The sequence below is a fragment of the Drosophila santomea genome, chromosome 2L (genome assembly GCF_016746245.2).
Source record: "Drosophila santomea strain STO CAGO 1482 chromosome 2L, Prin_Dsan_1.1, whole genome shotgun sequence".
Taxonomy (NCBI): Eukaryota; Metazoa; Arthropoda; class Insecta; order Diptera; family Drosophilidae; genus Drosophila; species Drosophila santomea.
Window position 1 is genome coordinate 977,970 of NC_053016.2, and position 117,397 is coordinate 1,095,366.

The window sequence follows — 117,397 nt, forward strand, 5'->3', positions numbered from 1 at the left end:
ATAGCGTCCACTGCACAGTTCACAAGCCACTTTACAAACGAGCTAAGATGCTTAAGGACGAAATACTCGAGTAGGAGAAAAACTACAGGGAGCATGGACTTACTGCGAGGTGTTGCTGGTGCAATGAAAGGGAAGAAAGTCAATGGATATGCCAGAGATTTCCATCCCCTCAGAGATAAGGAGGGTGTTGGGAAACAAATACGAATAAATACGAAACTGTAGACTTAACAAATAATTGCCTTATAAGCAAGCATTCCATTCATACTCGCCATATAAAAAACGGATTCTTCTTCTGCTTTTGTGTGGATAAGGACCAGCAGCTGCCTTTGTCCGTTGGCCAGACATCTCATGCCCATCGAAGCCCTTTCTCTCCCAAAATCCGCTTAAAATTGTCAAATGTAACAATGACCTACGTGACGAGGCCAGGGGGGGTGGTGCTCCATAAGGGGGTGGGGTTGGGGCAGGACATTAGCGAACAACAATGCAAGAATCCGAATCCGAAAGCATGACAGCGTCGTCTGCAGCAGACATGTGAGTGGGGTGTATAGAAATTCAAAGCACTCGGCGAAAACAATGCAACTTCCCTTTTACTCGAAATTTAGCCAAAGAGCAGGGAGACAATGATCCAAGGATTCAGGAACTACACTCGGAGAATTACTTTTGACCAAGACCATAAAATGAATAAGAGATATTTAAGCGACATAGCAAGCTGAAATATTTGGCTTAATTTGTTTATCTCCCCTTATGAGGCTTAAGAACTCGCTTATATTTCCATGCTTATAAGTCGCGAAGTGTTTAAATTAAATCGTCACACGTCCAGAGACACACGCACGCCCACTTTCCCGACTTTCTCGACTTTTGCGACTTTATGGCATTTTATTATTATTTTTTATGATTGTTTACAAGACAAGCGGCTTTTAAGCACGCTGCATTGCAACCTCTAACCCCCGAGTTGCTGGAGTGTCGGGCACATGTTGAAACAAAGTGCTTTTGTTTGGTGACATCAAGTTAAGTACCTGGGCCCAGGATCCAACCCCTAACCCCCAATCCCCGCCAGCTTGCATGAGTGGAAGCACTTGGGAATGGGATGGATGAAGGATGGTTGAGGGGTGGCGAATGTTGATGCTTGACGTGACTCGAGTTAGTTTTGCATTTGAAATTTGCATTTTTAATGAAAAACGGTTTTAATTGCATGAAATTGTTTGACTTTGTTAAACAGAGAGATCGAGTGGTGGGTGCCACAGCGCGCAGTGGGTGGGGAGGGGGAGAGGGAGGGTGCAGATGTGGGGCAAATAAATTCAAGTACGAGAACATTCTATTTACACGCCACTGACTATCAACAGGAAACGGATGCAACACTTGGCAGCGCTGCCAACCGCACGACGATGTTGAAGCCGCCGCACAGTGGGTGTCGTTCCTCTTCTGGGATGATCTTTAAGATTCTCCATCTAAGTATCATTCTTACAAAGAAAGCAGAACAACCGAAGTGCACAACACAACTCATCAAGTTAGAGCACTGGAAATAGAAGATACTTTTCACTTAAAATGCCAGTTTGTTGCCCACTGTGCGTAGACGCAGGCAGCACAAAATTATAGCCAGACACGACGTGGCTGAAAAATTGCTGGAAAAACTTGCCGAAAGTGGCAACAAACAAACAAACAGACACACAGACAACCAAAAAAAGGGGGGGGAGACAAACAGAGGAGCCGCGAAAAAAAGATGGGGGGATACTGGGGCAGCAACTGGACGCCAACTGATAGCAAATATGTTCCCAAGTACTTTTGGAGAAAACGTTTTTAAGCCAGCGACAAAACTTTTACCTCGATTGCTGTCGGAGAAAGCCGGAGAAAAGTAGCTGGAGAATGGGAGAACTAGAGCTTTGGCATGCGACACTGCGGGAAAACTATGAAGTATATAGAGTTTGGAATTTATTGAAAAGTATAACTTCACCTTACATTAATTTGTTATGTGAAGTGCTATCCAAATCTAAAGAATCTTACTTTGATATTGGTTTAGTGCAAGCAAACTGCAAGGTTTTTAATTGAAACCATTGCCAATTGCTAACTGATTTTTCCGAGTTTTCTTGGTGTGCAGACTTCGGTGCTCGTCTTTGACTCGCTAAGCTCCTTAAGTCCTTCATGTAAACTTTTCGCCCACCGCTGGCTTTTCCTTGTTCTCCGTTTCTCTGCTCAGTGTCTCAGTGCGAAGTGCTCGGTTTTCAGGACTCTTTGCTCATTTCTGCAGTCGATCCTTGGACTTGTGTTGCTCATCCGTCTTTAATGAAGTTGACTGCGTTTGCCGCTCCTGCCCCCGTGGACAGATTTGCCTCCTCCGAGTTACCCGTCGTCCAATTTCCAAGCTGGCAAATATACTTTTGCCACACAAACACAAACTCGCAAACTGTTGCTGCTGCGGAATGGCTGCTGTTTGCGTGATAAAAGCAAATTTTCACTTTTGGCTTCCGGTGGCTTTTTTCTGGCTTTCCCTGGAAGTCAGTAAGATAGGTGCTGATAAATGCATTCAACTGCTCCTAACGAGAGGAGACCTGCCTGGACCTGGATCTGCTATCTGGAATCGATGGGGTGTGGAGAAATGAGCTGGCGACACCTTCTCATAAACCAAACGAAGTTCCAGTTCTGCGGACGTATTAACGCAATTAGGAACCTGCAGTGGGCGTGGTCAGAGGCGGTGGGAAAGCTGCCAAGAAAGGGAAATGCCCTCCAGATGCTCAAGGATAATGCCGAACTGGGCTACCAAATAGAAAGACAACTCGGACTTTCAGGCACATTTAATATTAGTTAGTGCAACCACTTCAAACAATATAGTTAATTGATTTTCCAGTGGTTCCAGGTCACTCTTTAAGTGGTTTGTGTTTGCGGGGATTGACACCCCAAATCGCCGGCCTCTAATTGAAATTACTTCATTAGCCGGTGGTTTCCTTGCTCTTTTGCCCAATTTCTGGCCATAGCTCGCCACTCGCCTATACTCGCCCCAAACCGATGACAGTCGTAATCAAATTGGACGTGCACCATTAAAAACGATGGCACCCGGACTCTGGGGCTGCGGACTCCTCCGTCCGGAAGTTACAGCCACGCTCCGCGAGAGCTGGCGTCCGGCCAGAACGACTGGAGGACTCCGGGAAAACCCATCACACCGACACTCCAACACTCTGGCAACCCAACACTCTGGCAATCCAAATGAAGGCAAAACGAATTGAAAATTAAATACACAATTTATTGCATTCGCGCGGACTCTTGTCACGGAGCAGCAGCGCCGGACAAACAACCCACTGCGAAGTACAGTTAGACCCGTTTCCGGATCCGTGCCACGACACATTCCATTCCGTTCCGTTCCGCCTCGTCCCTCGGGATCTGCACTGAGAGAAATGGTACGGCAGAAGGTAATTATCCTGATTGAAACTACATATATCTTTGATCAGGATTAGATCAATAATATATTTTATCAGTACATAAATTAAAGTTATTTTCATCCAAAATTATCTATTATATTTAAGGGTCTATTTTCGCACAGTGCTGCAGTAAGTGGAAATTTGTTGTACGTTGCACATAAATTTCGTGCTGCATTGGCTGGGCAAAAGGGGCAGATGGGCGAAATTGGGGGCCCTGGCAAATTAATATTTATTCTCTGGCAAACGGGGCAACATGGAAAACGGGGGATGGGGAATGGGGGATGCAGGAAAATGGGGAAAAGCGCCTGCCCAGCGACGGGCTGCTAATTACAAAAGTCGAATGTAGTCATTACACGAGCGATTAAGTTTTTGTCGTGTGTTTTTGAAACAATTTTTCGGTTTCTGTTCTTGTGCTTGCTATTATACTTGTAGTACTTCTAGACGTTGTGTTTTCTACTTTCTTCATTTCTGAAAAGGGACGTGGGAATTAATGTTAATTAAAGTGCTAATTTTTAATGAAAATTAATTTTTTGAAAAGCAACGCACGAGTAGAGTAGAGCTAGGAAAGCAAACACATATTGAGGAAAACAGTACTCTAAAGTTTAGAAATGCTTTATCCCACAAAACTGTTAGATCGATCGAGTCGGAAAATTCATGCATTTCCAGCGTGTTTTTCGAGGCACTCATGGGGCACTTTGAAACAATTTATATCGTCTCGCTTTTGTTGCGATTATAAAAACATTTGCAACAGCTGATATCTGCTCGAATTGATGGCTGTGCCGGATGCTCACACACAGAAAGCAACGAAAACGAAAACGGAATTTAGTTCAGAAAGTTGTCCCAAGTCCAAGAACAATTCGCAGGGCGGAAAGCCGTAACACACTTACAGTTTATTGCATCCATAGTCGTGCGTCTGTGTGTGTGTGGGTAAGTAAGTCCTTCACACACACACTGGCACCCACGCACGTAGAACCCCTCTCCCGTTTCCCGTCCCCCCAAAGGGACACCATTTGGTAATGAGATTTAGAAATAAAATCTACAAAGATGTTTGCACGAGCTGTTGACGTCCATCGCAGAGTGTGTGTGTGTGTTTGGATGTGTGTAAGGATGTGTATCTGGTTGTATGCGAATCTGTGCGTTGTCCATTTGTTTTCTGCTACTATGCTACTATCCATTAGTAGCAGATGCTACTGCTACTGCCACTGCCAGAGCTCCAGTCGCCAGTCTCAGAGCCAGTCTCCATCTGTAGATCCACACATTCAAATGGCATCTATGCCGGATGCCTTCGCTTATGTGTACAAATAGCCGCTCGCAGGGGGAACTTAAAGAACTGGCTGGAATTTCGGGCACAAAGAGATGCCCTAATTGCACTAGCCCCATTTTCGGAATCTATTAATGAAAGGAAATCATTTGGTAGCCCCTTTCACTGGTTCTTAAGTTCTATAGCAAGTTCTTTGCATTTTCCAATAGAAAACATACTCCTTTGATTTATAACCAAGCGGTTACCAATCAGGACATACCCTTGGGAGTTAGGGAACTTGGATTTGTATATGGCCAGCATTGCTGCTGTTTGGCCAGCATGTTAATACGCTCTGCCTGGCCAGCAGTGCTCCGCACTTCGCATTAAACAGTGCTCCACTGGGGAAGTAAAGCGTACTCCACTCATAGTTGGCATCCAGCTCGGATTGGCCAGGCTGCTCCGTGTTCTTTTCGGGATTTGTGTCGAAGCTCCTGCGCAGCTTACGTACGCACCAAGTCGGCTGTGTACATCATAAACACGTTTGAGTTATGGTCGCTTTTTTATGTGACTTTTGGCGAGATGCCGCCCACTGAAGCAGAACCCCAAAACAGGGCCAAAACCACACCCACTCGCACTCTCGTAGTAGCCCTCTTCTGGCCATAACGAGATAAATCATTTTAGACAGCGTCATTAGTTGGCTGTAATCATTTTGTTGCTGCCCGACCAACGACCAAAGGACCAAAGGGACCTTCAACACACGCGCACAACTTTTGATACATTACGTATACGCCATGGCTGCGCTGCCTTTAATCCAAGTCCCGACTGCGGTAAATGCTAAATTCCTTTTTAATTTGAGGCATTCACTCAAAGTCATAGTCATGTTGGGGATATTAATGCTCGTCCACATCCGCAACGCCCGCATTCATCCTGATCCGTATCCTTATGCTTATCCTTATCCCCACTTCCAGACGAGTCCAGCCAATGACTTATAATTTATGGCGATGGCAGGCGATGTCTGAAGTTTCCCCCCACCAAAGTCGCATCCTTATTGCCGTCATTTCGGGTGGAGAAAAAAAGAAGTGAAAAGCATTTGCAACACCACGAAAGAGCTTAATTTAAAGGGATGCACCCCACACATTTTACTAGTGACATGGGAAGGGGGTGGACTTTAATTCTTATTCGATTATTTCAAGCTGCAAGCTGCCATGATTGATTCCTTCGGCTCTGGGTATTAAGTCAACGTCAACTGCTGCTGTCCGTCGTCTCAAGATCTCAAGGTTGTCTGTTTGGCGCTTAATGGCTTTTTAATTATATTAGCGGCGCTCGACTTCGATTTTGTGCGTCCGAGGATGGCGAAAATTGGGGCCAATTGGGTGGAGAGCCACCAACACGTGACTTCTGGCCAGGCCATCCTGCTTAATGTCCTTTCCCGTCGCAATAATTGCATCATTTGATGTTGTTTGCTGGGCGGCCGACCTGACAGCCGAGACAAGTGCATGGCTGCCACTTCCTCCACTGAGAGAAAACTCAAACTTGAGCAAATCATAGCATCAATTGCTTAACACCACTCCATCTCGAAAAGTGGAGAAGCCCCACCTCCGTGCTTCCACTCGACTTTTGAACACTTGGTCGTCGAATGTGGCAGTGTTTGCACTGCGCATCCTGCTCGCTCCTGCGAAGGCGCACTAACATATGCTAATAGCAATTTGTGGTAATGAAGTTGATTAACATTGCAGCCCGGAGTGACAACAACACGAACACGACGCCCAGCCAGCCACATGAAGGAGGGGGGGGATAGTTGAAGTCAAAGGGGGGAAAGCAGTTCGCTGGCTCCTTGCGCCTGGTAATTAAATTCATGCGCTGCCGCTTGCATCTCATTCAATCTCATCCTCCGTATTACGGAAATTACATTGCAGCTCGCCATATATCCATAAAGGGCCCAACCTCGTGTTGTTGGCCTTGTTTCCCTTTGATATTTGGCCCTGCTCCTCAGCTGCGTCCTCATCATCATCCTCGTCCTCGTGAAACTCCTGATTTCTGAGCCATGTGTGCTGACGCAATTTTCATATAAATTGATGGGCTCTGCTCCCTTGGCTGCATTTGTCTTCCCATCGATTGTCCGGCGCATCGAATGGCCATTAATGCTGTCACGGCCAGCGACAATAATAATGCCAGGATACTTTCCACAGGTCGGGTACAAGGACTTTTGTGAAATACTCTACATTGCAGCAAAGTTCGTAACTCATTTCAGGTTTTGCAGACCATTTAAATGCTTATTGGATTTAAGTAAGTGATTCAAAAGTAGTTTAACTTTAATCGTGAATACAAGAGTTCTGGAAAATGCTCCTCCGCTTTTATTAAATGATTTACCGCCCTCAACAGTGCGAGTTGATTTGATTTCGCTGGCGTTATCGTTATCGTGATTGTTGCTGTTTATTTTGCGCCGCAGCGATGGCGCATTTTTAATGCAATTAAAACAAAAACAAAGGCTGGGGAGAAATCGAAAAGAGAAAGAAGCAAAAAATGAGCGAGAATATTGCAAATTGCATTTGTAGTCGAAAATTGCATTTAATAATGCAACAAAAATAGTCCATAATTTAGTTACTAGCTGCAGGCGCGAATGGCAGCGAGCGCAACTCCCAAGTTGATTAAATTTTACACAAAAGTTTCAATAATGCAGCACGACTGCGAATCAAAGTGCATTTAATGCGATAATTCAAATATATTTCATAAATGCCATAATAAAATATGGCCCGTGACGACAAAAAGCCGCTCCAGACGGCCGGCCACGTGCTGTCCGCTCGCTCTTCCGGACGGACAACAATGAGGTCCGGACAAAGGCCGGAAACGGAAACGGAATCGGGCACGGATACGGAATCGTCGCACTGCCAACGCACAAAAGTCGAGCATCCAGCACAAAGCAGCGCAACAAATGAGTGCCTCCATCCCGATACTTTTGCACTCCCCGCAACGGAGATCATCCATGAATGGCTGATGAATGATAGCCTCCCTCTCCTCCCTCGCCATGCCGCCCACTTAATTCACAATTGCAACTGCATATGCACAAATAAATATATACGTATATATTAATGAACGAGGCGGGGTGGCAATTCAATTTGCAGCGGCTCGGATGAAAAACCTATGAATGCAAACGAAAACCAGTCCAAAATAGCCAGGTAATTTAATGTACAGCGCCGCGCAGGGACGCGAACGTGAGTTTCACCTCAAGAATGCATCTCAAAAGTGCAGATACATTTGTATTTCCCAATTTGTATTTGGTGATGCCCACTTGGGCACTGGCATTCCAGTTGTGGTCAATGGACGCGAATTCTTCAGCAGCTCCTTGCGGCTCTTCCATCGCGTCACTTCTGCCTCACGATGCCATCTCTAGATCCCGCCGGATACTTCGAATCCTCTGCGCCGGGTTTATTGCATGCAATTAAGTTCAATAAAGTGGTGCAACGCATCCGTTGATGTAGCACGGCGCGGAGGATTTGTAAGTTGCCTCTTGCCGCTGCTCTTCTTCTCCGCCGCTGTTGCTTTTGTTGCTGTTGTTGCGTAATTAACGAAAGTGCGCTTGCGGCAGTTGCAGCTGCAGCTGCAGCGGGGGCAGAGGGCGGCGGAGGCGGACGTACGTGGGCGTGGCCAGTGGGGCTCATGGCTGGCTCATTTACACGATCCAGCTGCATAATGAGCACCATATGCCGTCGCGGCCGCACAGATGTGCGAAATGGTGCACAGCGAGAAAATGCTCGCACCACGCCGAGAAATTGTGTAAATAATAATAATAACTTTATGAAGCAATTGAGCAATTTAAGCACTCTTTAACTTAAGCACCTTACTTTTATCTATGCTTTTTTCTAGGGTATTGTAGTTTATTTTTCCTTGTGCAGAGCAAACAGCTGCCTAGTGAAAGACTAAATTTAATTAAAGCCCGCAGGACTCGCTGCTGAGATCGAACGAAGTGTCCTTCTGCAGGTCCTGCCGTTCGTCCGGTCGTCCTAATTCGATTAACAATCAACGAAAATGTGCAAACAAATAAACTTCAAGTGGGCGTGGCGCGCTGAAGGGGGCGTGGCGGACGGCAACTGACCACACTTGACCCCAAAGTAATGGCATAATTTAATTGACGACAAACAGCCGCCGAGCCAAACATAAATTCACATTCTGCGGAGATGCCTCGATTTGGGGCGCAATCGCTGGCAGCCGCAGTGGGCGTGGCACTGCCAATGTCACTTTGTGGTTCCACCCTCGTTGTTGTGGATTCCTCAGCAGCAGTAGTATTAGTGGCAGCTGGTGCAACTAAAAAATATACGCAAGCTGAGTTGCCAACCAGCAGCGTGTTAAACTCCATTGTAAACATGCACATTTACATGGATGCCACAGGTGGATAGTTGAAAAATTGCAACAGAAAGGACTAGTTTTTGCATTAATCGCACTTACCAAACTAGAAATAAGTCAGTTCCATAGCAAGATGGGCTAAGTGATCATAATCCTTTATATAAGCCAAAGATTGAGAAGGTTTTGATTATCCTGTTAGTATAAGTATATAAATATATACATTTAGATTCAGCAGTTAGTTTACAAATTAATAAACAATATTGGCAAAGTTTTGAATAATTTCTAGAGCATATGGAGAAGAAAGGCACCCATTTCTAGTAGCAGCCAGGATGTCTGCGTGATTTGGGCCCATTCAATGTGGAATTTTCAGAGATTAACTCAGGTTTGAGTCGCCGGCGACTGGCCATTCATTCGTGCATTGTTCTGTCGCCATAAATGGTGGGCTAATTTTGTTTGGCATTCGGAAAATGCCCCCGGCTGAGCTTTCCCATTCGCTGAATGCCGTCTTTCAGCCTTCACAAGGCTCCCCGCCTGGCTTTTCCGCCCCCAATCCCCAGCTATGTATTTCCATTGCATTCAGAGCCGAATTGGATTAGAAGCTAGGGCGTAATAAGCATAACGTTAATTGAGTATGGTAATTCACTTAGCCAAAGCCAGAGGGGGGGTTGAGGGGGTAGTCCAGGATGCCAGGATCCCAGGATCGAGGGTCGAGTCCTGCCGTTTAATGTTGCTGCACTTGCTGCTCAGTGGCCGCCTGCTTATCGCTAGCTGTTAATCTTAAACGATTTTGTTGGCGGGAGAGCGGAAAAGTGGAAGAGCGGAAAAGCGGGAAAAGCGGAGGGGGGTCCAGTGGGAAATCTGTGGAAGAGATTCATCATGTTTGCCTACAACTCAGTGTCCAAGTAGTTGCTCCGCAGACAAACGCAAAATGTGGAGAGCACGCGGCGCTCCGGCTGAATTTTCAGCTGCAAGGGTCTGGGCGCAAAAGGAGTAGGGACATGGACTGCTGCTGGAGACTCCGCCAGCAGCAGGACATTTTTAATTAAATTGCATTTCCGCTTGGGAAATTTTTTATGAAGCTACAAAAAAAGGAGCTGGAGGAAGGTGGGCGTGGCATCACCGGCAGTCGAGGAGAAAGCATTTTCCTTTTGCTTGCCCGGCGTTGCGTTGCTTTTGTACTTATTTTTATGCCGCTGCTTCATCATATCCGCCTCGGTTCGCGGCCACGCCCCCTGCACAGCGAGAAATTTATGATTGTTATTGAAACTGTATAATAACCTGAGCCAGCTGAATTTCAAAACACATTTCTTTGCCGCTTTTAAGATATGTTAACCTTCTTAAAGAAGTACAGATTTTCCTGCACAAAGTAGTGTGGGTTTTCTCTCAGTGCGCGCCACGCAATCACAGTAGTTTTGTGCCTGCGGTAAGCTGGGACGGATACGGATTCAAAGGCGGCCAAAGGGAGCGGGAACGGGAGCGGGAGAGGATAAGGGGGCATAGAAGCTGCTGGCTCGCATGTAATTCAATTTTTTCCCACTGCCTCTTGCCTCTTGCCTCCTGCCCCCCACCACCAACCCCCGTTCGCTGCGAAACAATCCAACAAAGAAGCATTTATTTTGCGCCCGGCTTTGTATGCGCTTTTCTTTGTTGCACACAAAACTCAATATCCCGACTTGATGTCCTTTGTAATGCATCCGCTTTCGGCAGGCGGACGGATGGTCCGTGGATGGTGGATGGCGGACGGCGGACGGCGGATGGACTCTGCGCCACGGAACAACTGACGGACGGACAAACGGACGGACGGACAAACGGACGGACGGACGGAGTGAAAAAGCAACTGACTGTAAATCTGCCTGCAGCAGAGCAGCGCCAGTTGACATGCCAACCGGAGAGGCGGACCCACGGACTCACGGACTCGAAAGGAAGGACCAGGACCCGAGAACCAGCAAAAGAAACCGAACCAGGAGCAGCAGCAGGAGGAGGAGCAGGAACAGGAGGAGGAGCTGCAGCCAGGGATTCGGTGAAGCTGTGACTTTAACATCAAACTTAATGACTTTGGCCAAAAGCTAAATTGCACAAAGTGTTACCCCCTACCCTTCCCATTCTCCTCCACCTACCCTGCAATCAACGGGAAGCGGCTTTTAGGACCATTAGCCAGTTCGGCACATGTTACGGCTGCTCACATGGCAACACTGGAAACATAACTGGAAATCCACTAACCATTTATTTATTAACTTGAAAGTTATTGTATTTGACAAGAGGCAAGAAAACTGTTTTAAAAGCATCAAAATGATACCCAGTATATTTTTGAACTTTTTAAATATGTTTAGCAACAAGTGAACAAATTGTTTACGGTGCATCTGTGTGCCCTTTGCATTTTTTGTTGATGTGGCTGTGGCAAGAATTTGACCCACATTAAAATCAAATTACTAGCCAAAAATGTAGCAGGAATTTCAATTACAATAGTTCGCTGGCACATGTGGCCCAAGGATGGGAAAGGATGTGTACAGGATTTTGCAAAATCAGGAGTGCAAAATGAGGCTTATTTATGGAGCGAAACAAGCGCCACTAATTAGAAATTCCTTCGTGCGCAATTAAGGCAGCCAATAGGTTATTTTTACTGAAATAATAGTTCCAACTAAAGGATTTATTTCAACTTTTCCCAGTTAACTTTTCCAACGTATGTGGCTGTTCTTTGATTTCCATTAGCTAAACGTACAATAGTGCCATAAGCAAAATGACCAAGAATGAGGATGGACAGCAAAAGGAGAAGGTGAGAGCAAAGCAACTGCACAAAAAACCAAAAGAGAGAGAGACGAGCAGTGATTCCCATTGGAATGTACATATCCATGTATAAATAAGAAAGCACATCAACAAGTGAGTCTAATCTGACAGCAAAACAAATAACGGGGGTTCTTATTGGGAAAGCAGAGGAGCAGATGAGCGGATGAGCGGAGTGAGGAGAGCAGCGAACAGAGAGAAGAACAGAAACAGAAACAGAGAGTGACTAATGATGATGGCAAACAAAACGGAACAAAATAATAGGGGATAGCGAATCGGGTTAGTAAGTCAGGTCGAAGGTCGCAGCGTAGGCAGCAGGTCGAGTCATGTCTGATTGGAACGGGCAGCGAAGGGAGAGGGAAGTAGCGGGGCAGTTTGGCGGAAGGGGGCGGGTGCTGACACGCTAATCAAAGTGTGTTTATTAATTAAACGAACTGTGTATGTAGGTAAACCGTTCCGCAGGGAGAGAAAGAGAAGGAAGGCGCAAGATGGGAGATAAAGTGGAGCACTGCACTTAAAGAAAAGATAAAATAAATAAAACATAAGACATAATCCCTAATAAAACTTAAAGAACTCCAAGCTGATGAATATGTGAGCATACTTTTGAAGCCCTTGCAGGATATCTTTTCGTCTTACCTACATGCTACCCCTCTTAATTAGCCTTTAATGTACTTAATAACTTTTTCCATGTGCCGTTTAAGCCTAGTCCTGTTAACAATGCCTACTCCTCGGTTAACCCTTACGCGGGACATGCAAACGGGCGGAAAATGGGGAAAATGCGGGGGAGGCGGACCCCCCGTAATTTGTGTGTACACAAAACCCGTCGAGTGGCAAAACGCAACAACACATGCGAAGAGCCACTCCAAGAGGGAAAAGCGGAAAACGGTGGGAAGGGAGGAGGGGGGTGTGCAGGGTTTTCCGGGGGAAAACTCTTCAGGCGCGCCCGTGCAGGTCGCCAATTTCTAATTTATGCACTGACTCCTCGACTGGACGCGTTCTTGTTAAGTTGTGGCTGCCTTCTCGCTGCAGCTGCAGTTGCAACAATTAAAAGTCCTCGCATGTGGCATGCAAAGCTGGTGGGCCACAGGGACGGGGACAGGGTACGGGGGTGGGGGGTCAGGGGTCAGGGGAGGCGCTCAAGCGCAAGCTGACAGAAAAATTAAAACGGCAACAAATTTGCTGCTGCAACTCGCAACCTGAGAGGCTCATGACTGCGGCAAATTAACACAATATCTTGGAGGCCGTTGAGATTTCTCCACCGCGCTTTGCGAAAGTAAAAGGGGCGGTGGGTGGTGGGTGGTGTTAGGTGGGAGGTGACCTAGTGGGCGGGGCAGCCAAATCGGAAGCAGGGCGACTTTAATAAATTGTCGCTGAAATTGGCCTCGAGCCAACGCCTTAAATGGCATTGTTTCTCGCAGAAGCTATCCGCACTTCCATTATAATATTTAATAATAATAGATATTAATAAATGTTCAAGCCAATAAGAAGTTATGCAGATTGGGAGAACCAGATCGAAAGAAGAGAGATAAAAATCAGGAAAAAAAACATTGGGCAAAACAACTAAATTTTTAAACGGGTTGATCATCATAATTGGGCCACAAATGGTCGCACAGCTAAAAGGAAGACTGTTTTGTACGGCTAATGAACAGAGCTTACAACCCATGTCATTTTTAAGCTGATTTTTGAAAATCCATTTTTTTCAAATTTTTGCATTTTTGGTAAGGGGTACCATCATCAAAATTTGCAAAAATTGAAAATTTTTCAAAATCCCAGGTATGAGCACAGAAGATAAGGGGAAATAGGGAATTTTATTACGAATTCAACGAGCTATTACATTCCACATTTGGACAACTATTTTTATTGGTATCAACAAAAAACTGATTATTTTTTACCAAAAAAACACAAAATAAAAATTTAATCAAAATTATCATATTTTCGAATGGATTTTCCTTCATAACTTGGCCAAAAAAGATCTCAGAACTTAAACAAAGACTGTTTAGTATTGCTAATAAACATAGCTAACTATAAATATTACTTTTTTGCTGATTTTTGTAAATCCAGTTTTTTCAAATTTTTGCATTTTTTGTAAGGGGTACCATCATCAAAATTTGCAAAAATTGAAAATTTTTCAAATTCCCAGGTATGAGCACAGAAAATTAGGGGAAATAGGGAATTTTGTTACGAATTCAACGAGCTATTACATTCCACATTTGGACAACTATTTTTATTGGTATCAACAAAAAACTGATTATTTTTTACCAAAAAAACACAAAATAAAAATTTAATCAAAATTATCATATTTTCGAATGGATTTTCCTTCATAACTTGGCCAAAAAAGATCTCAGAACTTAAACAAAGACTGTTTTGTATTTGTAATAAACATAGCTAACTATAAATATTACTTTTTTGCTGATTTTCAAAAATCCATTTTTTTGCAATTTTTGCATTTTTTGTAAGGGGTACCATCATCAAAATTTGCAAAAATTGGAAATTTTTAAAATTCCCAGGTATGAGCACAGAAAATTAGGGGAAATAGGGAATTTTGTTACGAATTCAACGAGCTATTACATTCCACATTTGGACAACTATTTTTATTGGTATCAACAAAAAACTGATTATTTTGTACCAAAAAAACACAAAATAAAAATTTAATCAAAATTATCATATTTTCGAATGGATTTTCCTTCATAACTTGGCCAAAAAAGATCTCAGAACTTAAACAAAGACTGTTTTGTATTTGTAATAAACATAGCTAACTATAAATATTACTTTTTTGCTGATTTTCGAAAATCAATTTTTTTGCAATTTTTGCATTTTTTGTAAGGGGTACCATCATCAAAATTTGCAAAAATTGGAAATTTTTCAAATTTCCAGGTATGAGCACAGAAAATTAGGGGAAATAGGGAATTTTGTTACGAATTAAACGAGCTATGACATTCCACATTTGGACAATAATTTTTATTGATATTAACAAAATACTGATTATTTTTTACCAAAAAAACACAAAATAAAAATATAATCAAAATTATCATTTTTTCGAATGGATTTTCCTTCATAACTTGGCCAAATTAGATCTCAGAACTTAAACAAAGACTGTTTTGTATTGCTAATAAACATAGCTAACTATAAATATTACTTTTTTGCTGATTTTTGTAAATCCATTTTTTTCAAATTTTTGCATTTTTTGTAAGGGGTATTATCATCAAAATTTGCAAAAATTGAAAATTTTTCAAAATCCCAGGTATGAGCACAGAAGATTAGGGGAAATAGGGAATTTTGTTACGAATTCAACGAGCTATGACATTCCACTATTGGACAATTATTTTTAATTATATCAACAAAATACTGATTATTTTCTAACAAAAAAACACAAAATAAAAATTTAATCAAAATTATCATATTTTCGAATGGATTTTCCTTCATAACTTGGCCAAAAAAGATCTCAGAACTTAAACAAAGACTGTTTAGTATTGCTAATAAACATAGCTAACTATAAATATTACTTTTTTGCTGATTTTTGTAAATCCAGTTTTTTCAAATTTTTGCATTTTTTGTAAGGGGTACCATCATCAAAATTTGCAAAAATTGAAAATTTTTCAAATTCCCAGGTATGAGCACAGAAAATTAGGGGAAATAGGGAATTTTGTTACGAATTCAACGAGCTATTACATTCCACATTTGGACAACTATTTTTATTGGTATCAACAAAAAACTGATTATTTTGTACCAAAAAAACACAAAATAAAAATTTAATCAAAATTATCATATTTTCGAATGGATTTTCCTTCATAACTTGGCCAAAAAAGATCTCAGAACTTAAACAAAGACTGTTTTGTATTTGTAATAAACATAGCTAACTATAAATATTACTTTTTTGCTGATTTTCGAAAATCCATTTTTTTGCAATTTTTGCATTTTTTGTAAGGGGTACCATCATCAAAATTTGCAAAAATTGGAAATTTTTCAAATTTCCAGGTATGAGCACAGAAAATTAGGGGAAATAGGGAATTTTGTTACGAATTAAACGAGCTATGACATTCCACATTTGGACAATAATTTTTATTGATATTAACAAAATACTGATTATTTTTTACCAAAAAAACACAAAATAAAAATATAATCAAAATTATCATTTTTTCGAATGGATTTTCCTTCATAACTTGGCCAAATTAGATCTCAGAACTTAAACAAAGACTGTTTTGTATTGCTAATAAACATAGCTAACTATAAATATTACTTTTTTGCTGATTTTTGTAAATCCATTTTTTTCAAATTTTTGCATTTTTTGTAAGGGGTATTATCATCAAAATTTGCAAAAATTGAAAATTTTTCAAAATCCCAGGTATGAGCACAGAAGATTAGGGGAAATAGGGAATTTTGTTACGAATTCAACGAGCTATGACATTCCACTATTGGACAATTATTTTTAATTATATCAACAAAATACTGATTATTTTCTAACAAAAAAACACAAAATAAAAATTTAATCAAAATTATCATATTTTCGAATGGATTTTCCTTCATAACTTGGCCAAAAAAGATCTCAGAACTTAAACAAAGACTGTTTAGTATTGCTAATAAACATAGCTAACTATAAATATTACTTTTTTGCTGATTTTTGTAAATCCAGTTTTTTCAAATTTTTGCATTTTTTGTAAGGGGTACCATCATCAAAATTTGCAAAAATTGAAAATTTTTCAAATTCCCAGGTATGAGCACAGAAAATTAGGGGAAATAGGGAATTTTGTTACGAATTCAACGAGCTATTACATTCCACATTTGGACAACTATTTTTATTGGTATCAACAAAAAACTGATTATTTTGTACCAAAAAAACACAAAATAAAAATTTAATCAAAATTATCATATTTTCGAATGGATTTTCCTTCATAACTTGGCCAAAAAAGATCTCAGAACTTAAACAAAGACTGTTTTGTATTTGTAATAAACATAGCTAACTATAAATATTACTTTTTTGCTGATTTTCGAAAATCCATTTTTTTGCAATTTTTGCATTTTTTGTAAGGGGTACCATCATCAAAATTTGCAAAAATTGGAAATTTTTCAAATTTCCAGGTATGAGCACAGAAAATTAGGGGAAATAGGGAATTTTGTTACGAATTAAACGAGCTATGACATTCCACATTTGGACAATAATTTTTATTGATATTAACAAAATACTGATTATTTTTTACCAAAAAAACACAAAATAAAAATATAATCAAAACAAGAGAGAACGCTATAGTCGAGTTCCCCGACTATCTGATACCCGTTACTCAGCTAGTGGAAGTGCAAAGGAGAGTCTTTAACACTGACAGTTTTTGGCGGTTTGTGGGCGTAAGAGTGGGCGTGGCAAAAAGTTTTTTGGCAAATAGATAGAAATTTACAAGACTAATACAAAAATGAAAAAATATCAAAACATTTTTCAAAAGTGTGGGCGTAGCAGCTTTGGGCGGTTTGAGGGCGTTAGAGTGGGCGTGGCAAAAAGTTTTTTGGCAAATCGATAGAAATTTACAAGACCAATACAAAAATGAAAAAATATCAAAACATTTTTCAAAAGTGTGGGCGTGGCAGATTTGGGCGGTTTGTGGGCGTTAGAGTGGGCGTGGCAAAAAGTTTTTTTGCAAATCGATAGAAATTTACAAGACTAATACAAAAATGAAAAAATATCAAAACATTTTTCAAAAGTGTGGGCGTGGCAGATTTGGGCGGTTTGTGGGCGTTAGAGTGGGCGTGGCAGCATGATTCGACAAACTTGCGCTGCGTCTATGTCCCTGGAGTCTGTATGCTTAATCTTAACTTTCTAGCTTTTGTAGTTCCTGAGATCTCGACGTTCATACGGACAGACAGACGGACAGACGGACGGACAGACGGACAGACGGACAGACGGACAGACGGACGGACAGACGGACATGGCCAAATCGACTCGGCTATTGATCCTGATCAAGAATATATATACTTTATATGGTCGGAAACGCTTCCTTCTGCCTGTTACATACTTTTCAACGAATCTAGTATACCCTTTTACTCTACGAGTAACGGGTATAATTATTATAATCATTTTTTTCAAATTTTTGCATTTTTTGTAAGGGGTATTATCATCAAAATTTGCAAAAATTGAAAATTTTTCAAAATCCCAGGTATGAGCACAGAAGATTAGGGGAAATAGGGAATTTTGTTACGAATTCAACGAGCTATGACATTCCACTATTGGACAATTATTTTTAATTATATCAACAAAATACTGATTATTTTCTAACAAAAAAACAGAACTGAGCTTTTTGCTAAAATACAATACTTCCCAATACATACACATCCTAACATGGCCAAAAGAGCACGCACAGCTAACAGAATAACAGGTAACAGGCATAGTTGCATTAAGGTACTAAATTTTTAAAAACATTTTCGCAATTCAGATAGGAGGTGACTTTTATCTGAAATCGAAATTGACTTCAAGTGGCGTAATTTTTAGCGCACACAATGGTAGATTGGTAGCAAGGTAGGAATGCCGCCGCTTCCTTTGGGCCAACCATTCAGTTTCAGATTCAGATTCATAGGTGCGAGGATATGCAGTGGCCACCCCTTTTACGCGCCCCTATTTGCATATAACAAATAAACACACACGCAGACACACTCACTCACTCACTCACCCACACCAGTGTACAAATAAACTGATAAACTGATTGCAACCACACGGGGATGTGACATCAGAGGGGGCAGAGTGGGTAGAGTGGATGGTGCATTCAACCGAAACCGAAACAGTAGCGAAATTTATAACCAAAAAGGGAATTACAAAATCGCGAATAAATTTATGTACGAGTGGAAACGAAAACGGGGAACAGCCATGCCCCTGCGGTGCATGCAGTCGCACAGCAACAAAAGCAATAACGCCGTGCTGATAAAACAGATTTCGATATCAGGCGAAAAGCGAGGAGCAGAGTTGCAGAGCAGTTGTTCCTGGGCCAGGACATTGATGTGCTCCATTGCGAATCCTCGCCGTTGTGGTGTAGGCAGTGGTCCCGCAATGAAGTGCCAATATGAGCGGGATTCGTCACTTTTAAACGGGATACCGAAACCGCCCCTTTGCGAGGGAAGTCAGAGTTTTAAACGAAATTAAGCAAGCCACGTCACCAACTTTTGGCGCCCAACGTGGGGCCTCGATATTAGTACTTAGCTGACAGTTTTTTCTAGGTTTCTACATGCAGTAACACATGTGATGGTAATGAAAAAAATTAATTGTTAAGTATTAGTAGATGAAAGCTGTAAATATAAACAAATCAGAAAGTTGTTACTATAAACTCTCATGGAAACTCGCATTGCATTGAATTTTCTAGTCCGCCATAACTTACACTTTATTTGAAAATGCCTCTTCTGGGATACCCGATATACTGCGCCATGAAAGCCATAGCATAAAAATATCAATTTCACCGAAAATGCAAATTCGGAGCAGAAAGAAATGGGGGTTTTTCCAGGCGCTTTTCCAGGGGGTGGCTCACTGTTTATGGGCTGCTGCCTCGACGCGCACAGAACAGATTGTTTCCGCTGTTGTAGACTTTTTGGCAATGCCAACTGAACGAAACACACACACATACACACTCTCGTAGAAGGAGTGGAAGCGAGATAGCTTCAATGACTCGGAAGTAAGTGCGATACTGTCTATGCCCCCCCATCTATTCCCACTCCACCCCCTTTGGCCGTCCCTTCCTCACATCCAAAGCCCTTCGCCCACGTTCAAAGTGTTAATTTACGAAATTGCAGGAGAAATCATTGAGTTAAGAAGTCCAGGACTCCCTGCTCACTTATGCATGTAAATGTGTGTGTGTGTGTGTGTGTGTGCGCCTTAACTGTTTTCGTATCCTGCCTTGCCCCCGCTCTCCCCTCCAAGTAGCGCACGTACACCTGAAGAAACGGATCGGCATTATGGGGATAACCAAAGTTCTTATTTCAGTTGCACATGGATTAAATGGGATTATATTTACATTTACATTTTCCATGCAAATTAATCGATATCATGGCTCTTTTTCAGCGCTTTTTTCATGTGTAGAACACGTTACTTCCACCTCTAAATACCATGCTGTCCAGGCCTTTGAGTCAGGCTACTAGTTTTATTTTTAACTCCCACCTGGCCAGGCCAGCCCCTCCCCCTTTCGCCACCTGGCCCACTGTCCCGCCCACTGTTGCGCCCACTGCATGTTTATAGTGTCTGCTGCTATCGGAGCGCTTCGATCTTGGTAAATGGAAATTTACACGTTAACACTTTTGGCCGCTTGTAAGTGATTTGGTTTTAATTCGCTTGATGGCGTCCCTTGGCCTCCCCATTCGTCCTTCTCGTCTGTTCTGGTTTCCCTGGGCGAAACGTTTGTGGCCACATGCTCGTCCTGCGGTACTCGGACTCGGACTCGGACTGGGACTGGGACTGGGACTGGGACTGGGAATGGTGGCCATGTGTGTCCATGTGTGTCCATGCGAGTGTTCTATGTTAATTTTTGGCTCTGTTCATGTTCGCTTTGTTGGCACACACTCGTCGTTGTTTATGATGCAGTCGGTGGAAATGTGAAAGAAATGTAGATAAAAATGCCAGATAAACGGATCCCTCTCTCTCTCTCCCCCAGCTGCAGTCCATGGTCCGTCCATGCTCCCCGCATCTTTTGCGGCCGGCAACTTAATCCATTCTGCCCCACAAGTAAAGCAAGAGCACAAGCAGCAGTGGCAAAAGCAGAATCAGAACCAGAAGAACCCAGAACCCAAGCAGCAGGAGAAGCAGAAGAAACAGAAGAGGCGCCCATTTGAAATTCACATGAGCCAGCGGGTAATGCCTGTGGCCACATGCAGGAGCTGCACTAATTTGCATACGACCACACAGATGCACTCGGAGTGTGTGTGCTGGCAGACAGCTCCGTGTTCCCAGCCACGCCTGCCATCTGGGGTCATCGGAGGAGCTGCTCCTTGCCACTCATCCTAGGTGGCCATCCTTGGGAGCCATCCACTCCGCTCCGTTCGACCCTCGAGTCATTTTCGCGCGCCTAAGCTGATGGTCCACTGAAGGCGCACTCCGCAACCACACTCGCCACAACTCCTGGAACTTGGAGCAGCAAATATGGAACTTGGAGCAGCATATATGAAACTTGGAGCTGCAGATATGGAACTTAAAGTCCTAAAAGGAGCCTCTTCCCGCACAGGCTACAAACTATCAATAACGTGAGTTTCCAAGTTTAATAATCAGCAATGTAATAAAAGCAAAGTGAAGCCCATCTCTGTACCAATTTCCCCACAGTGTGTTCCCCAAACGAATTTCAATCGCAGTTGCTTATCTGAGCGTCCTTCCATTTGCTTTGGGCCTGCGTCAGTTTGTTTGTTTATTTTCACAGCATAAGGCGACAATCATGCGGAATTCCATTGCCCACGGCGGATTGGGATTGGGATCAGAGTTGGAGTCCGGAGTCCGGAGTCCTCTTCCCATTGAAGGGGCCGTTGAAGAGACGTTTCAGCGTTTAACTAAATCAAATCGATATCGAATTTAGTTGTCAGCGCGGCACAGAAGTTTTCGTTGCGTTTTCAGTATGTCAAAGTGGAGCGGAGCTGGGGCTTTGGGTTTTGGGTTTCAATTTCGCCTGAACTCGTTTGGGGACCTCAAAGTTGGCAATGAAATGTGAAACAGAAACAGTAAAAGCAGCAGCAGCAGGATGGAGGGGAATGTGAACTGAAGCCAAAGTCGAAGCCAGAGGCAAAAGGCCAAAGGCGGAGAAGTTCTCCGCGTGCCCGGGCTTCTTATCCACATACACATCCTTGGCAGGATTGCGTGTCCTGCCAGGGATTTCTGTCCGTCTGTCTGTTCGTCTGTGCGTGTGACCGCATGACAAAAAGCCACAGGTTATGAGTTTTTCATTACATTGCCTTTGGGGCGCCCCTCTCCCTTGGAATCCATATCTCCTTACTTTGGTGCGACTTTTGTTTAGTCCTGGTCACCATCCTTGGCAGGCCACCAATTCGTAATTGCTCGAATTAGTCTGCAGTCTATTGAACTGATGAAGTGGCTGCATAATTCTGACTAATTCGGGCTGTTGCATTTTGCCGGAAAAATGAGTGAAAAATATATAAATATGATATAAATATGGTTGTTAAAATCACGCACTAATGTATGGGAAACGTGATTAGCCTTAATGGAAATTACACAGCTAATTAATGTATTCTAGCTCTCGGAGAACAAATGCATATTTCATGGCTCCAGAGCATTTGTTCAAAAGCCGCGCCATTCAACTGAATCATTAAATCAATGCTCAAACAGCACTAATTAAATTGATTTATATTAAATACCAGTTAAATAACCAGCGGAGTAAGACCTAAATCTGTTTTTTTTTCAGCTTATAACTTTAATAATCTGTCATTACACTAAAACTTCAAGAAGACAGCTCCTGGTATTCCAGCTGCTCTGCAAATCTGCTGATTTCGGTGCGCTTGGTATCGATGGCTCAAAATCCTGGGACACAACTCATTTTCCATGCTATTGCCTTTTTGTATGCGCAATTAAAAGCGCTGCCGGAATTACCGTTAATGGCCGCAGTTGCAGTTGCAGTTGCAGTTGCAGCAGCAACAGTGCCCCTGATTGTTCGTACCCTGTAAAGGTGTTATGATTATGCTTTTCACTACTCATATTTTATATGTTTCTAAACGAGAACTTAGAAAGTTGTAAGTGAAGCACTGTAAGCTGTAAACGATGCAATCAAAGATTCAGAACCATGCTTGATTACTAAATTCCATTTCTCTGTAACTAAAATGCTGCTGCATCGTTTACACTTACTGTTATAGTTTCGCAAGGGTATTGCAAGGGTCTAGACCACTCTGCACCTATTCGCCCATGTTTTTGCACCCGTGCTGCTTCAGGCGGATACGGATTGGGGCCGGGCACGGGTTTTTCGGACCCGGATCCGGATCTGCTGCCTGCCTCGTTGTTTTTCTATTGTTGCCGCTGCCTCCTAGACAAAACGCCGATTTCTGGCGATTCGAGCGATTTCGTTGATTACATTGCGGATCCCGGCTGTGCGCCTCTCTGCGGAACAATTCTAGTCGCCATCGCCATCGCCATCGCCATCACCTTCCCCATACCAACCAATCCCCATCCCAATCCCCCATGGCCAGGTCATCCTGCAGGAGGGGGCGTGGCTGAAGGGGCGGACTGAAGGGCCATGAAGCAGCCATGTGTGTGCGTGCCTAATGAACAAAATTCGACGGGCTGCAGCAGCGGCTGCCATGTGCATGACCAGAAAATTGAACTCAGGCCAAAAACTGAGGCACGACAAATGACCGACGGGGGACAACGGGCCGCTGACCATTCACTGCCATGTCGCATTGAGCAGGGGGTGCGAGGGGGTCCTGCTCCTGGAGAGCAGAGCATCCTGCTGGATGCCCAGTGCACAGTGCGTGGCTTTGCGGCAGCGTCACTTCTAATGACCAAATGCGGCCAGGACGAAAGCGCGACGATGGCGCAGGAAAAGGAGCAGCGGCAAGCGCCGTTAATTTTGTTTATTTTCCTTTCCTATCCCATTTTTTTTTTTTTGGCCAACGGATGCGCGCATCCTTCAGCTGCCGGACCGCAGAGTTCGACAGCTCCTGCCACGCCGGAATTTCAATATATCGCAGCATCGACATCCGATTGCGCATCTGTATTCGCAACTGCAACTGCAACTGCTGCAGCAGCTGGAGCCGCAGATGCAGTTGTATCGCCATTTGCCGCATAGCCGGCAATTCGTCAGGAGCTGATTGCTAATGCCTCGACGTGGAGACTTTAAGCCACGTTAAAGTGCCGTCCACTTGGCGGGTGAATAAAATGCTCGAAGAGATATTCCGGGGGCTTGGGGGGCAGAGGCACTCAAATCGATGGCCATCCAGGTGCCAGGCCACAAGCAAATGAAATCAAATGGATACTACTGCTCCGTCCGCCAAAGGCGATGGCAATTCATGTTTTCTACTTTTCCTCCTTTATATGATTCAAATGCTGCCATGCAAATGCTCTCGCCTGGCTGCACTGCAAAAGCAAATGTGTACCTAAGCTCCTTTCAAACTATGTAATACCATTTTGATATGCAATAAAGTGGTAACTGATAAGAGCATCGTTTAAGCTCTTTCACATACTTTCCTTTTAATATATTCATATAGCTCATTCTGTGTGGCATTAGGATTGTTTTCAGTGCACCTGAGTGGCTGCCGATGCATTGGCTGTCAATGGAGCCCCCAGCTTCCCCATCTGGCCAACTAATAACACTCTGAGTGCGGCTATTTCTGTCTGTTCTGGCTGGCATATTTGGAAAAATTGTAAGCACCTTGTAAGCAAATTTCGGATAAATAATGATGCTGACTGAGTAGAGGAGCAGTGGAGCAGTGGAGTAGAGTGGCAAATGGAGCTGCAGTTGGAAATGATGTAGAAGACGGCTGAATGGAATATTCTGCTGATATTCCGGGCTCTGAGTTTCGTTGCGAAGCAAAGCTGATGGAAATTCGATCTGCTGGGAAAGTTTGCAACTCGGACCGCCATTGATACGCTACTCAAAATGGAGAGACAGCTCGTTAAATGTCCTTCCAACAAAGCCAGTGCAAGTCCACAAAGTTTTCGTAATTGTGTTTGAAATGTTTGGAACAATTAACTTGGGCTTCAGTGCCATCTGCTGCATTGCGTACTCCAATCCGCTGGCAACTTGGACTTGCAACTGGAATCACAACCGTGGCAACAGCCCTGAACTTTGCCACCTTCCTCAGGTGGAGGAGATTCACGTCCATGAAGGGGAGTTGCTGAGCGCTAAGCCGCGACCGCTGCTTCAGTTTCAGCGAATGCCGCAGCATCTCTGCAAGTGAGTCCTTGACCAGCCACAAAGCTGCGCGAGGAAGGACCTCTGTGGCACAGTGGGAAAAGGTGGGCAGATAGTAGGTGCGTTGCAACTGCGAGTATCTTCGCTCAGTTTGTTAGATTCTCGCCGTGTACTGTTGTGGCGGCAACAAGGAGTGGCCCTGGATTGGAGTGGGAAAGCCGGAATCCAGAGTCCGGAAAGTGGAGGGCTCAGACTTTGAAGGGCAGTGCAAGCCGAAGTTGGGCAAGCGGAAACACGTGAATTAGCGCAAATCGCAATGCGGCAGCGAATTGAGGAGCAGTCAGCTGCAGCGACGCGTCGCCAAGCCATCTGTGGCTTAAACTTGTCCCAACTGGGTTACTGCGATACTGCCATCCTGGCATCCTGGCATCCTGGAGTACTGGTGAACTAAGGTGCTGGCTTCGAAGGCAACGGCGAAGTGCTCATTAAACGGAGCCAGCCCGCCAGTCAGGCTTTCATATAATATTTTATCCTTTTATTTTAGCCAACGAAAAGCAGACGGTCTGCTATCTCCACTTTCTACGACTCTTGCCTCCTTTTGTGGCCAGAAACTCCGAGACTCCGTGAAGTTTTTCGGCTTCACTCGGAGACGCATAACTCTTGAGCTGCCCTACCCGAAATCTGGGGGCTTACAACTTGAGAAAGAATATGATTGGATAAATGCTTTCAAATATTTGATACACGATGCTAGTAGGTGAGCATTTTCTAAATTTTCAACAGGGATGTGGTAGACAAAAGTCCTTTATGCACTATATATTACAGATGTTTTTCTTTAGCCCTTCAAACTTGTCCCCTTTTTTCAGGGTGTGCGACGTCTGCCAGCTGCAAGTTGCAAGTAGCAAGTAGCAAGTGGCAAGTGGCAAGTTGCAAGTTGAGTTGTTGCGGGGCAGGCCAAGAATCGCATGTAAAACATTCGGGCGAGTGATACGCACCATAAATTCCTGAATTTATAGCGGAAGTGCAAAATGCGAAAATAGTTGTGCACATTGCACATTGCACTGGGCACAAGGGCGGCAAAAAGTTGCCAGCAAACTTGGTGGTTGCAACGCCGAGTGTTCAGCAGCTTTTTTTGTGTTGCACGCTCCTCGCGATTTGTGATAAATGCGGTTAATTTGAACATGGTGGCATTTATGCAAATGGCGCGGGCTTGGGAGTCCCCTGATTAAGCGTTGAGTAAACAAGTCATGAAAATCAATTTAATGCTTAACCAAATGCAATTTAAATAAGCCCAGCTGCAAAAAAAGGCGCCATTTGAAAGGGTAGTGATACATTTGAAATACCCTAAAGGACATGGGTTCCGATTAAAAATCGTTCGAATATGCCATGATAAATTGGCCAGTTGCAGAGCATTCTGCATGTTGCAGTTGCAGTTTTGTTTGCCGCCTATTCAATTTCATGGCATCTGCGGCTAAGCGGCCACTGATGGCCAATTGGGCATCCACATCCACATCCACAGACACATCCACAGACACATCCAACATCCAACATCCACATCCATGGCAAACAACTTGCCCATGGAGCGCAGAATGGCTGGGCTCCAGTTTTGTTTTTCTCGGCTTTCCGTGTGTTTACTCAATTTATTTATGGCTGCATTTCTATAATAAATGTTTAATTTATTTAAATATGATTAAAAAAGCGTTGTCGTGGTGTAAATCAAAACGTTTTTGCACATTTATTATTCGATACAGCCCCCCAGTCTCACTCACTCAACCCCTCTGCGCAATTTAAAGAATTATGTGCGAATGTGTATAGGAAGCTGAGCGGCAATTTATGTGCGGTCAGATTACTGCACTCGCAAAATGGGAAATGTGAGTGGGGAATGGGGAATGGGGCAGGGGAATGTGGCAGAGGAATGGGGCAGGGGCAGTGGCACTTCTATGGTTGTGTAACTCATGTGCTCATCTTCGACGGCGGGCGACTAGAAAATTCATTTGCTTTCGCATTTGCGGGCAGAGCGCAGCAGTGCAGTGAAAGAAAACGGGTGCGGGTTCCTCTGTGTTGCATCATCTGGATAAGGCACTGATTTCTTCCACTGTACGCTCGTCTGCCCGGGGCACTCCAAAAAGTATGCAACTCAAACTGAAACCCAACTCAAATGCGCAGTGACAAGGGGCTGGTTTTCCTTTTCCAGGGGGCGGCAAAGGAGCTGCCGCAGCAGCAGCAGAAGCAGCGATGCGGTTTGCTGCATATCGTTGTGGTTGAGTGCATCAAACATCAATCAATTCAATGGTACTTGTACTTGCAAGCAGGCACACAGATGTGCGAGCACATCCTCATGCAGATGCGTGGCCGAAGATACAGATACACAGATGCACAGATACAGATACAGATACAGATACAGATACCGAGATAGGTACAGTATGGGGACACACATGCAGCAACATGCCAGGCAACTTGCAGCCATTCAAATTTAAGAGGCACACAAACACACCCACGAGAAGAGCACGTAATGAAAAGGGGAAGACACTGGCAACCACAATATTTAGTGCCCCACCGAGCGGTCAGGTGGGTGAGGTGGTCCAGGTGGGTGGTAACAGCCACACATACACACATGCCAGTTCCAGGAGCTCTGGTTTCGTGTCCAGCTGGCAGAAGGTAAATTGTATTCCTCAGCCATCAGTGCATCCGAGCAGCAGAGCATCCGAACATCCCAACATCCCAACAGACAAAACCAGGCCGACGACGCACATCAACAACTTTTGTTCTGGCCTTCCATCATAGCAAATCTATAATGACAGCTTCGATGGCTTTAACCCCCTGGAAAAACAGCAAAACAGCAGGCAGGAGGCATGTCAAGCAGCCAGTTGACCGCTTGAGTCAACTCCCAACTGAAGGCAGCCTGATAAATGTTGTAAATATGCGGGGAAAGGAGTGGAGTTCCATCGATTCACTTCAAGTGGGCCACACATCTTTTATAATAAAACGTTTCGTGATTGCCGTGTGTGTTTTGCTACTACCTCAATTCCCAATTCAACTCTAGTTGTATGTATGTTGTAACAGGCGGAATTTGATAAACAGCAATGATAGGTGGCAATCAGGAAACAGACAGGGGAAAAAGGGAGAAGTAGAATTGTATGGAACAAAAATGATGATATGAACGCAAATTAAGGCAGAAGTATCTGCTATGCAAGTTGGAAGATATACTTTCTGCCAGATATATTTCTGGAAGATATACTTTCGTGAGCAAGACTCTGGCATGTGACAGTGGAAAGTGAGGATCTGATATGACGAATGTGGCTGCCCACTTTCCAAGAAAGAAATCTGGAGGCTAATCAACGAGGCGTTGCACCTTCGAATGGAAGGGCAGCCACTCGAGCAGACTTTTGTGGTCGCTGGGAAGGACTCGCATAAATTGCGGAGCCAACCCCCTCGCAACAATAAATTTTCGCCTTTGTCTCATAAACCGAAATGCCGCAAATCTCAGCCTAGCCAACAGCCCAGAGACCATAGACCAAGACCAAGACCAAGACCGCAAGGGAACTTTCGGCCTTGCCGCTCGCTGTGTGGAGCCCAACAACAGTTTGTAAATAAAATTGTGGCGCAAATTAAGCGTATAAATAAGCCACGAACATCGCCCCACAACGCACGTGGTCATGGAGCTGGGTGAAGTGGGGTGGAGACGCACATCCGGTGGCCCAGTGGTGGCCCCGATTCCAGGATATCCTGCGACAAGGCCCGGCTCATCATCGGCATCATTTCTGCTTGTCTGTTGCCTGTTTTCTGTTGCCATGGCATTTTAATAGTCGCCCCGCCTCTGTGAAGTCAGAATAGGAATAGGAATCGGAGTCCTGGAACTTTGCGCTTTGGCAATTGATGTGACTGCGAGGCAAATGAGCCTAGAAATGGATCCTCGAGTGCACTGAGAAATAAACACGGTGCGGTATTCCACCGAAAGTAGAGAGTAGGAGATTTGGGTTCCGGCAAGGTCACAGCGCTTGTCGTTATTAATTTATTATGAAAATCTAAACGACTTAAGTGGAATAATATGGGATAAATTATTAAAATTTATGTGCTTTCGAAGCAGCCATTCAAGGATGTCGTCTAGTTTTGGCCGCCATCCGGCCATCCGGTGGAGCAACTGGAGTGTGTGCACCCAACTCAGGAAGGCGAGGGCCATTTGAAAGGCGGCCAAAGTTTTTGGGCATACTTCACATTAATTTCTTTTGGCTGACGCGTCTTTGCCGGCATGAAAAGATGGCCCAGGAAGCGGAAGTTGTGTGATTAAGTGGGCCGCTTTTTGCACTTATGCTTTTTGCATAATTTGTCAGCCTAATTTTGGTCGCCGACGTGGGGATTCCCAGGAGGCGGACCAGGAGGTGGCCCAACCTGGGCGAAGTGGACTCGTAAAAGTTGACTCACGAGTCGCAAGTTTTAATTAGAGAAGCTCCGCGAGATTTTGTGTCACTTCTGTAGCGGGGATTTGCTTGCTGCAAGGAGTACAAGGAGTACAAGGACTTTTATGTCCTGCAGACTGTCAACTGTGTGTCTCCGTCTGGCTGTTAAAATTTGGATTCGTTTCATTGAAATTAATCGAATAATGGCCAGATGCCAGCCCGAGAATCGAAGAGGGCCCAGCAACAAAGAGGAAGTTCGCAGGCTGTGGAATCCAGGACTCTTTCTGTGTCTCTGTTTGTGTCTGTGAGTGTGACTGTGACTCCGTGTTTTATGGCGCACTTGTTTCGCGTTAATCGCAAATCGTAAACTAAGCATTTTTACGGCACCTGCGGTAATGGATTACTAAAGCACGGCTCCGCCGTACGCCGTACACCGTATTCCGTACGCCGTATTCCGTACGCACCCCGCAATCGTCATTGGTTGGAAAATTAATAAAGTTAAGTGTCGAGCACAATAAAAGTGGAATTCCAGCGGGGCTCAAAGAGGCGGGGCCAAAAGAGGCGGGGCCAACAAGTTAGCGAGGCAATGTCAAGCACATGGGGCTGCGGTTATGGCTTTGGTTTGCAATAATTGCAAAAGTGCAATAAATTTCTTTTATTTCTGGCTTTAAACTCAAAGTCGGTGGCCATAAAGAGCCGCTAGGCCGCCGACTTGGGTCAAGTGTATTGTGTTTCGCCGCCACTGAACCACGCAACTGAATTTTGATACCTTTGCCAAGCTCTACATGTATGGTAACAAATGCATAATGATAGATTAAAGCTGCCAACTAAGAGATCAGCTTACAGCTGTACTGCAGGCTGAATTGTGATCTGCGGCCTGCAAACGGGGCGTATGCGTAATGCGCCCGATTGCCGACTGAAAGGGCAGTGAGTGCCACCTTGTGATTCCGCCTGCTGATTGGGATTTATGGCACGTTCGCGTCTCCCTGGCATTGCCATTGTGTTCTCGGCGGAGTCGGTGGGTCGGCGGGCTGTGCAGACACATTAGCGGGCCAGAGGGCCATATCAATGACCTCACACGTGCTCCTTCCGCTGTCAATTACCGGGATGGGTCCTGCTCCCTGCCTCCTGCCTTCCACGTCCTTCGTCCTTCGCCCTTCATCCTTCGTCCTGGCCAAACAGGCCGCGACATGGACACGGACGTGGTCGGAGCTGAGAAATTAAATAAGTAAAGTACAAGCGGTCTGCTCACTTGCACTGCCCGGCAATAAAAGCTGACGGCCATAAAAAACTTGCTACCCAACTCCCCCTCCCCCCCTTTCCACCCTTGGAAAAGCGCTCATCCTGCGCACTCACACCATGACAGGCAGTGCGTGTGTGTGCGAGACTTAACACGCAGTCGATGGGCGCATTTCCGGCGTAAAAATCTCCTCCGCCGCGCGCCGCCTTCCAAGTGGCGTGCTCCGGAGTCGAATGGCCATTCCGCCACTCGGACTTTTGGACCTTCGGACTTTCGGCGAACGATGCATAAATCACACAATAAAACCCATAAATCCCGAATGCAGCCGGGGGAAGTCGGCGGGGGGCGAAGTGGCAAACTGCAACTCTGAGGAGAAAGCGGGGCGAAGAAATGCACAAACATTTTCCAGCGCCGATCATCCGGATGTTCCAGGAAGAATAATCGCAAGCAGTCCTAAGCATCCCAAGCAGCCAAGTTTCTGGGTCGAAATTTCAGTAATGAGATATGAAAGGAAACTTACAAAGCAAGCTAGTGAAGATATTGAAAAGTATGAAGCTCATTACATAATCAAAGCCCATGAATAAACTAAGAATTATCTGCAGGACTCCAAACTGTTTGTGGAAGTTAGCTAAGCCAATGCGATGGCAATGCTTAAAGTTGCATTTGCAATTAATACACCATGGCAGTCCCCGAGCAACAGGAGCATCTGTCCACTGCTTGGATATGCATTGCACACGATTCATTTGATTTAGATGTCCTCGCCGGCGATGGAGTGGCTCCTCCTCCAGGTGCGGCAAGCCTGCAAACGGAGCACTGGTGTTGCTGCCACTAAACACATTGTGCGCAAATCCCTGGCCAAATCCCAGACGTGCTATTCCGCCAGCATTGGAATGGAGAGCGACTGATGCGAGTGGGGATGCACTGGCAAAAAAGAAGGGATAATCTATCTCGCAGGTAATCTAATATGTATCATGGCAACTCAGAGATTACAAGTGCTCTTCCGGTTATGATCCTTAGTGGTAGATATAATTGGTATATAGATATGTAGGAGATAGCTCTAGTTTTTTTCCAGTGTGCCCTTTTGCATTGGCATGCGAACTGCATTGACGGCACTTTAGAGCGGGTCACTCGCCAGCGCCTCCGGGGGCAGCTGGTGGGCGTGGTGCCATTTTGGTGACATGTTTGTGCTAATTTATTACGCCTGCGAAGCATAATGACACCTGCCCCTTGCCCCCTGCCACCTGCCACCTCTGCGTCCCCCTGCAGTTGGTTGCCGATGGGAAGCGCATGCCGCTGCCACATTACAAATCGGGAAACAGAGACACACGGCCAGGGACAGCGACTGAGACTAGAGGAGAGGGGAGGGGAGATATGGATGCCTCGGGGAATGCTGCAAATGAATGTCTAATTAATTAAAGTGCGAACTGCACTTTGCCCATTGTTGGGCTCCTCGATTGGCGGACGCCAATCCCTCCACCACCCCTTCTCCCCCGAAAAACAGCCAGCTGATTCGTTTGATTTATTGCAACTTCCGCTGGATACCCGCCCCCCTGCCACGCCCCTCCCCCCGCAGAACTGGACAAATTTTCTATGCACACACATAAAATGCAATTTTATGCGGCGCGGCGAAGCTCTTGTCCCAAAATAATATCATTTTCCTGCGGGACTGCACTGGAAAAACTGCCAAGTATTTAGAAAATTATATTGGATGTTGGATTAAAATTGTAAATCAAGCCATCCAGCTTATAGAAAAGTGATTTTTTTGAATTAATGGAAAATATTTTAAGGATTTCTCTTGGTTTTTTTTTTGATAGTTTTTTGAAGTGCTTGTATCTTTTTTCTGCTTTGGCGCATCTGCAGCGCCGAAATTGTCGCGGAATGTTGGTCCTGAATCCTCTGTGCCCCCTTTCCCCTTTCCCCACTCCCCCTCCATCCCCTCCCCACCCCACTTCTATGCGCACAAAGCTTAGCGGCACATAAATAATAAATGTGCAACGTTTGCATTTTATCAGCCCTCGTGTGTGTGTTTCTATGGCATGCTAGACCTGCATCTGAGTTCGGGGACATTAACAATTTATCGGGGCATCGAAAAAGCAACAAGCCAATAAAAATCACTCCGTTTGACCGGTGACATTGCCCCACTGCCATTCCATTTCCCCACTTCCCCATTCCAATCTGACAATCTGACAGTCTGCGCCCCCTTCTTTCGCTTTTGGGGCTGATTTGTGGCATGCCTCCTGCCGCCCAGCAAACGAATGTCAAATGCCAGTGCAATATTAATGCTACAAATAGAACGCTGGCCGTAAAACACGCAATGTTTCAATTTGGTTTATAAAATCTTACGTATATAACATTATTTCCTTTCACGGTTATGTAAATATATGACATACAAATTCGGATCAATTTAGAGATTAACTTTGATCTAAGACGCTGTCTTTTTCCTGACAGCTTTCATTGTTATTGCATTATTTTCATTAAAAGAGCATCTCGAAATATTTTGAATGTAACGTTTTCGCGGCAAACGAATGTACTTTTCTTACTTCCACAGTTGCCATCCTGAATTCTAAGGACCTCGGGAGCTGCCATCCTGATTTCTACACATTTCGGAGGCTGTCAACTTGTTTCTAAGGATGCCATCTTGGTTTCAAGGATTTGTGTTGCTGCCATCCCGTTTTCTAAGGATGTGTAGTTCACAGAAATAGCTAACACTGAATAAATTTCACAATAGGTGTCGTGCTGCATTAGCCGATACATAAACCATTGATATCTACATGTGTATTTTTACATGGCCCCATTTACACTCCCCTGCTTACTTTTGCTTTTATGTTTCTGACGATGAAATATATGTTACTATACGAACGAAGATGCAAATTGTTTTCTGTATAAATGATTTATTATTGTGACATGAAATTATCTACATTACAGTTTTATTGCGTTACGCGTAGACCAACCAAACCTCTTTTTATTAAGCTTTGGCTGGCGTAAAAGTCGGCAAGTGATAAATGGCCAACATTGATGGCTTTAACCCATTACCACCTGAATGTCAATTGAGTAGGTAAGACTCTAATATGAAATTATAAACAACACGCATTGTAGCACGTAGTTTAATAAGCCAAATGTATCTTGCAGTGACACTACTTCGAGCAAGGTTTTGTTTCCAGTTCAATATATTTATTACCATTATATACAATCCATATATCGAAGGTGTGAGATGGGTTAAGAGTGCACATTTCCCTGGGGCCAGGACAGGGCGGTCCACGCATCCACGTAATGGCTCTTAGATTGTGGTTTTCATTAAAAACCAACGGCTGCAAGCCAAACGGCCGGCGATTCCTCCTCTGCGGTTACCCTCAGTGGTGACCCCGACTCCTGCTGCTGCTGCTCCTCCTCCTGCTGCTGCTCCTGGTACTGTTAGGTAACGCCCAATTGCGCTGGGAGCGACAACAAAGGAGACGCCGCCTTTGAGCGGGCCGGCCAAACAGCAAACGGCAAACAACAAACAACAAAAACGGTAGGGAAGTGGTTTGGGAACTTGCGATCGGGATCGGGATCGGGATGTGGATGGGGATCGGGGATCGGGATCGGCCGAGGATAGGAGTCTATAATCTCGTTCGCTTAAGCGTCACGCATGCCACTCCCCTAAATTGATATGCCCGCGATGGCCAAACACCGGCAAACATCATCATCAGAGCGGAGGAAGTGGCAGTGGCAGTGGCAGTGGAAGTGGAAGTGGTTGGTGCCCACCAGTGGTACTGGTAATGCCAGGCGGGAAATCATCAAAGCGATGCCACGGCGGCCTCTTTTCATTTTTTCCCTTTCGGTGCGGCATTTCAAAGAAATGTTCCGACATTTCTACCAGGCGAACAGAAACGTCGACTGCCTGATGATGTGCTGTGCCAAAAAGTGAATGAAATCGAAAACTCAGCGCAACAGCCGCCTTATATACAAAGCTATAGCCATAGCACACCATGCCATCCATCCATCCGTACACGCACCACCAAACCCAAAGCGAACCACCTTTTTTTGAGGCGTCGCTGCTCTGCTCAGTCGCTGCTGCGTCGCTGCTCTGCCGCTGCTGGCGGCGTATAAAATTGGCTGTGACCCGATTATATATGCCGGTATATGTTCTATTCGCTGGCCATTGTTCTGGCACTTCTGCGTTTCGGCGGCGGCGGTCCGGGTCGTCATCGCTGCAGAGGGAGCGTCGCTGCAAAGGGGTGGAATTCGGGCAAAAGATACTATGTACAAGATACAAGATACAAGATACAAATAGTGCGAAATCGTGCTTCTAATGACTGTCTACGTGGGGAGGTGGGCACTTGGGGACGGGGTCACTTGGGTGTTAGTCTAGGTGGGGGGAATTGCAACCGCACAGTACACCAATAAAACTATCGTGGCTTGGCGCTTTCTAATTTTTTTTTTTTGATTTTTAATGCTTGCTTTACACACATAGAATAAACATTTGATTAGTATATGGTTTTGCACATTTCAAGTGTGGATTAACTGTGGTTACTTCGCTAGATATTTTGCTATTGGCTTAGGAGCCAGGTCTCTTTGCTGAGACGAAACAATTGTGTAGTGACTCTCGGATTTTAAACGCATGTGAGACGCATCTGCTGAGATCGAAAGTGGATCAGCTATAAAGCCAAGTCCCTGGTGAAGCGGAACATTCATTTCTTCGAGTGCAGTAAGTTGATTGAGCAAACACACTGAAAAAACAATCAGCATGACTACTTTTTACTTGCGTTCGGTTTGGTGCGCTTTCTCCGTATATTCTACATTTTAAGTGTGATTCAATTGTGATTATTCCATAGACACTTTAAACCCAATCCTAAATGGATCAGTTTTTAATATTCAATGTTAAGTTAAATGTGTGGAAAAGCTGCTAGCCACTAAAAATCTAGTTTTTGTTCAATTGTCTCTGGGGTTTTTGAACAAGCTTGTTGTATTTCGGTTCGTGTGACAATTAGTGTGTTTCTTTGTAATCTATTGTGTGTTTTCTTAACTAGAGAAAAACCAGCTTAGTAGCTTGGTCTTTCGCTGAGTCTAACAATCCATCTCCCAGTGCATTTATTTAACGGTCTAAACAAGAGAACAGTGCGAAAACCGATTAATTTGCTTATGACTGCACTACTTACTTTTTGTTGCATTGGAAAGTGCTTACCTAGTGCTTTCTAAAAAGTTAATAACAAATGGAAATGGAAATGAAATGCACTGAATTTGTGATTGACTGACTGGCTTTTTGCCTTTGACTTTACCTATAATTTATAGACAACCATTTGCTGAAAGGAAACTCTGCCTTATTTGTTGAAGTGGAGGAAGTCATGCAACTATAAAAATAATTAAATAATCAAAAACTTAATAAACAAGCGAGAAAGTGTGGAGTAGAAAACATGCGTGTTAATTGGACTGAGTGGATTGAGAAAAGCGTGCCAGGTTTCGCTAGGTGTTCTATGGTTAGATAAGCTTCTACTGATTATTCGCTAAGCAACTCTACAGATTATGGTAAGTTACAGTACCTTCGAAGACTGTTCGGTAGTTTGCAGTTTAGTTGTGATTGGTGTTTCGTTACAGTGATGTTCAGAGCCAACTTGCGGCACAAGCTGGCTTCTATTGACAGATATGCTAGGTTGGCCAAAACTTGGAGCCAAGCTTTGGCTTACTCGTAGCCTAGACACGTACAGATACAGTAGACACTGGATATGGGGACCGGGGGTAAGCCGAAAGTTCTGTGTGCCTCCAAAGGGGTTCGGCAGGTACTACACTCTACTACATGGGCTTGTTTCGGCTAATGGATGGCGGTTGGTACTGTGGGTGGGCTTCGTTTGTTTAAGGGTCTCTTTATTATTTTTTGATTGGTATTATAATAGTAGTCGTTTTTGTTACCGGTTCTACATCGTTATCTCCTTATTCTGTTCTGCTTGCTGTTTATCATCGAAAATTGTTCGCATTTTTCGGTTTGCTTTGGTATCGTTTAATTTACATTTATATTTATAATTTACACATGCAGCAGAATATAATATGTTTGTGATTTAAACTTGAATTTGTAGCGCATATTACACAATGGCGCGGTACATTTAGATTTAGATATAGGTATGCATATCCTCTTTCTTTCGTTCTCAGTAAATTCAAATGGATTAATAACATTTATATATATATATATATATATGTAGGTATACACGTTGCTATATAATTCTCATAAATAATTGTAGCATGTTTACTCATTACTGGTATGTTTAAAACACTTAAATTGCATAGGTTAATTAGTTTTGCACAAAAAACCTTTAATAGGTATGCTCCATGTTCTCTTTTCTTTTCTTTTATTTTTTTCGAGTGTCGGTGTTCGGTGTATTTTACTTGCTGGATTTATTTTCAATAATCATTTAAGTTTTTAATTTGTTAAGTTGTTTGATTCATCAGTTACAGTACATTTAGATATTAGTGGCCTCAGCCAGCATAATTTTTTGCTGGTTTTTACCTTTTTTTTTGGGTTTCTTATTAGTTTTTTCATTTTTGCTTTTCATCTTTGCTTAATAACACAAATCTTTGCCAAGTGGCTAAATAGATATATATTTTGGATGCAGCATATGTATACACATCGATATTGTTAAATGTTTCACTTATCGCTAAATGCCTCGTTTAATCAGATCTCATATTTGCTTTGGTTTTTGGTTTTCCAAAAATGTATGAAAGCCTGCTCGTTTTGTTTTATTGATTTGCTTACTCGATGGCTAATTGAATTCTACAGCAATGTCTTGCTGCTCAATGCCTCGAATATTCCCCACGTTTTTTGCTGCCTGAATTGCGTTTTTGTATTTATTTGTATTTGTATATTATCGTCCGCGGTTACCAAACTGAATCCTTTCGAAAAAAAACTGCTAGAACATTGAGACTCAAGTTTGGTTGCCTCTCTGATAACTTTGTACGCCAGACTGTTTCTCCAGTCGCATGTCGTGGACTCCTCCTCTGTCCACCTGCTCATCTGTCCACCTGCCCATCTGTCCCAGCCTCCTGACCCTTCTTCACCTTGGTGGAGCAGAGCCCCAAGTTGCGCACTCCGATCACTCGTCTCAACGTGAATCTCATTGTGTAGGCCTAATGCTAAGTTCTGTCCAGTTTTCCGTATTTGTATCAGTATCAGTTTTGGTATCAGATCAGTGTTTGTATCTGTATCTGCATCTGTATCTGCATCTGCATCTGTATCTGGTCGGGAGTAGCTGCTAGTCTGGAGTTAGATGTGCGTATATACAGCCAGTTCTCGGGTCAGTTGAGGGGTCTCTTCAATCCGTCCGGTTGTTGTTGTTGGTGGTCGGGTTATGTTTCTTTAGGAACTCAAACCATTTTGTATGCCTCGTTCTGGGTTCGTGGCGTCAGTCAGTCGGTCGGTCTATGGTAGGTCGTCTTCTCCTGATCACCTGATCCTCTGATCTTCTCCGATCCGAGTGCCGCGGCAACATCCTTACTCTGCCCCCTTGAAGGTCGAAGGTCGAAGGTCGAGTGCCGGCCAGATGGCAGTGGCATCTACTCGAGTGACCCAACTTTCGTGGGTTCTGTCAGCTTTTGCTGTGCTGCTTTCGATTTATTCTTCTTCTGCTTCGCTTTGCCTTAGAAATAATAAATTAGTTGGTTGTTTTGTATATCTATGTTACACCATCAATGAAAATAGATTGGGGGAAATGATGAAATGCTTCACTTGTGTGTGTAGCTACCCTTTTGCATACTGGGCACTCTTACACGCAATAGGTACGATTTTACATATACATACAATATATATAATTTATACTTGAATGGAAAAGTCCGTTAGACATTTATGCTTTATTTTATAATAGGTTGTTTTATATGTAAGTTCCTTCAATTTTCTACGCATGGTTGTTGTTTCTTCCTCGTTTGTCATTAACACGTTATGTTTATGTTTTTGTTTATGTTTATGGTTATGGTTATGTCGAAATATACATCAATAATTGCCTTTATATGCGATTGACTATAATACGATACATTTACGTTGCTTGTTAGTACACTTATTTAATTTGTTTCGTCGAAGAACATTTGAATTGAAATTGTCGTAGTTGTATTCGTATGTATCTTAATAACTTTGAAAAACGTTGCATCAAGTACTCGAAAATCAATCGAAAAACTCACTACTAAATATTTTGATCTAAAACAATTAAGTTTAACTATTCTCATAATTGTTATTTCTTTTTTTTTCTACCACGTTAATAATTTTTCTCATTTTCTTCGTCATTTTTTCTCATTTTGCAAGCCCCCAGTTGTTGTTCGGACTTGCCACAGTTATTGTAATATTGATTTCTCATTTGCTTTTATTTGTAGTGTAGTGTAAGTTGTGTTCTGGTTGTTCAACGAAGGAAAAATGCTAAGAAATTAACAGTTTGCGTCGAGATAATAATTTTTCATATTCGTCGTTATTCTTTTATGTTTTTTTTTTGGTTTTTGTTGCTTACGTTTAGCTGAAATGTATTCTATCTTTGTCGTCTTGGAATAATTCGAACTACGATAACTCATTTTCATTATGCTTAAGTTCAACGGCTACGTAAAACTGTTAAGTATGCTATTTAATTATTGATAATTTTTTTGAATATTTCTTTGCTAATTTGCAGCACTTGCACTTACGTCCTCCTCAATCTGAGCTTATTTCGATTGTATTTTTGGTTTTTTTTGCATATTTTTTCTCGTCGGGTGCCTGAATCGGTAACTTTGCCTTTTGGTCGGTGTATCTTTGTATCTTTGTATCTTGCGGTGTGGTGTGTATGGTGTGTGGTGTATGGTGTATGGTTCCTGTGGTTATCTAGATATATTCCGTAGTTCGTTTCCTGTTTGTCCGGGTTCGTTCTGGGTCGTCACTGGATGTAGGGGTATAGGTATCGAGCTGGAGATGTTCTTTCCAGCATTCCAAGGCTTTGCTTGGCCTTAGGCGTTTTATTTATTTATTTTTTTTTTGTTTTTTTTTAGATTTTTTGATTTTGTCTTTCCCGTGATATTTTGCAGTTTGTGGCACATACTTCTAACGGCACGCGAAGCTCCAACCTCCCCCAGTAACCCCCTCCGCCCCCCGGACCCCTAGCTGCCCCAGGTGGTGAAGTAGATCATGGATCATGAATTGAAGGCCGAGGAGCGGACTGGCCGGCGGTTGCTGGAGCTTCGGTGCCGTTCCTCTGACATTAATGTACTTACTTCGATAATATACATAAATAATGTATTATGCATAATATGCATACGATATAATATATAATAGCGTAGTTGCTGTGATATATGTAATCAACTGCGAAGGGTAAAAAGTGTAGCTTACGTTTAGGAGCGATTGATAACTGAACTTCTGAATTTCTTGACTTCGCACACATACATATGGTCTGGTAAAACACGGCTAACCATGCTGGTTAGATAGATAATGACATTCACCATATATATTGTATATGAATAATATATGTTGTATACAAATATATTTGTTAAGTGTGTGAGATTATATCCTTGTATAATTAATTGTCATACACATCAATAGGTTGCTCCTCATCAAACTCTCTCTGGTTTCATGTTGTAAATAGAACTTTGTTTGTTAGGTACAAATTTTGCAATCTTCATTTCTTCTATATATGTCTGTCTTGTATATGTCTCTGGATGTGTGTAAGTGTGAGTGGGAGTGTGAGTGCTTCTAGTGTCTAGTGTTTTTTTTCTCAGTGTATTTCGTGTTCTAGTTCTGTCTGGCTTGGCATATGTATACCGTTCAGCGATTGTTGTCGTTCGTTTGCTGGTTTTTCAAGCACATCGATTAGAGTTTAAGTTTAATGCCAACATCGATATCGAGTAATGTACGAGTAAGTAAAATGCCTCATAATTGAATCCAATGCTTAACACCTAGACATGTATACATATAATATAAGTTATGGCATGGTTGTAAATATTCTTGTAAATCCTTTAACACTCAAATATGCTATATATGCTATGTATATATATATCGTGCGTTTCTATAGTTGCTTGCGCCGCACAACTCCGCCGTTCGCGAATCCGCCCACATGGACGCACCCCGGGTCTCACGGGCTGGTGCAGACCGGGGCAGCGTGTCACGTCCGGGGGATCCCCGATCCCGGACGGTGGTTGTGCTCCTCGGCGCGGTGTAGATAACCGAAGATATAATGTCCTTTTGCTGACAATCTCGTGAAGCCTGCGAAGTGCATCGAAGTGCATCGAAGTGCATCGAAGTGCTCACGCCAAATGAAAAATCGAATGCGAACTCAATGCATTACTGACTGACTATAACGAACTGAAAAGACCCCCGAAACGCTGCAATAATCATTAACCTGAGGCTTAACCTTCAATCCGATCCTGGATCGGATTGGCTTACTTCTTCGCCTGCTTCGCCGCTTTGGCTGGCGTCCTCGGCTCGGCGACCTTCGCCTGATCCTTCGCCTGCTTCTCCTTCTTCTCCTTCTCCTCCTTATCCTTCTCCTTTTCCTTCTCCTTCTTGGCTGCCTTGGAACTGCTGGTGGGCGCCTCCTCCTCGGCCGCCTCCTGCGCCTTGTCCTCCTTCAGAGGCTCCTTGGTGGTGCTGCTGCTGGAAGCGCCAGTGCCGCCGCCCACCACTGGATCCTTGTCCAGCTCCCGCTTCTCGCCGGAGGTGTTCGCCGGCAGAGCCTTCAGGATGGCGTGCACCTCCTCCGCCACGGCCATCAGCACGAACTCGAACTGCTGGCGCGTGGCCACCACGCCGGCCCGCTGGTCACGCAGGTGCTCCAAGGTGGCGGCGATGTCGATCTCCCGCGCTCCCTTGTTCATCCGCTCGAGCACCAGGTCCAGCAGGATGTAGGCGCCCGTCCTGCCGGCTCCGGCGCTGCCGTGCACCACAATGGGGCAGGAGCGACGTCCCCGGTAGGACTTGTTCACCTTCCTGTAGGTTAATTAAATGTTAAATTTCTAGTTATATATATTTTTAAGTGCGGCCATACCTCCTGAAGTCCAGCAGCGCCTTCGCCTGGGCGGGCACACCCATGTGCGGCCAGGAGAGGAAGTGGAACTGGGTGACCGTCCTGGTCTCGCTGGTGCGCAGGTTCTTGAGGTAGAAAGAACGTACGAGGTAGTCGTCGCACCAAATGTGTTCACTAACAAGGTGAACCTGTGAAGAAAAACATAGTAACTTAAGCAGTCAGGAAACTTAATCTTGAAGTACTCCCACCTCATAGATGTGATACACCTCGGCACCTTCTTCCGGCCAGTAGCGCGCACAGGCCACCTCGCCGTTCTCCTGGAGGCGGCAGAGGGCCACGATGACGACGGCTCCCTGCTCCCAGATCATCTGCCAGAAGTGGGCCAGGGTCGATGGAAGTGGACCCTGGGCGGCCACATACGCGGGCGCACGTGGATCGTGATCGGTCTGCGGGTAAGATCGGTGTCATGGGTAAGTCAGGAGTAGTAGCAGTACTAGTAGTAGTAGCCACTTACAATCGTTGATGCATTCACATAGTCGAGTCCTTCGGCGTTGGCCAGGTGGTTGAGCACTACGCGCGAGTGGTCATAGGGCAGGGGAGCTCCGGGTCGGTTGAGACCCGCACATTGCGGCTGGGAGGCCGCCTCCCGAGCACTGGGCTCCGCCTCATAGCGGCACAGTGCCTCCCATTCCCGCTGCAAGCGTCCCTTGTTGCGCAAGTGGTCCTCCATGTAAGACTGCATAGATACAAAAGATACGAAGGATACAGTAGCTCAACGCATGAGGATTTGGGTACTCACCAGCACCATGTGCCCGGTGGAGATGTCCATGTTCGTCAGTGCGGGCTCCTCGCTCCACGAAGATGTGCTGGAACGCGAGGATGGCGGGCGACCTTCGTTCTCCTTGCTCAGCGATGTAATCCGTCCGCTTGGCGCCGGTTCGTTTGACCCACCGCCGGCAGCTCCGCCGGTCGAATTGCCACCGCCGCCGCCCGCCTTGCCAGCCATCCTGGCGCGGCACAGCTCCTGGTAGTCCTTGCTGCAGGTCTCCGCACCCGCAATGCCCGACTGCAGACCGCCCAGCTTGTCCCGCTTGCGGTCGTGCCGCTTGATCAGGATCAGGGTGACGAAGATCACGATCACGGCGGCCGCGCCGGCGCCAGCGAACATGTAGGCCATGATGTGGGTGACGTCGGGTCCCTGCTCGGCCAGCTCCATTCGCGAGGACGAGACACTGGGGTCCTGCAGGTCCTTGATCACATCACCCACGCCGGCGTGCAGCACGTAGAACCCGACGCGTCGCTGGATGTTGTTCTTCACGCCGCGGTTCTCGTTGATCGTTCGTGCCACATCGCCGGCGGTTTTGCGCTCGGGGTTGTTTGAGTTCACCCGGAAGCTGACTTCGTGTTGTTGAACGCTGGTGGGGATTCAATGGATTCAGATATAGGTCAAAGTTGCACTGAGTGTCTGAAGTACTCACGTTAAATAAGAAAAGTATCCCTGCATGTGTAGTATTTGCTCCAGCTCCTTCATGATGCGCTGTCCATCGTTCCAACTGTCGATCCTGCCGGTTGCATACAAACATGCTGATTAGTAATTTATAGATCAAGGATCAGGATGAGGATGAGCACTCACGGGTTCTTGACGAACACATGCACGTATTCAGTGTCTACGGTGTGCGGCGCATGATCCTCGGCCGAGTGCTGCTGCTTCATGACCTTCTTCTTCTTGTGGGCATCCTCGTCCTCGGCATTGCCCTTGATGTGGGCGGGCAGGACCTCCTTGTTGCCATGGCCCTCCTGCTTGCGCGCCTTCTCCGTCTCCAGCTGATTGCTGAGCTCCGCGGAGCCCAAGGACGGAGGTCCTAGCAGCGGTCCTGGTTTCTTCACATCCAGGCGTTCGTGGCGCGCGAATCCCAGCATGTTGGCCAGCAGCGACTGCTTCACGCTCTCCGGCTCATCGGCCTGCATGCCAGCGGCGCCATCCTGTTCGCCATCCTGGGGCATCAGGAGCAGCCCACCCTCGGTGTAGACCCGCTGGCTCTTCGCCTGCCGGGGGAAACTGTTGGAGGCCAGCATGGCCTCCTCCTCGAGAGGCGTTAGCGAGTTCCGCAGCAGACCCGACTCGAAGGCCATTTCCTGCTGCTGCAGGCTCACATCGTACGGATCCACCAGCTGCTTGAAGGTCGCGGGTCGGCGTTTGACCAGCTCGGGAGTGGCGTCCGCTTCGGCTGCCGCATGGGTGAATCTCAAAGGCGGCTCCTGCACCAATCCCTGTTCGCCGGCCAGTTCGCGGAAGAAGGAACGCTTGGGCTGCTCGTCCGGCAGCTCCACTTCCGCGGGCAATCCCCCTCTGGAGTGACCCCTTGCTCTCTTGAAGGGGGCAAAGTTGTCCGGGAAGTACAGCTCGCTGGACTCGTTCACCTCCTCGGGCGGCACGTAGACCGGCGCCTTGGCCTGCTGCTCCTGCTGCTCCTTCAGCTCGCGCTGCTGCTGCTGCTCCACAATGGCCTCCAGTTGGTCCATGGCATTCGGCTGCGCCGCCGGCTTCCGCTGGTACGGCTGCGGATCGGGCTCGGAGGCGGCCAGAATCTGGTACAGTTCCAGCCGGTTCTGCTCCGCCCTGCGATCGGCATCCTGCTCCGCCGCCGCCAGCTGCTGCTCGCGCTCGATCCTCTGGCGCTCGGTGTCCAGGAAGGCGTCCATGATGCTCGGCGCGTCCAGCTGGGTGCTCTGCCCGTGCGCGTCCATCTTGCCGAAGTGCTCCAGCTCGGAGGGATCGTGCCTCAGCCGGCGGCGATCCTGCAGCATCCTGTTGAGGTACAGATCGTCCGCATCGCTTTCCCGCACCTGCTTCTTCCGCAACGCCGGATAGAATTGCGCCGCACCACCTGGCTGCTCGTAATAGTCCAGTTCGGCCTCCGTCTCCGGCGGCGTGAAGCGCACGTAGGCCAATGCACTCGCCGGATCGCCGTACTCCGGAGGAGTGGGCGCCAGGTTCGCGCAGAGATTCGGCGGAAGTTGCTGTTGTCGCTGGAGCGAGAATAGTGACCCCTGGATGCGGCACTGCACGTAAGGATGGTCCCATCCTAGGCCGGCGCCCTGGAGTTCCTCCAGCATGGTGGCCAGCACACGGGACTGCTCCTCAGTGAGTGGTGTCCTGTGGAGTGTTGGTAAGGCATCCGTGTTAGTAAGGCATAACTTGAATTTCATTTGATTAATCAGGATACTTACTTCTCAATGTCCTCAACGTCGACGCCGGTGGTTGGAATGCACTTGCCGAATATGTTGTCTGCAATTTGGAGGCCAGTTAGTATTAGGGTTAGTGGAGTAATCTCACAGTATCCTTTTGCTGAGCTTAAGGCAAGTCATCTACTACCTTCGACTTAGAACTTGGGCCAAATTTGCTTTCAACTTTTTATGCCTTTCTAAAACTTTGCAGCCAGCAGATGTTCCAGCTGAACAGCTTAAGAGAATTTATGATATGCACTTACCCCCTTGACTTACAAATTAAATAAAAACTTGCAGCTTTGCACCAAGACTTTTGAAGAGGGAAATTGCTGCTGCGAATTTCCATACCTATGTGCTATCTTTATCGCGAACTCAATTGCCGAAACTCGCGTTCTTTCACATTCAGTGATCAACATCAGTTTACAAATTAACATCGCATGTAACTGCATTAATGGAGCTCGTCTTACAATGGTTGTCCCTTTCCCCTTCCCCTTCCCTTTCCCCTTCCCCGGAATCCTGCCATCAGCACCTTTTGTTTTCATTGTGATTTACGACCATTTAAATGCATATCCTTGCGGCTTGTCTCTGGCGTAATTTGCATAATGTAAATGCTTTTCTCATGCGGACGGCGACCGAAACTGAAACCGAAGCAGCCACTGCGATGCATGCTGCATATGTGTGTGCCACGCCCCCTGCTCCCTGCCCCCTACCCACTCCTCGCAGCGCCCCCTTTTGAGGTCAACCATTTTCTCAGCAATTTTCACCATTTTTCGCAGCGTTTTTCCAGCTGCAGCTGCTTTCCAATTGTTCTGCAAGCCCTTCCCCCTTTCCCTCTTTGTGCTTACATAAGTAATTGAGTGTGTTCTCGATAATGCAGTGGCAGTGGGCACCCCTCACAGCCCCACATCCCTTCATTTGAATGCCCCAATCCTCGCCAGCTTGCACACACTTTGTTTTGGTGTCGTTCTGTGTGAACTCTGACCCGGCATTGAAGAGCTCTGCAAATACGAATAATATGCCCGGGGCCAGAGTTCGCCTTCTTCTCCCACCGAGTTTTCCCGCAGTTGCACTAACTCCTTGCCGCAAACTTCGACCCACAGAAATGCGCCCTTTCTGTCTCGGGATGCATTTTGGCAACATTTGTGGGTAATGGCAGCGGAAATCGACAGTGAAAGCCTTTCTCGTGACTTTGGCTTGGAGTGCTCAATGCGATAAAAGCGAGGCTCCGGCTTAATCTCCCTGATACTTAAAGTAACCATTTCCTAAATTTAATCACGAGCCGAAAAGTTTCTCCCCATTTTGTAAGTTTTCTATAGAACTGCATTTTTAATTGCTTCAAAAAGCTTCTTTACTGGCATATTCAATTCCCTCTTTTCCGAATGAAAACTAATGAGCCCAGTGTTAGCTGTAACTTAGCATACCTAATGCCCCAAATTCCGCAACATTTAGTGGGAACATTTAAGCTCTTCCCGCCCCTAACTATGCTGCTAATCCCCTTTCCTGGTGGCCAAATTCATTTTGCCCGAAACTCGGCGTCCTTTTGTTCCCCGACTTACTGGGGTAACCGCAATCTGGGTCTTAAGTCCATCTTAACTGGGTGTCTTATCTAATACTCACCATCGTAGCAGACCTCGGAGTGCGGTATGCATAGCGTCCTAACAAACTGGCAGCCTGTAACAAAAAACGGGAAGAAAGAGGGCACAGACTTTGGTTAGCTTGGAAGTACATGAAAGAGTTGTTTAGCCGACGCCATTATGAGCATTATGGGTGAGTGGAAAGCGGAGGCAGTCTTTCAGTTGAGACATAATGATGTGGTAATGATGTGTGTGCCAAATCAGCATTACAGCGCTAAGCAGACTCCCACACCCAAGAAACCCCCATATCATCCTCATCCCCATCCCCCATCAGCATGGCTTTTCCTGCTGCTGGTGTCATGTGTCGCTTGCTTGACTCTCGGCTAAATAAACGCTTTTTACGAGCATGTCGCACATGGCTAACACACACCACCACCCGCCTACGCACACACTGACACAACAGCACACACTGAGCGACAGGGGAAGACAACTACAAATTCCTGGCCCGAATATATCCTCCACTTGGCCGTTAGTCAAATGTCTTCGGTGTGACGTCAACAAGAACGCCCGCATCGCATCGGGAATTTGCCAGTGAAAAATGTGCCTCCTTTGCCGTCCTTTTCCTGGTCATGTGTAGAGCACGTTCTCCACGTCCTCCAAGAGTCCTGTGAGCTGTGCCCACGCCCACACCACAAACCAACCGGCGTCACTTTGGAACTTTGTTGTCAACAGCTTTCGTGGTCTTTGCCCGGCTTTAACTTTTGGCCTGCGACAAGCAAAAAGGGCGACGACGATTCGACATTTGTTGGCCATTAATTAAGCCAAAGTAATTTCATTTGGCTGCCACAAACTCCCCCTCCCTTCCCCTATTCCTTTCCCTTTCACTTTGCCACGCAAAACACACCACAAATGCCGCATTTCGGGCTGTTTTGTTTTTAATTGCTGAATAATTGCAGGACGAGCCATACGGGCAGCAAATATCAATCTCGCTGTTCCGAGGGTCCATGGGTGATGAGAGAGCCCCTTGAATGTAAGTAATTAAGAGCGCCAAGGATTCTCTGATGAATTCATCAGTCAGTCGGAAATAGCAGCCTGAATCATTTCATATAACAACAGTCGGAAAATCTTGTGTATACTTTGGCAAAAGACATTTGCCATGTTAAATTCGTTGAAACTCCTCCGAGGAAAGTTGGATAACTGAACACTTCTATCTGATGTCATCATGACGCAGCGATTAAAAACTGCACAAAGTCCTTAGACACTTTTCGCCCAAGTACCAAGTACCTGCTATCCAAGTGGAGCTATAAAATTCTTAATGACTCTTTGCTCAAGTGCGATAAACTTGATTTTTATTCTCTGTGTAGTTGGTGGTGGAGTGGCTACATTGTTTGGCCATATGGAGTCCTTGCGCTCCTTTCTGCCATCCTCAGCATCGTCGAGTCGACAGATTGAAGTGCACTCCGCATCCAGAGCCAAGGACCAAAAGCGCTCACTTGTCTCCTTTTCAATGCGAAAGTCCTGTGCCGCTGGGAAAACAGTCAATAAATGTGGCGACACAGGCCGTCTGTCTAGTTGTCTGCTCTTCTACTTGTCCACTTGTCAATAGGCCAACAGAGACGTGACCTGAATGCCAAACCGGACGGAAAAGCAATATTGAAAGGCCCGGCGCGAAAATAGAAACTAATTAAATGAGAGATGGTCGGGCAATTTCGAGGCAAGTGAGCGGTCTAATTGCTCCGCACTTTAATCTGCGATGAAAACTTGAAGAGACCAATCGACCCAAGGGATCCCACATCCTCCTCTCGAACTCCTGTGTTCCATTGCTCCATTGTTTTCGCATTTACCTGCCATGCTTTTCCCCTTTTTTTTCACCCACTGATAAGCCCACGCGGCGTATGCGCAATGTGGCGTTACGACGTGCCGCATCCATAGGCCATTTTAAGGCCATGCAAATGCGTTGTGGCAATAAAAGTAAGAGGCATCCTGCGAAGCCAGCGGCTAAAAGCTTTTACGGCAACAAAATCCCCAGCGGACTGCAACTATCTGCACGTCATGCTCTTCGCTGTCCGCCGTGATGGTGATGCAACTATTATTTATGGCGAGTTCGATTTACCACGCGGGGGCATGGGGCATGATGCATGGGGCACGTGGCATGGGGCATGGGGCATGATGGGAATGGGCGTGAAAAGCCAAGACCTCGACCGCAAGAAGGAAACGGCAAATGGCGAACGGCAACGGCAAAGCCTGGCCAGCTTTCATCGGGATTGCCAATCAACAAATCACAATCTGCGACGTCGATGGGTGAGTGGGCTGCAATCGTCCTTTTGTGCTGGCCCTGAATTGATTGATAAGTCCGCCACTTGATTGCTGGCTCTCAGTAGGGAAATCTTGGCCAGCCTAAATTGCACCACAGGCTGGCAGGCTGGCAGCAGCGTTTGTTGCTGTGCAAACACTGGAGACGCAACAATTTAATAAATTTTCCGCCCACCGGCGAAATTGAAAATTCCAAGCGCATGCCACTTCTTCTTCTTGCTGCGGTTGCTGTGGCAGCCGCCTCAACAGGATGCCCATCTCCACCTCCACCTCCACTGCCACTCCCAATCCCCACCTCATTTTGATTGATGTCCACCGGCACACCGCACATAGTTAAGAAGAGGAAGCTCCTTCGGAATTTTCCGCCTGGCCAGGGCTGTTTACTTACGAGACTCGGTGGGTTTTCCAGCTCCTGTTTGCTTTTGGGTCAGGGCATTTAAAAAAGAAAGATTTTCATTTCATAACGACATTTTTCCATTTTTTCTCCCCGTCATCTCGCCACGCATACGCATACAAGCTCACGGACAGGACACGTGTGCCCCGGACAACGTGTGGTATGTGTAATATGTGCGGAGGCGAGCGTTGAACGTGGGGCGTGGAGCGTTGAGAGCTCTGGCGACATCTTTAATGACAATAACGAATGTCCGCACTCTGATTACGTGCGGCATTTACCCCAAGCGGAGGCAGCAAAAAAGTGTGCAAACACACATTTCATGGGGCACTCAAAACTGGACCTTCCACAGCTTTTTCTACACGGAATCTGGACCAAAAGGTATAACAAAGCTGAACTTATGGTAAAAGAAGGCAGCAGAATAATAAATAATCTTTGCATTTAGCACAAGAATATAAACGGAATCTGGATCAAAAGGTATAACAAAGCTGAACTTATGGTAAAAGAAGGCAGCAGAATAATAAATAATCTTTGCATTTAGCACAAGAATATTCGAAACACACTTTACAAGGGTTTGCTCCAAATTTTAGAAGGATACATTTGTATATATTTTCGCTGTATGAAGAAAGGAGCATTTAACATCACCAAGGAGCAAAGCTGATTAGAATTTTAATGGCGCAGCGCACAAAAAGGCCTTAGAATCGAGCCTTGAAATAAAGGGTAATGATGTTTGCCTTCGCATAATACCAATTAACTCGCACACAAAGTTTGATGATTTCCTAAGCTCTGCGACTTGAACGGCTCTCCTCTGAATCAAAATTGAAAGTGAAGTAGTCTCGTAGGATTAAATCCCCGCCGAAATGCCAGTTGAAACCTAATAGCCGAGTCTGCGGCTGCATGGCACAGTAAGCAAAAGCTAACTGGTGCTTAAAACACAATTACAAGGCCTGACAGGATGTTGTTACACACAAAAAAACACGAAAACAAGGCGTATTTCCCTTTGGCTCTTTGGTTGAGCAGAAAAGATGCCTTAAAGTCGCAACACTTTATGCTTTGCGTTGACAGTACGTGTCAATGCTGGGGCGAACAATGCTGGGCACAACTGTCAGGGAGGCAGGCGGCACAAAGAAAATAAATAATAACAAAGGACATTAATCATGACAACGACAAGGCAAAGGACTTTCCCCTGCCTCCTTTCGCAGGAGCACGAAATGGGGGACTTGGTAGGGTGGCATGTGGCATGGTGGCATGGTGGCAGGGTAGCAGTGCCAATGGCAAAGCAAACATGATGCAAGTTGTGTGGAACACACAGCTCGTTAACAAGCACACACACATAGAGACTCACACACACACACTCGTAGCTTGCAGGACCTGCTTATGCATTAAAGTCCTGCTCCTGCTCCTGCTCCTTGCCTACTTGACTTGCTAAGCGTTTAATGCCAGCGCACACATGCGCCACTCGCGCCAAGCAAACAGAATAGCAAACAAATGAAAAGCACCGCGTATGCACTGCCTCCCTATCCCTATCCTTTTCTTTCCCTATCCCCATCCTTATCCTTATTTCCCCCCTCTCCTGCAGCTCAGCTGCAGCTGGAAAGTTGTCGCTGCTTTGGAGCTTTATTAAGTGTAAATAAGCGGCGGCATTTCACAGCAGCTTCGGGTCCTGCAGCCGCATTCCTTTGAGTGGGGCATTCCTTACGGCAGGACCTGCCACACCGCAGCAAAAAAAAAGGCAGCTCTTTAGTGGCACTAAGCTCGTCACACGGAGTGCAAAGTGTTTTTAACCGCAGCTTGTAAAAAATAAGTAACTTAGCAAAAGAGGCTTAAGTTTAAAAATGTAGAGAACGTATAACTTCATTAGGCATTGCAAAGTCAATGCATTCAGATTTTTCCTTTGTTCCAAGACTTTTGACTCACAATGGCAGCTTATTACTTTTGAATGAATGTGCAGATTTGAAAGGACTCCAGATGGAATTTCTTTCGGTGCTTTCTCCTACCAACATGTTGCTGCCACCGAGCTGTTTTTCATTTTCTCTCCGACGCCGGCGGCTTCTTGATTTATGCGAACTCATTTTATTCATAAATTTTAAACACGTTTGACGTCGTTGGCCTGGGGCTATGGAAATCGGGTGCTTTTCCCTCTGGTATGCCAACTGTCTCCGGCTTTTCCCGGGAGCGGGTCGTTGATTTATCTGGCCACATTTCTAAACAAATATTCCCGGTCCTTCCGGACGACCGACGCCAAGTGACCCAGCCAAATTTGGCACGCAATTAGGCGGCTTGGTTTGAATTTTTGGCAGCCACTTTGAACTCCCCCAGTTCGTCATCCCAGCTTCGGGCAGTAATAAATTGAGTGCCACTTCTGGAGAAGCCAGGCCGAGACCAGTGGACAGGGTGAAATAAAGTGCTTGAGCGGCATGGAGATGGAGATCAAACTCAACTCAACTTGCTGGGACTGGGAAAATGTTTATTTGTTTACGGTTCATCAGACAAGAGACTGCTGGATGTCAACACTGTTCAAATATGTGTCAAGTACCTGTCCGAAAACTGTTTGCCTTTCAGATCAGCAAGCTGCTTGTGCCTTTGAGACGCATATGAAATACAAGCCATCAAAATACTGACAGCACTTCAGTCTCCCAAGGGAAGGGACATTTTCGCAGACGCCCCAAAGTATGCAATGAAAAGTGAAGTTTGAGGATAGTCAATGCAAGTATTTGCTGTTGTCAGCGTTTTCAGCTGCAAGGCAATTTGGAAAAGCAGCCTGCGGCAAACAGATAAGAAGCATGCTGCAATAGTTGAAGGATAATAGATTCCTCTGTCTGGAACAGTTAATGCGTTTGCTTAATTCAGCTAAACGAGTCCTTTTTGCTTCAGAAACTTGTCTCTGAGCTGCTGCTTTTCTCCTTCATCATTCGCTGTCTGTGCGGATGACAAATTTCCAATGAAATTCCTAACGAACTCGTTTTTCTCATTTGCATGGCTCTGCTTTGGTCATCTCGTTTGGTTCGGTGCCAAGTTCGAATTACAGCAGTTTTAATTTAAAGTGAAAAACTGGACTCGGCTTCATCTTTGCATGCTAAACATGATTTTTGGCCTGGCAAAAACAGGATCCGTTCATCAATTTGTCATTTCATTCATGAAGTCCTTTGAATCTGGCTGCACTTTGTGAACGATTTATTAGAAATTCCGTTTTGGCAAAGTGACCCGAAGCGAACCTGCACTCTGTCCTTGCCAAGCTGAAATCCATCGAATACGCATTTGGATTGGTATTGAAATTTCAAATAAGATGACTGATTGCTGGCCTCGGGCGCACAGGCACAGGTTGATGGGTTATCCTGTGGCATCCTGTGCCTCGCATCCTGCGGCTTACTGCTCACTGCTCACTGCTCGTTGCAAGTCAGCAGATGCATTCGGGGCAAAACCCCAAGGGGCAACTGCGCGCACTTTACGTGGATTTATGCCAGGTTTGCTGCATCTCAGCGAACTCAAATCTATGCAAATCCATGCCACAAAATATATACAACGCCAACAATCAGTTGACGTAGCAGATACACGATGCGTTGCATTTGATTTAATTAAATGCAAATAAGTTGCGCTCATTGTCGCCGCCACTTTGCGCTTGAATGGATTTAATGTGCAATTACTTTTCCAATTTGCCATAAAAGAGTACACACAAATCGTGATTGCTTATTACGTGGGCCACATTTTTGCGCCATTTCCCGGCCGACGTGACGTGCCCTTCATTTTCCCCCACTTTTCACGTCTCTTGTTCTTTCGCGCTTCTTTGGTTTTCATTAATGTTTAGGCAGCTTTTAATTTGCACTCATTAATGGACAGGGGGAAATCGAAGAAAGGAGCGGCTGATGGCACCGGGAAAACCATGAAAACCATGAAAACCATGAAAACCGGAGAATAGAACTCGCTTATGAATTTCATTAATTTCCGCAGTGTTGTTGCGGCTGTTTTTGTGCTGCTGTTGGGCATGAAAAATTCATTAGATGTTTTGCATAAATTATGGCGGCCCAAAAGTTCAACGAGAATAGGCAGGGCCTCTAAAAAAAACAACAACTGCAAATTATTCCGCAAACTTTCCCCCAAAAACATTTGGCTGACAAAATCGCCCAGTTTATCGTTGAAGTGAAGCCAAACTTAGGTCAAATATTTGACGCCCCAAAAGTTTCCACCTAACAAACCCCCAGCGACCAATTAATGTTGTTCCGAAAACGTCAAATTAAGTATGACCTACTTTTTCCCGTTTATTAATTTAAAATGGGGAAATGCATTAAGGCTGCTACTAGAGGGGTTGCAATGCAGCAAAACAATTTTAAATTGTTTAAAATGATTAAATGGATTTTTAGGTATAAAGTACTACAAAAAGTTAAAGTGCTAATACGAAAAACTCCTTTGGAGAAACCTCTAGCTCCTTGCTTGACCAAATCCAATTGGCTTTTCCCGATCTTGAGCAAATCTACTTGGCGTTTCCCGATGTTGGAGGCACAGAAGAAGCTACCATGCCACCAGCCATGGTCAGTCGCCGCTGGATGCGGGGAGCAGGCTGCCCAGGGGATTGGGGAGGTGGCACGAAAGCCACGGACCGCGATAGTTCAGGCTCGTCCTTGGAGATGGGTTCTTTCGAATTCTTGGTGGCACTCCCTTGGGCATCTCCTGGAGAGGAAGCCTCCTCGACTTCACCGAGTTCTGATTCCGACTCATCACTGCTCTCCTCTGTTTGCTCATCAGAATCCGTAATTGAATCCTCCTCGGAATCGGTATCCGAAACAGAATCTGAATCTGAATCTGAATCTGAGTCGGAATCAGAATCAGTATCTGAATCGGTGTGGAAATCACATATACATTCTCTATAGCTTTCCTCGCTGCCATAGATTTTGGCATTCATATACTCCTGGACTAACTTGCGCTGCTCCTTCATCGGCATGCTCTGCTGCTGTGACTTATCGATCACCTGATTGACCAAATCTTCCAAGGTCGCAGGACTCTGATCTTTAGACTTCTTGCTGCTCATCTTGAATTTCTCCTTAGCTCCTTAAAAAGTTTGGTTTTCTTTCACTTGAAATTTTGTATGCACGTATAATTTTTTTGTATTTTCTAAAACTAGTTCCGTGTCGCACGAGCAGCAGGGAAATAATGGAGCTGGGTGCTTATTGAAGTTTTAACTTGTCTAGAACCGGCCTTCTCTGTTTATAAATATAGCTTTCTGAATTGTATACCATTCCAGTAAGCGCCCTAATGAAGAAATATCTCATTTTTGACCCTAATTTGTTTGGCCCACCACCTAAATCAATTACAGTGGCGCCACAAATTGTGTGCCACGCAGGTGGGGCACTTTAATTGCGCGGTCTCCGGGAGATAAATCAAATCATTAGTTCACAGGTCACTCGAGTGGGTGGTGAATGGTGGGTGTTGGTGGGTGGGTCAAAGGGGCGCGTGTGTTAATGCCAAATTAGAGACGCCCAATGGAGCGTGATTACAGCAGGCCAAACATCGCAATAGGAACACATAAATACACATTATCCTTGAAACAGGGGGGCAAAACGCTTGTTTGCTTATGCGTGGCGCATAAAATCCAGTTCTTATTAAATTTCCGCACGCCTGCACATGTCCTGCTCCCAGATTCCCAGATACCCAGACTCCCTGATTCCCTGATTCCCCGATTTCTGGGTGGCATAACCATCCAAACCCATCGCATCCCATCCAATCCTAGACTGGCAATTGGGAGCAGCTGTTGGGCTGTTCCCTGGCTTTTGGCCCAATGAATTTTGCATGTTCTTGTCGGCCCATCCAGGAACGCATGTTTTTATGTTTTTTATCCTCACACTAGCAGCACTTCCTCGACTTCGGTTTCCCTGGGGAAGAGGCACTTCTTGGTTACACCTCCAACTCGAAGGCGAGGTAAACAATATGAACATTATATTAACATTTATTTGCGTTCGCCAAAGGTTTCCCTGTTTCGCCCGCTTTGTGGCAAATAAATACATTTACATACATTACGCAGCACACGAGTGCTTTCTGTGTAGTTTTCCCAGCTCTCTAGTTGCCATTAAAATACACTAATAGTCCGCTGCCAAGGGCGACCTATGAAAAAAAGGCACATAAAATGAGTTTGCGAGCCCCGAAAATGGGAACTTCAAAAGGCAAGCCAAAAAAAAGTGCCAACAAAGTAATTGCAGGGATTTGCCTTGCGGCCTAGACCATTTTCCATTTCCCATTTTCCTCCCATATATGTACGAGTATGTGTGCGATTTTCCGGGGAAATGGAACGAGGAAGTAGCAACCAGTTGCCGCGCCATTTTCCCATTGGGTTTGGCTGCTTTTTTCGAATATGCCACAATGTACAAGTGTAACTGCTGTGCACGGCTGTCCTTCGAGCAATTTTACGCATATTTGCACTTAAATATAACATCTCCTGGTATGCAAACATATATATACAAGCATATATATGTATATATGTGACTGGGCAGAGTTGTAACGTCCAGATATTTACGATGGCACGTTAATTTTTATGACATTTCCTCGCTGGCAACTCGCTTGCCCCTCAAAGTGGCCGCCAGACAGCGATTCCGACTCCGATTCCTCTTCCGATGGCCATTATGTCGGGTTTACGAACGGATATATATCTCAAAAGGCTAATAAACCTATTAAATTTGGTGATAAATGCCCGAGAGCAGCCTCAGAAACCTGCTCACATTTTACTCATATCTGCACATTAAATATTTTGTGGTCCTTCATTTAATGCGCACATGAAGCCAAGTTACGATCAATTGGCAAGTCAGCTCTTAAGATATTCGATTCTTTATATCCTATCTGAACCTGCATTTAGTCTTCGTTTAATGAGTAGCAGTTAGTCGGATCGATCTGCAATTGTATTCTTATCTTTTGTTGCCAGGGCATAGGACTCTCACATGCCTGCATTTAAACGATGATTGCGGTTATTATTCATTAGCCGCCTTTGTCAGTTTCCATCTGGCCTTTTCCCAGGCTGCTCCTGATTATCTGCGATTTTTCCTGCCAATCGCTGAGCGAGGGAGGGGCGGAGAGGGGGAGGAGTAGTGTCTGCCACGGTTCATTGGCCATTCAATATCTTTTTTCCGCTCGATTGCCAATCTCTGGGAAAGCACGGGGTGGAGCTGACCTGACCTCCGACCCCTTGTTTGTGTCCAGGTGACCAGATGGCCAGGTGGGCGGCATCTTGAGAAGGGGCGTGACCGTGGCGAATATCCTCGGATGATGTGTGTGTGTGAGTGGCCATTGTTTCATTTTATCTCTTAATTACATCTCCATCTGGGCATTGAAAGCCTTCGGCTCGGAAAGTTTAATTAACTCGGCAGTACCTCTTGTTGTTGGCCAACTCTTGTTGGCCATTTTGAGTGGCGATGTGTGTCAGTTGCCAGTGCTCCCAGTACCGATACTAGGCACACTTTTGTGTGCCACATAATTGAATGGCCACTAAAGTCTACTAAATATGACAGAGTCGAGTGTGGCCCGGCACACATGGCCGCAAATTCATTAATTTCAGAAATGTTGCAGAGAGTGCAACCGATAAGGCCATCAAACCGCACACATGTGAATACGTGGATGCGGGCACAAAGGAAATATTATTTATGTGGCTTGCCATTTGCACGGAATTATCAATAACTTTGTTTCGCAGCTCTACACCAATTTAATTTCCCCACAAATTCAGCATCATCGTTCGACTGCAATAGAAATACTTGCTTTTCAATTTTCTACCTTGAATTTCATGTTGATTTAATTTTTAATAAAGATGCCTGAGATGCGTGTCGCATCTTGTGTAAATAAACCAAATGCCTTAAATAATAAAGAAGCTGGAATAGTGTTATTTGCCTTATTCATCGCATAAAGTATTCATGGCTCCAACTTATTTGGTTATTTTGAAAGTATTTAAGCCACTCAAAGAGCAGGCATTTTACTTTCAATTTCTGTCCAATTTCAGCAACCGAATCACAGGCAAATCCCTCGCAACTAACTGCTTTCCACTTAGCACAACTTAATCCCCTGAACGGAAACTCAAACTGAAAACTGGGATAAAGCGTCCGTAGTCCTGCGAGGACAATGGCAAATGAGGGGAGTGGGGAGAGGGGAGAGGGGAAAGGCACTACATACGAGTATATGCCACATTCTATGTACGCTGGTTGGTGCAAAGTGCGTTGTGGGCCTGTCGGCAGTAATTGCGGCGCTTAGAAGGACGGACATTCAGGGATTAGCTGCAGATGCAACTGCATTTTCTGAGGCATTTTCAGAGGCATTTTCCAGTGCTTTCCGGTGCCGGGTTTCCCTTCCATTTCCCCCCCCCCCCCCCCAATTTCCCGTGCCAAAGGGGGGAAGGGGAAAATAACTCGTAAAAACATGTGCATCCTCCGAGGCGCAAGGATATCGCCTTCAGAGAACGCCTTTCTTTGGCTGAAGGCATTCTTTTCGGTTCACTGTTCACTGTTCCCTGTTTACTGATACTCGTACTCGATTATGTCGGCAATATGTTTGCGTTAACAAAGCCCCACCCCGAGAATATCCTTGCAGCAGACAGCAATTTGTTCCAAACGACTTGGCGAGGCGCAAATTAAGTGCATTTTCATTAGTTGCAAGTTGTTTGCCATTTGAGAAATTAAATTGCCGTTGCAGCGTCAAGGAGCTGCAATCGGAGGCGCCTCAACAGCTCCACAGCAATTATTTTTCCAGCTCACTATCAACTATCCACTGGATAGCTGAATAGCTAGATAGCTGGATAGCACCATAATCTTCATCATCGCCATGGTCATGATCATAGGAAGCACTCGACGCAGTCATCCAACCTTTATGAATTTCGCCCATGTGCAAAGTTATTTGCCAGTAAAAAACAGGAGCAGGCGAACCGAACCTTGCTCCACTTTAAACTGGAAGGGACATGCAAATGCTTTCTGGGATGGAGGGCGAAAAATACGGAATGCCAAGGGAGATTTTTTGGTTTAAGCCGAGGGGGAAAGAATGCATGAGTACGCCCACCTGTCGGACCGAAAAGTCCACAGTCATGTTTTTGTTTCATAGACTTCGGGGGCCAGCAAGTTTCAGCAGGAAAAGTTTGATGAAAAACAAAGAGGTGAGAAACAAGCAGTGAATGTTGAATTTAAGGCCAGCTTTAAAGTTTAGAAGTGGCCCCATCAATATGCCAGCCGATAATTCCTCTTTCAGGGGATAGCAAATGCAATTTGCACGGCTCTTTGCAAATTGCTGCACTAATTCAATATGGGAAAATCGAAATTTACAGCTGGGCTACAAATACTGGGTATAGTGCCGAAATCGAGGTATATATAACTGCGAACAACTGCGGTTTTGTGTGCCAGATCGACCGCAGAGAATGATGTAAAGCGGCAGCCAGCGGTTCACCGCATTCCATTTGGCCGAGAATAGAATTTAAAAGAGTCACCACGGCGTATACGCAATGTGAAGCAAGTCTGTTCCAGTTTTCAGCTTCCAGTTTCTACATGGAAATTGCATTAGCGGTGCATCCGTTTGAAAAGTTTTCCATGCAGCGGCGGTGGGCAGCTAATTAATAATGCATTCGCATCTGATTTGGAAATGTGAAAATGTGAAAATGCGAAAATGCTCAAATTGTAAAATCCAATTTCGATGCAATGCAAAAAAGGGGGCCACAAAGTTGGCCTTTACATTTGGCCTGGATTTGGCTTCGCTTTCTGCGTGCAGATTGAACTGCATTTCATTAAGTGCACAGAGAATGCGAAATATGAAAACTATCTGGCGCTGCAGCAAACTCTGCGCAGCGAGTGCAAATATTGGTTTTTCAAATGAAATGAATAAATGCAGAAAAAGTTGCTCAGCTCAACTCAACTCAACTCAGTTCAGTTCAGTTCAGCTCCTCCCCCGCCGTTTGCTGTCAGTTAAATGAAGTTGTTTTTGCAATCCCCCTGCTTGGCTGGCTAAGGTCAATGTGTTAGACACTGTTGCATGCAACAGGGAGTCCTCGAGGGGCACCTACTCCTACTCCACCTTCTGCTCTCGTTGCAGCTGGAAGAATGCAGGACGAGGAGGGGGAGTAGCTGCTGTTAATTAAATTTTATTGTGCAGCCATCAAAAGTTGCACACCACAAGGGGATGGAGTGGCAGGGCCACCGTGAAATATGGCGAGCAAGGAGCAGCAGGAGCTAATGATGATGTTGCTCGTTGCCAGTTGCTAATTTATACACACACCCCCGACCATGTGGAGGAGCAGTCAGCTGCACAGCCAGGACATTTATCTGTTTGTGTATCTGTGTGTATGTGTATGTTGGACAAGGGTGTGTACACATGTGCACCTGCGGCTGCAACAGCAGCAGTGGCAACAACAGCAGCAGCAGCAGGAATCAATAAATCCCAGGACCCAGCCCAGATCCTGTTGATTCTTGCGCAATTCTGTGCTGAAATGCATGGGCGGAGCTCCTGGTTAACTTTGCATGTGGGCTGACGTGGATGCAACGACAAGAGCTGCAAATCTGCATGCCCCACACAGGCAGCAACTGGTTGTCATGGCAACAGCAGCAGCAGCAACAGCAGCAGGAGTCGAGATGCTCGGCAGGATACGAGCTGTGAGTCCTGCAGCCATGCCATCATCCTGCTCCTTCCTGAGCGGCCATGAATGCGAAAGGAACTGGAGGAGATGCGCCTGATAAGCTGCAAAATGGTTGGCTCCGAGTTTGGGAAAACCAAACTGACAGCTTGCGGTGGATAATTTATGCTCGGCTGATATCATTATGGGAATTAAATGCTCCAAATGCCAGCTGGATTGGCTAAATGGCAAGCATACCGTCAATCTGATTAAGAGTGGAAAATCCCGCAAAAGAAGCCATGAAAATGGTGAAGATAGTTGCGTTTTAATAAGTTCGCAGGAGGAATGAAAAGAATTTATGAGCTAATCTAAAAGAAATTAGCACTGGCAGTAGACAAATATATGCGTTGAAATAGAAAACAAATGCATTTTAAATATTCATGAGACTTGAATGTTTTTCGATCGAATGTGCAAATAGTTTTGAATGTTTTATGGGCAATGCAAGCCATTGGGGTGTGAATTAAGTGCAACTTTTATGGGGCAGTTAAAAATCACTGAAACATCAATAAATATACATTTTGATTGCTAAATTCGAGCACTTCAGTAGAAATACTATGTATATTCAATTGAACAGAGGTGTTCCAGTTTCGGGGCCAAAATCAAATCAAGAATCAAATGCATTCACACACAACTGGAATGACCTACACCCGTAAGTGGCCCAAACGATGTTGCCAACATTTGAGGGCCTGTTGCACATGATAGTTTCCAGTCAGCTTTCGCCTCACTTCCGGCCGTAGAGAGCGTTTCCTGGCCCGAATTACAGCGGCAGCAACAGCAGTTGGCCAATGCAGTTGCAGGATTCCTCGTCCTGGCCAATTGGATTATGCGTGGTGCGGACTAAACTAGTTAAAAACATATTTGCACAGCTCCCAGCACTTGCTGACATGGACATGGGCCACATCTTGTCGTCCGGGGAGCTAAAACTGGCTAAAAGCCATGTTTTGCTACTGCTGCGTGTGCGGTGCAGTGCGCCAAAGTTTTAATTAAACGGGTTTATGTTTTGGCCGCAACACACACAGAAAGTTAACACACGAGGCGTGCTGCGTCCTGTGGGAAATCGAAGGACAACAGGGACTAATTGCGTTTGTGGCACGCCTGTCATCGACTCTTTGAACTCTGATGGTAGTAAATTAGATTGCGCCAAACTAACTGCAAAACTTATTAGTTTTGGACTTCAACACCTCTAAACTTGCTACAAAATCAATGCAAGACAGGTAGCTAAGCGGAAGCTTTTGAAAATCCGTCTAGAGGTAAAAGGAATCATATGGTTAATTGGCTTTTAGAAGGGAACTAGGTACCTCTGCTTTCCACTTGTGTTAGATACATATCTGCTTATTTCAAAAGGAACACTCACCAACATTGCCCTCCGCTTGAGCAAGATCTCCATGCGTGGCGAGCAGCAGGATCAGCAGGAGGACTCCGAATTGCAGTAGCTTCGCCGGACGACTCAGCGCGTCCAGGCTGCAGCAGAGCAGACCGCCGCCCCCCGCCCCGCAGCCGCGCACCTCGCGCCGCCGGGCGCCCTCGCTGATCAGTAGACGACCGCGGGCGGCGGACGGCAGCGTCGGCGGCACCTTGCGCTGGTGGTGCAGTAGCTCGTGCTGGCGCGGTGCCTGGCTGCGCTGGTGATGCACTGGCTCCTGCGGATCCTGCTCCTGCTCCTGATCCTCCTGCTGCTGTTGGTGATGCTGGTGCTGGTGACTAGACCAGGACTGCTGACATGCCCCCGTCGCCGTCGCCGACTCCTGGTGCTGCCCGGCGGCTCCGGCTGCTCCTCGTGCTCTCTGGTGCTTCGGCTCTTCAGTTGTGGTGCATGGATGTTGCTGCCGTTGTTGTACATTGCTTGCCATGATAATCGGCACACCTGCAAGAGGGAAAGCCAATTGATTAGCACTCAAAGGAACCAATTACCAACTATAAGTTAACTAAGGTGTTGCCATACTGTTAATTCTGTATAAATATGTTAATTAATGCAACTATTTTGAGCCCCCAAGGCCAGATTTCATTTCATGATAAACAATGCTTCCATTTTCAATTAGTTTTTTAGGGAAATGAATGCCATATCCCCATACAAATTTATGCAGGAATGTGCACTAATGACCTCCTGGTGCTCCGCCAAGTGGGCGGTACTCCGAAGTACATGCAGCCCACGTGATTCGGGTGCTCCTCATTGTTGTTACCGGAAATTAGCAATGTATATTCGGTGGTGCTGCCTCGGCTGCCTCTTTGGGGAAATTGCATTTTATTGTGCCAGGGACAACTTTTCGCTTTTCCGGCATTTCCATATTTCATATTTTCACACAATGCGCACAAAGGGAAGCCTTGGAGGAGCTGCCTTGGAGGGAGATTCCGGGTGAAGTGGGGTGGTTCCTGGCTGGAATCTCTGCTGGCTGAGCACATTTGTCGCGCTGCAGTTTCCGGTTTTTTAGTTTCTCCTCCTTTGTGGTGGCCTCCGGTGCTCCTTGCTCCTTGTTCCTTGCTTAGCGAGTATTTCCTGCTCCTTATCCCTGGATATGGTAATAAATGCCAGACTTCGCTTAGCCCTCGGCAGTCGGCTGGGGAAATTGATTTTCCTTGCCGCTCCAGCGGCTCCCAATTCCAATGATGGGCAGGTGGTTGGGGTTTAAGGGGTTCTTGGTTATAAGTTCTGGGTTCTGGGTTGTTGGTTATAAGTTCTGGGTTCTGGATATCGTCTGGGTGGGTCATTTGGCGATAAGCGCGTCAGCCCCGCTCAAGGCTGACATATTTTGAAAGAGGATGACGGCGAAGTTTACTTCCTTCTGAAGGCGGAGCCATAGCGCCTGCCAAATGGGATTCCAGCTCATCAAGAGCAGCAACAGGGATGTGGCATTCCAGAAATGTCAAATTATCAAGCGAATCAGGTAGCAAATGAAATGACCTTGTCAACGGCCCACAAATTGGGTTTCTACTTTATTGGCAGTGCCACTGAAAACAGTAAAGTTTATTTTCTATCCACAGTTCTGCTGCCACATCAATATGTAATTTGCAGACTCACCAAAAACAGCACAATCTACTTTTCATAAATAGTTGCCCGAGTAAAGTTTGCCGACTCACTCACAGCAAAGGAATTAGGCCAAAGAAGCATCAATCAGCGATGAAATTCATTAGCGGCTAAAGGGGACTCTTGTGCAGACACAATATACATACATAAATGTCTTGGCCAAGATCTCAATTACGGCAACATCTTTGGCTATAACATGTCTGCGACATGGTAATATGATTTCAATCATTTCTCGCAACTGGCATGATTAATGCGTTACAGATTTCTGCCCTCCAGAAAGCAGCTTCCCTGTGACCTCGTCGCCTCCTCGTTGTGGATGAGAATGAATGAAGAGCTCGTCCTGGTGGGCCTCGGAATTGGGTTCATTTTTCATGCGCAGGCCGTGGCAGCAGAAACTAAACTTCGAGGCTAAGACTAAGCCCCAATAAGTTGGATGGGCCCAGATGACACCGCAGCATATGGGCCGGATAATTAATCATGGGACGAACGTGCCAGCACGGCCAAAAACTTTTCACCCCTTCTCTTGGCCTTCAAGCTCCAAGTCCTGGCCAAGTCCTGGCCAAGTCCTGGGCAAACTCAACTTAACCCAAGCACATTCAATCGAATCGACCGAGAAGTTAAAAGCGAGGCTTTGAGTGAAGACAATGCTGCTGGCCAAAGGGAATATCTGATTAGTTCGCCTCTCGAATTTAATTACGGTGACAGGGCAGATGCATCCTCCGTCTCCTGCCCTCCACGTCCTCCTGCTTCTGCTCCTGCTCCTGCTGCTGCTCTGCTGAATAATTTACGCAACTCAATTAGGCGTTGACCCCACGATAAAGTTTAATAATTGCAGGTGCTGGCCGCCCTTCCTTCGCGCGCACTTTAATTAAAAGAACCGAGCAATTAAAAACGCATCATCAGACTGAGAGCAACTGGTAAAAAAAAACAATACATACTCCCAACTACCACATACCTGCTATTTCACTTAACGTTCGTACATGCAAAGTGCTGTACATATTTTGGTTTAGCTTATAAAAAGTGTACATATTAACAAAATCATAAATCATAAAATGGGGCATATATATGGTATATAATATATGTATTTTATGCTTCACTAGTATTGTGAAGCAATGTAATTTCTTTTCCTTTCCAACAACAAAGTGTTCACTCCGCACACACAGGACACGAAACAGGATCAACCACCTGATACTTGGTACCTGAACTGGGCAAATCGGGAGCCGGAACAGCAACCACAGGGGAAGCCACATGTGCAACCGCGTTTGCTCCACCACGTCGTGTTTGTGGAGCTGCTCCGCTTTGGAGGCGGACAAACCGCGACCACGACAGCAATTAAAACGGAGGAAGCAGCTTCAGCTGGGTCTCTGGGTATTTTCCGGGCAGCCCGAGTTTTCCCTTGCTTCTCTGGCGTTGAAAACCACTGCGCTTTTCATTTCCTCGGCACTTTTCAACTGGCCTTGTCAGCCGAAAATATTCCATTCCACTGGCACGTCTCTGCAATGGATTGATTTGCAATCATCAATTTCAATTGAATTTGCGTGGCGCAGCAGCGAAACTTTTATAAGCGCCAAGTAAAGTGCAAATTTTGGGAGGCAGCTGCCATTCTCGTTTGAATGAAACGCACATTTTTCAGAGCAGCGCTGCCAACTTCTTTAATCAGTTCAGGCTTGCACTGGGGAATATCGATAACGATAGGTCAGGTTCGAGTTGCAAAGTTCTAATTGTATAAACTTGTAAACTTTGTAAAATTATAAATTATTATTATTTATTCAGCTGGCTGCAGCATGTAAAAGTGAAGCTTTTGATATGAAAATACCCCCCAAAAAGTGAAGCGACGTGTGAAGCAGCCTTTTTCGAAGTGGTTATCGTTGCGTGTAGAGCAGCCCCAGCTGTCAATCGACTGGAAGTTTCACCACTGGTATTTCCTGTCTCTCCACCACAGTCACTTCCTGCTAATCTTTTGGCGAACTTGAGCTCGCAAATACCTCAAATAAATATTCATAATTCCTCGACATGGGTAAGAAACAGAAGATGAAGAAGGCGCAGATGGCGACCGCCGCCGCGAAGCTGGAGAAGGAGGTGGCCACCAAGGAAAAGTCCATCGAAGACGCCACTCCGGCAGCATGTTGCAGTGGCAAGAAGAAGAAGGAAACGCAACGAAAAGACGCAGCGAAAGGAGTTCAGATGGAGCTCGCCCAGCTGGAAGACGCCGTGGATGCCCAGAAGAAGGCTCCTCCAGGCTTCAGCGGTGCCAAGGGCAAGCCCCACATCATGGGTCACATGGACCCGGCGTACCGCAACAAGATCAAGAAGCTGATGAGCCTGGCCCAGCATCTGCCGCCCAATGTGTTCGATCTGCAGAGTCAGCAGAAGGAGAAGCGCACCTCCGCCGAGGACTCCAGCGCGGATGAGGATGACCGGAGCACGGACAGCGATGACGCACCCGATCTGGTGGAAGCGGATCTAAAGGCGGCCGAACCGGAGGACCTGGGCCAACTCGGATCGCTGGCCGTGCGACCCGGCGATGGACCAAAGCATTCGCGGGGCGAGAAGAAGGCGCGCCGGATTCTCATGAAGCTGGACCTGAAGCCCGTCGAGAACGTGGTCCGCGTGACCATGAAGAAGAGCAAGAACCTCCTGTTGTACATCAATCAGCCGGACGTCTTCCGAGTGGCGCACTCGCAGACGTACATCTTCTTCGGCGAGATCGGCGTGGAGGACATCAGCAGCTCGGCAGCCGCCAAGGCGGCCGAGCGATTCCGCGACCCCTCGCCTACTGGGGGCCAGGATGATAAGGCGGATGTGAAAGCTCCTGGCGGGCCGTCCGTGGCCGACGAAGAGGACGAGGACGATGGCGACGACGTGGACGTGGACGACCAGGGCTTGGACGTGAAGGACATCGAACTGGTGCAGATGCAGGCCGCGTGCTCGCGCAAAAAGGCCATCCAGGCGCTGCTGAAGAACGACAACGATGTGGTCAACGCCATCATGGCCCTAACTGTGGGCTAGGTCGCTCTGTTGGCTCCTTTACATCTAACTTCATTTCAACATTCAGTAGCTTAGTTTCGAAACGAAAAATACTTTGAAATACCTTTTCCACTTCATTGTAATTAAATGCTTACATTCAAATCGTAAACTTTCTTGTTGCTTTTATTTATACAATTCCATGTAATCAAAGAATCTTGAATGTAATGAAATAGGAAATGTAACCTATTTGATTTTCCGGATGTGAAAAAACCAAGACTTGCTTAACAAGAATAGCCACTTCCGGTGCCAATTGAATCCGCACTTAAACAGATGCGACGTATTTCCTGTTTTTTGAAAATGTGTTCACTTCAAGCGGAAGTATCCCTCGTAGAGTGAAATTACTATTTCAATTTTCTAATGAATTTAGGTTTTCCCGTTTCCATCTTGGCAGAGTGATGGCATTTTGCGAAGGGCAAAGAACGCATTAAGTTCGCGTATGCGAAGCTGAGCCATTTTCATCATCCTTGCTCCTCCATCCGCGCTAGACTTTGGCAATTTTCCTTTCAGGTACCATCATTCGTGGACATTTTCTCTGTGGCGGAAACTTAATCGCTTCTTTCTTTGTGCCGCTGACGCTGCACTCTTGTTTACTCTGCACTTAGTTTCAGCCATTTGGCCAAGTCCCTCGGCACTCGACTTTTCCATTTTTCGCTGGCGCATTTCTGACGACGCTTCCCTTTCAGGCGGGGATTCCCAGGTGAGACAGGTGACGTGGCTGCTGGTGACGTGGCTACGCGGACAGTTCACTCAATTAAATGGCTCGACTCTGTCGCTTTTCTGGCCCCAAAAGCCACCTAATGAATAGCTCCGGCTCTAAGTGAATTTTATTTAATTTTCAGCTTTCGTCAGCAGCGTCAGCAGCCGTAAAAAAGGCTTTAGTTTTGCATTGTGGGCGCTCAGCAGTCCGTGTGGCTGCGCACGTGCCCGCTTTTCCGCCGGAAAAGTGGAAATGGAAACTTTGTAGGTGGGCTCCTCCTTCTTCGCTCCGTATATCCTTCATGTAGTGCGAGTGGAAAGTGGCCGCGCGTGTCGGCTGCGAATGGAAAGTTTTTGGGGCTTCGCTCCCTTTCCCTGGAACTTTCTGCGCCGGAAATTGATTAAGTTGGCTGCCTTTAATCAGCGGAATTGAAGATGCTGCCGAAATACAAATCAGTTGACAGTCGGCAGTCGTACTGCGCAATTTACTGCCCAATCCAAATGGCACTTTGAAGTACTTTCCGCGTCGCCAATTTCCTCTCCTTGCTGACCAAATCCCGGAAAATGCGGCAACAACTTCGAAAGTTGTTAAAAGCCTAATGACATCATTCAGTCCAGCACCTTCTCGAAATTAACTATTACAATACAAAATTAAATTTGCAATATATTTTAGGTCAGTCACTGTCCCAATTAAATCGTAGCCATTGTATCCACTTGGTCTTAAGAGTTTAACATCTTTTCTTTTGTGTAGACTTTAGGGCTTTCTTTATCCGAATGCCACCTTGTGCTCCTGTTGTACAAGAATTTTCTTGGGCATGAAATGCTCTGGTTTTCCACTGGCTTTTCCTGGCCGCTTATAAACTTTCCCTTCTGGTTTTGCGGCCAACGTTTGGCCTACTGCCCGTTCGCTTGAGAAGTTTTCCTTTTCGTGGTTACTCATTCACTTTCAACTTGATTTGGGTTTCGCATTTCGGTGCGCATTTCTTGACCAAAATCTGCAGGATTTGTCTTCGTCCTCGTGTCCTTCCGCCTGTCCGCATCCGTCTGGCCATGTTAGTCGAAGGACTCGGATGGGCGATTCCCCTTGGCAGCGTTCACTTGGGCTCCTCTGTTCATCTCTGTTCAGTTCATCACTTTGGGCGAGCAGTGTAGCCGCACATACTGCTGAGCTAATCATGACGCTTCAGCTTTTCCATATTCATCTCCACTTTACTAGGTGAAATGGGGAATCCCTTAATCCCGCCCAGACCCCTCGACTTGGCTTGGAGTGTCGGCAAGCTTTTTGCCATTTGATTTGACGCCACTGTTTGCCATCGGATGGGCAAAGTGGGTTTGGCTTCAAGAAGCTGCCAGGTGTGTGTGTTTGCCTGCACTTTGGAGCTCTTCGGGCTCCTTGGGGCTCTTTTATTGTGAGTATCGAGGACCTGGGCACCAAATGGAGAAGGGGCAGCGCGTGGAAGCGACTTCCTGGCAGGTGAAGGTGATTTAAGGCTCGACAGGCTCACATTTCCCGGCCTTTGTGTAATTGATGCACGGCAGCAGCTAAAGGATAACAAATCGCTTTCATCCTGGCTCCGCTTCCGGGCGAGCACAATGTGTACAATACGCCTGCAAAGCCGTCTGCAAATACACAATCCATAATTCCTTTTTTGGCCAGCACAGCGTGAAAGGGATTTCCGGCGAAGAGGACTCTTCAGCGCAAAAAGGACCTTTCCGTGCAAAAAGCCAAAAGCAATTAGATAAACTTGCCAGCTGGATTCGGCAATTGAAAGTGGGCGAGAGTGGAAAATGTGGAAAACTGCGGACCAGCTGGTGGGCGTGGCAGGACAATTATGAGAGCGAAGGTTCGGATAATTCAGCAATTTGGTCGGGTTAGGGGAATCAGCGCGGAATTATCCTCCTAAGTGCCATGAATTATGACTTGGCTCTTAAGCGAATAAATTATTTTTGCGGGACCTCTTCCTTCTGCGCCAAATACTCAGGATGGCTCAAAACGATTGGACATTAGATTAGTCAAATGATTAGGAATGGAATTTATTTCCAATTCTGTTGCTTCCGACTGTATGAACAGTTCAATTGCTATCTGCAAACAGTATCCTTTGCCCAAAACCTTAAATGGATATTCTATCTCACATTCATCTTGATTATTTAAGCTGCTTTTATTATGCATCTTTATTGTTTAAGCTGCTTTGTGGTGCTTATTTGTTGCAACCTTCAAATCGCTTGTTTTCATGTGGGAAAATTGCCTTTCCTTTGCCAAATTGTTTTATATTTCAACCCGAAAAGTTTTGGCATTCTGCAGTATGGCCCTTTGAGCATGGCAGCAATTATAAGCTGCCTAGGGAATATTCAAGGAATTTGGTGGTGCAGAGTGCAAGGGACCCCTAGAAAGCTTCTTATGTTGCAGGACGAATATATGAATATATACTGCCATATATTCGCAGGATTCTCCCCTGCATACTGAAAAACGGTCGCAGTTAATAACCATTTCCGTTTGCTGGATTTCATGTGCCATATTTTATTCAGAGTGCGCTTCATAAATGCAGCTGGTGAAAGGAGAGCAAAGGCCACGGATAATGAACACCAGTCAGCTCCGGGTACAGAATTTCCAGCGAACTGAACTGATAATGTTGTTAGAGTGCACACACACACACACATGCATGATGTGGTGGGGATTTAAGGGGTTTTGGGGGGTTTAAGGCGTTTAAGGGGTTGGGAAATCAATTTCGGGGAAAACAAATTGCGCAGCTTGTACTGAAAGCTCAGCGAAAATAATACTGCTGCAGTTTCCGCTTAGGGGAAGTACGCTTTTCACTGCTTATCTGCCCTTTTAGCGGGAAAACTATCGTTAATGGGAAACTGATAGCAGCAGCTTTCCGCACTCGCGATAAGTAATGTTTCCTAATTGACTTTTTATCACGTTTCCCGACACCTGATACGTGAGCTCACTTCCCTTTCGCCGCGCCATTTCACAATAATTTGTGAAATGTCCGCGATTTTGCGATTTCGTGACATTCATCATGGCAGCAAGTGAGCCATCCACCTGGATTCATTTGCATTTTTGCATTTTTTCCATTTTATAATTGAATTTATGTAAGCAATATGCCTGTCTTCCCACGAATTAAAATCGCAAAATCCCGCTGCATCGATGCGACTTTCCGGCCGAGTGGATTGCCCACTTTTCCGGATCAGGATTATTTATTTTCTTGCTCGCTACCTGTCGCATTTACTTAAATACATTTAAACGAAAGCCTACGACCTGCATCATTTCAAGTAATGTTTACTCGCTCAACGAAAATAAAACGTCAATTTAATTGCGGTGCGCCGCTCTGAAATATTGGATTGTGTCAGCTGCGGAAAATCAAACATGGCGTACAGTTAATCTCACTGCCAAGAAAATTCCATGTTCCTAATGGATGGCGAAAAAATGTCACATGTTAAAGGAAAATAGGTACTGTAACATGTGCAATGTATTGGTCTAATTTCTTTTAAATTAAATTTCTTTTAAATTGTTTACTTTCTTACCAGCATGTATCTTGAAAAGTAAACGTTTTAGCTCTGAATTTATCCCCAGTTTGAGTTTCACAAATGTTTAAATTTCGCAAAGCAGCAACATTTTTCGTTATTTAAATATTTCGAGTTGCACACCTTTTTACAAGAAGTTCTTTCAAATACCAGTATGATTACCACGCAAGACCTGCATTTGGCTAGCGAGTAACTGTGGTGCCTCCACAAAGGCTCCTACCTCAGGTCCATGCCCATGCCCATCATGGGTATTCAACCCCACTCCCCGAAAGACTCACCCCAAGAAGTGCCGACGGCTGCCATCGATGCTGGGTGCCATATGTTAGGCTTAGGCGCTTATCGCACCAGGAGCAGAACTTGGGCCACTGTCACTGCCACTTGCCACTTGCCACTTGCCACTTCGCACTTGGCACTGGCACTCGTCCTCGGGCGCTGAAGTAGCTGGCGCAGAACACTGGCTGGGACTCCACCGCCTACGTGAGGTAGGCGGGCGCCTTCTTATTTAACCGCTCAACACTTGGTCGCTCCGCTCCCCAGGTTGAACTGAACGGCGTCGATGGATCCAGCCGTCCGTGGAGCACGGAGCATCAGGTAGCGCCCGAGTGGAGCCGACTTTGGCCACCCGAAGCCACTTTCCAGCTGCCCTTCCAGCTGCCTGGGGAAGTCGTGGAAAGCTCGTTGGAGCTTTTGCTGTTGCTTCGCCAGCTGCTGCTTTTCCCATTTCCCACCCTCTCGCTTTTCCGCCTTTCCCGCATTTCCACTGTCGCACGGCAGCCCCTGTTGCTCCGATGGGAGCGCTACGCCCACGCAGGGAGCTTTTCCGCGATGAGCTTTTCCCGAAGGCGGCGCCTACGTTTCAAGGAACTCGGGATGGGATGGGAGTTGGCTGCTCGGAAAGCAACTTGCTCCTTCTGCCCTGCTGCCTCCTCTGGGGACCTACAAGTTCGGCAGCCCAAAATAGCAACAGCGCGAAAGTTCTAAAAGCCTCTCCTACCCGCCTAAACAGTACAGTAAAGCCTCACAAGCATGGTTTTTTCTGGGAAAGGAAATCTTTCTAGGCATTTCAAAAAAGCATTCATAGATCTTCGAATTAAAAAGCAGCTGCTTTTGGAAAGTAACTGAAGTAAAGTAACTACTAGCGCCTTTCACTCTAGCGAACTTCCACTGTGCCCGCCGAATTTCCTTTCATTTTCGTTTGCCAGCGATTTCCATCTTCAGTGTGTCTTTCTACTTTCTATATTCCAACTGCTGAGCTAAGTGCCAAGTCAGATTCTGGAGCTCCGCTCACGACCAGCCGCAACTGCCCCGCGAAATTGTGTCGAAAATGTTATGGCTTGATATATCTGCTTGGGCTATTTTTAGCATTGGGTATGGGGGTGGGGGTGCTTGTAGCCAGGGTTGCCACTGCCACCATTGATTTTTCTCACTGTTTTCGTTTTTCCTGCTCCTCCTGCCGCCTGTTTTTCCGGGCTTTTTTGGCTCTCGCCTGACGCAGCGCCTTTTATGAATGAACTTGGCTCACATAAGCATTTGTTATAGCTCCCGCCCGCAAAAAAAGAGGGGCGTTGCACCCTTCGGCGGGCGGGGAGGGGGGTCAAACGGGGGGCAACCCTAATGAACGCGCTTTCAATGTCACCAAACTGCTTGCAATCCCATCAAGTAAATGGATTGCCTTGTCGTAGACGACATAGTCCGTAGGTTCTGTAATACAGACATTTGTCCATATGACGCCATTGTGTCCTGGCTTACTTCTCGTATCCTTAGCCTGATGTCATGGATGTGTACGTGTGTACGTGTGTGTGTGTGCGTTTGGCAAGGATATTGTTTAACTGGGGCTCTCTGCTACGTTGGCGTATGGAATTATGATTAATATTTGCTCAGTTTAAAATTAATTGCGTTCAGCGATTGCCCTGACAGCCGTTGTTAACCCGAACCCACACCCACGTCCACGTCCACACCCACTCTAATCTTGCCACTTTTTCAGCCATTTGTAATCCCATGGAGGAGAGTGCCTGAGGTCAGGTTATCGTGGGGCTAAGAAGGACCTGGTCGCGATTGCACGCCGTTTCCCTGAATGATTACGTGGGGCAAGGTCGACCAACTAATTAAACTGCGTACGGTAATTTATTTATATAAAAAGGTACAGCTAATCTACGATTCCTTTGATGATTCTCCCCCGGCGCCGATGGAGCTTGTTTGCAATTAAAAGGGATACATATACAAGATATCCAGTATTAATTCATATAATTTTATACATAACTCACAAGGCAGATTGCGTTGGAATTCGATTAAAAGATGGCTGCCTTCTCATATGGGAAAATTAAAAGGAAAATCCAGTCCTAGATAGGCAACCTTTATGTTTAAAGCCACTTGAAATTTATTAAATGTATTTAACGAAATAAGTTAAAGCGGCTCTGCTATTTCATGCTGTTTTTTATTCCTTGACAAAGTTAAAGTTCACGAAATCCCATGATTGTCAATCTCGTAAAAGGTTCAGAGTCAATTTTAATTTGCAATATATCCCCCAGAGCCGCCTGCCAAAGGTAAAGGGAAAATTTAATATTCTGGGCCAAGTTAAAGCCAATTTAATTCACTTTCGGCCTCCATCAATCTTTGTTATGTCCACAGAGGAGAAACTTGTTTGCTTATTTGTGCGGCGAGCACAGCGTGAAAATATTTGTGCAATTGCTAGACTTCTTCTTCTTTTAGGGGCCATCAAAATATAATGTCGAATTCACGCATGTTTAACTGCCATGGCTATGAATCGTATCTGTATCTCTGTTGGTTTAGTATTAAAACTAAAGTGCGTCGTAAGTTGTCCTTTTAGGATGGCCACCGTATTTTGGTTTCGGTGGCGGATGAGCGCGCTTTTATGTCAGCCGTTATGAATGCCCATTTCATAAGCCGCCGACTTGTTTATGTTTACGCGAAAATATTTTCGTTTCATTTTTAGTACGGCTCCATGAGCCCCTCGAACTGCCACGCCCCCGCTTCTGGTTGTTGACGCAGCCCTTAATCAAACAGCGGTCTTTGTGCGACACTTACGTATAGTCAATGTCCAATGTCCGATATCCAATGTACAATGTACAATGTCCAATGTCCAATGTCCGTGGTGAGCCAGGGCTATATTTAACGCACTTGTGGCTTGTGGCCCCTGGACCACGACCTCATCTTCCATGTTTTTCCTCCTACAGCTCGCGTATGCCAGCGGCCATGTCAACGGCAACGACATTCAATCAATCGCCACGAAGCCGACACAAAGCCCACGCCCAGCAGGTCCCCGTGCTTGATGAATGAGTCAGTGGATCCGGCGAGTCCTATTCCCAGAGTGACGGCCATGGCAACGCCAGCTGCAAACCCAATCGAGTCACATGTCCTGCCGCCTGAGAGGCACAACAACAAGTGGTGGCCCTGCACTGAATGCCCGAGCAAACAAAATCATAAAGGGATTGCACGGCCATCGCAGAGCGCCACATCAAATGGGGGGGATGGGATCCGTGAATGGGTCACCACCTCTTTTCCGTGACATTATTAGGCCAGCTTTCCGCTGGTCTGCTGGTGGGATTGTGTGTTTGTGGGTGTGAAATTACCATTCAAGCTCTTTGTCTCAGCTTAACGAGGTGCCTTGAATTATAATTCAGTTGGCCAGACCATAATAGCCAAGATATGCTCACCTGCAGTCAAATATATCTTGTTCACAATTGCCCAATTACGTGAAAGTAAGTGAATTGAAATGGAGACATTCCCTATACCGACACTTATTTCATTTTCATGTCAGCTGGCCGAATATGACCTTTTCATTGGTCATTTAAGCTATTTTGCTCTTTGTAATGGGTGCAGAGTATCAGCAGTCAAATATCGCGTATACGCAAATTACGTATACGTATGAAGCAAATGCTTATAAAGAAAAATGTAGACTTGGAACTCCGCGTACGTCAAACAATATTTTCATTGATATTAATACAGTTTGCTTGTAACGTACACCACGTGGAATTACTTAAGGACATTGCAATATTAATACGACTTTCATTACTTGGATTGCCTCAGAAATCGATTGGCTTCTTGACGTTTTATCAATACGCCAAGCGTATTCCTTAATTAAATATTAAGAGTGACCCCCATTAAGGAATTTTGCAATCAAGAAGCACGCGCCATTAATTGTTTTCCGTTGCACGACCGTTGCCTATATTGCGGGGCAAGTTTACCAGGTGCGAAGGCAAGGGAAGGGGCAGGGGAAATGGGTGCACGCACCTGTTGCGAAAAGGTCATATCCAATAGCCTTAGCTGGCTACCCAATAGCGCACCAGATCACCCCGACTATAAATGGCTGTGACTTACCTCAGTTTGACATTTATGGCGTGGCTCATGTATTTGTTTACTTCATATTCAGCGCAAACGAACGAAGACATGCAAATTGAGGTGCTGATGTGCCGATGTGCGGTGATTATAGCTCCTGATATTAGTTGTGTCCTTTTCTCGTGTCCTGACTCCTGTGCCGCTCCCCAGTTGCTCCCCAGTTGGTCTCCAGTTGCTGTTGCTTGTACCGCTGCCGTTGCTCCTAGATCGTATAAATTTCGATTAATTTCGCCCGTGTGTACATAACGTGTACATATATGTGTATGTTCTATATGTGTATATAGTGGCTTTCGTTAGCAGCACTTCTTTTTGACGCAAACAACGTCAGCGACTGACGACAGCAGCCTGAAGCCGAAAGCCATAAGCCACAAGCCAGGCGATTCGAAGACGCTAAAGAGAGTTTGGCCCAGAAGAGAGCGAGCTTCCAAGAGCACCGGCTGTTTTCTGCCTGTGTGGGTGTCTGGTCGCCGTGTGTGCGGGCGTGGGTGAGAGTGTGTGTGTGCGATGTGTGTGTGTGTCTCTGTGAGCCTGTGTGGGTGGTTTGCAGGTGCTCGCAGGCGCACGGATGACGTGCGATATTATTTGTGGGCACTGGCGTCTAATTGCCGCCTCGCTGTTGATATTGGCCCACATGTTTCAATTTCTTGGCCATACAAAGCGAAAAGCGGGCCACATTATTTAGCCTACGCCTCTTTGGGCCGCGACGCGAAGCGACTGCGCAACTGGCCATTTAACTACGCAATAAGCTGCGACACACACTCTCAGGAAAAGGCACCGTGTCCTCTGGATTTTTTTGGCTTTCCGGGCCCAAAGTCGCCGTGTTTTTGGTCGCTGGCTAATTGTGGGCGCGTGCACAAAACACGCAGAACAGAAATAGCCAGGAAAGGCCAAGGGAAACGGTGGAAAACCGAGGGAAATGGCTCGGTTGCGAAAACACTGGTGGCATATGGCTGGCTGACATTTTGTGTAGCATACTTCTGGGCTGTCACTTCAAATGTTCTTTTACACTCACACACACACACACTGCCGCACTTTCACACGCACACAGTCGCACAAGCAAGCGTTGGGTGAAGTTCAGTGTCAAATTTTTCGTTTCGCTTTCAGCCACAAAAATAAAACACACACGAGCTTTTCGGGCGCCATATTCCACAGACTTGGCTCGCTTTTTTATCGGTGAAAAGTGTTATTTAATATAATAACAGCAACTAAAGCCTCCTTACTGTTGGTTATCCTTATTTCACTATTTTTCGTGCTGCCCAAGTCCTTGCTGCTGCTGCTGCTCTTTTCTGGCTTTTCGCTCGCGTTGACCGTCAGCCGAAGGACTGCCTGTCCTACTGAAGCGCCGTTCCTCGGCAGCCCTGCCTCGTAGTCGCTCTCGTGGACTCGCTGTACAGTGTGCCCTCACCCACACACACACGCACCCGAAATTCCTACGCATTTCGCTGTAGGTTAGGCACACGCACCATTAAGATAAAGCTCCACTCAAGCTTTTGGCCATGCTTTTATTGGCCCACAGATGCGGCCGAAATTCAAGCGCTCGACTGGGAAAATTTTTGGGTGTAATCCTTGTTTAGAAAGTTGTTACTATTCCTATGATTTTAAAGCTACTTACGATACAAATATAAATCTATTAGTCCACGATGTTAGCATCTATAAATACTTATTTGCAATCTACGCTTAACAAATATCAATAATAAGTTAGCAACATGACTTTTCCAAAATTAAAGTACTTGACTATAGCAAGTGCACTTTTGAAAACTATCAACATGTCCGCAACTGTAAGCTGACACATATTTGGCGAGTGACAAGCGTCAATTGTCAGAGTTGCCAGCGGTTGGCTACGCAGTAAAGAATACCCTGTAAAAACTAGAGTATAAAACGGGGAGAGAGCAAAGAACTTGCATTTGGCCCCCGGAATTTACAGGGTACCTCAACAGCTTTGAAGTAGAGGGTTATGTGGTGCGAAAGCTGCCCTAGAGCAACAACAATGGCCGGGCCGATAGTCACCGCCCACCACCTCCGCTTAGCCATTTGACGTAGGTTGACAGCTGTTTGCGCTGGCCAACCTTTATGGCTATTGATTTTGCTCCGAGTTCTGAGTTCTGAGTTGCGAGCCAGGACGCAACAGTTTGAAAGTCGCAGCTTTCACTTTCGTGGCCCGAGCACCGAGTGGTGGTGGCCACCACCCACTGCGCCTGTCCGTTGCCTCTGTGTTAGTGTGTCAGAGCGGCGCCTGCGCCGGTTTTTTCCGAGGAAAGCTCCGCCGCAACAGCCTGTTGCCGACGTAGGCGGCACCCGGAGAACGACCAGATCCAGCCCTCAGAACTCCACCCATGGCCTGCACTTCCAGGTGGCGCCGATGCACTGGAAGCGGTAGCGCTCCCTGGACCCCAAAATCCCACCCAGAAACCTAGACAATGACCGTTCACATGCAAAGGCGTCGCAGTTGGCTCGGCAATTAATTTGATCACTTGGCCGAGAAGCGAGCTGCATGCTAATGCCTCCTTAATGAGTTCTGTTTCCGCCTGAATGGCGGGATTATGACTGCCGCTGGCAAAAAGGGTCGTTTACCATTGAGCTTTGCAGTTGTGGGCGCTAAAGGGGCAGATAGTGCTGGTACTCACTTGCAACAGGTTGCCAATGGCATCCGGCGGCCATTATTACTCAGGGGACGGGAGGCCATTTTGAACGGCAAGCAGGAATGTAGGCAATGAAAAGGGGCTCGCATAAAGGGTTGCATACTTCTCGGCTGCGAAAGTTAAAAGGGAATCCATTCAGGAGTCACGAAGCTCACTTAAAGAAGTGTTATTACAAAAGGTTTAAAAATAAGTTTAAAATGAAGTAAAACACCAGGCTTACATAGAAAATTCCCCCAAGGAATTAAAACCATTGGTTACCATTACATTTAATGTAAATCTTTATTAATGTCATTCATTGAACTCGTGTAAATTTTGTTGTTATTCATAGTTGTTATTTTGTCATAGCTGCAGGCTTTTCAATTCTTTTCAATTCTATTAGCAGTTATCTAACTATAATAAGTGGCGGCAAAGTTTCATTAAAAATTTCCATAAGTGTTTCATTTGCAGTTCTGTTTTTGCGTATAGTTTAGAATATGTACTCGTGCCACTGCGTTTCTCAACAGTTTTCAAGTCAATTTCATAAGATAAAGAACTTTGATTTATGCCATAGATATAGTCTTGTCATGATTTCAATTTCAATCGAGTGAACTAAAGGCAGTGTGGGTGGACAAACAAAAGTCAATGAAGCTTCATAAGTTTTCGATTCTTTATTTTTTATATTAACTATAATTTTTGTTTCTTACTTTTATGCTCGCTGTAAATACAATTTCTAGTTCGATGTCGAGCTTAGCATGAGTTAGCCTTTTGCTAGTGTGTGTTGTATGGTGTATGGTATATGGTGAGGGCTTTCGTGTTTCGTGGGGCGTGATGCTATGTGGGATGTGGATGGGTGCTATGGACAAGGCCGAATCAGATGGTAATCGGTATCGTAATAGCCTACTTAAAATTTGGTTAAACGCTAATTTACACAAGATACAACTAAGTAATTAGAATTAGGCTTAAAAAAAACAGACATTAGCACTGTACTTAGACTAAGGTGATGTTTGTGATTTAGTCGCGATTCTATAGTAGTTCTATAGTTTTATAGCTCTGTAGTTCTGTAGTTCTGCTTGTGACGGATTCGAGTGTGATAACTGAGTAACTGAATAACTGAGTGAAGACTGTGGGCGCGGGCGGGGGTGGGGTTCATCACCGGCCTCTCATCATCGGTAAGGCAAGTTTAACAGACGGCAATTGGTAACAACAAATGTTCGGCTAGTGACGGTTGCTGCTCAATGCTCTCTCTCTATGTACAACGATATCAATATGAGTAATGCTTAGATTTTGGTTTTGTTTCAAGTCTAAGTCGAAGGCACTGATTCTCTACTCGGCTCTCAATTTAATATCTGTGTCTGGCTATAGTTAGTCTGTGTTCTAAGTGTTTTTCTTATTCTCTTTTTCTGGGCGGGCGAGGTGCAACGAGTTCGCGGCACTTGCAACAACTGTCACCGATCTCAGCTGTGTCCTAGTGTGCACATAAAAAAAAAAAATAATACATCATGATTACTAAAATGTAATAGAAATAAGAGTGGTTTACATTTAATTTCGTTGCGTTACATTTACATTTATTTACTTTGTTTATCCACTAGTACATTTAGTACAAAAATGTGCATGAGTGTAGTGTGAGTGTTTTTGGGTGTTTTATTTTCTTCGATCTTTGCTCTATTTCGTAATTTCTTAGTAATTTTCTCGCTGCCTCGTTTAATAGTTTATTCCTTCGATATTCATTTTTGCTCATTAATTTAATGGTTCGCTTATGTTGTAACTATGAGTATGAGATGAGTTGAAAGCAGATTTTGCAAATGAGTTTACTATATATTTATTCGCTTGCGCTAGTGTGTGTGTGTATGTGTGTACAATGGTGGTGTTTATGTGTATGGATGTGCTTTGTTTGGTTCAATAATTTAATATAATTTAAATATTTCTGGTATTTAGTTTTGCGCTGCTTCCGTTCCTTCGTCGTTTGGCGCCCGTTTAAACAATAATTTACGTTAGCTTTGTTTACTTATTGATTACTAGATAAAGCATTCGATATAACATAAACTTGCATAGATAGATACTTTGATAGTTTGTAGGAGATAGCCGACCTAAGCCTAGTAGCAGAGCAGTTACAATAATTTCTCGTTCATAATCCGAACTCGCCGCGCCAGTTGCAATTTAATTTATACATCGAAAAGGGGGCGTGCGCACTCTTAGATTAACATTCATTAGCATAGCTTATAGCAAATCATAATACGTTATATGCATATATGTATATAGTAATGTTGTGTTCTCATTCAACACAATTGTTCCGTGTACTCTGCTCGTTCGTACACGGGCACAAAAAACAATTTCGACAAAAAATAAATGGAAATAATAACATAAAGGTGATATAATATGTTTTTGAGAGGGGTAGGGGTAATTGAGTTTTACAAAAACTAAGATTCTACTCGTACAATATATCATAATCGGTATACAGTATATTAAACGATATCGTTAGTGTAGCGTATGTATAGTAATAATTATCATTATAACATAGAGTTCAGTTTGAGAGTTATACTGGTCTCTCGCTTCGCTGCCAAGTGTTTTCTTAATTTCTTTCAGTAACTACGTTCAATGTTCGCTTTTCAACGCTTGTCTTCACTTCGATGTCGTTTAGGCATCTGACTGCCAGTTTGATCCTTCGATCGGATCGTTCGTTGCGGTGATCGAGCCTAGGGCGTCTTCAGCAGAAGGATATCTTTCTTGCGCGTGCGACTGGCGCTGGCATTGAGTCGCTGGTAAAAGTAGTTGCGACCGATCTTGCGCTGCAGCTTGTAGGACTTGCCCGCCAGGAACCTGGTGATGTCCAGCACGTAATCGGCCACGTCCTCGTGATCCTCGAGCAAATGTATCGATATCACATCGATTTTGACTTTGTCGAAGGGCAGCGTCTGCAAGATCTGCAAGCGAAAAGTGAATCGTTTAGCGAAAGTGTCTTAGGATGGTGTGCTAAGTTATTGGGTCACTCACCTCCAGCTCATGCCCCTGTACGCCCAGGCTGAGCAGATCGTATTCGGTGCGCTCACATGCCAGCATGATTGTGTAGAGCGGAAAGCATTTGACACGCGAGTTGAACCACGAGGTCTCCTCGTCGTGCAGACTATTGATGTGCACCTCATCGTTCTGTATGGTAATCTGCGGGGAAAGCGAGGAAAACATTAATCACCGATCTGCGAGAGATACGCATCTCAAGCCACTAGTACTCACCTCTTTGGGATAGGTATTGGGCGAAACACAGGCGTGCACCACCTGCATGCGCGCCCGCTGGGCATTCTGCTTGCGCAACGTGAAGTACCAGCGCGGCTCCGGCTCCACCAGCACGCCCATCCAGTTGAGCTGCTCGCTCAGCCAGGGCGCCGTGATCAGATGGGCGAGCGGACCGCTCAGCGACTGAATCACCGCTCCGTTCATCTTCCCGCCCACCAGATCGGCCACGTAGTGGGCCAGTTGATCGGCTCCACTGCCGCTGCTGTTGCCACTACCGAATGTGGAGCCGGCGGTGGCGAGGCGCGGGGAGTGGGGCGGCGGACCCACGCCCACTGCTGCCGCGGCCGCGACCTTGGGCGAGGCCTTGCCCAGGTACTTGCCCATGTGGATCTGGCGCAGGAAATCAATTAGTGCGGGATCGTCTTGCGCAACGCCATTCAGCTCGTAGTCGCGCGACATGTTAAGCCGAAACTGCTGATGGCGAATCTCTGCAGGAGGAAAATAATATCCAAAGATCAGTTGCGAGTTGGTTTGGAGCCGTGTGGCGGTAATTGGTTATAATTAAAAGTTGTTGCACCACTGGACGCATGGCGTGAGTGGCTCAAACTCTGCCACGCTTCGCTGCCAATTGGAGCGCATTGACCACATTTGCATTGCCAAATGGGTGCGCTGCAAAAGAAGGGCAGCTCAGCTCAACTCAGAGGCACTATTCTTGAATGTACACTATTCGGCCACAATCTTTATTAAGTTAGATGTACCTTAGAAGGCGAAATAAACTTTGTACTTTAAGCGGAATGAGTTTTTGGTAATATGCCATGTTAGTTTGACATAAATTGTGTTCGCAAAATTGGAAGATGGAGCAGCAGAAGACCCCACTGAAGGTCGAGGAAGGAAACAGCCACTTGGCAGCAGCGATGACCTCGCCTTGAAAGCGGCTCCACTTGCCATCGGCTGTTGTACGGAGTGCCGGTGGCGGCCCATAAAGTATAATGAGCGCACGGCCTCTGATATTTAGCACATGACCCCATCATTCCCTCCCTCCTCCCCCAACCGATTTTCCCCCGGGCAGCGCCGACCATTTGACTCATGTAAGCCAAACCAGCCGGCCCAACCTGTCCATAAGCCTTAGCAGCAAAAAGCCAGCGATTTGCCGTACTTTGGCTTTAGTTGCCACACTCCTCACACATACTAAGCCATATTATGAAGGTACATTCAGACACACTTGGGTTTTATTAGCTTTTCACACTTTCCTTGTCCCAATTTCCACTTTTTGTTTCGTTTCAACTGGCCAGCTGACCAGGCGAAACAAATCGTAAAAGCCAAAGGAATTAAAATATATCAAATGTGCTTGCACCTTTTTGTGGCAGCTTACAAGTGCCTCAAGCCCTCCCACATGAGCAGTAAAGGTTCCCAAAAGGTCAAGGCCTATTTGATATAGGGAATGACTATGAAAGGCTACCATTTCTAGTGCCAACTGTTTAAAGTTCGAACAAGTAACTAATTATATTTCGTAGAGAAATGAAAAGTAGGAAACAATTCATTGAAGTAGAATTAAAGTGTGAAAATGCCAAGTTAATATGAAAAACATGCCACTCTTGCTACGAATAAATTTCCCAGAACCTTTACACATTTAAATTATGAGCCAGTTGATCTAAATAAATCTGACAAATAGAAATGCGCCGTGGGCGGAAAGCGTGGCAAACATCTTGTCAATCGATCTTCCATTTCGGATTTCAGATTTCGGATTTCTGATTTCGGCTACTTGTACGTCATTATTTCCCGCTCCGGTTTGTCAGACGAATTCGCATCGTTATGGTCGCCTCACCCAAAACCAAGTCGTTAAACAAATATATATTGTATATATTTTTTTTTGGTCGTTGCCCATTCAGCGCAAATGTGCCATGCAAATTTTGAGGCGAAAACTTTTATGTTTCGGTCACAAAATGGCCATAAAGTTTATTATAATGCATATACCAGCAGATAGACGGCCAGCAAAAGTGAGGCAAAAACGGTTGCCGGCCATTTAGACGAGCCACTATAATTTGGCCAAAACGGAGGGGACATTTCTCAGTAATTTCCCAGCCGCGGGCCCGAAGGCCAAGTGAAAACTCGCACTAATTAACACCAAAAGCCGATCTCGGTAGGGAAAGTAGTGCCCCCGGTTCAGTGGGGGAAATGTTGATGCGGCCATTAGTCGTGGAAATCTGATAGCCGAGCCAATGGATGTAAGGTCTGGTCTCGCGTTGCCCAAAACGATTAGAAGTCGAATGAATTATCCGATCGTTTGTCTACCAGCATACAACACACATCCCGAAAACGATCCTATCCCTCGACAGATGTGCAATAAAAGCCGCTGGAACCGTTAAATGCGAACACATGTAAATCCGATGTATAAAAGTCGAAAATTAAAGCGACTGAAAGAATGGAATGAAATCTGCCCTCGGGCGCAGCAATTTCGGTGTCAAAAGCTGACATTTCTAATTTGCACAAGGGTGGCAGTGGCGGTGGCAAGACAAATGACGGGGCAGGACGGTCCCGAAAATTATATTCAATGGCGGCGGACGGGACAACATTACGCAGAAGGAGTGGAGTGGAGTGGAGGACTCCATGAGCCAGGAGCCGAGGAGCAACGTTTAATTGCGGTTAAGCGGCGGCAAACTTGAAGTTCCCTGGTCGTCCTCAGGCGGCGGCTTATTCAGATTATTCAGGGGTTCACACACACACACACACACACACACACACACACACACACACACACACACACACACACACCACACACACAGGGGCACTCATTCCGATTCAGGGGTAGTGCACAAGACGGACTTGCTGCCAGTAGTGCACGCCCTATTCAATAATTCAACAAAGGCGGCCGGCGGCCGGGGAAGGCAAATAAAAGCAGGGAGAAAGGCCCAGTTGAAACCCACAACTTTTGTGCATTTTCAATTGCGGGTAAAAGTTTATTACAAACAATATACACTCATCGGAGGGTTTAATATTTGATAGCTAACAACAAGCAGTTACTAAGCTATTTGGTAAAGCTGATTTGCTCATTCAACTTTGCAGTGTAGATGAACGCCCAAAAAACCCCACCATATTTGTTTACAGTGCATGTCCATAACAGGACCAAAAACTTTATCGCCGCAGTTTGTTTCGCCTCCGTTTTTTTGGGGGCACTGCGACGCGGCTGTCGTCGGGCAACGTTACCCTTGTTGTGTAATATATCCTCGGCCCGAATCCGGGATCTGGAATGGCGTGCCCGCCCTGGTATCCGCATGTCCTATTGCCATTGCCTAGTAGTTCGGTTCGGTTGAGCTATTGATTTGTGCTGCGATTTCTGGTTGTTGTCTGGCTTGTAATTGCTCGTTCGGCGCTATTCAAAATGGCCTGTTTCCATGTTCCATGTTCCATGTTCCCATGTACACGTCGTCTTGCATGTGGTAACAGAACAGGCAACGTAAGCGCTGATTTATTTAGCAAATAGGCCCAAGTGGGCCTAATCTATGTGGGTCGGATCTTAATCACCGCCTGCGAAGCGCATTTAACTGTGGCGAAATGGAAAAGGCCAATGCAATGCGGGGCAAACTTCCACATCACGTGATCAGGTGTGAAATGCATTAAGTGGGTGGAAAAGCAGAGGAAAAGTGCGAAATAAAAGGTTGAATCAAAAAGAGCACAAGCAAACTGAAATGAAATATTTAATTCTATTTCAACCAAATGAAAACGAAGAAGAAATAGGTGTTGACCAGCAATTCAGGCTGATTTATGGCAGCGTGGCACTCTATATGATATGTATATGATATATGACCCCATTGAGACGTGTCGAGAAACCTTTGGCATAGTAAATGACCCCGTTTTAATGCGTTAAACGCTCCCCTTGGCCATTAATCAACCCTGATTGAAATATCTCTCGGCGAAATCCCGATAAAGCAGACACGAGGCCAGTTGTTCAGCCCCCGCTGTTGTTGTTCTTCTTATTAACCTTATCGCAGTGGGCACTTTCCCAAGGAGAACCCACACGACGCCTAAGAAACGGCGCAATTGCAATGCCAGAACGCCAGAATTCCACAATGCCAGAAGGAGGGTTGCAAAACCCGAGACCCACATGCGGGTGGTGGCTCAATGGAATGATGGAATGATGAAAGGGAGGAGTAAGTGCCACATAAGAAGTGGTTCCTATAGTCATCGTGAGTCGCCGTGGCGCATGCTGTGATAATGCCATTTGAGCTTTGCTTTTCAAATTGAGCACTCGCTGCGCTTTTGACGGAGCTGATCATCTCCGCCGAACGAACCACTAGCACCACCGCAGTCCAGTCCAGACGACGACAGCGACGCCTCTGCGGGGGTGGATTTTCCCGGGCTGGGGGCCATGCAACAATGTTGGCAACTGCACACGAAAATTATGAATCACAAGACAAACGAAGTCGGTGGGAGGAGGGCCCAGAATGACATCCGGTGGCTAGCAGGGGAGGTTGCTAGTACACTCGAAGAAACCAGAGCAGTATCTAGTTGATGGTGGAAGGTTAACAGTTGATAGTGAGAGACTTTGTTATAAATGGTCGCTGAATAAACTATCGTTTTTAATACGATATGATATCCAAACTAGCAAGGAAAACTATCAAACCGCTCTGGTATTATTTCAGATGTAGGATCAAAGTCTTAAGTACAAAGTACTTAAGGAGCAGCCAGACTAATAGGGGATTTGTCAAGACCCCACCCCTCCCCTGCCATTCTGTACCCTCCCTACAAACGCGCTGCGTGCCTAACGGGAATTAAGTCATTAGTGGCTGGAGTTCAAGTTGTAAATTTCAATTAAAGTTGCAATTTGCAAATTGTCACCAGCGAAGGCCAGACGACAGTGACGACGACATCGTGTAATCACCGCAAGTGTGAAGATAATGCCTTCCTAACATGATTAATACTCTGACCTTTGGGGGCGTGTTCTTCAACGCTCGGTATGCACAGTAAAAAACTAGTGTGGGTATTGCAATGGCATAATGTGTTATTGCCCAATTCACAATTCTACTTCCGCGTTATCGGCGCAATAAACATAGTTTCCACAAATGGGCTAATACGCTTTGAGGTACGGTACTTGTGAGGGTCGTCTTCTCTTTTTCGGTTACCGTACCGATTGCTGTCAAAGGTGAGGCTAATGACACTGCACCTGGTTACTGGTTACTGGTTACTACTACCACCTGCGCACTCCCCCTTTTGGGAGTCACGAGCCATGTCAACAACTACAGCAACAACAAGTGAAGCGCGGCAACGTCGCAGAGGCGCGGCGGCATGGCGTGTGAAGATGGCTTCAGTAGTCAGTCACCAGTTGCCAGTTGCCAATCAGTCGAAAGTGAGCGGCGGAACAGTGAAAGCCAGCCAATCGCCAGCTAATCGATGACTGAGTAAAGTAATCACACGGCGTCGATAAGTAGGCTATGTTCGGATTATGGCACAAGTCAATGCAATCCGCGGACGAAGCACACGAAATTGGGTGGCGGATATTAGAGAGGAACTCAGACATTATTGGACTTAGCCATGCGTTTGGCAGTGAATAGAAATGGTAACAAGCTGGTACTTTAGGGGGAACCAGTTCTGAAATCGAAACAGCTATTAAAACCGATTTGGCCAGAGTAGCAAATGATCGTTAAACACTCAAATGGCAAATACGAGCAGAGAAATGGGAGTTCGCTAACCTCGCTCTATAGATATGGTAATAGGTAATAGTTTACCAGCATATATAAAGCCATAATTAACAAAGCTTTCAAATAAAATCGGAGATGATTGCAAGCCGCTTTAATTAACTTACTAAATACCTAATGTTGTTATTGACCAACTTTACGAGTGGATAAACCTTCTGATTTCCATGCCCTGCTAATTATAGTTATTCGGCCACTGCCCTTAATAGTTTTTGATACATTCCTTAGTTACCTCTATCCAAACCAAGGTTTCCCAGGGAAGGATCAGCATACACCGATTTCAAAATGCCGCCAAACTTCAAATGCAATTTCCGATTCCGAATCCCCAGAGGAAAACTGAGAAGTGCTTCGGTCATTGCAACAATCAACGTGGCTGGAACGTGACTGCTACAACGAGTCTAGGGATTGGGATTGGATTGTGGGGGACCATCATCAACACCATTATATTGTGGTCATGGGAAGTACGGAAGAACCGAAGAACTAAAGAGCTGAAGAGCTGAAGAGCTGAAGAAGTGGAATCAAAATGCGGCCGAGGCTGAATTTGTAACAAGAAGAGCGTAGGCAAGCAGAAAAAATGATTGTGGGAGTTGGCATTTGGTATTTGGTAGTTTTGTAGTTTGGTGGTTTGGTTCTGGAAAGTCATGGTCAGAGGTTTACCAGCTCTCGGGAATTTCGGGGCAAGTGGAGTGGGGGAGCTCGCATTCCATTCCGAAATTTGTCACTTTAATAAGCGCATTTCAGTTCGGTTCGCTTTGGTCTGTCAAGTGCATGATTCGAAGAAATTTCGATTTGAGCGGCACAAAGCTTCCACTTTTCAACCTCAACCTTTGTCTCTCCGCACGGAACGTGTTCAATTTATATCCACACCGCTTTTGTAAGGGGCATAATACGAAGTTCGGGCAGCAGAATGGGCCGAAGAAAGAATGCCTAATTTATGTTTATTTCTGTTTATGAATCCGTTCGCTCGTATAAACCTAATAGAGCCATCATTGAGCCATAAAACTGGGTCTGTCCAGCAGCGAAGTCAGTCGACAAGTGACACGCCCAAGTGGAAACTTGGAGATATCGGACCTTCGTCCCCGTCCAAACCAGTGGCATCCAACCCAGAGAAGCCCATTCCGTCTAGTCGACGTGGCGACGAAAAACAAAAGAGTCGGATATTGCAGTCAATAAGTTGTTGAATTATAACCCCTTGAGCACTTAACTGAGTGCATGAAATTACAAATTTATAGCAAAAAATCAGCTGCAATCATCGTTTCGATTTATACGGTTTTTAATGGCAATAAACCAAAAGGGAAAAGTAGAGAAGTCAAGGCATGGAATCCATAATAATTTTGACTTTTAATAAACCTAATTATAGGAAACTCGATAGTACCATTTAAAGATTCTCTAGCTTTTAGTCCTGTATAAAGGTGTATTTATTTAAATCTGCTAAATCCATCAGCGATTACAACTGGCAAGCAGAAATGACTAACCAAGAACTTTGGTTATTCCATTTCCATTAGCACAAATGCAAATGCAAATATATTCGATCAGCTGGAAGTAAACGCTTTATAAAATTGAATTCACAAAGTATTTGCATAACATTTGCACACTTAAATCGAATAAGCGGAAGATGGCAAGAAGTTGGCGCTACGGAAGAAGTCTTTGGCCCAAAGGAAGGAAGGGAATAAAGGAGGCAGAACGTCAACGTCAAAGCGAAAATTGCCAACACCCGAGTGGAATTTTAAAATGCCTTTAAAGAAGTGTGGATGTTGACTTCCCCAGCTGCAACAACAATGGACTGACATTGATTTTTTGGGTCTGGTCTGGTCTGGTCTGGTATGGTATGGTATGGTATGGTCTGGGTGTTTACACTTAGTAGCCCTTAGTCACTCGCGGGCCACATGAATCACTCAATGATACTCCGGCGCCACTGCTGGCGATCCGTCGACGATGTGGCGAGCTCACATCATATGCAAAACAATTTCGCTTGTAAAATGCTTTCCGCTTTCATTGAGCGCCAGTCGCCACAAATGCGAAATAGCCAACCCAAATTAAGCAAATTTATTCTGCACTTTCGTACTAGTCCAGAGACGAGATCGCGACGAAAATGTACACAGGCCCTCTCCGTTCGACGGGCTGTAATTCGGTCTCGGCGACAACAAAATATTTTAGCGAATTAAAAGAAATTGCCCCATCCGATGGCTGTCCGCGATCCGTACTATAATGCAGATAGATGGATGGCCAAGCTAACTAAGCTAGTTGGGGATGCGTCATCTCCGGATCTAGATAGGTCACAAGGTCTACGATACGGATCATTCAAGGGAAGGCTTTGAGCTCACAACCCTGAGGTTCTGGCAATCAACCGCTGTCTTATCGTAGTCATTCCCTTATCGAGTGCATCTGTACAGTTTATTAATACCTGAGGAATGTGAATTTCCATACCGGCCGACATAGTCAACTTCCAAGAAACTTGATAAGATTGGGTTTTATATTTGATCACTTCATTTGGGCGCAGATATCTTTGTTATAAATACTTTCCGTTTAGGTTTCGGAGTGACTTACAGAGTTTTCATAACGACTTTCATTGTAATTCTAAAGGAGAGACCGCCATAATTTGCCTCTTGTTGCTAAACAGCTATTTAAACTCTTCTAGTTAGTCGACCAGCCAAACAAGACTATTAGATATTCCTCCGACGTTGGAGCGGCTGCCTTTGAAACGGTGGAGCTATCGGTGCTTGCAGCACGTGTCTGGGCTGCCTCATCGATGGCAACGTTTTGGGGCAATGACAACATAGCACTGCACAAAGCAACGCAACACAAACAGAAACAGCAGCGACAGCTGCGATGTTGCCTGTTGCCAAGCGATTGCTGACAGGAAGCGCCACTGCGCCAGCCAACGCAGCAAACACGCCCACGCCAAAAAGATATTGGCAAACGAAAAAATGCAGACCCTATATACATACATATAAAGCCAGCGATCTATGACAAAAGATGCGCTGCTGGCCGGCCAGTTTAGATGACGCGTAAACTAATCTCGAAAGTGTGCCCATTACCGGGAAAGGACAACCTTTCAGGAACAAAAAGGAAAAAAATAAAGGAAAGGGAACGGAACGGATCTGCAGCAAAGGCAAACACAGCCTACATCCGGTGGAAAAAATTGTGTTTGCGTTTGTGTTTCGGGCAAGGAACCGAACGGGCACAAAAAACAGATGACATATGCCAGAGATATCAAATTTTAATAAGTAAACACTGGACAGGATAGAGGATATAGTGGATATAGAAGAGCACTCACCTGTCGTGTCCATGTAAACTATTAATGTGGCAAAGACTGTCGCGAAGGAGAGCAGGCACAGGGCGATGGGCAATAGCTGGCGATAGGGCGAGGGATTCAGTCGGGGATCGAGCTTCTTCGCCTTGCAGGATCCCGATCCTCCGGAGCCACCACCTCCTCCGCCCGCACAACCCGCTGCCGTGAGGTGGTGATGGTGGTGGTGATGATGGTGCTGCTGCTGATGCTGGTGCTGGTGGTGCTGTCTGTGCGGATGCTGGATCTGTTGCGGAGATGTTCTCGCCCGGGACTCCATGCCCGTGGACTTCTGGCAGCAGTGTAGCTGCTGCTGCAGCGCCTGTGGCAGCCGGGTGGGCGTGGAGAGGGGCGAGGACACTGTGCTGACCGACGGCGAGCTGATCACGCTGCTCAGATCGCTCTGGTCACCTCCTCCTCCGTCCTGGTGGTGGTGCCTGCTCGCCGCCGTCGCCGAGGTCGTCGATGCGTTTGTGTGTTTGTGGCGCTGCTGCACATGATCCGTCTCATCGGTGCCACAGTCTTTGGTTGGTTGCCGGGTCTCCCGCTCCGTCTCCTTCTCCTGCTGGCCAAAGTTCACCTCGTCCACATCCTCGCACTCGATGTCATCGTCGTCGTCCACCGCCGCGTAGTTTGTTCGCACGGGCAGGGTTTTCCTGGACTCCGGACTAATGGCGGGGTTTGATGGACTGGGCGTGACTTGCTGGTGGACTCCGCTCAGGGTTCCCGATCCTCCGCCGGCGCAGCTTCTGCTCAGCGTGAACTTCTTGGGCGCGGCCTTGGCGTGCCGGCGGCTCTGTGTTGTCGATCGCTGCTGGTGATGATTACTACTGGTGTTGTGCTCCTCCTGCTCCGCCTGCTGCAGCTGCTCCACCGCCAGCGCTGGATGCGCCGAGAACACTTGCTGCGACATGACTCCTGTGTGGGTTCCTTCGATCTCGTGTGCCTCCTGGTTGCGAGTCCTCTTCTACAGCCGCATCCTGGAAGAGAAGAGCCCAAGAGAAGAATCCAATTAGTGCCAAATCGAAAACTAATTTCATAAGGTGCATTGAACTGAGGCACCATCATCATCATCATCATGATCATGATCATCCGCATCCCAGCATCCTTACAGCCAGCTCTCCATATGTCTGGCAATCTTTTGTCTGCTTCTTTGCTCCTGCTGCCGTCTGAACTTATTCCCATTTTTATGAATAGGCAAGAATACGTCCAAAAAAACCGAAAAACTCAGACTCAGACTCAAATTCAAACCCAAACCCAAACCCGAACCCAAGAGCAAAAGTCGCTCCAAGACGGAGGCCCGAAGAAATTGAATACAAAACTCCACCACCTGTCAAAAATCGAGCGACTGCCAGACAAAGCCGGGTGCGAAAGGGACGGCGGCCGGGCGCAGAGCGAGAGGGAGCGAGAGCGGTTGATTGCCAAAGAATTTCAACAACAACGCGAGGTATTTTGTGAACCAAATTAAAAAAGACACAGAACGAGAGCAGTCGAACGAACTGGCTAGCCGAAGAGCTGAAGAACTAAAGAGCTGGCTCCGGAGGGGTGAAAATGCATTGCAGCGAGGCATGAGAATTATAAATGGAAAAGCATTGAAGACGGAGACGAAGACGGCCGAGGAGGGGAAGAGCGGCGATCGAGCGGAGCAGGAGGGCCTCCAAGAAGGCGGAGGGCCTCTGTGGAAGTACCAGCCGTTTTGTATGCCGAAGTGGGTAGCTACAGCACAATTCTGCGTACTAGATATAACTATAACTAACCCGAAATCGAATTAGCCAAATCAAGAAAATCATTGCATTGTCGAAGGATCGGGGGGTATATCAGCTAAGACTCCGAATACTACACCTTAAGATGATGGCTCCTGTTAAGATTCTTGATCTCTTTATTTACTAAATCCTTCCTACCCCTCAAAAAATGTATATATTTCTAAGCAAGTCACGGTCGCTCCTAATGGAGTGACCTCTGCTGTATGGGTGTAGTGCCGTGTACTTGTGCGCATGCGCAACAGACGCGCGAACGAGAGAAGCCATGCTCGGCTCAAGCGGGAGCGAGTGAGACGGCAAGCTGTGCGAGTGGAATCGAGTTCATCAACTGGCAGTGGAAACAGCAGATGTTTTTCCAATGCTCGGCGGCTGTTGCTGCTCCGGCTCTTATTCATTCTTTCCCTGCCTCCAAAAAAAAAAGGTATGCACAAATTAACGAGAGATTTGTAATGGAACAGGCAACAGGCAGGGATTGCAGTGTGGTTCATTCCTGGCAATAGAGGTGTTCCTAAGAACAGGGTTCTACAACAATCTATGCTCTCAATAATAAAATATCGAAACCAGAAAATGGCATTTGGTATAATTGCATCATATCATGTACATGATATGATATCATATCATAGAGCATATCCTAACAAGCTTGTTTCAATCTTTTCATTTTCAGAACTGATTCCGTTCCATTCATGTAATGCCTCTTCTGGGTTTTTGCTTCATAACGCATAACATCTCCTGCTTTGGACCTTATAGTATTTTTTACCCTGGCTCGTAAAGCTCCTTTGTACTAAGGGCAAGGCTGCCATGCAGCCAGCAGACTCGGAATAAGAATAAGAATCAGAGTAGGAATCAGATCGACTTGCTGACCAGCAGGAGCAGAGTCGAGGTTGAGTTGCATTGAATTATGTGGATGCCGCCGCGAGGCATTCGCGCATTCGCATTCATTATCCATTACGCGTGCGCCCAGCTCTCGGTTCTTGGGATCCCCATTCTTACCCCAAGTGCCCCGCGATGCTCCCTCGAGAGCGGAATATGTTTTGTGTGTTTTGATTTGCTGGAATTTATTGAAACATATCCCAGCAGCGAAGCCGGGTCTTCGAGGCCCGTGATTAAATGGCCTGCTGTTGGATGCTCGCATTTAATGATACTCTTCCCAGCCGTCGTTCGTTAAACGATATAGTTCCTGGAATGCACCAGGCTTAAATGGGTCCATCTGAGAGATAGGTCGGGCATCTGCAGCAGGTTGCAATTGCAAGTGGGCAGAATGGAGGCCATTAAATCTCTAAGAGAGCAGCCAGGTCCATTTAATCGATTCGAAGCGTGTTATTAGCCACTTAAAGTTGTTTAAAATAATTCCATTACCAAAAGAATTCGGTTATTCGATTTTTCGTTTTAGTGCTTGATTACTTGAGTTTTTCCCACACCTATCGGCATTTTTAATCCTATTCTACACACTTTCTGCCAAGCGATTTTCATGATTTCGAACAATTAAGATGCATTTTCACAGCTCTGAAAGAAACTTCAAGTTTATGGACGCGTTTAATGGGCTTTTAATTCAGTAATTAGCTGGCTCCGTCTTTGATTTGCAGTGCGTAAATAACGCGCCCTGAAATCGAATTGAAACGAAGCGAAAAACTTTGAAGTCGGATGGAAAAAGGCCCTCAGATACATAGTATTTGTATCTGCAGGCGGTCGGTTGGTCGGTCGGTGTGGCGTGTGATTTACGGCTTGTCGCAGCTCATGAAATCGATCGATTTGAGAGAGCGCTTGGAGAAAAACAACCAAATGGGAAATCAGAGGGAGCCGACAGCACACGGATATATCTATGCATCTATAGCTATGCATGTGCGATGTATCTATGGATGTATCTGTATCCGAACAGCTATCAATAGCTGTGTGCGCGCTTTTGCCGGCGTCGCTTTCATTGATGCTGCCCTTTTTTGTGTCTGCTGGCTGTCTGGGAAGTCGTCGACTTGGCAACAACATCTATATAGCCGTCTATATATTCTGTGTGACACAGCCACCTCCCAGTTGGCGCCACTGGAGGGGTCACCACAAGATTTACGTGGAATGGGGGCCAGAGATTTGGACGACAAAGACGATTTAGGCCCTGCAATTTCAGCGTTTGGCGTGGTGCAACATATTTTGCGGCCCCAGTTCCGAGAAAATCGCCAAGCGAAGCTGAACAAACAACAAAATCAAGAGGGGAAAAGAAAAGGAAAGGTGAGCCAAGGTGGGACAAGGTGGCACAAACACGGTGAGAAACCAGAACCTACTTCAATGCTGCTTCTGTCGTTGCATATGTAGATAGACAACAAAGATCCTCAGCACTAAATGTGTAGTTGGATGAATCGTTTCACATATATACTTCAGAAATCTGTTTCAAAATGACCTGGACAGCAGACCTATTTTTCTGTGTGTACGAAAGAGCAGCAGCAGAGAAAGAACCAGCGAGCGAACATGCCACAATAATGTTTTGCGGTTAATGATCGTGCGATGCGAGGTTCGTATAAATGTAACACAAAGCCAGAAAGAGAGGGCGAACGGCACAAGACATTTTGATAAAACATTTACAAACGCACTCAAGCAGAACTCCATCATCCCGGCCAACACAACACAGTTAGAGGAAGGTATAACCACCAGGCCGAGTTCTGCAAAACGAAACAAAAAACTAAAAACCCAGAGCAGGAGAGACAAGAAGCGTTGACGATGGGCAGCCAAGTAAGAAAAAGGCAGGCAGCTCGTAGAATTATTCTGCTACGCTTTTAACCATATGGTTTATTTATACAGCAACAGCAACAGCAACAGCAATAGCACCGCACCGCACCGGAGGAACAAGATCAAGAAGTGGAAGGCGTCCAGGCCACTCGCCAACATTGGTAACAACAAAGTGGCAGACAATAAAAATGCAATTCTAAAAGGCCAGCAATAACAACAGCTTGGCGATCGTTGCACACAGGAATTCCTCGTCTTCTACACTTGGCACTGGGAAACGAAAGTCCAACGAGGCGGGATTCCTTTCGAAAAACAAGAGGTTATGCAAGGAGAAAGGAGATCGAGCTCCAGTATAAGCATTAAGTAGGGAAAAGTTTGGCGATGTTACTCGGATAAACACAACTTTTCGTCTTATCATTTAATATCGTTGCAGTGCTCGTAACCTATTCACTTATAATTCCCTTCTTAAATACACCCTTAAGAGGCACACTCCCACTTGCTTCCTTAAGGACCCACATAAATAACTTCACCATTCCTGTCAGATAAACTCACAATCGCCTCAAGTGACCGACCCTCTAGATGATTCGCCAGGCGGTTCCCTAAAAAGTTGTTGAAATTCTCCAATTGCCGCAATTGTTTCCAGTACTCGCCCTTAGCAGGATCCTCCCCTCACTTAATTTTTCCTCTACTTGAAATGACTACTTAGAAATGAGCTACCCCGCTGGACAAGAGCTCAGCTCCGCCACGCTGAACGCGCTAATGAAAAAATTGCTCTTGCCAGGTAAGGCAAGAAGGTATTTCGGAAATTTATTGGTAGCACACAGAAACACAAAAACGTGAAAATAAAAAAAATACGAAATGTGTGGCATATGCTGCGCACTTGGAGGTAAGAGGTAACTGGCAACAGGGACTTGCCACTTGCATCTCGGACCTGTGTGGTCGTCGGGGCGGCGTTGACTTATCTTGGCTTGTTTATCGGCCAGCGTCGTTGGCGTCGTTGTCGTCGTTTTAATTGTTTGTGCCCGAGGCGTCGGTTTGTAGGAGTTGGCCAGCCCGAAAGTTGGCCGACAGCAGCTACAACGGTTACTCGTTATTCGTTATTCGTTCTTCGTTGTTCAGCAAGTCGTTCTAGTAAATTAGCACATAAAAATGCGGCTGGAAAGTTGCCAAATAAAATGCGGCAGTGGCAGTTGAGGAATCTAGGGTAAGTCGGGAATGGCAAATGGGTTCCATTGCAGCCGCTGCTATTTTATTGCACTCGCCTTTGCATGTCGGGAATTTATTACCAAAAAGGCAGCAGGGGGCCACAAGAAGCCGGGCTCCTTGGCAGTTGCTTCGGTTCCCGGACAGCTGGCGTGTGCCAGGACTAAGGAGGTGCCCTGCAGGACTCCATGCATATGCAATTCATCGCATTGCATGCGAGAATTGGCGGGACACATTTTGATTTCGCCCCCTTAAGCAGATCCATCAGGAGAAGGTGGCCCACGACAGGAGCAGTCTGAACGTCTGAAAGCCCAGGAAGCCGAAAGCCAAAAGCGCTTATCTTAATGAGAAGTTGACGTGCCAGCATGCCACAATAGCAACTCGGTTGGGGCATGAAAATTGCCTTAATGTGCCGGCAGATGCCCAAAAAATAATATTTATGCGCCTCAATAAACTTGTGGGAGTTACTTGGCCAATTACACCATAACTTGGGCCATTGATTGTTTACTTTAGTTGCTCTCCCTGCGCGGAGGCCATAAATTCCACCCATCGATGATGAGAGTTTCATTTGTTGACTTCAACTATAACCATATTTTTGGCTGGCTATGGTTTGTTGATATCCCATGACATTTGTTTAGGGTGAAAACTTCGACAGAATTTCCATTAAGATCTTAATTTACGTGCAACGGATGTGTGGTGGGTATCTTACAGCCATTACATAACTATCTAAATTTATTTTTAGTTGGGAACGCACTTCCCATGTGTGATTAAATTTCCTCAATTAACTAGCTTAACTGCGAATTACACTGGCCCGCGGTCAGCTGCATAATTATGCAATGTTCATCTCGGCATAATTTCGCAATTAAATTGAAGTCCATAATCTATCCCACATCAACGCAGTCAATTGCCAGCGCGTACTCACATTTCCAGGGAATCAGAACGTTATATTAATTTGAACCCCTCGCATCCACGAGATGTTTAATGTTTATGCCGCCGCAGTTGCTGACGTGACTGCATCCAACCAAAGCTCAATGAAGCAGCAGCTCGAATGTGCAGTAAACGCCGAAAGGTACAGTGAGCACCGTAAAACATAAAACCGCAAATATGTCTTTAAAAATAAAGGTACAACAATCCAAACCTAAACTTGGAGTTAGTACCAAGGATCTTGCTGAGAAAAATCTTCTTTAAACTTCAACCAAACATAAATGCAACAGATTTAGTTGTTGAAGCTTTACTGTACTGAAAAGGCAAAAGGGGCAAGCATCGTGTAATGAGCCGCACGCACAAAATGCATAGAAATGGAAATGGATCAAGAGCAGCAGATACAACTGCACATGGAGGGGCGGCAGATGCAGATGCAGATGCAGATACATATACAGATACAGATGCAGATACACCATGCAGGTCAAGCAGGTACAAATGCAACAAGCGTTCGCTCGGCTGATTAGAAAGAGCGGGCACTATTTGTTGGAAACATAAACAATATTTGATGGCTGCGCTCTTTTCCGACTTTTCCGACTACAATAGTGACTGTGCCCACAATGACGACGATGATGATGATGATGATGATGCGTCGACGGTGGTGGCTGCTTCTTGTGTATCTACACATGCATGACGAATGCGAAGAACCCCGGAGAACGGCGATCGGAACAGAGAGCCTGGCATAATAATTCACTTAATCAGGCTTGAGCGGATTTACCAACTCGACGCACATTTATCACGATAAAAGACAAGGGAAATGCCGAAAAGAAGGCAGCAAAATTGGCCCAGACCAGACCAGCAGATAGTAGACAAATTGCTGCTGATAAGCGGCAGCAGCAGGCAACAGGAAAATCGGGAAAAAATCGGGGGAAAGATGGCTAAGTGGATGCGGGCCCGTTTAGGCAGGTGAAAAATGGAAATTGAGATTATGTTTAAGAGAAATCCTCGCCCTCACCCCATGAGTTTCCCAACCACCAGGAAAAGTACACTCCATCTCAAACACATGTCGCTCTTATTTTCCTTTTTGGGCAAAACGGAAGAAGTCTTTGGCATGCATGAATGGGCAGAAAAACAAGAAGAATGGATGAAATAGGAAAAGCAAGAAAACTCAAGTGGAAAATTTTCACTAGGATGCGTGGTCGAGAGATGAGAGCGATCCGAAAGGCAGGGTTTTGTGTTTTGTGTGTTGTGTGTTTGCATGTGCATTTCGGTTTCTGTTTTTGTTTGCAACACGTTCACTGCATGCCACGTTGCCTGACTTCACATTCAAATGGCATGACATTTCACATTTCTGGATGGATTCCGATTTTAAATGGAATTGCTCAAATTGCAGCCTAAGCTTGGCTCAAAAAATAATAGATAATGCAGGGATTTACCAGGAAATAGCGCCCGTAAAATAATGAGCAAGACTAAGAGGAAAATCAGGCAGCTGCTGTATAAGTATATGAAAAAGTATACAAAACTGAAAAAACACACTATTGAATATACAATTTTGAAGATTGCGATTATATGCTTACAAGAGTCGGATGGTTATATCCACTGATTCAATCCGCCTTTTCATAAAACCTCCCTTAACTTTTTGGGACGCCATTTTGCCTTCGCAATGAAAGTTCCTTCCATCGATTGCATAAATCGCAAAAGCGCCAGGAAACCGAAGCCGGCACACAAATGGTAATAAATGTCAGTCAAAGTGCAGGGAATGGGCCAGAGGAGAGCCCAAGGATCAGGGAGCAGCACAAAGAAGTCGCAATCGAAGTCGGTTCGTGTCAATAAATCGAAATGTAAACTCAATTTACAAAATTGAAATTGAAGCGGGCCGCACGCAGAGGGTTAAGCGCAATGCGATTCCGACAGGGAGCGGCGCACCTGCGCATGATGTCCTGGTTCTGGTTCTGGTCCTGGACTTTGGACTTGCTACTTTGGACGGGTTCATCCTCTTCCCTGGCTGAGCGAAAATCAAAACAACTCGAGGGGGAAACGAGTTAAGAATAAGCCAAAGGTGATGGGGGCAGTGATTTCTCCTTCTCCCTTATCTTTGAATTTATCAATTTGTATGGTACGACTCCTTTAAGTGCTTAAATGGTAATGAATGCGTTGAAATATCTCGAAAATAATATAGAAAATTCAAATTATTATTTTGCAAAAACTCACATACAGTCACACCACTGTGCCGCCGAAAACGAGGTGTGTGACCTTTTTCCGCGCTTTTGGCGTTGCTGTAACTCAGCTTTTCTTCATCGTTTTCAGTTTTTTAGGTTGACGTGTGCGAAGCATTAAGTAAAAGCAGCAACAACCCAGCGACTATGAAATTCGCATAAAAGTCTGGGAAAAGTAAAACGGTTTACGTGCGGATTACAAAAGAGCGATGGCTGGGCGGACGGGAAGCGAAGCTAAATAAACCGGGCAAAATCAAATAAAACAAAACTCCATTTTCGCAACACGCCTGTAATCCATATACAGCCACTATATATGTATATAAATACTTGTATAGTGGGAAATCTGCAGGGGCACGTGCGTTCAAGGCGTTCAACTTTGGTCAAGCGACGGAGTGGGTCGGCGGTAATTAGTGGAGCTAATGACAGGTGCCTCGGGCGGTGTCTGCCACCGGGTGGCACCTTAATTCGCCAAAAACGATGGATTTGCCTTATCAATGTTTGGCTCGTGTGTGAGACGTAGCAGGATAATGGCTGATGTGGCTCCGAGCCTGTGGCGCATTGAACCCAGACGATGGGGCGTGGAACAAAAAGGGAGGAACTGGGTTCCGGGCAAGGGGAAGGGGCACTAGAGCGGAGTGTAGCCAAGCGGTGCATGTGCAGCGGCTTGTTGCAGGCGGCAGCAGGAAGCCAACAAATTACGGCCGAGCCACTCATCATCAGGTGGTGCGACACGTCGAGTGATTGAGTGCACAGAAAAAATAGAAAGTAAAAGAATTGAGGTATTTTAAGAGAACACTGAAAGTTATTCAAAAATATAAATTTAGTTGGGCTGGCCTTTACAGATTAAACAACTTATATTGCAACCTAAGATACGAACTTTGCCTTGACTTCGTTTTTATAACTTTACATATCGCTCGAAATTATTCTCAGTGCATTAGCGAGTAGAACAAAACTAAGAGACGAGTTAGCTTCGCTTGGCGGTAATTTAGATCAACTGCCAGCCATGACACATTTTTACGGGCCTTTCTGGAACGAAACTGACTGACAGCCGCGACTCTTTCGCCCGTGGTGCATAATTGAAATTGAAGTTGAGGCAGCAAAATGGCGACGACGCTTTTAATTGAACTTAAACTGTACTAACGGCACATTTCCCAGCCTAAAACACTTTTCCAACTAACTTTGGGCACATTTAAATGTCGTTTGTGCCCCGTCATTGTCGTATTTATATGATTGGAGGCGAGTTCTGTTCGGTTATCTCGGCTGGAACTTGATTTTGGGGGCCCCTCCCCAACTCTTAAGAAGTTGTTAAAGTTTTACCACCGCAAACCGAGAAGAACGGGGAACGAAGAGTAATAACAACCATGACAAAACTGAGAAAACTTTGAAACTGTCTTTGCGAACAGTGGCTTCTCTACATTTCAAAAGGGGGGCTGTTCCTAAATCACCAGCGGGAATCATAAACCTCGATATGGAACTTCATAGCTGCGTTTATTTGAAAAACAAAGAGCATTTTGTTTATCTTACCCCTGAAATCTCCAATCCCCACTGCCTACGCCACTGGTTCCAGCTTTTATTTTCGTTGTGCTGAAGACTTCTTCCGACTTTATTTCGCCTGGTATCCGTATCATTTCCTACACAGCACAACACACCTTCGCCATCCAGCTATCCAACCATACAACCATCCATATACCATCCATCTCTGGTTCTTCTTGGTTATTTTTTCCGTTCTCTGTTTTTGTTTTGGCAGCCACAACTTCTTTGGCTTTGCCATTGAGCGAAAGACAGAAGAAACAGCCTTTGCTGTGGTCTAGAAAAAACTTGTAACCACAAAAGTTTGTATTTCAAAGCAACCACACTGTGATTCTTCTGCGTCCACCACTTCCACCTCTTACTCTTCCCTGCCTCTTGGTCGCTTTGTTTGTTGTTGTTTTGGGGACGGCGACACTTGGATATCTCTTTTTTGGTCGGATTTCTGTATCTGTGGTTCATTGTTATAATTATGGGAATTATTATTGTGGTTTTCACTCGGCTTTACCTTTTTTCAAAGAGGGAACTGGGCACTAGCACTGAGAGCTGAGAAATGAGAACTGGTTTTAAAGCCCCGAGAAGAACCAGCATTTTGATGTAATCGATAAGAAAAGTGTCTGGGAATCCTAAAGCTGTACTGTCTGCTTTTACATCTTTCCCCGAAAATGCCGAGACAATTCCAAAAGTCGGGCATAGATGCTCATCAGCAAATTGCGAATTAATTTGTGTATAGCCCATTGAAATTAGTTGTTTACTTAAGGCGGCGAAGATCCCGTCCAGAAATTGTTTACACCTCGCGGAGGATGAAGAGCCAAAATAGATGGAAATGGTTTGTGTTATGTGCCCCCACAACAGGTAACGCTGATTGATCGGGGCAATGCTAAACACAAATCAAAGCTAATATTCTTTATGGACTTCTCGGAAACAACCTTATCGCGACTAAAGCGTTGGGTCAACAAGCCCGCAAGCCAACAAGCTAACAAACCAGTAAGCTAATAAGCCAAGTGCTGCAATGGATTGCAATGCGCGTAGATAGGGCCTACAACTCTAGTTCCCACACATCATAAAGTTCGCTAAGTGAATCATTAAACAAATTACAAATTAGTACGCCAGTTATAAATAGCGGCAGAATAGTACATAAGTAAATAGCCCGATCTATGGCACATACATAGGGGTATGTTTGTACGCATAACAACGGGCACCGAAACCGAAGCACCTACAAAGTAGGTAAACACACTGTATATGTCCATCAATGTTGTGTAAATATTGGCGCACTGAGTTAGTGTAGGTGGCTATGAAAAGCTGCACCACCCACAGGCATTCGGTCGGGAACCTCGTCTATGTAGTCGGAGGAGCCCCTCGGCGATCGCCGGGTTAGTCAGCTGTTTGCTCTGGATAACGATATGATGAGTGGGATCCATTCCGGCGAATGGATTTGGCAGGTTAATAATGACTACTCAGTTCTTTCGGGGGGAAATTTTATAAATATTTCATAGAATGCGTAAGGTTTGTAAACTGCTTTGGCATTGATCATTTTCCATTTAAGAGATCACAGACCTTTAAAGTTCTGGAAATTTCCCAGTTCTCTGATGAAAAACATTACGAACAGTTAATTGCACTACGAATCATAAATCCATAGAATATAATGAGGTAACAACCCTTCAAAAAGATTCGCTGATTATCACTCTATTATCACCTGACGTCACAGACCACAAAACCAACCGCAAAAAGTCGAAAAGGCGAAGAAGCAGACCGCATTCGATCCTAAGTTCATAACACCATTCCCATTCATTATTTCATTCATGAATGTAGCTCGATTTATTTCGAGCACTGCATTGGCGTAAGCAAATCAAAACAATGCTCAGGTCAGAATACCACTGTAAAGCAGATCGATGCGATCCATTAACAGGGCAATTTGTAAAAATTTATTGCATTATGGAAATTGTTTAGCGAAAAGTGAATTTTCCAATGAAACTGGCCCAGACAGACAAGTAAATAAATGCCACGGATAAAACGGATTTCGCTCAGACACATTGTGTCGCTATATGAGACGCAGCTGTAGAGAGGCCAATAGATGATCTTGGCAATGATATATGGGGCTATATGTACGGCCATCTCTCCCTCCATCTGCTTGCTCGAAATTATTAATTGAGAAAATGTGTAGAGCAGTGTAGAGCACATACTCGTACATATGTACTTGCGCATCCGCGGTATTCGGGAGCAAATTTCACAACTCGAGAAAAGAAAAGATAATGACTCAACTCAATCCGAGCTGCTTGCTGCGCCGCTACACTGCCTACTTTCAATATTTTGTGTTGACGCCAGCGAGAAATTTAGCCCACAAATAGCAGCCAATTGACAACAGTAAAACATGGCCAAATATGTACCAAGCCGGCCCATGACGTAAGCGCCCCACGGTAGCTGCATAAATGGCACAAACTAGCGAGCACAAGAAGCAAAGCGCTGCATCGAATACGGATTACCCTCGCCAAAGATATGACTGATGTGTTTCCAGTGACTGACGTTTCCAAATGACGATATAATAAATATGAGTAAATAAGTATGAATAAGTGTGAGCGATCAAAGGTATCGATATCAATCAAGACATCTATTAGAAATGTGGTTATCACTTTTGAAAGCTTTTAAGACTTTAATGTAGTAAAGAGTTGAATGCAAAATTCAAATAACCACAGAAAGCCATTTGGAATGATTATTGAGATTGACAAGACTTTTTAGGGTATCCAAAGTTATGCAAAATGAACATGGGTCTTGATTTATTAGCAACAGACAAGGACGGACATAGAGTCGCGAAATTACAACGTAAGACGACGACGTATTCGCACCCACATACACGTGATTAAAAAAACCGTATTCATTCACAGAGCAATGAAATTGGGTGTCATTTTGGGATCGATTCAGATTTCAGATATCTGCTGGTGTAGATGAATCAATTAAATGGCAAAAGAACGAGCCAAATTGGTTGACCAAACTTGGACAAAAGGAGTGGCCGGCCAGCTAACGGATATGAGAATGGGCCGAAAGCGAATTTAGTCATCTATTTCTGCATGAATCAATCACGGATTTTGCCATTCATTCACTTTGGGCCTTACTCACACACATGTCACTCACATGGAGCACCGTTTTTGCCCGTTGAGTGGGAGATCGATGCAAAATTGACACCGCACTCCTCACTCCTCAGCGAATCGTACTACTTCTCTATTAGTTTCGTCTCGCTCCGACTCGCCCCCTCTCGCTCGCTCACAATTGCACGTGTTGGGGCCGCTGCAGCAGAAACAACAACAAAAGAATCGACGCCGACAGCGGATTTTGTTGGATTTTATTTTTGGGTCTTGGGGCTTCTCCGCTTTTTATATTCTTCTTTATGTCTTTCCGATTTTGGAGGTAGCTCGCCATGTGAAAGGAAATAATTACTTTATTTGTTGATTCTGTGTGTATGCGTACAGTAGGGCTCGGCATAATAAGGAGTAACAAATATTGTTATTATTTCAAAATATAATAAATGCAACAGTTTTTGATTTTTCAGATCTAAATAATTATGGTACATATTTACTTAATCGCACGAAACCTAAATTTCATTAAGACCCTACAAACAATATGGGAATATATTTTTCGAAACACCCCTACTTTTTTGGCCGCCTCTGTTTCGCCTATTATGAATGTGCGAGCAATATTGCTGTTATGGCCGTTTTGGCTTTCGGTTGATTTGGCTGGCTTTATTTCTCTGTTGCCAGCTGGGCTGCATTTCAAACAATTTGGAAATTCGAAATTGTTTGCAAGCTTTTATTGGCCAATGCTGCTTTTCCTAAACAATAATTAACAGTAAATGAAAACGGGCAGGAAACGCGAGAGGCGGCCTGTTGCGGCTTGTAGGTCAAGAAGCATTCGATGGGTATGGGTGGGCAAAGGTATGGGCCATTATTTCCTTAGTTGTTGCTATTATTCTGGCCACTGTTGCAATGGCTCCATCCTCCATCTAACGGTCGCTCCGTGCCTGCCGCATAATGACGCCTAATTGGCCAGACGGATATCAGAATCACAGAAATCAGAGAGATCGCCAATTGAGAAAGTGAGATCAGTGACAAATTACGCGCGCAATTTGAGCGCAGCTTTAAGCGGGCACATCCGCTTTGCACAGACGCGCAGTGCAGAACATTAGACAAATTTGCACATTTAATCAAAGGCAATTGTTTAATTGCTCAATTGCGGCAAGTAACTGGAGTACGAGCCAGGAAATGGCAACGGGACAAGTGCGAAAAACCAGATATCAGAGGATGGGACACCTACACGTAGCCATGTGACATGTGACATTAGAAACAGTCTTGGCAAATGTTTTAATTATGCTCAAACTAAATTCCGGCTGTAAACCTATACCTACTCAGTTCTAGCTGGGTCACAGGCATCTCAACTGGGGGCAGTTAGGAGTAGGGACCGCTCTTTATCGGGGCTCTCTATTTACGTTTCCAGAGTGGGACGGCAATAGATAGCCAGCCATGGAAAGACAGTCGTCAAGTGCGATGTGTTTGCTGGTGTTTTCGCTGTGGCCCCTGCACTTCCTACTAGGAAATTCCCCAGAACTCGGAATTATGTGCAGCAGCAGCAGCAGCAACGCTGGCAAGTGTCATTTGAGACCCAAACACAAAGAGACAAACAGCAGCTGCTCCCCAGTGGACTTGTGTGTGTGTGTGTCGGAGAGTGGATTTTATTTGAAATTCAAACTCTTTTTATGGTGCCCACTGATTACAGGGTACACGAGGGTATTATGCGCCTGGGTAGGGAAGAGGGAAATGCCGTTCTAAGGATTGGAAGGACGGGGTTTGAGAAACTAATAAAATCACGCTTTGTGATATTTGCTTTTCAGAAGTGTCCTAGAACCAGTTCTCTAAGTGGTATCAACTTGTCGAGCCGCCAGTAACTTCATTTCCTCCCCGGATTACCAGTAAAAATCGTTAAAATCGCAGTCGCAACAGCTGTAGGAAAACTATAAACCACTTTGGGAAATGCGTTTGGAATGGGGTGAATGTGGCTACGCCCTTTGATGCTCTCCAAGCCCTGGGATGAACTTTTGTGCTCGATTTCCAGTTGCCAAAAAGTGCCGGAAATTGCTGGCAACCGTCGGCGGTCGCCAGATCGTCGGCATATATGTATTTCTGCACCAAAGCCCCCTTTTTATATGGAAAATCAACCTGATTCGGCGGCACAGCGGCGAAAATTACATAATCGACTGACAAATGGGAGCACAGTCATATCGAAATTGTGCCAAATTGCAACTGCAGATGATAATAACGATGATTTATCTCTCCCCCAGTGAGATGTTCCTATTATTCGAGCAATTTTCTGGAATCAGCGGGTGGCTAATTTCGCCTGATTTTCTCTGTTTCAGCAGTCAGGGAAAACATTTCAATTCTTCTATTTTTTCTGGTTTTCTCGGCCCACCAACGGAGGTTTTCTCTAGTTTATCGGGTTTCCCGAGGGTTTTTCCACGGCGGCTACCTGCGAATACCTGCCCCGAAAAAGAGGCGTGGGAATCGCCGAGCATAGAAGAGGTGCAGAGTTGGGAAATCGGTGAAAATTGCAATTGCAGGACGTGTGAAAATGTGCGGAAGACAGGAAACGTGGGCAGAGACCACTCGCAGATTTCCCGGAACGGCCTTGGCCAATGGGAAAGCGATTTTCCCTTGATTTGAACTCACCTTTTTCGGCAAAGAGGCAAGTATAGATATTTCGTATCCGTAAAACGACGCTCCAATCCTCCAGAAGAATTCCAGAATTCTACACACACGCACTTTACGCTTTTTAGACCGTCTGTTTTAAATTACGAGGACGAATTTTCGCACTGTTGATCTACGTTTTTCGTTGGTTTGGCTTAACAATTTCTTTTTGGAACATTTATTTGCACACAATTATTTATTAAATGCCGCACACACACACAGGTGATCGATGGGCCGTGTGTGGTTGTGTTGTTTACGTACTTGTGTGTGTGCGTAGAGCACGCCTCGCACACACTGACAAATATTCATTCACGATACGGTGATCACGATCGTCGCTCTCGCTCGCTCACTCATGGTGTTTTTGTGTTGAAAATCCAAGAGAAAAATAATACTATGTGAAGCGCACACGAAAGACGCACAAAGTTAAGTTATTAACGTGTGTTGTTGTTGTTTTTCGTTGCTACTGGATGTTTTCTGCTGCTGTCGCCTTGTATTTACTTAATTTCATATTCATATTTCGCCCATGGTTTTCTTTTCTCCGTTGCTTTTCCTTCTACCTGTGCTTTAGTTAAACGAACACACAAAAACAACACACACGCACGCACACCACACTCCGCGCACACACACACTCACGCACGCACGAAACGAGAGACGCAAAGGTAAAGTGGTAAAGTGTGTGCAAGAAAAAGCGACAAGAAACGGAACGGAACCAACGGAACCCGTATATATGCACGCGCTCTTTGATTCAATGGCGATTTCGATTTCCACTGCACTCGGTGTGTTTGTGCTCGTATATTTCCCAGTTTTCCTCTTGTTTTGCAGTCCAAGTGTTGCTAATTGCTGGCGAATTTTCCTTCTGGCCTCCGTAGCACTCGCGACGTTACGATTTTTCGACGTTTGATGCGCGGGCGGAGAGCAGACAAGCGTCGGGTTGGAATTGTCGGGACAGAGTGTGACCGCGGCGCCATCGCCCAGTTATACCGTCCGGCTGCGGAAAATACCTCAGATACCAAATGAATTTCGCAGAAATACCAAATGCCAGCAAACGGTCATGCTGAAGAATCGATGTTTACACCGATAGTATCGCACTCCCAACGAAAGTCACTATTAGCACGCTTTTGAAGTTTGCGGAAAAAAAGAAAATAGGAAAGCGCGAAAAAGCAGCGGATCAGCAAGGACCGGCGAAATGGGAGTCCGTGGTCTAACCAGTTACATAGCGCAGCGCGCGGAGATCTACCTGAAGCCCCACGAGCTGCACTCCACAGCGCTGGTCATCGATGGCGACAACCTGTCCTGCAATCTGTACAAGGATGTGACCGGGAGCTACTCCGCTTTCGGCGGGGACTACGACGACTTCTACCGCGCCGTGGTGCAGTTCTTCCAGGTGCTGGCCGAGTGCAACATTCGGCCCTATGTCCTCATGGACGGCGGGTACGAGGAGCGCAAGCTGAGGACCGTGAGCACCCGGCTGCGGAACAAGATTTCCGTGATCAAGAAGATAAACCCCAATGCCTCCATCACGCTGTTTCCCCTGCACCTCAAAGAGGTGTTCGTGGATGCAGTGCGCGATTGCGGCGTCCCGGTGATGAGGTGCGTCTTTGAGGCGGATGACGAGCTGGCTGCTCTGGCCAGGAAACTCAACTGCCCAGTGCTCTCCTACGACTCGGATTTCTACATCCACAACGTCAAGTACATCCCGCTGATCACGCTGACTGTTAAGGTAAAGCATACATTATCTGCATCCCAGCATATATTAAACGATTCCATTTGCCGCAGGTGCTCACCAAACAGGTAAAGGACCAGAACAACAGCAACCAGAAGGACAACCGGGATCTACGACGTTGCGAGGCCAAGCATGTGGAGAAGCGCACCAGGGCCAACAAGATTCTGGCTGGTATTCAAACCACAGAGCAGACAGCATCCCCGAAAGGGAATTCCAAGACCTACAAGTACCTCGACTGCTGCATCTACCGGGTGTCCCATCTCTGCGGACGAGGAACTCTGAGTCCCGAAAAGCTACCGCTTTTTGCCGCCCTCCTGGGCAACGACTATATTGCCCGCAGCGCGTTCAAGAACTTTTTTGCCTCGGGAATGGGCAAAGCAGGACGAAGCCGCAAACTGAAGCTCCAACAGAAGCGCATACAGGTTATCCTCACCTGGCTGAAGGAGGAAACTGCGGAGTCTGCCTTGGCTAAAGTGCTATCTAGACTGAAAAAGGTTCGTTTGCTTGAGATATCTATGTCCGAATTATACCGAAAGTAATAATCTTGCAGAACCAACGAGATTCACTGGTGTCCCAAGTGAATGCAGCCATTTCTGGTTACTCCAATGAGTTATGCCACGCCTATGATTTCTTCGAAGAGCACTACGAGAATGCTTTTCCGTACGTAGAACCCGTCAGCGAAGAGGAATGCAGTGACGATGAAAATTCGGTAAGCGGCGATGAAAACATATCAGAAGTGGAAGACGGCGACGATCAGGAGGAAGCTGAGAACCAAGATGAGGAGCAGCAGGAAGAAGCACAAGGCGAAAATCAAGAGGCTTGTTCTGGTGACGATGTGGAGGAGGAAGAGGAAACGGATGAAGGTCTTGAGTTGGAAGTGGAAGACAAAACCCTACTCTTCCCACAATGGTTTCTGGACAAACTATACCCCGCTCACCTGCCCCGCTGCCTCGTGGACCTTATGCACCTGCGCAAATACATCAACAACCCACAAATCGAGCACTTTCCCTTCCACGACTCCAATGAATTGGCCCTACCTATCCTGAACTACGTCTTCGCTCTTCTCCATCACGTAAAGGGTGAGGAAACTGAGCCACAATTGGATACGGAGGATTCGACAGTGCCCTATCTCACCTACCTCACTAGAGTTCTTCGAGTGACCAACGTGAGGTATGTCAAGATGCCCATTGAAAAGAAGCCTGCCTATGCGTTTGATCCTCTTTCGCCGGATGCCAGGCATCTAAGAGCTGTATTCGAAGACAATGCTCCTCATGCGAAGACGGATAAGTTGTTCAGTAAGCTCGATCAGCTGCCGGAGGATCTGAGGCTGTACTTTCTGGCTATAATCTACTGGCTACATCGTTCTGAGCACTGTGACTTGCTGCATCTGCACTCGCTTATCCTCAGTTTGGTTGTCTTACGAACCATCGACGTGAAAATCCCTGCTGAAAGAGAGGTTAAAGCATTTCACAAGAGATTTGGCAAGACACTGAAGGCAGAGCGAGCAGTGAGAAATAAGGAAGCTGCCGAGGGAATCAAGCGCGGCATCAAACCCGCTCTGCTAGAGCTTTCTGTTCCTGAGCGGATGACTCATGTACCGAAGTCCGACTGCTATTTAACACAGGAACGCCTGCTGCCGCATTTTCATATGCAGGAGATCTTCAAGAAGAAGTTCGACTTGTACTCCACCACGGTTATCCACGCATTTGCCGAGTTTCAGGCTGTGGTTTATCAACTCAATGGGCTCAATTCTCTTTTGGATTTCCCGCTTCTGAGCCCAAGGATGAATCAGCTTTATTGCGGCGCTTTCCTCTACAACATTTACGATGTACTAAGAAATCGTGCTGATGTCCGCTACCATGTTGAGAACTTTCTGCTGCCCGACTCCAAGATGATGTTCGATTTCTATTGCTATTTGTACGACTGGTGCGCGGAGTTTATACCATCTTGGAAGCGATTAGAGGTGGACCCGACGGCGGTGAAGGCGATACAAAAGAAGCGATTGAAGAAGCAGCGCCAGGCGGCCAGGAAAGTGGAGTTGAAGGAGTCCATCGCGGATCCCAATGCGGAAATGGTCAAGGATGCGGATCCGGAAAACGACTTTTTCGACTTGAACAACAAATTCTGCGCGCTCAAGGTAGCGTAGCTAATTTGTAAATCTGCTGGTGCAATTTTTCAGTTTCAACAATGTTACTGAATCATACTTTGTTTATAAAATTAATAAATAATAATGAAATATTCAAAAATTTGTTTTTCCCAACATATTTCCTTAACATTTTGGTAAAGTACTGTTATTTCCTATGTTATTCCCATGTTTAGTGCAACGTTCGGTATTTTTGCGCCGTAAAATACCTTATCAGATACGGTCATACTAACAGCTACGTCACTGCGTTGTAATCAACAAAAAAAGGAAAATAAACGAAGCCAAACGAGCCGCAGACTGATCAAATGCTGGTTATCGCATAGTTTGTAATCAGCGCCCGTCACTGCCAACAACAAATGAAAGCCCTGTGACCTCGGGCCAGAAGCAGGAGCATTGCCGTTGCTGCCAGCGAAAACAAAGGCCAAAACAAAGGCGCAGCCAAAAAACAAAACGTCATTGGAAGGCAATTAACCCGCAGACGAGCAGCTGAGGCCCTGGTGTCCGCACCCTTCTCCTTCTGCCAGCGCACCGGGCAGTAGATGCTGGTTGGGCTCAGCGACCAGCTAGCGCGGATCATGGAGAGCGTCTTCGAGGCGTACTTGGGCCCAGACAGCGTCCTCGCCAGCGCCGTTGGCCAGGCGGTGGGCAGCGGAGAGCCGGAGGACATTCCCCGCAGGAACACCGATGTCTGGGTTCTGGGAAAGAAGTACAACGCCATACAGGGTAAGAAGAGGCCTTCTGGATTGGTGTCATATGGGTACCGATCTAGCATATTGGTCAGGATGAGTCATACGGGGTTACCCGTTTGTCATCGATAAGCCCATCATGGATGGATAATCAACATAAATTAAAAACTCCCTTTCCTCTTACAGAGCTGGAGCTCATCCGACGCGACATTCAGTCCCGGCTGTGGTGCACATACCGCCACGGGTTTTCGCCGTTGGGAGAAGTCCAGCTCACCACGGACAAGGGCTGGGGCTGCATGCTGCGCTGTGGTCAGATGGTTCTCGCCCAGGCCCTGATCGATCTACATTTGGGACGCGACTGGTTCTGGACGTCGGACTGCCGTGATGCCACCTACCTCAAGATTGTTAACCGTTTTGAAGACGTGAGGAATAGCTACTACTCCATACACCAGATCGCCCAGATGGGAGAGACCCAGAACAAAGCGGTAGGCGAGTGGCTGGGACCGAATACAGTAGCCCAGATTCTCAAGTAAGACCACAACATTGTGCTTAATATGATGGATAACTGGGCTAATCAATTGGTCATTACAGAAAACTAGTGCGCTTCGATGACTGGAGCTCTCTGGCGATTCACGTGGCCATGGATAGCACAGTGGTATTGGATGACGTATGTAAGTGTGATAAGTGATCTGAATTTCTCGAAAATTTCCCTAACAAGATGGCACACCTTGTAGATTCGTCATGTCGCGAAGGAGGCTCATGGAAGCCACTGCTTCTCATAATCCCCCTGCGCCTGGGCATCACAGACATTAACCCGCTTTACGTGCCTGCCTTAAAGCGCTGCCTTGAACTAGAGAGTAGTTGTGGCATGATCGGAGGTCGACCAAACCAGGCTCTGTACTTCTTGGGCTACGTGGATGATGAGGTTCTCTACCTAGATCCCCATACAACGCAAAGAACGGGCGTCGTGGGGCAGAAGACAGCTGCGGCAGAACAGGACTACGACGAGACCTACCATCAAAAGCATGCTGCTCGCCTCAGCTTCTCCGCCATGGACCCCTCGCTGGCTGTTTGTTTCCTCTGCAAGACCAGTGATAGTTTCGAGGCCCTGTTAACCAAGTTGAAGGAGGAGGTGCTCAGCCTCTGCTCGCCGGCTCTCTTCGAGATCAGCCAAGCACGTGCCGTCGATTGGGACACCACGGAGGACATCGACTGGCCCACCATGCCGGATATCGATTGGCCCGCGGGCACCTCGGATTCGGACTCCTTTGCCATAGTTGGTAAGTTCAGCTGAAAGTGCCTAAATCGCAGCCTGAATCAACAGTCCGCAATTCCACTCTGATTTCACTCAATAAATCCACTCAATTTTCCAGAAGAGAGCGGTAGGGACAGCGACGCCGGCTGTAGCGGCGCCAGTGGCAGCGGCAAAAAGCCCAGTGAGAGCACCGCCATTTGAGAGGACGCCGTCGGAGCGCCTGCGCCGCACCAGAACAGATGAAGCCCAGCCAGGCGAAAGTGGAGCACCCGAAGAGATGGTGGACGAGGAGAAGAAGCGAGTGGGGCGAGAGGTCGAGCCCCCTGCAGATGCTGCGAATGCAATAAACTAAGGCTAAAGTGCATAATTAGACGAGTGGTTGAGATTTAGATTTTAGTATGTTTACGATTTGTACGAATGCGGTTCTTAGCGATTCATAATGCTGCTTTATTGTACGCGATTGACTCCACGGGAGACAATTTGGCAAACACACACACAGAGCGACACTTACAGACACACACCGCTTTTTGATGATCAATTAAACATTTTTATGCAACGTTGTACATTGAAGACTCGATGAGATCGAGGCAATCGCCTTAGCCCAGTGTGTATTTATATGTTTGTAATCGTAATATTCATTTTCCTTTCGTATATTCGTCTGTATATGCTCAAAAATGGACCAACAACTAAATACATAATACTTGGACTATATGTATATATCTATATATATGTATATATCAACTTTGCTATCCGCCTCTGGACTCAACGGCTGGACAAACTCAAGCTACACGAACCAAGGAACTTTCTCGAATGAGTAACCAAGATGAGGATGTAGGAAACTACGTTAACAACAAACACGCGGCTACGCAGCTGGAAAATTGACACTAATTGGGCTTGACCTCTGGTCTTCCGGGCTAATTCCCGCAGAAAGGCAAACTGGGATTTGCAGATCAAAGTATCCACTTCTCCTACAATTTGCATCTGACCAATTTTTTCTATAAGTGACCCATTTTTGTTGCTTGCTCTTCAAATGCATTAAAATTTAGCATTTCATCCCTCCTTTTTTTGGATATTCAGGGTAAATTCTGTATTGTATTCACTATAAACTTTTCTAATCTCAATTTGATGGTTCCAAATCAAGCACTGGGAACACACACAACAATCTTGGATATGGAAAGCTGATTAAAATGGACTAGCCTCTAGAAAGGAGGGACTTTTGAGCTACTTTTTGTTAATCCATCTTGGTGTTCTTTGAACTTTAGTTTCCTTTCAAAAACGCAAAGTGGCTGAGAAACCCCCAGTTTGCCTTTCCCATCGGGGAACCCATCAAGGACCCAGTAGAACCAGGAGAGTAATATGAACATTCAACAACTATTTTCGGATGCCTTAGAGTATGCAGCACGATCTCTCAATCCGCTTCTCCGCCTTGGGCTCGCTGTGCAGGGCCATCTCCACGTGCTTGCGTGCCAGCCAGGACTGCTTCTGCAACCGATTGACCACGATCCTGTAGGCGCCGATGATGTCGGAGCGGGGTCCACTCTGCCTGGCGTTGATCAGCATCTCAGAGGTCAGGCCCAGCTCGGCCAGGATCTGCCGCGCCTCGAACTCCAGTGCACCCAGCTGGCTCAGATCCTCGGTGCTCGTGGGCAGCATGACGCAGCTGCCCGTCTCCGCATCGTAGTTCTTGAACAGGGGACAATCGTCGGCCACCTCCACGTTCCACGGATTGATCTTGGCCGAGCCGCACTGTCCACCGTTGGCCAGCTGCTTCTCCGGTTCCGTTTCCATGGGCGTGACCTTCTTCTTGAGGCTGCCACAGAACATGTATCTCCTGGCTGGACGCTTTGCCTGCTCGGTGGCCTGTGGCTCCTTCAGCTGACTTGATGCCGGCGCCAAAAGTTCGTGACCCATCTCGATCGGTTGCAGGAAGTTCTGCACAAACATCTCGTCCTGCTGCCTGGTGTTCATGCTGATGGCCGGCTTCTTGACCACCTCCGCATAGCGATCCCTTAGTGAGGCGGACTTCCGCAGCCGATGGGACTTGCTGCGCACCCAGAAGATGGACCTCTTGACCGGCTTGCTGTGCTGGTTGATCTCCCACTGCATCAGGTCTGCGCTTAGCTTGGGACAGGTCACAAACTGGCTGTTCAGCATGTCGTCGATGGTTGGCCGCTGGGCGGGTATGTGGATCAGGATGCGTTCTAAATGGGATATTGGTTATAACCATAGTTTTATTTATTATCTATTACTTATTATTACTTACGTATAAGTCTTATGCAGGGCAAGCTGAGCTGACCGGGCAGCAGATAGTCGCCCTTCAGGATGGCCGCTTTCAGGCCGGGAATCGTGGGTGCCCGGAAGGGCATGTTTCCGACCACCATGAAGTAGAGCAGGATGCCCAGGGCCCACACATCCACGGGTGCTCCAATGTAGTGGTCATCGGAGAAGAGCTCGGGGGCCGCATACGGCGGGGATCCGCAGAACGTGTCGAGCTTTTGATTGGCACCTGTCAATGCGAATGAAATCGAATGAAATTGATTAGATGGCCGACGAAGCGAACTGGTTGTTCACCCGTACCATTGATGAGTTGGGTGCTGAAACCGAAGTCGGCCAGCTTGAGGCGATCCTCGGAGAGGAGCAGGACATTCTCCGCCTTGATGTCCCGATGCACGTAGCCCAGACTGTGCTGCAAGTGCGAATCAATTCAATTAATTTCGCAGAAGAAAATATCAATAATTAATTGCATATTATAAACACGCATGCAAATTAATATTAAATAGGCCATAAATCTCTCTGTGAAAGGTTTAACATGAATTATGACCAGTTGGCAATATTGATTTTTGGTTGAGATACAATTAAATTATATTTGCCACCATTAATTTGGTCGTTTCTGTAGTAATTGTATGATGGACTTACCATATGTTTGACTGCCAGGAGGAGCTGCTTCAGCAGCGGAGCCGCATGAATCTCCCTCAGTGGACCGCCTTGGGTGATGTGGTTGTACAGCTCGCCACCGCGAATCCACTCGGTGACCAGGTAGACCCGGCCCAGAGTTTCAACCACCTCGAAAAGCCTGCAATATGGAAATTATAGGATTCACATAAATAGAGCTGAGATTCCTTCGCACCTCAGTATATTTGGATGGTGAACACACTCGAGAGTGGCTATCTCGCTGGACAGCATTCGCAGCGCCTTGGCATCGAGTCCGGCCCGATCCAGGTCCACCACCTTAATGGCCACTTTGTCTGTAGGTCGTTATGATTTTGGTTAATTTCTAATCTGAATGAGGTCCTCCTGCGACTTACCACGCGTCAGCTGGTGGACAGCGAGTTTCACTTTGGAGAAGTTGCCGCGTCCGATGTCGCCACAGAATCTGTAGAGGCCAATGCGACGGCCGATGGTTACCTGTTTCGGAATAGTTAATATAGTACCAGTTCCTTCTTTGTGCTCTCAATCCACTAGAGAAACTAATAGAAATTCTAGCTGCGCTTTCATCAAACTGATGTTGAAAGTCGCAGCACTTCCGGAACAGTTTCGTCAGGGACAAGGCTCTTGGTCTAAGGTTAAGTAATCCGAGGCAGCGATTATTTGATACGCCAAAGTACACATGTTCCAGCAATTAACATTGACCGCTCCTGTAATTTATGCACTCGGAGCACCCGGAGCCTTCCGTTCAAGAATTCTTGGTATTGCAATTAGCCAAGGTCAAGTGCGGCACTCTTTTTGTTAATGTAATTTGAACTGTGCACTGCACTTGACGTTGACGTTGCCGCTGCCGCTGCTTTTGGCTTGTTGCTCGCCATTCCTTTCAGCTCTTGGCTTTCGCGGTGTTTTTTGCTCGTTAATCCACCTTTGAGCCATCGAGAGGGGCCAGCGGGGCGAGCGGGCGCTAATTAAGGAACGCAACGCGGCGTATACGTAATGCGGATAGCTTGCGTTCGGTCACACGCGCATTCTGCATCGCAAGCCCCAAATAGGCGGCGAACGAGCTCACACAAAGACAGCAAATCCGCGGGGGCACTGGCAAAAAATCGAAGCAACTTTTTGCTAAAAACAAATACTACAAGTACAAAGCTTGAGATATTAATAATCACATACGGTGCCTCAATTATGCATGGTTTTTGTTTTGCAAAAGTTTTTTTAGACTGAGATTAAAATACCCAAGGTGTGTGCATTTTTTTCAGTGTACCACCACAACGCCGCTGCTGCACAAGCAAATTAGCCTTGAACCCATGCATAATTGCAGCGCCGCAGCAGAGGGTTTGTGTATTAGCTAACACACCCACACACGCGCAGGGGCGGGGCACACCTACACGGAACATGGAACATGGCCCAAGAACAACAAGCGACAATAACCTGGCTTTCGCTGTGACGTCAGAGTGTTGGGGTAACCCCCGCTTTTGCTGCACTGAAAACGCACTTGTTTATGAAATACAATTCATCATGCACAAGGACACGCGAATCTGGCACAATAAGTTGGCGACACAATGCGAGTATAAACTCAGCCATAACAATTTGCAGCTCTCACGGATGCAACACCACACAGGATGCGCAGGATATTTGCTTTTTACGGCACTTGGCTGCTTGGCATGGGAAAATTATCTAAGCGCCATTTCATGCTGGGTGTGAACAATTTTCCAGCTACCTCATTTATTGGCACTAATTTTGATTGGGCTGTAACATAAAAATGCACTTCATTTAAATGGAATTTATTTAACTACAGAAATCTGTTTATCTTGTACGAAGCATATCACGTATACGACGTGTTGTCCCTGCTTGACTATGAATCAAATCATAACGTTCGCTTATATATTCCCTTACCCGTTTCTCTCCTAACTCCTAACGCCGTAACTCCAATTTACTCGAAATTTATTTCAAAAGTTGGTCTGCCACCGCGCGGCATGACTAATGGCGGGGGTAATTGACATTAACCGAGCCATTGCGGCCACGCGGCGAACAGGAACACCTACAAATGCACAGGTGAATGGCTGCCAGTGGGCTAGTGGGCTAGTCGGCAAGTGGGGTAGTGGGCCACCCAGCTGGAGACGAGAGTTGGATACGAGTTGGAGACTCGGAGACCCCTTGATTTCGAAATCGCCGCCACAGGCATTTCAATTTGCACTCACCTCGTGGCCGCAGCGCGGATCGCATTGCAGCGCCTTGGTGAGCCGCTGGTAGGGCGGAGTGGGCGGGGGCGGCTGACAAATTGTCAGGGGCGTCGTCGTCTTCGTCGGGGGGGGCAGCGTCGTCAGCGGGGGGGGCGCCGACGTCACCTTCACAGTGGCTGAGCTGCGCAGCTCCTTGGTATCCACGGCTGCCGTTTTGCTGCTTTCGCTTCCTGGGAATCGAGTTCCTGATTGGGCTGGCAACTTGTTGGTCCTGTTGGTCCTGTTGGTCCTGTTGGTTCTTCCTTGGCTTTGTCCTTTTTGTTGGCGTGCCTCCCTCGGTTCTGGGCCAACTCGCGTGTAATTACAGAACGGCAGGTCTTAGGGCAGTCTTACATTATTAAATGCTGTGTCTGCAAACACTTTTGCGACAAGGGGGCCACTGAAAGTTGGTAAGTGAAGGAGAAGAGTTAAGCCAAGTTGATTTCTGTTGCTCGGCGGTGAGCGTCTTATTCTATTTGATGGTAGCATTTCCAAGAAATGCATATATTGTGCTTGTAAGTGGACTTAGCTGAAGTTGCATAAAAGTAGGCAATATTTAATACATTTCATTTCAAATAAAACTCACCCCATAATCAGCTCAAAACTAACCCACATTATAGCGATATTTTTGGTAATTACCAGAACATGTACGGTATTTATAGGTGGCCTTAATGAGTTTCGCTCAGAGGAAACGCCTGTGGGTCATTAATTTCCCATTTCCATCAGCAGAAATATTGCTTATGAACACAGATTCGGGGTCCAAGTAACAACTTGGTAAGCGACTTCGATGATGGATATTCCGTGAACCATAAATTAGAATAATTAAATGCAACATGGTCAGAATATTTTGAGTTCGCTTTGCGCTTATGAAACCCTCGTAAAAAATGTTGCTGGCCAAATATAATGAACGTTTGTCGGAGGGCCAGGAAAACGGGAAACTTTCGGCTGTACTGTAATCGATATCGGTTGGGGGTTTAACTTAACTAGTGGCAGTCCGGCGGAGGAAAACAGATTTCCAATAAGCGAATAAGCAATTCTCCAATAATTCAATGAGGAACCGAGCGCGCATCCTTCAGCAGGAGTAGCAGCAGGAGCAGCGGGGCAAAAGTTAACTGGAAGTAATTACGTAAATGGATTTTCTTTCCTTTTTCATTCTCTGCTCAAATTTCCTGCACGTCGTCTCGAATAAAATACAAAAATGGCAAACACTGTGCAGGGATCGAGGGATCGGGCCATAATGTTTATACAGCAATCGACAGGGCCAATCCCAGTCCCAGTCCCAGTCCCAACCCGCTTCAACCAGACAGGAAGTTGGCCAGGAAGGAAGCGAGCAAAGGCGCAGCGTTTGAGCCCGAGTGCGAAACTCGACCGGCAGGCGACAAGGCGTTACAAGGATAACGATTTATATACAGATGCGGTGTGCCAGTGGGCCCGCATACCGCGTACGCATAACTTGTACATACATCTCAAGCGTAAGCACTTGAAATTATTTTAAAAGCCGCAGGACTGGCCCAACTTTCTTGCCAAGTTGGCGACGGGCGATGCCATCTTCTGATTGACTGACGGCCACCAGGACGCCCAGGATGTGCGTGAAAGCACAGCCAAGGACAAAATAATAGTATTCGAATAACTCGTTACAGTTGGAGCCAGGAATTGTTTAATTCCTCTG

The 117,397-nt window shown here is 45.9% G+C and overlaps 7 protein-coding genes across 9 annotated transcripts; 3 read left to right on the forward strand and 4 right to left on the reverse strand.

The window, feature by feature from the left end:
- Positions 1-36,026: 36,026 nt before the first annotated feature.
- LOC120443835 (receptor-type tyrosine-protein phosphatase N2) lies at positions 36,027-75,349 on the reverse strand. Of its 2 annotated transcripts, XM_039623192.1 has the most exons (12): positions 75,105-75,349; positions 73,867-74,086; positions 60,613-61,122; positions 45,986-46,039; positions 44,372-44,429; positions 42,774-44,297; positions 42,619-42,702; positions 41,940-42,555; positions 41,655-41,876; positions 41,389-41,586; positions 41,162-41,328; positions 36,027-41,103 (listed from the first exon to the last, which is right to left on the reverse strand). In XM_039623192.1, the coding sequence occupies exons 3-12, from the start codon at positions 61,106-61,108 to the stop codon at positions 40,557-40,559; spliced, it is 3,966 nt and encodes a 1,321-aa protein (XP_039479126.1). In that variant the 5' UTR covers positions 61,109-61,122; positions 73,867-74,086; positions 75,105-75,349; the 3' UTR covers positions 36,027-40,556. The 2 variants fall into 2 exon arrangements, with proteins under 2 accessions (XP_039479126.1, XP_039479125.1); XM_039623191.1 differs by lacking the exons at positions 73,867-74,086; positions 75,105-75,349 and adding an exon at positions 69,807-70,061.
- LOC120443837 (clumping factor B) lies at positions 52,878-53,794 on the reverse strand. Its single transcript, XM_039623194.2, has one exon. The coding sequence runs from the start codon at positions 53,667-53,669 to the stop codon at positions 53,115-53,117; it is 555 nt and encodes a 184-aa protein (XP_039479128.1). The 5' UTR covers positions 53,670-53,794; the 3' UTR covers positions 52,878-53,114.
- On the forward strand, positions 64,151-65,416 carry LOC120443836 (nascent polypeptide-associated complex subunit alpha). Its single transcript, XM_039623193.2, has one exon. It carries the CDS (start codon positions 64,294-64,296, stop codon positions 65,287-65,289), a length of 996 nt encoding a protein of 331 aa, XP_039479127.1. The 5' UTR covers positions 64,151-64,293; the 3' UTR covers positions 65,290-65,416.
- A 2,956-nt stretch (positions 75,350-78,305) lies between the features above and the next one.
- On the reverse strand, positions 78,306-105,744 carry LOC120444144 (protein Star). Its single transcript, XM_039623712.2, has 5 exons — positions 104,757-105,744; positions 88,698-89,689; positions 79,731-80,218; positions 79,494-79,658; positions 78,306-79,423 (listed from the first exon to the last, which is right to left on the reverse strand). Exons 2-5 carry the CDS (start codon positions 89,620-89,622, stop codon positions 79,196-79,198), a joined length of 1,806 nt encoding a protein of 601 aa, XP_039479646.1. The 5' UTR covers positions 89,623-89,689; positions 104,757-105,744; the 3' UTR covers positions 78,306-79,195.
- Positions 105,745-105,847: 103 nt separating this feature from the next.
- Positions 105,848-108,697, forward strand: LOC120444143 (protein asteroid). The gene is made up of 3 exons (XM_039623711.2): positions 105,848-106,494; positions 106,551-106,991; positions 107,048-108,697. The coding sequence occupies exons 1-3, from the start codon at positions 105,961-105,963 to the stop codon at positions 108,641-108,643; spliced, it is 2,571 nt and encodes an 856-aa protein (XP_039479645.1). The 5' UTR covers positions 105,848-105,960; the 3' UTR covers positions 108,644-108,697.
- A 164-nt stretch (positions 108,698-108,861) lies between these two features.
- On the forward strand, positions 108,862-111,151 carry LOC120447996 (cysteine protease ATG4B). Of its 2 annotated transcripts, none has more exons than XM_039629708.2 (5): positions 108,862-109,363; positions 109,513-109,855; positions 109,918-109,997; positions 110,061-110,606; positions 110,703-111,151. In XM_039629708.2, exons 1-5 carry the CDS (start codon positions 109,180-109,182, stop codon positions 110,780-110,782), a joined length of 1,233 nt encoding a protein of 410 aa, XP_039485642.1. In that variant the 5' UTR covers positions 108,862-109,179; the 3' UTR covers positions 110,783-111,151. The 2 variants fall into 2 exon arrangements, with proteins under 2 accessions (XP_039485642.1, XP_039485632.1); XM_039629698.2 differs by having other exon boundaries at positions 108,863-109,363; positions 110,700-111,151.
- Positions 111,152-111,283: 132 nt separating this feature from the next.
- On the reverse strand, positions 111,284-116,058 carry LOC120447986 (serine/threonine-protein kinase SIK3). Its single transcript, XM_039629686.2, has 7 exons — positions 115,708-116,058; positions 113,887-113,986; positions 113,709-113,826; positions 113,498-113,654; positions 113,159-113,267; positions 112,845-113,087; positions 111,284-112,782 (listed from the first exon to the last, which is right to left on the reverse strand). Exons 3-7 carry the CDS (start codon positions 113,762-113,764, stop codon positions 111,968-111,970), a joined length of 1,380 nt encoding a protein of 459 aa, XP_039485620.1. The 5' UTR covers positions 113,765-113,826; positions 113,887-113,986; positions 115,708-116,058; the 3' UTR covers positions 111,284-111,967.
- Between the last annotated feature and the right edge of the window lie 1,339 nt (positions 116,059-117,397).

Excerpts from the sequence above, each read along its gene's own strand:
- LOC120443837 (XM_039623194.2), bottom strand. The coding sequence starts at position 53,669 with ATGAGCAGCAAGAAGTCTAAAGATCAGAGTCCTGCGACCTTGGAAGAT.
- LOC120443836 (XM_039623193.2), top strand. The coding sequence starts at position 64,294 with ATGGGTAAGAAACAGAAGATGAAGAAGGCGCAGATGGCGACCGCCGCC.
- LOC120443835 (XM_039623191.1), bottom strand. The coding sequence starts at position 69,831 with ATGGCAGCCGTCGGCACTTCTTGGG. Across the intron at positions 42,703-42,773 it reads CATGTGTTCGTCAAGAACCC|GATCGACAGTTGGAACGATG; the intron begins GTGAGTGCTCAT and ends TGCAACCGGCAG. Across the intron at positions 41,329-41,388 it reads AGGTGTATCACATCTATGAG|GTTCACCTTGTTAGTGAACA; the intron begins GTGGGAGTACTT and ends TTTTCTTCACAG.
- LOC120444144 (XM_039623712.2), bottom strand. The coding sequence starts at position 89,622 with ATGTCGCAGCAAGTGTTCTCGGCGCATCCAGCGCTGGCGGTGGAGCAG. Across the intron at positions 79,659-79,730 it reads CCAATACCTATCCCAAAGAG|ATTACCATACAGAACGATGA; the intron begins GTGAGTACTAGT and ends CTTTCCCCGCAG. Across the intron at positions 79,424-79,493 it reads TACAGGGGCATGAGCTGGAG|ATCTTGCAGACGCTGCCCTT; the intron begins GTGAGTGACCCA and ends TTTCGCTTGCAG.
- LOC120444143 (XM_039623711.2), top strand. The coding sequence starts at position 105,961 with ATGGGAGTCCGTGGTCTAACCAGTTACATAGCGCAGCGCGCGGAGATC. Across the intron at positions 106,495-106,550 it reads TGATCACGCTGACTGTTAAG|GTGCTCACCAAACAGGTAAA; the intron begins GTAAAGCATACA and ends CATTTGCCGCAG. Across the intron at positions 106,992-107,047 it reads TGCTATCTAGACTGAAAAAG|AACCAACGAGATTCACTGGT; the intron begins GTTCGTTTGCTT and ends ATAATCTTGCAG.
- LOC120447996 (XM_039629698.2), top strand. The coding sequence starts at position 109,180 with ATGCTGGTTGGGCTCAGCGACCAGCTAGCGCGGATCATGGAGAGCGTC. Across the intron at positions 109,856-109,917 it reads ACAGTAGCCCAGATTCTCAA|AAAACTAGTGCGCTTCGATG; the intron begins GTAAGACCACAA and ends TGGTCATTACAG. Across the intron at positions 109,998-110,060 it reads AGTGGTATTGGATGACGTAT|ATTCGTCATGTCGCGAAGGA; the intron begins GTAAGTGTGATA and ends CACACCTTGTAG.
- LOC120447986 (XM_039629686.2), bottom strand. The coding sequence starts at position 113,764 with ATGCTGTCCAGCGAGATAGCCACTCTCGAGTGTGTTCACCATCCAAAT. Across the intron at positions 113,268-113,497 it reads TCCTGGCAGTCAAACATATG|CACAGTCTGGGCTACGTGCA; the intron begins GTAAGTCCATCA and ends TCGCACTTGCAG. Across the intron at positions 113,088-113,158 it reads CAGCACCCAACTCATCAATG|GTGCCAATCAAAAGCTCGAC; the intron begins GTACGGGTGAAC and ends TCGCATTGACAG.